This window comes from Camellia sinensis, chromosome 11 (genome assembly GCF_055761805.1).
Source record: "Camellia sinensis isolate YWXY chromosome 11, ASM5576180v1, whole genome shotgun sequence".
NCBI lineage: Eukaryota > Viridiplantae > Streptophyta > Magnoliopsida > Ericales > Theaceae > Camellia > Camellia sinensis.
The window spans coordinates 27539994-27682507 of NC_138971.1; the positions used below are offsets into that span (position 1 = coordinate 27539994).

The following is a 142514-nucleotide window of genomic DNA, read 5'->3' on the forward strand; positions in this document are numbered from 1 at the left end:
CAGAGGTTCTACTACATGGTTTTTCCCAGAAATATTGAAACAAAAGTAGAATGTGCTTTGGAAAAACATACAAATAAAACATGCTATGTGTTGCAAAAAAGAAGAGGATTCGAGCCACTCACCAGTTCAAGTTGAAGAGTTGGAAGATGAGAGCAACGATAGCAAAAACACGGGCTCACGCAGTGAAGAAATAGGGAAGCAGAAGCTCAAGCAAGAGAGAGAGAGAGAATGAATAGTGCAAATGAAGGGTTTCAGAACAAAAGGTTTGATTTTGTAAAAAGGGAAGGAAAAAGGCAGGACTGTTCAAAATTCACGAGGTACGAAGACGGCGCGACAACTACCTTGGGCCAATCAGAGCATACCACGTGTCAATGGAATGAGAAGCGATTCAGTTGCTGTGATTGAAGAGACGTTTTGACCGGACAGGTAGAGACCGATGTAAATTTAGCTCGGCTGGAAAGGCTAAAGAATTTTAGCTCAGCTGGAAAGGCTAAAGTTTTTTAGCTTGGCTGATGAAACAGGTAAATCCCTATCATGCTGCGTAGATGGAATTAAGGGGCAATTGAGAGGATAATTTATACATAAATTGGGCCGAGCTGGGTAAATGGGCCGTTCTTTGGGACACTATAAGAAGGGTTGGATGAAAAGGGCTTGTAGTTAGCCTGGTCCCAGTGAGCCCTATTGATATCCCGGTCCCAGAGAGCCCTCTTGTTATCCCGGTCTGAAAGAACCTTGAAGTTAGTCCGGTCTAAGGAAGCTTTGCAGTCAACACTGGTCACCATACTCAAAGTTAGCCTGGTCATAGCATAGTGTGGTTAGCTCGGTCAGGACCTTGCTATTTGTTAGCTCGGTCTAAGCGTACCACGGTTTGTACAAGAGGAACTGAGGTAAGGGCAGTAAAAGAAAGAACCAAACTAGATATAGTTCGGTCTACTCCGCTGCTCGGCATAGCCAGGCTTACCCCGGTCATATTAACATCCAACCATGGTAAAGCCATCTCACTTAGCTTAAGCAGTGAGGGGGGTGTTGAAGGATAAGCATTATCTTTCAGGAGTATGACTCCTAGGAGGACACTACATGGAGGAGTAATAGTCCTACTAGGATTATGCCATGCGGAACCTATAAAAGCTCACAACATCACATACGGAGAGGTAACACAGCTTTGATTCTCGAATACACAGAGCTTTTGTCTATTTGTCTATTTTGCTGACTTAGGCATCGGAGAGGTATCCGGCACACACCCGCCAGCTAGCTCACGTTTGTGTTTTCAGGGAGCAAAGCGACGTCGTACGGAGGAGCGCAGACTTGATCAACAGGATTATACGAGAAGGTTTATTTCTTTCCCGTACAGTATTATTTTGTATTTTCCGAAGGGTGTGCTGCAGCTGTAATAGAACAATTGATTAATCAATTCAGTGGGTGCAACGTGTTGAAGATTGATTGCTACTGTTAGGTGGTCTTGTGCTTAGGTGAGATTTTTGTCTCACGTGGTGTATCTTTCAAAGGATTGTTTGGGTCACAGATTTGATATAGTTTGATGGTCTTCTACAACTCTGTTTTAAAGATTTTTGTTCGTCCTTCTCTTGATTATTTGTGATTATTTGGCATTCACCTAAGAGTGGTTTGTGAGACCATTCGTGCCTTGTTTGTAATCGTTTGGAAACTCTTTGGTTGACATTGAAATCGAATTTCAATCCCGTGGACGTACCTCACATTAAGGGAACTACGTAAAATTTTTGTGTCGTCATTGATTTAATTTTTCCGCATTAGTTTTTATTCCCATTAATTGATTAACTTGTGGAAAATCATCGATTTTCCCTAACAACAGGTGGAAGGTAGTGTTGTGATGAGATTGAGAGAGATAGAGATGGTTGATGGCATGACTGGCATGTTGTAGGCTATAATATTCAAATAAGAGGAGAGTGTGAGAGAAACGAGACGAAGATGGAATCGAGGAGACGAATTTTGAGGCCAAGAAACGAGACCATTTGAGTTCTCTCTCAAGAATGGAGATGTGCATGAGGTGAATTTATGAAGGACTGCTGCTGTTTATTAAATATTATATATATATACCTTTTAAAATTCGGTTCGGTTCGGTTCGGTTCGGTTCGAACCGTGGTTTTTTCATAAAAGCTATTAACTGAACCGTTTTTACGATTCTCAATATTTCTTGAACTGAAACCGAACCGGTTCTTATTAGAATCGAACCAAATCGTACGGTTCGGTCTGGTTCGATCCGAATTACATTTGGTTGAGAGATTTGGGGAGAAATTTGGAAAGGGAAAGGGAAAGGGAAGAAGTGTGTGAAACTATATGAAATGTAAGTATATTTTATTCACATTTTACCTACTTTTTTCATTTCCCTTCTCAAATCCCTAACCAAACACATCATAAAGGGTGTGCACAGAGATAATTAGGTGTGTGAAAATAGAATTTCCCACATGTTTAAGGGAAATGACTAAAATATCCTTATATATATAGGGATATATACGGTACTTTCTAAACCAAACCCTTACTCTCCTTTCTCCTCTATCTTTTTGTTCCCGCCTTCAACACCACCACCGCCTCCTCCCCTCCGCGTCGTCACCACCGTCTTTCGTCGTCTCCTCTCCTTGCCGTCACCACTGTCCTTCGTCGCCTCCTTCCCTTCTTGCCGTCCTCCACTCCGCACATCCTCTCCCCAGATCTGTTTTGGTTCGGATCTACGATGACCTTGTCAGCGGTAAAGCCGCCATCGTCGTCGTGGTACTGCGGTGGATCGGAGGCGGCGTAGCCGTCATCGTCTTTACAAACCAAACCCTTACTTTCATCTCTCTCTTTCTATTATATGTATCTATATGTATATCTATATTACGCACATATATTATACGTATATATCATGTTTGAGTTTGTCATTGTTCTTGATTACTTTTGATATTTGATTATGTTTTTGTTTGATTCAATTGGAAAGATTTGTTGCTCGTTGTGTTGTGTTTTGAATTTAAAATCGTTGTTGTTTTTACAGGTTGATTTTGATTGTATGTATGTCTGACCCGGAAGTGGGGACGCTGCTGTGTGGCGATTTGGGCCAATTTCGGGGCCTATTTTGATAATCCAAACCGTCCACATTTTAGAATACGTCAAGTGGAATGTGCCTGCAAAAAATCAAGTTAATCGGATATCGTTTACCTATTCATCCACACACATTTGTATTCATTAAAATCAAGCTAAAATATATTTGTATTTATTTTTGTAGATACAAATATGAGTGGATGAATGAGTAAATGATATCTGGTTAACTTGATTTTTTGCAGGCATGTTGTACTTGACGTATTCTAAAATGTGAACGGTTCAGATCATCAAAATGGGTTCTGAAATGGGCTCAAATTGCCGCCCAGCAAACATTGCTGCCCAGGCAGCGCAGCAGCGTCCCCATATTCGTCTAACCCTGTAAGTGGATATTATGATTCTTTTGTAGCTTCATTTATGTATATATATATCTGTAGATATTTTTGTATATATTACTGTATATATATATGTCTCTCTCCAGATTTGTTCAAAATTGCCTTCTTTTTTTTTGGGGGGGGGGGGGTTTTTGTCGTTGATTGTATCTACAAATCTCTCTTCAAATCTATTCAAAATTACTTTTTTTTTTGTTGCTATTGTTGATGATGATGATGATGAAACATATTGCAACTGATTAAAAAAAGAAAAGAAGATAAATTAAAAATGTATCTATGAGGTTTGCTTAAAGTATAGATTATTCTCTGTGATTTAGAAAATTACAAACACTCATTTGTTAAAATTTTTTATTTTACATAATTAACTAAAAAACTAAAATTTATAATTATTCTCTTATACAATAATAAAGTTACCTAAATTATTAATTGAAACATATTTTTAACATGATTAAAAATTGTTAATTGATTTGATGATTTATTAATAAAATGGGCGATTTGTTATGAAATCAGAATTCTCGGAATATGGAATGTAATTTTCAAAACTACAGGGAGTGATTTGTATTTTAATCAAATCTCAAGAGGTGTATTTGTAATTTATCCAAAAAAAATTGAGACTTTCCAATATCAAAGATTTAAATTTTAATAGATAAAAAAATTAAAGGGACTTTTCAATGCTCTTTTCACTGATAGCGTTTAAACATATAAAAATAAATAAATAGATAAGAAAAATAAACATATAAGGAAAAAATAGGCTTGTGAAATTCGATAGGGGAAATAAGTTTGAATTTCAACATATAAGAAAAATTAAAATAATAATTTCAATAGATAAAAAAATAAAACAAGAATTTCAACAGATAGAATAAATAAATTTAAATAGAGAAGAAAATTTAAACAGATAGATATAAATTTAAACATATAGCCTTCGTTTGGAATGTGGGTTAGCTTTTTGACTTTTTGGTTATTTTAGGCCTTGTTTGGCAACTTTCTGTTTTAGCCAAAAAAATCAAAAAGCCACTATAAATTATCACATCATTCTCTTTACTTTTCTACACATCTTTTCGTAAAAAACTTAATAGTTACTGAAATAACTTGTTCCCAAACGAGATCTTAGCCTAGGGATGAAAAACCTCGTTTAGGATAGGCTTTTTGGCTTTTGTGAAAGAAAAAATGAAATAATTATGGTTTGAATGTGACTTTTTGTCTTATTGAGCTAAAAAGCCTATTTTATTTTTTTGTGACTAAAATAGCTCCAACCTAACCCAAACCGTCAGGGGCTTTTCCCAAAATAGGCCAACTTACTAACTTATTTCCCAAACTAAGCCTAGTTTGGCCGAAATTCCCAGAATAAACTGAAGCGTGTTTACAAAATACGCTTCCAGCATGTTACAAAATGAATAAAATCATAAAAGTGTGGTTACAAAACACGCTTTTAATTAAGAAAACGCTGTTCCTATTAGCGTTTTCAGCTTAAGAGAAAGCGCGATTTAAAAACACGCTTTCAACAGAAAGCATGATTCGTAACCACGTTTTTAAAGAAAATCTTCTTTTAAAAAAAAGCGTGGTTCGTAACGACACTTTTAAAAGCCCCTGAAATTAGTAAAAAACTGTTTATTATTATTATTATTTTGATTGATTTCTCTTCAATTCAGATTCTATAATTCACTCAATCATCTTTTAGATCTCTATATATAAATTATTCATATAAAATATCGTATTGATAAACAACCTTAGCTACCAAATTTTATTATTTTAATATTTAAAAATAAATTATGTAATTTTGAAATTATGTTTCTCATCCATTATTTCTTTTTTTTTAAATGATAAAATTATATATGCGATTATCATATCAATTTGATATTTACATAAATAATTTATACATAAATTTTTTTAAAAATAAACTGCATGAATTGTCTAAAGAGTAGTGATTAAGAGTTCTAAAACTAGAGTTCTGATTTAAGCTGCAATGATGTGGCCTAAAAAATAAAAAGAAAACCACAAACAAGCAAGCATAAATATCATATCAAAGATTATTAGACTAAGATTTTACCATTGAATCAATGATCACTACTTATGACTTTAAAAATATAAAAGTAAAAAAAAAAATGAAAAAATATAAATTAAATATTTGCTTAATTTACCTGATTATTTTGTTTTTTTTTTAATTTTTATTTAAATTTATTATTCAAATATAATTTTAAAAAGATCGATGATGGACAAAAATAAAAATAACAAATAAAAAATTAAAAATTAAAAAAGAAGAAGAAAATAATGGCCTTGAGACACGCACACTCCCCAGAGAACATTTTGCGCAATTTCGGAGAGATTTTGTCAGGGCTTTTTCCAAACTAAGCTCCTATACTAATTTATTTCCCAAACTAAGTCTACTATTGCGGAATTTTCGAAACTAAAAATATTTGTTGTTCCCTTAAATATTTGTTGCCAAGAAATATTTAAATAAAACTTCAAACAGCATATACAAAGTATCTAATTTGTTAATTATTACTACGAACATGAAAACAAAATAAATGTATGACTATAACACTTATAACACTTCAGAACGACGTAGCTAGTTCAAACATAAGTATCCCACAAAAATAATTTGTGGAAACATTCAACATAACACAGTACATAAAATAAAGCGACGAGTACAATACTTAACAGTTACATAGACAAATATTAGACAAACCTTTCACAAACTCATTGTTGAAAGAGTTATCTTATCACACATAATACATAATTATGGATAACCTAATATAATTTAGTAGACAGATAGACGCCTAATCCTCGTTTAAATCGGCAATCTCAGAGTCTGAACAATTTGAGAGCTCAGGGTCAGAGAGAAGTGCAGGATCCTCCTTGACAACCTTGATAGCCTCACCATTTGGTACTGTTCTGTTCTTCTTGGCATCCGACTTAAGTATAGATAGTTTCATATCGCAGGCTGACCTATGGCATATTTGAGAAATCTCACGTCGAAATCTTTCACATAGTCGATCAACATTATCTGGATCTTCCTTTTGGATCTCAACTGAATGTGCTTTCGGCACCTTCAGTCGATTTTCCCGACATAATCTTTCCATTTGCACGCGCTCTATAAATGGTGCGGGCCACTTCAGAAGTGTAGCGTCTGCTAAACCATATCCTGTTTGATTAATAGATAGATCCTCCACGACACCATATGGATCTCAATAGTACTTGGGCATGACAAAATGTTGCTTCCCAAACCTATCATGATAAAGCACAAGAGACATCTAACAAAGAAAATGGTGTTTCAACTTCAGCGTCGCCACTTCCCCTTTCTGTTCCTCTTCCTCGACTTGAACTTTCACCTCTTTTGAAGTTCCTACCCCCTGCAAGTCCCCTTCCCGTTCCTCTTCCTCGTCGTGAACTCTTACCTCTGCGATTCCTCCCTCCTGTCGTGAATGTGTACTCCATATGATTTTTTCTCAATAAATGAATGATAGTTTCCTAGGGAGAACTGAGTGGAAAGGTTGTGTGTTTACCATCACTCCTTCAGTCATTTATATAGTTGTTTGTCAACACTATTTTGAATGTTTTTGCATAATTGGGTGCTGTATATCTATTGGGCTTGCATTTCATATTTTAGGATAAAAATTCTCTTCAAAATAGACAAAAGGATTAAAACGTATATTAATTTTAATAAAATACATTAAATTCAATGCAAATCGCATTTCTTGACTCCTATGGGTGCTTTTTAGCAACAGTCATATTTAAATATGGATTGGGTTTTTTTTTAAATTCAAATATAAACTTGAGAAAATTTGAGTGGATATCATTTCGATAATCTAAACTATTTTTTAGCTCTAAAACTTTTTGTATATATAATTCATGAAAAAAATCAAGTCAATTTGATGATTGTAATTTTTCATTTTATTGCATTTATCTTTAAAAAATGGATGTTCTATTTTTGAAAACATAATTGTAGTCCATTTTTTTAGTAACAAATACAATAAAAGAAAAATAATATGATTATCGGATCGACCTAATTTTATCCATGAATGATATACAGTGAGGGTCCTCCAAAATAAAAGGCTTGAATTATCGAAATAAGACATGTGATGGGTCTCACCACCTCCTCAAGTTCTCTCAAGTTCAGTGAAATTGAGAAAAGCTCACCCCTTATATATAAGGCAATCATGTTCACATTCTATTTTTAGTGAAAGGTTATTTAGTGGTCTTCAAGTAATGTTTCATACCATTAAACATGCATAACAAACTACGGTATGGAATGATATAGTGAACATTTTTTTTTTTTGCCAAATTTTTTTGGGTTAAATGTATGTTATATGAATTCACAAAACCCTAGCCCTAATTTGTGAATTCAAATTCAATTCAAAACCCTAGAATTGGGTTAGGGCTAGGGTAATATTAAATGAATTTATATTTCTATCATGATTTTTCTCAGTTGGTAAAGAGTGGCCTTAGAAGTTTTTCAATCTTTAACCAACAATATGGGGTTTTGGTTAATACATTTTTAATTTTGTTTGAATTTAAAATGGAAAAATACTATAAGTAAATTAAAAGAGGAATTAAAATAAAATTTGAAATCAATTATAAAGACTATCAGTGTAATATATTCATTATATTATTGCTCTTTATAATTTGTTTTAAATATTATTTTGATTTTTCTAATTTTGCACTTAATTTTTTCTGTTTCAATTGTTAACAACATTTGATGGAGGGACCATCTTGTAACAAAATTTAAAATGTAAAGATCAAAATGTTCAAATTAAAATTACGGTAACTGAAATGACACTTCACTTAAATTACAGAGACCAATGATTTAATTTACAATTTAGTTAAAAAAAATTTCTCTCTTTTGTAAGAGATAATTGGACAAGTATTCTAACATGAATAATAAGGGTGGGCATGGTCTGGATTGGACCGGATTAGAGTAAAACCAGGACCAATCCGTTATCTACGGATCCTGAAAAATTAGAACCAATCCAATCCGTTTAAATCGTGGAACCAATCCGAACCAATCCATTTAAATATGGATTGGATCGGTTTAGGACCACAGATTTATATAATTAAATAACAAAAAAATATATATAACACTTTATTTTCATAAAAACATAAATATAGCACCATATTAGTTTCACAATAGCAATATGTCTTTTCATAATAGCGACAAACTGTTCTAAAATTTAAACAACCATAAAGAAACTAGTTCTACCATAAGTATTTAGACCATTACAAATTAATACTAAAAATTAGCAAACAAAAGTAATAAAAGAAGATGCTATGCAAGTTTAGGTTTGGATTTAAGTTTTTATGCAGGAGGGTGTATAACAAAAATATAGATTATTCGTATACGGTCCGGATCGGTTCCAATTCGGAACCGTGGGATTCAATCCGGAACCAATCCGTGTACTATGGATTTTTAATTTTTCAATCCGGAACCGAACCACGGATTCAAAAAATCAATTCAAACCTACTGGATTTGACTGGATTGGATCGGATTACGGATTTCACGGATTCCTTGCTCAGCCCTAATGAATAATGTAGAGTAGTACTCTAAAAACACTAAATAATGAAAAATTTAAAATAAAAAACAAATGATTTAGATTATTATAATGAAACTCGTAATGTACTCCATGTGTTTGAACAATAATCTTCAATATAGATTGAGGACTAAATTTGTTATTTTTTATTGTTTTTGTGAAGATTTGTTTGACAATCATAAAAAATAAAAAATAAAATTTAATTTGCCAACTGGTAGCCTTGGATCTTCCATGGAATGAAGATAGGGAAAGTGGTAATGTCTAGTGGATAAAATTAACTGAAATTGGTAGTTTTTGTATTTTGTCTCATATATTATTTTGATTCATACATTTTTAATTGATTTGATTTAAAATTTTATATTAATTTGATTCAATTAATAACGTCAATTAGTGTTTTTGAAGTAAAACCGTTAATCATATGATTGAGATTGACTCACTTACTTATAGTATTTTTCAACAACTTCCTTACTGTTTTTCTTTTTTTACTTGGCTCAACTTGAATTGTTTCGGCCATTTCTTGAATTCCACTTGTGGAGAAGTGGTTTGGAAATACTCTTCAAATCCTAGGAGACGCTAGTGATCCTCAGCTAGTCACCTGAAAAGACACAGACACTCCAGTCGGAGGTGCCGGAATTAGCACTCCGACGGATAAGTTAGTTCAGACACTCAGAATAGCTTGTCTACTAAGTTTTGTGAAGTGATTCTTACATACCTTTCTAAATCTGTGGTTCTTGTATTTATACTTGCTTTTTGGGCCTCGGGGCTTGAGCCTACTTTTAACCCATTCCCCTTTTATTCATTCGGAGCCACTGACCTCCGTCTATTTGGCTTTCCTAACGTATTCGGCGTCCTAGCCACGCAACATAAAGCCAAACAGTATCTAATTTCTGGGGTACGCATCTTCCGACTGTTCTACTTATTCGGCTCCCATAATTGCCCCCCAAGCACTTCACCGATGACAGTTGGCTGGAGTGCTTGGTTTTGAATTTCGAAAATTCGGAGCCAAAATTCGGCGGTTGGCCTCATCCTCATGCAGGTATCTAAGCGCACCCCTTTCGGTTGTCGTGTCGACCTCTCGCCCCCTCGTACGTGTCTATTTATTGCGATTTAAAATTTTGATGTCCTTTCAAGTATGTATTTTATGACGCTCATCGTTGGATTGCCTTTTGAATCGTCCCTGAAACTCTCTTCTCCGATATCCTTTTCGTCCTTTGTAAGTTCTCTCCTCCCTTGCTTCGAAGACTCTTTCTGGTTTATTCCTTCCTTGGCATATTCTCATAAACTGTAGGGTATGGCGAAACATTTAAAAGACCTCCTTACGTTAGATCGAATTGTTGGCTTTAAACGCCATTTCTCCATTCCTGATGATGTCCATCTGTCGCTTGTAGCAGACAGCACTCTTGATATGGAGAGGGAGGACAAAACCACGATTGTCTTTCTTTTTTTGTCAATTGCAGAGGGTGGAGTCCGTTTCCCCCTTCACCCGTTTCTTAGGGCTGTACTTCGCTATTGGGGTTTAATCCCTTCCCAACCTAATGTGAATTTCTTTAGAATCATAATGGGGGTTATAGCACTCAACCGTCGCCTAAGAATTAACCTTGGCATTCCAGCCATCTGGCATTGTTATGCCTTGGCTAAGTCTTCTGGTCGGCACGAGCGTTTCTTCCTTAGGGCTAAGGATATCGACCATCAGCTGATTACTATGCTTTCTAGTTCTGGAAAATGAGTTGATGATGTTATGGTCGTTGTCCAGGATAATTGGGAATTTGGCGAATGGGAGGATCACGTCGACCCTATTCCTAGACGGAGGGGCGAGCCAGGTGGCTGATTGCCTTCTCACTTTTATTATTTGTTCGTTTTTGTTGTAAAGCCTCTTCTTTGAAATGTTACGGCTCGGCTTGTGCAGGGAGCAATTTGAAGAAAGTTTTGTCTTCAATTGACGGCGCCGTTCTTTCGAATATCGAAGTCACGCTCAAATATTTCGACCGTCGAAGTCTTCAGAAACAAGGCAGGGCGGCCCACATTCTGCTTCGTTACGAGCCGACATATACGAACTTCTCGGTGGTGGAAAATATCTCGGTTCCGGAGGGTGAAAATTCTCTTATCGCTCTTATTTTGTCCGACTTCAAAAACTTGAGGCAGGTTGGTTTTGGAGGGTCTGATTTGGAGCGGGATGTAGCTAATGTTACCGAATCAGATCAGTCCAAAACCGAGTCTGACGCGGTATTGAATTCGGCCGATCCCCCATCTATTTCGGGCCGAGGAGATCTTTCACTTGACGGCATTTTTCACGGCTTAGAGGATATTCCCGCCGCAGACCCCGAAGACATGGCCGGGTTAAGCCTGACAAAACTTTCCAGGAAGGCGAATGCGGAAAGGTTGGCTGCGCGGCGAAGAGCGGAGGCCCTTCCGTCTGAAGCACTACTCGCCACCGAATCTCAATTCTCCCTGCCTGTTAGCGAATCAAAGTTCTTGCGCGTTAAGGTGGAGACAGCAAAAAATCGAGATGCCGAATCTACGTTGATCGTGCAGGCCGGCCAAGAAGTTGAGGCAGAGAAACGCCCTGCCAGGTTTGAGGTTGGCTCAGAAGAACACGATGGCAAACGTCCTCGATTAGAGGGATCGGACATGATCGTTCCTTTTTTCATTCAGCCGATGATAAAAAAACATGCCGGTTTCTTCTAACGCTTCGACGCTTAAAGATCCAAAAGTCGCATTCAGCTTGGCTACGTCCGTGTCTTTGCCGTCTGACAAGAAGGCTTTCCGAGTGAAAACGGATCTGAATGCGACAACACTAGCCGCCCAATCGGCACTTTTGGTACATATTCGAACTTAGCTTTATTTAATCCAAATACTATTGAAGTTATGGTTTTGAATTCTTGTTTTGCAGACCGTCGGATGGATAGCCGATATGGGCTGTCGCCATGGCGACGCCGTCAAACAGATTGGTCATTTACGCGAGGAAGTTGAAGGCCAGAGGAGAAAGGCCGAGGTCGAAGCTTTGAGGGCGAACAAAGAAGCCTCAAGGGCCGACGCCGAGATGGAGAGGGCTCGTTGCGCGGATCAATTGAGATCGGATGCCGAGAAAAAGGCGGAAGCGAGCGAAGATGCGCTCAAATTGGCCCAGAAGACGATCTCCAAACTAGAGGTTGAGTTGGCTGAAATGAAGGCGGCGAAGGAAGCAGCCGACTCGGAGTCTTCCAAAGTATTCGAGGTCGGGAAAAATGTTAGATTCGCCGAGTACGTGGACCAAGTCCCCAAGTTTGAAAATCGGGGATTCAAACATGGCTGGCACAAAGCCCTTGCTGCTGCTAACGCTTCATTGATTATGCCAATACCATATGAGCAAGTGGATGTTGAGCCATTGGAGTCTGATTCTGATGGCTGATCCAGCCGACTGACATAGTTTTTAGGATGCCGAATGTATTTTTACAGTTTTTAATTTAGTATTTTTCATCTGTTGCTACAGTCATAGTTTTTTGCTAGGCATTTTTATGTGGGCTTGTAACTTTTTGTTTGGTAACTTGAGTATATAAAATTTTATGAGTTGTGCTCAACCGGCTAAGGAAAATGTTGATGAATGATATTGCTTTCGATTTTGGTTAGATCGGCTGCTTAGCTTAGGTAAATTTGCCATTGCCTTAGCCAGGGCGCGAGCTTGGGAAGCTGAGTGGGCGTAACTCAGGCTGGCTGAGGCACAGACGGATCGGCGCTTGCGCTTGAAAACATGGCCGACCAGATTAGTAAATCTGTCCTTGCCTTAGCCAGGGCGTGAGCTTAGGAAGCCGAATGGGCGTAACTCGTGGGCTGGCTGAGGCACACATGGATCGGCGCTAGCTCTTAAAAACATGGCCAACCAGATTAGTAAATCTGCCCTTGCCTTAGCCAGGGCGCGAGCTTGGGAAGTCGTATGGGCAACATAGATGGATCGGCACTTGCGCTTGAAAACATGGCCAACTAGATTAGTAAAATCTGCCCTTGCCTTAGCCAGAGCGCGAGCTTGGGAAGTCGAATGGGCGTAACTTGTGGGCTAGCTGAGGCACACATAGATCGACGCTTGCGCTTGAAAACATAGCCGACCAGATTAGTAAGGCAAATCTGTCCTTGCCTTAGCCAGGGCGCGAGCTGGCCCAGCTCGTAGGCTGGACAATTGTCATCCGACTATTGACGTTTGGGATTATTGACGTTGCCTCGGGAGAACGGCAAACATTTGAAGGATAAATGGGGCGGGTGCACGCCAGAGGCCCTACTTATTTCCGTTCAGGCAACTTGGGAGGGACGAAGATTGATTGAATCAAATACCGCAATTAGTCGTAGTAGCGAGCCTACACGCATGGGAAGAAAAACGTCCAAGGATCGGGAAACACAGCAGCCCCTTAGTCATCGAAGCAAATCGCCCCGAAAAGACAGGGAACAACGGGGAAATTCTCCGCGCCTGTGACCGAAAATTGAGCTTGATGCGACACCACGACCGTTGAGTTTTGCGGTTTTTGTGAGGAATAGACCAATGACGGAGGCAGATTTTATCATTAAAGACCCAGATGTGGCAGTTGAGTTCGCTCGACAGATATTTCCGCCAGAAGTCCAACAATTGATGGTTGGACGTCGAGATTTCGAAGTATTTCGAGACAGCATACATGGGGCCGTAAAAGGACTATATACTGCTTACGAAGTCGGCATGCGTCTGCGAGAAGCGCGTCGTGAGAGTGAGAAAAAGGACGAAAGGAATCGCAGTCTGGAGATTCGCGCGGAAAAGGCTGAGCGTGAGCTTCGGGAGCTGAAGAATGTTCAAACGAGCGCGTCGGTGGCGGCCAGTCAATCTAAATTAGTTGTTGCGGAGGGAGTGACCAAACGGACCTCGGGTTATGAAAAAGGGTTTCAGGACGGCCTGAAGGTCAGGATAGAGAAGACCAAACAGGACCTTGCCAAGGAGGTCTACCGATGTGAAAATCGTGGATTCAAGCACGGCTGGATCAAGGCCCTTCAAACCGAGGAAGCTCTCGAAGCCGTGGGCATTGATTCGGCCTCGCCCCTGTATCACCGCCACTACTTTCCTTATTCCGATTTCGACATTGAGAAGAGCGACGATGAGGGTGCCGAATGAATAGACTTCACTCAGAATATCCACAGAATTTCTTTTATTTTCAACATTTGTGTTTGGTCTTGAAATGTCATGTGTTTAATTAATCGTATTATTTCAACTTACAGGCAAGTTTTGTGTTGTGTGGCGTAAATGTTTAAACATGCATTGACCGGCTTAAATTAAGAACGATTCAGTGAATATTTATTCGGCCAATGAAGTGGTTCGAATGCATCTCTCAAAAAGGCCAATCCGGATTCGGAGCCTTAATCGGCCCTAAGGTGTCGTGCACCAAAAGGGGCTCCGAATGCGGAGGCTTTATTTCGGCCAATCGTGGTATCCACGAAGGGCGCTCCGAATTCGGAGTCTTAATTGGCACTAAGGTGTCGTGCACCAAAAGGGACTCCGAATTCGGAGACTTAATTGGCCCTAAGGTGACATGCACCAAAGAGGGCTCTGAATTTGGAGGCTTTATTTTGGCCAATCGTGATATCCACGAAGGACGCTCCGAATTCAGAGTCTTAATCGGCACTAAGGTGTCGTGCACCAAAAGGGGCTCCGAATCCCGAGGCTTTATTTCGGCCAATCGTGGTATCCACGAAGGGCGCTCTGAATTCAGAGTCTTAATCGGCACTAAGGTGTCGTGCACCAAAAAGGGCTCCAAATTCAGAGGCTTTATTTTGGCCAATCGTGATATCCACGAAGGGTGCTCTGAATTCGACGCCTTAATCGGCCTTAAGGTGTTGTGCACCAAAGGGGACTTCAAATCCAGAGACTTAGTGTGGCCAATTATGATATCTACGAAGGGTGCTCCGAATCCGGAGGCTTAATTGGCCCTGAGGTGACATGCACCAAAGGGGGATCCTAAGCTGGAGACTTAATCGGCCCTAAGGTGACATGCACCAAAGGGGGCTCCGAATTCAGAGGCTTTATTTTGGCCAATCGTGATATCCACGAAGGGCGCTCCGAATTCGGAGTCTTAATCGGCCCTAAGGTGTTGAGCACCAAAGGGGGCTCCGAATTCGGAGGCTTTATTTTGGCCAATCGTGATATCCACGAAGGGCGCTCCGAATTCGGAGTCTTAATCGGCACTAAGGTGTCGTGCACCAAAAAGGGCTCCGAATCCGGAGACTTAGTGTCAATCGTGATATCTACGAAGGGCGCTCCGAATTCGGAGGCTTAATCGGCCCTTAAAGGCTTGGGGGCGAGCTTGAGAAAATGAGAAACTTTGTATTACAATGGTGGAATATGTACAAGTATCAAGCCCACAAGTCGAGTCAATGATAGAATTTATGTAAATGTGTTGAATTCCAAGGCCGTGGCAGGCTTCTTCCTGACATGTCTGAGAGCCGATATGCCCCTGTTCCTGCGATGGATTCTATTTGATAGGGGTCGTCCTAGTTTGGACCCAATTTTCCATCGGCCGGTCTCCGGTCGGCTGGAAGTACCTTCTTCAGGACAAGCTCCCCTGGCGTGTATCGGTGCAACTGAACTTGCTGATTATACGATTTGGCGAGTTGCTGCTGATACCGTGCCATGGGGTCTCTTCGCTCTTCGATCAGAATCAGATCCAGGGCAAGCATCATGTCGTTTTGGCCCATATCAAAAACTTGCGATTTCAGAGTTGGGAGGCCGATTTTCAGGGGTAAGATTGCCTGGGTTCCAAAGCATAGAGCAAACGGCGTTTCTCTAGTGGATCTTCTCGGCGTAGTACGATGAGCCCACAATACACTTGGCAATTCTTCGACCCATTTGCCTTTAGCCTTTTCCAGTCTCTTTTTGATGCCGTCTAAGATGGATTTGTTAGAGGCTTCAGCTTGACCATTGCTTTGGGGGTAGGCTGGTGTCGAGAAGTAAGGCCGAATGCCATATTTGCTGCATAACTCTCGATATACGCCACAATCGAACTAGGTGCCATTGTCTGAGATGAGAGCTCTCGGAATACCGAATCGTGTTATGATGTTTCTCCATACAAAGCATTTAATGTCGACATCTCGTATATGTTTTAAAGCCTCCGCTTTGACCCATTTTGTGAAGTAGTCTGTCGCGACGATTAAGAATCGCTTGTTCCCTGGGGCCCTGGGCAACGGTCCTACGATCAAGTCCCCACTGAGCAAATGGCCAGGGGCTGGTGATAGAGTTCAACTCTTTAGCAGGTAGATGGGTTAATGGGGAGAACTTTTGGCATTGTTCGCATTTTTTTTACATAACTCTCTGCGTCAGCTCTCACTGTCGGTCAATAGTATTCCTGCGTTATAGCTCAATGGGCTAGGGAGCGTCCGCCAGAATGGGCACCATAACTGCCCTCATGTATCTCTGTCAGAAGCTCTTTCACTTTGTTAGGGTGCACGCATTCCAAATATGGACCAGAGAGGGACTTTTTGTAAAGCCCTCCTTGCGGATCCAGATAGTATCGCAGGGCTTTATTTCACAGCTTGTGTGCTTTTTTTTTGTCCTCTAGGAGTTGTTCAGAAGAGAGGAATGCAGCAATGGGGTCCATCCAGCTTGGTGCGGATTCTATAACGTTGACGTGGATTTCCTCCGAAGGGCCAATATTCGGCTCCGGGACGAAACCTACTTCGATGGTCCGTTTGATCTCAGAATTGATGGCGGAGGCTAGACACGCTAAGGCATCCGCGTGTGTGTTCTGGCCGCGTGTTATTTGGTTCAGTTTGTGATGATCAAATTTCGCCAGCAAAGAATTGGCCGTTTTCATGTAGGCCGCCATACGGTCGTTTCTTGCCGCGTACTCCCCCTTTAGCTGATTGATTACCAATTTTGAATCACAAAACACAAGCAGACGCCGAGCGCCGAGAAGGTGCGCATTCCGCAGACCGGCTAAAAGGGCTTCATATTCGGCTTCGTTATTTGATGCTTCGAAGCCAAGCTTGACGGCCTGCTCAATTACTGTGCCGTCTGGAGACATGATTACAACTCCGGCGCCATTACCCCTTTGGTTAGATGATCCATCACAGTATAATTGCCAAATATCCCCAATATAAATTCTCCAGTTCGGCTTTGGTAGAACTTCATCCTTTGGTCGAACTTCATCAGGTTTGAGGCTGGCAAGCTTGCCGGTGAATTTGGCAACAAAGTCGGCTAACACCTGCCCCTTGATTGCAGTTTTAGGTAAAAATTGAATGTCGTATTGGCCGAGTTCAAGAGCCCATTTTGAAACACGTCCTGATGCTTCTGCACTCCGTAGAACTGATCGGAGGGGATAATCTATTAGTACCCCAATGCTATGTCCCTGAAAGTAATGCATCAGTTTTCTTGCCGCCATGACTAGGGCTAAGATGAGTTTTTCCAGCGGAAGGTAACGTGTTTCGGCGTCAACCATTGCCTTGCTTACATAATACACTGGCCGTTGCTCCCCCTCCTCCTCTTTTAACAGTACGACGTTGACGGCCCTATCGGAAGCTGCCAGATATATGATGAGCAGGTTACCAGCAGCGGGTGTTGTCAAGAGAGGTACTGAGCGGAGGTTGGTCTTGAGTCCGTTGAAGGCTGATTCGCATTCGACGGACCATTCAAAAGCCTTACCCTGCCGTAGTGTCTGAAAGAATTGTCGGCAGCGATTTGTAGACCGGCTGATGAACCTGTTGAGTGCAGCGGCCATCCCCATCAACTTTTGGACTTCTTTTACTGAACGGGGGGAGCCGAGTTCCAAGATTTCTGTGACTTGCCTTGGGTTGGCTTCGATTCCTCGGTGATTGACGATGTAACCCAGGAATTTGCCAGAGCCAATTCCGAATGCACACTTGGAAGCGTTCAGTTTCATCCTGTATTTGCGTAAGATGCTGAATGTCTTTTCTAGATCAACTATATGACTCTGTTCTTCTTTGGATTTGATCACCATATCGTCGATGTATACTTCCATAGTGTGGCCGAGTTGCTCTTTGAACATGGCGGTGACTAATCTTTGGTAGGTTGCCCCTGCATTCTTCAGCCCAAAGGGCATAACTTTGTAGCAATAGGTTCCTCTTGGAGTGAGGAAGACAGTTTTGTCCTGGTCATCTGGATGCATGGCGATTTGATGGTAGCCTCTGTAAGCATCGAGGAAGCTCATGCGTTGATGATGTGCCGTCGCATCGACGAGCTGATCGATTCTAGGTAGAGGAAAACAGTCTTTGGGGCAAGCTTTGTTCAGATCCGTGAAGTCGATGCACACTCGCCAAGTCCCATTTTTCTTCTTCACCACCACTGTATTGGAGAGCCACGTAGGGTGAGTGACTTCTCTAATTGCCCCGGCGTCAAGCAGTCTGTCTACCTCCTCAACAACGGCGGCAGTGTGCTCCGTGGTTGACCGTCGGCCTTTCTAAATGATCGGCTTACATTTCGGATCGACATTCAGATGGTGCTGTGAAACTGACGGGTCTATTCCCGGCATTTCGTACAGAGTCCACGCAAAGACGTCAAGGTTGTTGAGCAAGAAAGAGATCAGCTGCTACCTGTCGGCCTGATTCAGAGAGGCGCCGATCATGAAGAACTTTTTTGGGCTGCCATCAATGTCAACTCGGTCTAAATCTTTCGTGGCCTTCTCATTCGGATACCACCCAACATCGTCCAGGATCTCCCGATTCGGTACCTCAATGGAGTTTACTTGTAGTTCCTTTGGCGTTCTGGCGGCAAGGAGATAACATGCTTGTGCCGATTTCTGGGATCCGCAGATTTGCTCAATGCCGTGTTCTGTTGGGAAACGTAGCAGTTGATGATAGGTGTTTGGGACAGCCTGCAAGGTATGCAACCACGATGACCCCATGATGAGATTGTACGGCGATGGAAGCCTGACGACCAAGAATTCCATGTCCACCGTTCTGGAACCTGCTCGAACGGGTAAGCTGATCTTTCCCAATGGGTACTCTGGAGTGGCATAGAAGTCGAATAGTGGATAAGGAGACGGGGTCAGGTTTGACTCGCTGAATCTGAGTTTGGTGAAGGTTTTATAATACATAACCTCCGAGGTACTGCCCTGGTCGATAAGAACGTGTTCGACGGTGAACCGGTTTACGCGTAGCTCAACAACCAACAGATCGATGTGAGGGAGTGTTACACTAATCAAATCAGAATCGTCAAAGGTGATACTTGGCGTTTCTCGGGGCCGCTTTATTGGCGTGAGTTACTGTTGGGGGCCTGGATGTGATTGGATCGCATGCACGGCTGGGGCTGCTGGCAGGCTGTATATCATGTAGACGGTGTCAAGCGGAAATGCATCATTCGGACGGGCAGGTGTTTCGACCACACTCCTCGGATGCATTGGTAGAGACGTTCGTCCTTTACCAACTCCTCAAGATGATCTGTTGAAGCATGGTGGCCGTCAGTTTCTTGCTGTCGGGTCCAAGATCGTTGATCATCTGCTCTCGGGGGTCGCTCAGAAGCCTGGCGCACCGTTTGTTTGGATTTTTCTATTTCCGAGGCTAGATTGCGACGAAGGCGTTCGTTCTCAGCGATGATGTTGTCCAACCTCTGTTTGGTTTGCCTAGCTTGTGCCATGGTCGCTTGTATTGTCTTTTGCGTTGGGTTTGGAGATGAGCAGAGGTCCGAGGCAAGTCTTGCTGCGATGGATTTTGGTCCAAGCGAGTTCGTTGGAATGAGGTCACCTCTCTGTGCGGTCTCGTCAGTGGCTATCGGAGGATCTTTAGTCACGCCTGCCATGGATGTATTTGAGTATTCCCACAGACGGAGCTAATTGTGGAGAAGTGGTTTGGAAATACTCTTCAAATCCTGGGAGACACTAGTGATCCTCAGCTAGTCACCTGAAAAGACACAAACACTCCGGTCGGGGGTGCCGAAATTAGCACTCCGACGGATAAGTTAGTTCAGACACTCAGAATAGCTTGTCTACTAAGTTTTGTGAAGTGATTCTTACATAACTTTCTAAATCTGTGGTTTTTGTATTTATACTTGCTTTTTGGGCCTCGGAGCCTGAGCCTACTTTTATCCCATTCCCCTTTTATTCATTTGGAGCCACTGACCTCCGTCTACTTGGCTTTCCTAACGTATTCGGCGTCCTAGTCACGCAACATGAAGCCGAACAGTATCTAATTTCTGGGGTACGCATCTTCCAACTGTTCTACTTATTCGGCTCCCACACCACTCTTGTTTGGGAATATTTAAAACTTGACTTTAAGAATTACTAGGACACGAGTTTGTAGAATGATCAAATATTTTGCATTCTTCACACAGATGAGATTTTAAAGGGACTTTCACTTTGATTTCAAAAGGATCACCATTTCCTAAGTTAATAACAAAGGAAGTTAGGATCTCTTTGGTAGCTTCTACCAAAATCTAGCAAATGTTAAGCTGCTATGATTTTGAGTAAATTCATCAAGGTACAATGTGTTGGGCATAAATGCACCAGTTATTTCAATATTAAATATTTTCCTACAAATAATTAGTTTTGTATAATGGATTGTGGTTACTAATAGTAATAAGATAAATCAAAATTAATAAGCCAAATGATGGGCCTAATCTATCTTTGCATTATATGTAAAAGCCAATGCATGGGTTGATTCATTTATATCTATGAGAACTCTTCATATGTCCTAATTTGTGAAATCATATTCAATTCAAAACCCTAGAATTGGGTTAGTGATAGGGTTCAATTTGAAACCCTAGAATTGGGGTTGGGCTAGGGCTAGGGTTCAATTTGTGAATTCAAAAACCAGAATTTCAATTCACAGAACCCTATAGGTATTAAAATGGAATCAATTCTAGGGTATCAATTTAAAATGGTATTAAAATGGTATCAATTCACAAAACCCTATTTCAATTCACAGAACCCACATTGGTATCAATTTGAATTCATAAAACAATTTGAATTCACAAAACTATTCTTGAATTCATAAAACCCCCAATTTGAATTCACAAACTATTCTTTGTATCCACATTCACATTTTCACAAACGAAATCAACATAAAAAAATTCAAACTGAGAGATAGATAGATAGATAGAGAGAGAGAGAGAGAGAGAGAGAGAGAGAGAACAACAAGCGACCTACAAAGAGAGAGCGGGAGTAGAGATCAACAGAGAGAGGGAGAACTGGTTCAGCCTGTGGGGGGAAAAAAGATGTGTATAAAAAGCGTAGTTGCAAATGAGGAGGGGGGGTGGGCCACTTTATATGGCTTTTAAAAGCGTGGTTACGAACCATGCTTTCTTTTAAAAGCAGATTTTCTTTAAAAGCGTGGTTACGAATCACGCTTTCTGTTGAAAGCGTGTTTTTGAATCGCGCTTTCACTTAAGCTGAAAACACTAATAGGAACAACGTTTTCTTAATTAAAAGCATGTTTTGTAACCACGATTTTATGATTTTATTCATTTTGTGCGCTTGGGCCAGAAACATGCTAAAAGCTTATTTTGTAAATACGCTTCAGCTTATTCTTGGAATTTCGGCCAAATTAGGCTTAGTTTGGGAAATAAGTTAGTAGGTTGGCCTACTTTGGGAAAAGCATGCCAAACATAGTTATAGTAAAAAAAATTAACTGATAAAAAAAAGTCAATAGATAAATTAAGGGATAAAATTAAAAATAAAATGTCCTCCAAACAAACAAATGTACTCCTTACCAAACTATTTTACAAAGTAGACCTCTCACACAAAAAAAATATTTACTAAACCTAATGTCTCATATCCTCTTTAAATTGAATTTATCATCAATTTATTCAAAAAATTATTAGATACCTTTTCTTTTCTATTATTAGAAGGAAATCTACTCAAAAAATTTAGACACATAGTATGATTTTGGAAAAATTATTGATTGGTTTAAGGATGTCATGTGGTTATATTCTTAGCCAATTATAAATTCTCACATTCTTTATATTTTTTAATTATTTAATATAAAATTTTGAACCAAAAATGTTAGAAACTCTAAAAACTTTGTTAAAAATTTTACTAAAAATTTCACATAAGTATAAGACTCACATGGAATTCACATTGTGTAGGTCCCACACCCATATAAGTTATTTAATAGAACTTTTGATAGAATTTTTGACGGGTAATGCTAGGTATACTAAATTTTTTATTAAATAAATGACCAAATATCTAAAATTCGTAATTTTGTAAACCTATATAAGATATTTGATCATATATTTAATAAAAAATTTAAAATTTATAACATTTTTCATTTTTGACACCTCTAGCCTTACACATTATGAACCCACCTCTCAAACAAACACAACTATGGCAACACGTGGTTGTTCATACGTCTCTCTCTCAAGAAGACACAGTGTAGAATTGAAATCAGATTAATATATTTGAGTTTAATTTTAAAAAATTAAAAATTCTTTGCAAATAAAAATATGGGCGGTGATTGAGGGCCCGAAATGGAGAGCCCCGAATGGCTCGAAATTCCATTTCGGGTAAAAAGAAAGAAAAAAAAAAAGAAAAAAGAAAGAAAAAAAAAAAATAGTTTCTAAAATTGGAAATTAGGGGTATTAGGGGCAACTTTTTTAGGGCTCTCAATCATTTTCCTAAAAATATATATATTTTTAAGATCAAACTGTTGAGTTTTCTTTTATTTATTTATTTAAACCTTGACTTTGGCGCCCGTTGAGACCAATGATTTCTTTTTTATTTTTTATTTTTTTAAAAAAAAAAACTTGACTTTGGCGACCGTTGGGACCAATGATGGATCTAGGGTAGGGGACGGCCCAATCCTAAAAATTTTAAAAATATTATATATTATAAGAAATTTTTTAAAATAATTTAAAATTATAAGGATTTGTATCTCAAATTTTTTTAAAATAATTTTAAGTTATAGGAGATGGCATCTCAATTTTTTTTGATAATTTTTAAATTATAATATTAGGTGTCGTTTGGAAAGAGTTCATTTGGGCTCTTTTGCCTCTTTGAGCCACAAAAGACACGGGTGATTATTCAGTACTTCCAAAGTATGGACACGTGGTGCTCCATAATGTTTTGATTGGTGGAGAGACACAAAGGCCCACGATTTATGTTGGAGATGGGGGACAACATGAGGCTAACTGATTGGTGATTGGTTTGGAGTATGGACACGTGGTGCTCCGGGAGTATTGAATAATTTCCCCAAAAGACACAATAAACTATTTGAGCCACAACAGACAAAACATCACATCTAACTCATAATTATTACACTCTTCTCTCACAAAAAAAGTCAAAAAAATTAAAAAATAATTTTTTAAAAATAATTTAAAATTATAAGGATTTGTATCTCAAATTTTTTTTTAAATAATTTTAAGTTATAGGAGATGGCATCTCAATTTTTTTTTGATAATTTTTAAATTATATTGAGTGGCTCCAATTTTCCTCCTTCTGTCCACGGTTTGAGACCGTTGTTTGAGACCGTTGACCCCTCTCTCTCCCTTCTTTTTCTTCGTCCCTTCGCTGGTCTGTCTCTTTCTCTCTCTCCCTCTCTCTCTCTCTCTCAATAAACAAGGACGGAGGAATGAAGGAGGGATAATGGAAGAACTGCCCAAGTTCTCTCAAACCCACTTCTGCACGCACTGCTCTCCTACTAAAGAGAACTCAAAAAGGTTTTCTTTACTCTCTCAACTTTATTTTTTATTTTTATTTTTGAATTTATAGTTTTTTTTCTTGATTCCTTTCTTAAAATTGTTTACTTGTCAATGCTACTATATCTACTGGTATCCATAAGTTTTTGTATTACCGTTTTGGATTTCCATTTTCTAGATTTTAGCTATACTGCAATGATATATCTGTTCTATTATATAAACCACACAACTCATTTGGTATGAATGCCTATGTGACGCCATATTCTGATTTCAAATTTTGTTTTTTCAACTTCTTGTCATCATATATACAAATGTTTATAAACATAGAATTCAGTTAACAAATCAATCAAATTGACAAAAAAAAAAAAAAATGATGGTGTAGCTGAAACAGATTCTGTCAGGACTAACTGAGTTGTAGGCTTCATTTTTCAGCTTATTTAAGCTTTCAGCTTAATTTAAACTATTTTGATGTGTTTGGTTTAGCTTAAGCTTTTAGCTTTTTGTAAGTCAGAAATCAGCTTATTTTTTGAGTGGGACAGGAGAAGCTTAATTTATAAGTCAGAAATCAGTTTATGTTCATAGTTATAAGGTATAAGCTGTTAAGGTATAAGCTATAAGCACTTTCCCACAGCTCTACCAAATAGGGCCAATGTAAATTACTGGTCCATACAATGCTTTTTTTTAAATACCAGCCCAAATTTGTCAGTAGGGTCGGAAATTGCCAGAAAATGAAACAGAATTGCAAATGTTTTTGTTTTGTTTTTTGTCCAGGATGGTATGTACTTTCCAGTACTTGCTGGTATGGAACGGTATTCAAAACCTTGCTTAAAACTTGGATTACGGTTGGTTGTTCCTGAGTCCAGTTGCATAATTGAAGTGCAAGGCATTTGTTTGATTACAGTCACTATTCATAAAATTGGGTCACAATTTTGGATCAAATAATTGGAAATTCTGTTGAAATTTGGTCAATTTTGCTGCGTTTTTAAAAACAAGTCAAGTGCTCTCATGCCCAATGACCATCACAATTATTTATCTCTGATTCAAAATAAAAAATCTTGACACAGCTTAGGCATCCGTAGGATTATCCGACATAATTCATTTCTATTCACTTCTAAAATATCTAAACCATTGAATGAATTTTTTTAACGAGTGATGTATGCACGTAACTTTATCAACATTTTTGGCCTAGTGAACCCAAGTTCGGCCAAGAACTATTTGGCTAAGTTCCTGACCGTTCAAAAGACTTGACAGTAACTGCATACTAGAAATTGGAACTAGTGGTACTGTGGATTAGAGGATGAAACCTAATGCTATCGAACAATGTGCATCAGGACATTGTAGTAAGGTAAATTTTTGTCCAGTTCTTCATTATTGGTAGTAAAGAAGATGAATATTTGTCCAGTTTTTCATGAGTTGGAATATGAGATAGCACTGACAATACATGTCTAACTCCCTGCCCTCTACTTATTTTCCTATTCTGCACCATTGCTATCTCCACCTATTTGGTAATCAACTTTCAACTTCCCAAAAAGAAGATAGGAAGACATGAATATTTAACAAATTCCTCTCTTTGACTAGAAACTCCAGCTCCTTAAGCATGTGCACGCATAAAAAAAATATGCCTTTGCTGTTCTTACTGGAATTATGAAGTCAACGTTTCTCCATTCTTGTATTTGTTTCCTTTCTGTATCACCCATTCATTTCATTTGATCTAACTCTGTCATTCTTGTTAAATGCTTAGGAGAATGGAAGAATCCTCAGCAATTATTCTTGTTGCTTTTCTTGTAATATGTTGTGCAAGTGAAGTGAGATCAGATGCGTCAAATCATCGGTACAATGCTGGAGATCCAGTTCCTTGTTATTCTAACAAGGTTGGACCATTTCACAATCCTAGGTAAATGTCTCAATCTTTACATCAATGGATCTTAAACCACTTTTTTTCTTCTTCTTCTAAGTAATAATTTGTTAATATGCAATCAATCTTTGTGTTTAGTTCAACTTGGTTTTTTTCTACATTTGTGGGATATCTATATGGGATTTTCAGGGTTAATGTTGCTTCAGATATTTATTTGCTTCCTTGTGGAAGTTGCATTTGTAATCTTCTGGTTATTAAAGTTGTTTATTCAACTTTTAATTTTTATCATGTTTCAATATGTATGCTTTCAAATTGGTTCATTTTCTCATCCTATGTTTTGTGGTTCTTTTGAAAGTTTATGCTTCATTTTATTTCAATTGCACTAATCCACTGATTTTTACTTTCAATTGGGTAGCAACTTTGCTTATTGTTTCTATTGGGCAAGTGTATTTGATAGCACATGATCCTAGGCTGTTACAGTACAACCTTTCTTGTTTATATCTAGCATAGATTATATACCTTACTTTAGCTTTCTAATTCTGCTTTCATTGTTTCTTTTTCTTTGATTACAGTGAAACATATGCTTATTATGATTTTCCCTTCTGTTTACCAGGTTTTCATCTTCTTCTTTTTTCATATAGTTTTAATTGTTGCTCTTGATAGGTTTTCCTTTAACCATTTCTGTTTTTGTTATTGTTGGCCCAATTCATTGACAGAACATGTGAAAGAGAAGAAAGAATCCTTAGGTGAGGTGTTGATAGGAGATCGGCTTGCTTCTGCTCCATATAAAATTGACTTTCTAGTAGAGAAAGATGCTGAACTTGCATGTAAAAAGAAGCTGAAAAAGGAAGAAGTTTCTCAGTTCCGAACTGCACTTGCACAAGACTATTACATTGAAATGTACTTTGATGACTTGCCAGCTTGGGCTTTCATTGGAAAAGTTGACCGGCCTTATTTAGCTGAAACAAATGACTACAAGTACCTCCTTTTCACACACATGGTATTTGAATTTCTTTATAATAAGGAACATGTGATTGAGATCACTGCTCGAATAGACCAAAGTTTCGTGATTGACCTGACAGAAGATAAGGAAGTCAATGTGGAGTTCACTTACACTGTGAAATGGAGGGAAACAAACATTGCATTTGAGAAGAGGATGGAGAAGTACTCTTCGTCTTCTTCGCTGCCACGTCACTTGAGAATACACTGGTTTGCAGTGATGAACTCATGTTTGGCAGTTCTTATCCTACTTGGTTGTTTGGTGATGTTTTATGTGCGAGTCCTCAAGAAGGATATCAATAAGTAAGCCAAATATTTAAACGTATGCCAAATATCCATTTTATTTATACATATTTTTCTTTTACTTCAAATGTTATTTGTTTTATATAATTTCTTGAAAGGTATGCGAATGATGAGGAATTGCTTGATAATCAAGAGGAAAAAGGGTGGAAAAACATCCATGGTGATGTTTTCCGGTATCCAAAGCACAAGTCGTTGTTTGCTGCAGCTGTTGGTTCTGGCACCCAGTTGTTCATTCTGTTGGTATCTTACTACAACTGTTGGTCTATTTGGCCTATCGCAATTCATCTGATATTTTGTTTGCAATTTCTATTATTCCATGCAGTATGTTGTCCATTATAATGCTAGGATTTGTTGGAGTATTTTATCCATATAGCCGAGGAGCGTTGCTCACTGCACTGGTGGTCGTATATGCAATTACATCGGGGATTGCAGGATATACAGCTGTTTCTTTATATTGCCAATTTGAAGGGACCAATTGGGTGAGTGCTAAAGGGTTCCATCTGCCATTTTTATTTTTTTTGCTTTGAATTTGGTGTGAATGAAAAATAAACCATGTGGACTAATTACACAATTCAATTTTTTTGGTTTGACAGGTGAGGAATTTGTTATTGACAGGTTGCCTTTTTTGTGGGCCTCTATGCCTTACATTCTGCTTCCTTAATACTGTTGCCATCACATACAGAGCAACTGCAGCGCTGCCACTAGGAACAATTTTGGTATTGTTGTCTATATGGGTGCTTGTAGCATTACCATTGCTTTTGTTGGGTGGGATTGCTGCAAAAAATAGCAAGTCTGAGTTCCAAGCTCCTTGCCGCACCACCAAGTATCCTAGAGAGATTCCTCCACAGTGTTGGTATAGGGGTATTCTTCCCCAGATGGCAGTGGCGGGCATATTGCCTTTTGGTGTTATCTATGTTGAGCTGTACTATTTGTTTGCTACCATATGGGGTCACAGGATTTACACCATCTATGGCATCCTATTTAACGTCTTCATAATTCTGGTCATTGTAACTGCTTTTGTGAATGTGGTTATGACATACTTTCGGCTTGCTGCTGAAAATCATGAATGGTGGTGGAGGTATAGTGTCTTCTTGCCTTTGTTTTTTAGTCTTATTTGTTTATTTTAGGTCACTCCTCGATATTATTTTTAGTACATCAAAAACTTTTTTTCTCTTCTAGAGACCTGTTGCTCTGTAGCTGCATGAATGAATTTATACAAATTTGTTAGGTGCTAGACAATACTTGTTTTATAAGTAGAAGCCAATTAATTCCACACACTTTACACATCCACTTGTGGCCATATGAATTACTCGATATCCATCAAGTCAATTTTTTCTGAGTATTAGGAATCATATTATTTAGCATGGAACACATTGAGACAAACTTTGTTGCAACAGACTCAAAATTTATTTAGAGGGCTACTACCTTTTTCCTTTGGCCCCCGCCTTTTTTATATTTTTTTATTACAATTTTACCCTAACATCAATTTCCATTTTTGACCCCATCTCTATTCCTCCAACCCTAACCCCAGACCCGATCCAACCCAACCCAACCCCATCTCCACATCCACCTCCACTCCGGCCAGCAACCTCCCCACCATCACCAGATCCGACCACCTTTGCCATCCTCCTCTTCTCTTCTTCTTCCTCCTCTTCAAACTCTAGCCACCTTCACGAGAGATCAGAGAGAGAGAGACAGAGATCGAGCGAGAGAGAGAGGCGACCCAGACCGACGATCCGAAACCAGATCGACGGCGATGGGGGGTTGAGGGAGAGGTGGTGGTGGTGGTGGTGGTGGTGGTGGGTCTGGTCTGGGGATGAGTTGGCGACGATGACAGGGAAGATGGCGATGCCGTCGATAAGGAGGGCTGGAAAGTTCATGGTGGGAGTGGCCATTGGAATGCGAGAATCAGATAAAGAGAGATTGGAGCATTTGGCGATAGCGGCGATAGGCTATGCAGGTGGTGGAGGATAGACAACGATAGCGGGTTGGTTGCCGGACATGGGGATGGCGGAGAAGGATGTGGCCAGAGGTGGTAGTGGTTGGGTTAGGAGAGAGGGTATAGTTGGTATTAAGGTGAGGGTTCAAAGAGAAAATGGAGAGGAACTCACTAACCTCTTCAAAACCTCTTTGTTTTCTTCGATTTGAGCCAATCAGATTTTGAATCTGAGGTGTCTTTTGTCATTTCCCTCATTCAAGGACCATTTCCCTCGAGTTCCTCTCGAGGTTAGTTCGCTTTTCCTGAGTTTTCAACTTTATTTGAATTCTTCTCTCTCTTAGGGTTTGGTTTGTTCAAAACTTCATCATTTTGCTCATTTTTGCTCATTTCTGCATCTATTTCAGATGGCTGACGATGTCCCGCATGATGGGGGTTTCCCGGCACTCCCTCCAGCGGAGTTTGCCGCAGACTTTGCGGCTGAGCCGGGGGTTGAGCCTGAGCCTTTACCACTGAGCGTAGGTCCCTTCGACCCCGCGAGGTATCACCCGAAGACCCATATTATACTTGTGGCGGGAGGCATCCACACTTTCACTGATTTCGACGAGGACGCGCTAGACGATCTCTTGCTGAGGGAGCCGATGTCTCATTTGTCGGCCATTGCTGTGGAGGTACCAACTCTGCTTTTCCGTTCAGTTGAGTCAGGTGTTCTGTCTTTTCCCCATTGTCAACATACTTGTCAGAAAGGGCACAACTGAAGCTAACAATAAAGGGCTGAAAGCTCTCTCATCCTCCACGCAACGAGGTATCAAGCCAAGTGCGAAGCACGAACCGGAAATGAAGCAGGATATTCCACTCCCTCATTTGGACAGATCTGATCACGTCCAAACTCCCCAGCAGAGTCGCCAAAAACTGTAGACGCACCCTTGGGCTTCATGCTACTACAGTTCGGACTCAAATGTCACGGTTCTGAATCTAATTCCGCAAAGTGCAATGCAAGACCGATAAATCACCAAAAAGTCCAAATCCGACAAATCATTTTGGAAAATTGATTTTTAAGAAAGAAGTGCCAAACATAATACAGTTAGGTGCTAATAGCAGCCCTCTTTATTTAATGCATAAGCATGTCATCTCCAAGTTATCATTCAATATATTGATTATCGGAAATTGCCATTGCTTTGGGTACCTTCAGTTGGTTTGTATTTTTTGTGTTTATAACTATAAAAATGAGAGAAAATAGGAGATTTTTTGGAGAAAGAAAAGGAAAGCATAAGATTCCCTCTTTATCTTCCTAGACGACCTTCATAAAACTAATAATCTAAGTTGCCACATAAAGTGAATGCCGTTTGGGGTTCGCTAATACGGAAAAACCTAAACTAAGTAGTATATGGAAAATTTTTGCTAGAGGCTGATTGCTTCTGAGAGTAAGTTGAAGAATAGTTTTTTCCCTCCCCTTGGATATGTACATACACTAGCTTAAAGGGATATCCTAGAAGTTGGAACCTACTCATACTGAAGTTGACCCCACTAGAAAATCATAGATGTGATCTTGCTCTATCATCTTCATGTGTTTTTGGATGTAGTGTTGAACAACTTCCTTGAGATTACAATCCAATTATTCCCATGTGTATTGAAGTAGTTAAATGGGTTGCAAGTGTCATATACTATGTTGCTCACTCTCATCTTTTGCTTTAGCTCTTAAGACGCCACATTCTCATTATTGAAATCTGTGGTTGCATCATAAATTTCCTAGCTGTATGCAGAAAAAGATATCCATTACTTTTCTATGGGTTGTGTAGACTATAAAGTGCAGCCATAACTCTAGGAGTTCACTTATTGTAGAAGATTTTCGAATGTGCTATCTTCCTACTTCTCATTCGACTAATCACAAACATCAGGCTCTTTGATTTCACCATTCATATAGCACACTCCCTTGCTTCATGAATAAAAGAACGGATTGCGACCAGATGAGACAATGAGCACTATTTAGCTTAGCTGTTGTGTTTTGAAAGATGGAGTTACCACTTGGATGGTAATCTGACCATCAAAACATATCATAACTGAAGTAGCCACTCGAAGCAAACACATAGAGGGTACGGGATCTGACCACCAAAACATATCATAACTGAAGTAGCCACTCGAAGCAAACACATAGTGGGTACGGAATCATAAATCATCCTTGAGGGAATCCCAAACATAACATAGTCATAAGAGCCAACAAAAGTTCTAGCTTGATCTTCCATTAAGGAAAATTGCATTAAGCACTCAAAGAACACAACATTTCCATCATTATAGCATCTTAATAAGGAGTTTGGTGACAATAATAATAATAATAATAATAATAATAATAATAATAATAATAATAATAATATAAAAAATAAAATAAAATAAATCCTAGAAGGACCAAGTAAACAAAGTCAGATAAGGATGGGACTTTGCGAATAGATCAAGCAAGGATAAAATTTTGCAAAGTGAAAGAGTGAAATCCTCCAAACCCCAAAAATCCCGAAAATCAGTGTATCCTCTATGCAAGCTTGGATTGGTTAGAAAAAGACATTGTTCTGCTTTTCCGTTGCGCCAAAAGCTAACTCTTGGCTCATTTGAATAGTTAGTTCCTTTTTTGGCCTTGGCATGGATGGCTTCTGAACTTCAGTTTGCTCTTTGAAATCATGCATTTTCTTAGTAAATGATCATTTGAAGCAAACTATTTCTCGTCTCTCGGAAAATATGAAAAAAATAGAGTGATGTTTACCGTCTGCATGTTAAGTTGATGCAGAGCATTTTTGAACTTTAGTTTGGAAGTGTAGTTAATATTCCTCATAGAGTTATAATTCATCACTCAGCCTAATCTGGGGCATGTTAGTTAAATCACAAGCCATAATGTTTGTTCTCACTGCCTTGATCCATATTCTTTTTTGAGTTCTTATCCTTCTGGCATCCTGAACTATAATTAATTATATCTCACTTCCTTTTTAGTACTGTTATTCTTCTTCATTCTATATAGTGAAGCCATCTTAGATGACTCGCCATCATTTTTCCCTAAATTGGCACTGCCTTTACTGATTAAGTATTTGTTTGTTTATTACATTTATATCCCTCTTGTGATGCCGTCTATCACTCTTTTAACATCTGTCATTTTGGCTGCTGTCTTTCGCACCTTAAATTCTTAAACTTGTGCATTCTGGGTTATTTTCATAGTTGATATCATACGCCTTGTGTAGCTTATAATAACTGGTAATGGAAACTACCTATAATGCGATTAAATATGTAGCTGTTTCCAGGTCATGAAACTATTTCTTAACGAGTTTCTTACTGTATCAAACCATGCTGATTTGTTAAAAAGTTCACTTTTTTGCTAGTGTTAAGATCTATTACTTGATCTCCACTTTTTTTTGCTAGTGTCAAAATTAGGCAAATGATATATAGGCCTCCCTGAGTTTTCAGTCTGTCAATTTGCGCAGACTGATCTGAATGCTTGATTTGATACAGGTCTTTTCTTTGCGGCGGATCAACAGGCTTGTTTGTCTATGGCTATTGCTTGTACTACTACCATTCACGGTCAGATATGTCTGGTTTGCTGCAAACATCATTCTTCTTCGGTTACATGGCTTGCATTTGCTATGGCATTTTTCTTATGCTTGGTACAATTGGTTTCCGTGCTTCGTTGCTCTTTGTTCATCACATATATGGCTCTATCAAGTGTGAATAGCTGACCATGTCTTCGAGCAGTGTTCTTCCTCATTTTCTTCCATAAATTCAGTTACAGAAAAGGTTTAGAATTGATTATGAGATTGTGATGTGCATTGGCTTAATTGTTTTGTTGGTATTTGTAATGGGGAGAATTTTTATGTGAATTTTTTTTTTTTAAAATGTTGCATTTTTCTCACAAATTGTTCAAAGAAAATATATGTATGTTTTGTTGTGTCAAACTGATTTGGCCATTTGGGTTTGATTTCTTGATGGAGTCTTGAAGAATTTTGTCTAGCTTGAAAACTTTGGATTTTCTGATTTTTGCATCCATCCCCTTCTTGTGATATTTGCCTGCAAATTTGATTTACATTAAGGTGATCACATTTGAATAGTATTTGATGTGTACTAACTATATCACTTACTAACTACACAAAATTCACTAAAAACAAATAAAAATTTAGATATATATTTTTTGGACTTTCGTTTGTTTTTAATGATTTTTTTTCCCCATATTTTGTTTTTTGTTTTTTTTTAAAAATTTTTTAGATGAATTTAATCTATATATCTACAAAGTAAAATAATTTGACTAAAATATGAAAAAAAATTCAGTAAAGGCAAACGAAAATTCGTTTAAAAATAATTTTTGAGAATTTAAACCAAACAAATTTACTCAACGAGACAAAGAGGAAAATTATTATTTTTTTTTAAATTTCAAAAAAGTCCATAAAAGACAAAAATCAGGCTTTTCAAAATTTTTGTAATTTTTAAATTTGTATACCCAAGACAGAACGGAAAACTAAAAAAATTTGATATAATTTTGGAAAAAAAAACAAACACTAAAGACCAAAAAATTGAGAAAAAAGTAACTTATTTTTTGTGTTCGGAAACCCCCCACTCATACATATTTTATTATTTTTAATTTAAAATCTTACTAATAAGTATCCTTAAATACAAGATAAAAACAAAAGAAAAAATTGATAGATTCTTGAAAATTCTTAAAACTTTCGGGACATTGATTTGTGATTATAATTCAATTTTAAACAATGAATAACAATTACAATTAAACAAACAATAACAAATCGGTATAACAATTTAACGTGAAAAAAAAAATCACAATTGAAACACCTCTAATTGTGATAAAAAATCACAAGTCAAAGTCACAAAACAATTCACTCTATTTGATTAGAAAGAAACATATGATAGAAAGTGAAGTGAAAGAGAAAAAAGATAAATGAAATTTTATTTTCTTGCATGTGTTTGACTAGGATGAAAATTATGTAAGAAAATGATGGAAAATTTTCAATATGTAGTTTGGAAAGCATGAAAGTTATAGAAAAATTATTATATTTTCCTAAATTGCCCTGATACTTCTTTTACAAAACAACAATCACAAAAATATGTCAATATAACAACTTAATTTTTTTTAAAAAAGTATTGCCAAGCATCAATTGACATACATGTCATCCAATATTATTTATTTATTTATTCATTTATTTTTGCCTTAACCAAAAATACTGACAAATGAAATGAATTTTATTCATTTAAAATCAATGCCATAGCTAGTTATTATTTATGAGACCCAAAGAACATGTAGCAAGAAATCTCTTGAAAATTATGACTAACTTACTTCAAAATACAAAATGACAAGTTCTTTTTTTTTTTTTTTTTTTTTTTGAATGACTGTTCATCTTTGTGCTATCAAAAAACATTGACCATTAGAATTTACTTATAAATCTTCCTAATATTAATACTAATTATTTTGGAAAACATATAAAAAACTAAAGACCAACACCCAAGAGTTTATAGCAGTAGTTAATTAGGTTTAAAAAACATGACTAAATTTTAAAAATGTAGCTCAAGCTCATACTTAGAATACTAGAAACTAAAATCTCACACCTACCTAGGACAAATACCAAACAGAGACAATGACCAGAACCAAACAAATTACTAAGAAAGAAGAATATCAACAAAGACATGAACCTATAATTTAGAAACTTTATCCGACTTCAACTCCTAGCCATTACTAAATACCATCCGAACTGCCTTGTGATAGTTGTCGAATTAAAAACAAGTAGCACATATCTTAAGGATATATCAGAAATGCTCTGGCTTTTATAGGATCTCCATTCAAGTATTCAAAAGGAGTCATTCGGCTATTGATATCAAGCTCTTTAACATCCATTACGGCCTTGTAAAGTTCCAAATAATCTATGCAAGGCTTACTCTTCTCATATGCATTAGCCAATCTTGCCATGTTAGTTGCAATGGCAACCATTGTTTCAGCAACAAGCTCCGCACCTTTTGGCTTCTTTGACTGCTCTGTCACTAGCTTTGAAGATCTTTGGTTGCGCTTGCCAAGTGTAGGTTTTTGGCTACTAGCATTGCCTCGTTGAGTTGCAAATTTATTTCCTTCTATGTCACCTACGTCGTTTTCCACCATGTTGTCAATGGGATCGAAGAGATGTGAATATTCATCCTCACTATCATTTGTTTTCTTTGAAAAGTTAGCATGTACATCCTTGGTAGAACATGCCCATTCACCGGTAGCCCTTTTGCATCTGGATTTGCCTACATAAGTCATATACCACCATAATTTTTATGTATATAACCAATAGTCAATTCCTAAGAACATATATATGTTTATATAAAAATAAAAAAAAAATACTTACAGCAACATATGTAGTCGATACTTGATCATTGCATTTAACCATTTTTGTCATTGGATTCCAAGAAAATCCACTTTTACTCAACATTTCCTGTACCAATCTATATTTTTTCTTGATAGTTTTTAAGCGATTAACACAATGCTCACGATTGAGAGAAAGGTTAAAGCTTGAATTTAAAGATGAACAAGCTGTAATATAAGCTTGATCTTTAAAGCCCTTATCCACTTTGTACCCTTTATTAGCTTGATGCACTAGTTCTAAAATAAGACACTTATCCATCTCTTTAGACCAAACTATGTTCTTTCCTCTTTTCTTCCCATCTCCTATGGGCTGTTGAGACTCATATGCCTCCATTTCCTATAATAACAACTCACAAGTACGCTTAACCAATAACATAAGATCAAATCATTAAAAAACTAAGAATACTACAATTGAAAAAGACTATCATTTATATTGTTAATATTTAGAGTTCAACAACGAAATACTACCATTGTTCAATAATAATAGAAAACAACGAAATACTACCATTTACATTTATCTACAAATAAGCTTGCTTGTTTTCATTTTTCCGAAAACACTTTTCAGAAAATTCTACATCTTATTTCCGTATTTTTTTGTTTTTACTGAATTTTTTTAATATTTTAAGTAATTTTTTTAGTTTTTAGACACACCTAACATAAATACACCTAAAAAGTAAAAAAATTGTAAAAAAAATCTTTTAAAAATTCACTAAATACCAAAAATACAAAAAAAAATACAGGAATTCAGTACATTTTTTTGTATTTTTATGTATTTATTAATTTTTTAAAATATTTTTTCACAAATTTTTTAATTTTTAGATACATCTAACTAAGGTGCATCTAAAAAAGTAAAAAAAAATGTTTAAAATTTAAAAAATATTCACTAAAAACAAAAGAAAACTCAAATCAGTTTTTGAGAATTCTATTGATGTCTTCGACCAAATCAGCCCACATTTCATTCATTATTTGCGTTCAAATTCTCTTTCCTTCTCTTCCATCTTCAGCCCTAGTTAATTGTATGTCAACGATATCATGAATAGGAGCAGTTTCATTGTTAATCTCTCCATCGACAATATTTAGAAGTGGATCATATGGCGTCGCTCCTCGAATATGATTGTGCATGACACAAGTAGCAATTACTAACTTCCTTTGAGTTGTATAGCTAAACATTGGCTTTTCCACCAAAATTCTAAATCATTTTTTTAATACCCCAAAAGCTCGCTCAATTGCATTTCGTAGTGATGAATGCCTATGGTTAAACAACTCTTTTGCTGTGGTGGGCACTTGACCTCTAATTTCATTTAGATGGTATCTTGTATTTCAAAATGGGGTAATGTAATGCTTTAGTAAAGGAAATCCCGCATCAAAAAGATAGTATTAACCTACAAAAGAATAACATTTGGCTTAATAATACATAATAAGTTCAAAAACATTTATCATTATTTATATGTTAAATATTTACCTGGAAGACATGTGATTCCATGTTCCCTATTAATAGCACAACCTAAGATTCTAGAATCAGATGCTAACCCTTCCCATCCAGCTAAGACATAGGCAAACCTCAAATCAAATGTGCAAGTTGCTAATACATTTTGTGACAACCATTGTTTTCTTCCACGAAATCGAGCTACAGGTTCAACAGAAACTTTCACACGAAGGTGTGTACCATCGATTACTCCCACACAATCCTACTTGGAGCAACATCAAATGATAGTATAGAGAAAACATGTACAGGTATTAAACTATGTTATATATAATAAGATTTTGCCTTAAAATATGGCCACAATCTAGGATTGTCATGTATCTCTTTAGGTGTCTCCATTTGAACTGAAGGTTGCTTTAAATAATTATCTTCCATACTTATTATTGCATCCATGACCATATGAAAATATCGGGACACGGTTTCACCAGATCGCTTGTAGTAGCGTTTTGCAGGACGACTCTTGACATTGTGTGATACTATGTGTAAGAATATTGCAACTTGCTCCTCAACACTACAATGCACAATATCTTTTAGCCTTCTAGTACCCCTAAGGATGTACACAAATTTTTGAAAACACTCTATGTTCATTCGTAGTAAGTCGTGACAATCTGCATCACTTTGTGTTACCTCACCCACAAATTCACATTACGTCAGATAACAATTTCGTTGGTCTCTTATCGTACTCTAAGTAGTATGCACCATAGAAATATGCTAAGACGCCAACAAATTGTGCATCTAACAATGTAAGTTCTTCATCATATTCGACAATGGTATCCATCTACAAATATGAAATCGATGTGATAAGCACATAAGGACATCTCACTAACAAAATGCAGCCCCCCCCCCCAAAAAAAAAAAAAAAGAGAGGAGTAAATAACTAGTTAGAATAGGAATTGGCAAAAACAAGTGGAAAATAGAAAACAACCCAAAAAAATAATAAAAAATAAAAAAAATTATCAGGATGCATGATTAACTAGACATATTTGGGAAGAACAACACAATTGAACAACCACCAGATTAATCATATGTTTATGGTATAAAATGAGAAGATACATGTGCCCCTTTCATTAGTACACACAGGGGCAAATATTCAGCACATAAATCATATAACCTAGATTGATCTTATAAGAACATATGATGTCATACTGGTTCATGAATTTTTTCAAACATTTGGTACTTATATATATTGCCAAAGCAAAAAGCTAAAAATAATTTTATAGAACAAATAAATAGCACAAATCCAAGCTCAAACCAACAAAAGAATTCTATCATTACTAAACCCATGAAAAATTATTCATTGAAATCCATCATCAATTTATAGCAACGAACCCTACGCAGAGATAGTAGAAAAAGCCTAACATAAATATCCTAAACTTCACCTACTTATCAATTCAAATAAAGAATGAATACAAATCCAAAAATTATGATAGCTATTTCACCACCTAAAAAAATTAAATAAATAAATAATAACAGAAACATATTTCCAAAATTATTCAAGATAAGACATTGATCTTTGTTAAGAAGACTAAGAATACAACAATATAGAGTAAAGAAAGAAAATAACTCACAGTGAATCACAAAGCTGAAATTGTTGATCTATTGTAAAGAAAAATCAACAATGCTCTGAGTTCTTGCAACTGGAGACGATGAAATATTGGGAGAGAGAAATAAGAGAGATACAATATCTTCAATATACTTAGTTGATTTTGTAGAGGGAAACATGAAAATATATATCAGATCAATCTGCATAAGAGGGAGTTATGGAGGGAAAATGGCAAAGAGGGAAACCAAAATAAACGTGCTAAGTTTTGTGGGAAAATTTAAATTTTCCTGTGAAATCAATAGAGTATCTAATATGCTAGTTTGAGTTATACAGGAAACTTGAGTTTCTATTACATTTTAGGACTCTCTTTCTAAACAAAAACTTAATTTTTTTAATTTTTAATTTTTTCTTTTTCTTTCACTTTCTTGTATTCTCTCTCTAACCAAACTGAGCCTAAGAAGATGAAAAAGAATTACATACGAGAATCCTCAATTACCTCGTGAATCTACGCTCAAATTGAACCAAACCCGACATGCCTCTTCCACTACTGTTTTCACCTCGAACTTGCCTTGCCCAACATTGAATCCACAATGCTCATGTTGAATCCATGACACTGAGCCACTCTCCATCAAAGCTTCAAACCCAAGTTTCTCAGAATTCACCGATGAACACTTTTGTCTTTTTGTGAATGAAAGAATAAAACAACCTTAATGTTTGTTAATATGTAGTTCGTTGATCAATTGATTACCTTCTATACATCAAAGAAACTCATATATAAACACTCTAAAGTATAGAATACTTTGGTTTTTACTCCTCTTTGAGAATCTGGACGGGTTCAACCCTAAAAATAACAAACAACGCACTTTATACTAAATAAAGTCACGAAGACTGCTCGAGTAGTGTGACTAAAGACGGTACTTACATATAGGACAATCACTCGAGTGCAACATCTACCGCTCGAGTAGTAAAACATGTTTCCTAGAAGTTCATAACGTAGGTAGAGATACTGGATGAATCACTTTACCGCTCAGCACACGAAAAACCACTTGAGCGGTTAATCAACTTTGACTTCTTTCAGCTTGATCCCTGCACTTAGTTAGTGAAGTGGCAAACAAGGACTGCTTAAAACAAGAAATGAAATGTCAGTGCAAACTCCTTTACTTAGGCATAACTCGGGTTGGGTTCGCATCTAAACTCTCATAACTCACAGATACAATAGAGCGAACAAAAATACAATTGAATAGAATTTTGTCCAACGGGATTGTCAATTACAAAAACCTTCCAATCTCTCTTTGGAAATTCTGTGACAAAACGCAGCTAACAAAGAAAATCCTAATCAGCCCAACCCATTACAACCAACAAAGACAACTTTCTCAAGGTCATGATTTGCAAAACAATTATTAGTGCCACAAGAGTATATGATAGCATGAAACTTACGACAATATGAAAAATTGAAAAAAAACACCATGCTATCAGATAACAACATCACTTCAAAAATCTCCCCCTGAAACATACTCTCCCCTTTTGTCATGAATTGTCAAAGGAAGCTCAATGAGCAAAAGTAAGGACAAAAGCCACACAAGCAAGGATATGATGATATAATAACCAATAGCATGCGATAAATAAACAACGCATAGCAACATGTAAACCAACAAGTATCTAACTCCCTCTCAAAACAATCAATGTAAGTCCATACTCAACAAGCTCCCCCTCAACAAATAACCTCCTCATCGAAGGACAACAAGCTCCAAAAAAAAAAAAAAAAAAAAAAAAAAAAAAAAAGCAAACGAAAAACAAAAATTCAATATGGTAGAGCAAGTAAGGAATTTCATATTTGTACCTCAAAACACATAAGAATATCTAAAAAATATAATTACTTGAAAACACATTGTGCATAATCTCTAAAAGATTCATTATGAAAGAATGTGATGAAAGAATGTGATGTAACATGTGAAAAACATAGATCTCATGAGAAAAAAGTGTGTGTGTGTGTGTGTGTGTGTGTGTGTGTGTGTCTTGGAGTTCAGCAAAAACTAGATTCAAATCCTAGTAGTGATTTGATGGCTGGACCTTCGGCAAGAGAATTTGTGAATAACTGAGAAAAGTCAAACCTCTAGTAATCAAGAGGTATTTGTTAGGTAAACACAAATGCTTCCCTTCAAACAATGTATACATTTTTCTTGCACACTCATCGGTGGCTTTCACGCTCAAGAGTATGAAAACTAAACCAGAGAAGGATGGAAAAGATAGTGAAGCTTGGTTGGTGACTCTGAGGTAGCATTTTCCTCATGCCATGTGAGACAAACACAGATGGGTAAGCAGTGGAGGTGCAAAAAGATGGTAGGGGGTTAAGAGACTCAACATCACCTAAGATATGCTAGCACTGGTCAATTTCTCAAGAAAAATACAAGAAACGCCGCTAGAAGTCCATAGAGAACTTTGATCACTTATCTAGAAAAGTTTGGTATTTGCTAATCCAAGAGTGTATATAGAATGAGACATACTAATCCAAGGACATACAATCCAAAATGAGTAATCACCACAGATAGCACACACTCATTAACAAGTAATGGATATTCTCATCAATTCCAATAGGCACCAAGAACTTCTCAAAAATTTCAAGCTTGCAAAACCATATAAGGAAAATCTTTTTGAATTTTTGATAAACAAAGTAAGAAAAAAATGAACAAACACTCACAAAAGACCCAAAAATAAGAAAAACAAACAAAAACTCAAAAAAAAAAAAACCGAATAAACAAATTAACCCAAGTTAAGCTTTCTCACCCAAACCGCTTTAGTATGAACAATGTGTGAGAATTGTAGTTCTTGGGTGGTGTCTTGACGTTGTGGTTCCCTTCCAATTCAATGGAAACCCTTCTCGACTTGGTTTTCAACCTCCTATTCCTTAGTTTAGGCAAACACAACCTCACTTTATATTTGGTCTCAAGCAATTCAAAACAATGAGGTCTAATGTGACCCTTAAGCCCATAGTGATGACAAATAGGAATGAAATTATCCTTGGCTACACAGTTATGAGACAAAGAAGAAGATGAAATGATATTACCTCTAGCCATTAAATCTTAAGTGCTCTTATCCTTGGAAGTTGAGGCTTTGGATGGTGAGACATGTCCTTTGATGACACCAACTCCTTCTTTATCATTGGCCATGTATTGAGTACTAGGAACCGCATCCACACTTTGTGCACTTGAAGCTTTGACACTTTTGAGTTCCAACTCCAAGGAGATAATTTTTGCTTTAAGCTCTTTCCCGGACTTTGAACAAGTCTCCAACACTCTTTCAAGATCACCATTCTTCTCGTTCAACTCATCATGAGTATGAAGCAATTGATTTCTCTCCATTTTACATGTGGAAAGTTTAGTGATCAAAGACTCCATGTCATTTGAGAGAACACTAACTTCCGCTTGAGCTTCCATGAGCTTTTGCTTTACTTTCTCTTTCCCCTCTTTACTTAGCACCTCATATTACCTCTAATACTCTTGCGTTGTATCCAAAGTGTTGCAACTCAAGTTCACTCCATTGCTCTTGAGGCTTCAAACTTCTCAAGTTTGTTACCAAGTCAAATTCATATGGCATCTTGAACCCTTCTTCTATGATCCTCCATAGGCTTGCATTGAATGCCAATAAATACATCCTCATTTGAGCACTCCAGCATAAGTATTCATTACCATCAAAGAAAGGAGGGGTGAAAACATTCTAACTAAGAGTATACTCAACTTGCCCCTCGGCGTAATCCATTCGTCCCTTGACTACAAAACCGCCATGAAAGCAAGAAATTGTTCGTGCCCTTCTTTTCCTTGAGCCTCGTTGTCACTTTCATTCTTATTAGACTTTGATTCATCATCCCAAGTGATAGCGAAGGTGTTCTTCTTCCTTAATTAATTAGGGCATTCTTGAGCAAAATGGCTAAATCTTTGGCATTCATAGTATTGGACTCTTTGAGAATTTCCTTGTATATTTCCTTTCTTCTTGTCGATTATAGAGTTAATTTTGAGCTTATAATTGCCTTTGGATTTATGAGTTGACTCCAAAAGATTAGGCTATTTTTTTTTCCCTCTCTTCAGAAAAGACTTTTTGAAGCGTTTTATAAAAGCGTTTGTCATCTTGGAATCAAACTCACAATCCTAATCGGAATCCTTCCAACTCTATGATTACTAATAAAAGTAACATCTTCTTTTTGTTTCCTTTTGAAACTCATATAAGCCTCATAGGTTTGGAGATTTCCAACCAAATGATCCAACTTGAGGTTATCAATATCTTAAGCCTCCTCAATAGCCGTAACTTTTGGTTGAAATTGATCAGGCAAGAACCTCAAAATTTTTCCCACAGTGTTTGATTCTGGTATTCTTTCACCTAAATTGAAGTTGGAATTCACAATGTCACTCAATTTCACATAAAATTCATCAAAGGTCTCATTACTTTTTATGGAAAGGTTTTCAAAACTAGAAGTGAGCCTTTGAAGTTTTGAGCATTTAACTGAAGAAGTGTCCTCATGAATAGTTTCTAAGATATCTCATGCCTCTTTTGCGACTTCATAATTACAAATACAACTAAACTCTTCGGGTGTGACGACGCAAAACAAGGAATTGATAGCTTTACTATTCCAACTACTATTTTGGTAATCGGTTGTGTCCCATTTGTCAATTGGTTTGGGGAATGTTACTCCATCAATGGTAATTGTAGGTTCGGTCCACTCGGACATGATGAATCGTTAAACTTTTTCATCAATTGCTTTTAAAAATGCTCTCATCCGAGCTTTTCAAAAAGAATAATTGGATCCGTCAAGTAGGGATGGTTGCACCGTAAAATTTTCCTAACGAGTTGAATCCATTATCACAAATCAAACAAATCTCGCTCCTTATAGCTTTGAAAAACAAAGATTGAGAGACCTGCTCGGATACCAATTGAAAGATTCTAAAAACCCCCGAGATATTGAGTTGTGATTATGATTCAATTTTAAACAACCAATAACAATCCTAATCAAACAATCAACAACAAATCGGCACAACAATTTAATGTGGAACCAAACCCAATGTGTCTTTTGCACCACTATCTTCACCTTGAAATTGTTTTACCCAACGTTGAATCCACAACGCCGATGTCAAATCCATGATGATTAGCCACTTTGGAATCCACCAAAGTTTAAGGCCCAAGTTCTCCAAAATCCACCAATGAACACCTCTCTCTTTCTATGAATGAAAGAACAAAACAACCTTTGATGTTTGTCGATATGTAGGTCATTGATCAATCGATTACCTTCTATACATCAAGGAAACTCATATATAAACGCCTTCCAATATAGAATACTTTGTTTTTTTACTCATCTTTGAGAATCTGGATGGGTTCGTGATGAGAATGCAAAATGTCATATTTTTCTCCCTTAATGTTTAGTCTTTTATACTTATTTGGTGTCTAAATGTACTCATTATTCTTATATTTTGATTTAGGAAGCAAATGGAGGCGTTAAATGCAAAACAAAGCTAATTGGGCGATTTTGGACAGTTTCGACATCGCTTCGTAATCTGGGAATAACTCTCTCATCCGAGATCCGATTGAGATGATCCAAGATGATATGGAACACCAAGAAAATCCTCTACAACTTTCATGTTTCGAGTTTTGAGAGATACTGGCTGCATCAAGGTCGAAATCGGGCTTGAAGTTGCTGCACCTGCACTGTTGACGTTCCAGAACGTTTCTAGTACGCGAATCCGACGCGGTTTATTCGCTGAAAGTTTTCAGAGCTGGTGCACGAAAGTTCCAGCTGTAAACACCACTTTCCTAGTTATATTAGGACTTTATTTTATTTTTAATATCTTCTTTGATTAGTCTGACTTGGATATTGTCATTTTAGGATAATATTTAGAATATTTTTAGGAGATTTTGTAGGCTTCTAATGCTGAGGGCAAAACGTGTATAAAAGGGGGAGGGAATCATTAGAGGAGCGCACACTCTCTCTCTCGCCTCTTCTTGAACTTCTCCATTGAGTTTCCATTATGGCCTTGCGTGGCTAGACTTTGGTAATTGGTTGAAGGAAACGGAAGCCTCGGAATCAATAAAACTATGAGATCTAATTTGTTTTTTTTATTGTTCAGTTTATGCTTTGAGTATGGGGTGTTCTTCTGTGCATATTCTCATGATTGTCTCATTTAATTACTAGGTTGCCTACTAGTTTATTATTCATTGCAATCTATTGTTAGGTTAGATATCAAATCCGCAATTGTTTGATCCCTCTAATTTGTGAAGCAACTAAGTTTTAATGATTTGCTGTGTCAGAAATTATTTTATCTTATGAAGAACACTCGACAAAATTAAATGCAACCGCTTGTGCTTGTGTTGTTTAGCTTCATCGATCTCTCTAATTCTTAAGGCTGTTACTAGATTAAATCTTTAGTGCTTGGCTTGGGTTGTTTAGTAGTTAAGGTTAATTAAATCGCTTATTTTCTAATTAACTGCAACTAAGGAGAGATAGGAAAATAGTTCCAACGGTGAATATTCAAAGTATGAATTGATATAATTTTGCATCAATGATCAGTTGTAAAATTCCGATGGTGAATGTTGACTTAGACTTAAGTCTTATTCTTTTGATTGATTTCAATACTTTAATCTGAATTGTTCCTTAGTTGTTCTTCTTAAATTTTTTTTTTTTTTTTTTTTTTACTCAAACCTCCATCCTTATTCACGTTGCATAAAAACTAAGATAAACACTCTCCATGGGAATGATCCTTACTTGCACAACTACATATATTTTGAGGAGTATAGGTTTTAAATTTGGTTGCCTACGACAGTATATCAGTTCAACCCTAAAAATAGTAAACAGACTTTATACTAAATAGAGCCACGAAGACCGCCCACTTTGCCACTTGAGCGATGTGACTAAAGGCGGTGCTCACATATAGGCCAACCCCTTGAGCGCAGCAACTATAGCTCGAATGCTAAAATATGTTTCCCAGAAGTTTACAGGCATAGATATTGGATGAACCACTTTACTGCATGAGGGCACGAAAGACCGTTCGAGCGATTAATCAACTTTGACTTCTTTCAACTCGATCCCCGTACTTACTTAGCGAAGTGGCAAACAAGGAATGCTTAAAACAAGAAACGGGATGTCAGCATAAACTCCTTTACTCGGGTACAACTCGGGATGGATTTGCATCTAAACTCTTCTAACACACAGATACAATAAAGCAAATAAAAATACATCTGAATGGAGTTTTGTCCAACGGGGTTGTTAATTACAAAAAACTAGGCTCCGTTTGGTTTAGTTTTGGAATTATAATTTGAGTGTGGAGTTGTGATTTAAATGTGAAATTGTGAGTTGAGTTTTCGAAAAGAGAAAATTTGTTTGGTTATGAGTTTTGAAAATAGTTTTTGAATTTTGAAAAGAGTTTTGAGTTTTGAGTTTTGAGTTTTTGAATTTTGAGTTGTATTTTGAAATTTTTTGGATTTATTTTTTTTAAATATAAAAAAATGTTTAAAAATTTATTTTTTATTTTAAATATTTTATTTTATTTTTTAAATATTTTAATTTTTTTAATTTTAATATTTTAAACTCAAAACACAACTCCACACTCAAATCGTAACTAAACACATAATTCAAAAACTCAATTCAAAAATTACTTTCAAAACTCATAATCAAACACATAACTCGAAACTCTACACTACTTCCAAAATTCCACATTCAAATTGTAATCAAAACACATAACTCAAAACTTAATTCAAAAAATATTTTTAAAACTCATAACCAAACACATAGCTCAAAACTCCACACTACTTTCAAAACTCCACACTCAAATCATAACTAAACATATAACAAAAAAATTAAAATAATTAAAAACATATTTATAAAATTAAAAAATATTTAAAATAAAAATTATATATTTAAAATAAAAAAATATATTTTTTATATTTAAAAAATATATGATTTTTTTTAAAAAAAATACAGCACACAAATATATGAAATATAGAGAACATTAAAATAAATAAATAAATATTTAAAATATAAAATATTTACCCCTAAAAAATAAAATTAAGAAATTTGTTAAATATTAAAAATAAATAAATCAACAAAATTTCAAAATACAACTCAAAACTCAAAATATAACTAAAAACTCTTTTCAAAATTCATAACCAAACAAATTTTCTCTATTCAAAACTCAAAACTTAAAGCATGACTCCACACTCAAATCATGATTCTAAAAATAATTAAAAAAAATTAAAAAAAATATTTTTATTTATTTATTTTTAAAATAGAATTTTGAAAAGAGTTTGGTTTTAGATTTTGAAAAAAGTTTTGAGTTGTGTGTTTGGTTATGCGTTTTAAAAATAATTTTTGAATTGAGTTTTGAGTAGTTTTGAGTTGTGTGTTTGGTTATGAGTTTTCAAAATTTCTCTTTTCAAAACTCAACTCAAAACTCAAAACTTAAAACATGACTCACACTCAAATCATGATTCTAAAAATAATTATAAAAAATTAAAAAAATGTTTTTTTATTTATTTATTTTTAAAATAGAGTTTTGAAAAGAGTTTGGTTTTAGATTTTGAAAAAAGTTTTGAGTTGTGTGTTTGGTTATGAGTTTTAAAAATAATTTTGAATTGAGTTTTGAGTTGTGTGTTTGGTTGTGAGTTTTGAAATTTTTTGATTGGAATCATAATTCCAAAAGAGAATCAAACGTAACCCTAACAACTCTAAAACACTTATTACTAAATTTTAAATACTTTTAAATTTTTTTTACACTTTATTAAAATAATTTTTTTTAATCACATTTTGAATATTAACAAGGCTTCAAACGAGCTAAGTCAGTGTGAATAGTAGGCTGTTTAAGTTTGACTTAAAATTTAACGAGTTTCAAAATATATTTAAACTTGATTTATTTACATAATGAGTCAATCCTGAACGAAAATTTAACGAGCCGAACACGAGTCAAACTCAAATAGTTTGATTTTTTTATGATACATATATACTTGTCAATGCAAGTTGAAACTGGTGAGCCCACAAAAGGGTCCGGCCCACGACTCAGGACCCAGCCCACGAACTAGATATTAAAGCCCAGTAACCTTGAGAAACCAATGATGGACCAGGACCAATAGCATTCAAACACCTGTCGGGCAGGGAATCAACCATGTAGGCAGACAAAGATATTGCAAAGTTATTGCACCAACACATCAGCCATTAATGAGGCTCTTGTAGCATTAAATGTGACAACCCCTTCATGCCGGAGGATATAGACTTGCCATGAATGATGCGAGCTAGAATATAGACTTTCGGCCAACAAGACAGTCTGGAATGGACAAGAAAATGATGAGAAAAGCATATAAGGAAGCTTTCGAGATACGTTAAAGGTTAAGTTCTTCATCCTTTTTTTCTCTCTTTCTCCACAATCAATCTACTCTATCCTAACTCGATCGTCGGAGTGTCCGTCGGGGGATTACCTCCCCCCTTGGACCTTTTTGCAAGAACACTCTGTGGACTTCAAGGCCAGCAGACCCGTTAGAAGTGTGGATCAACCCAACCCATCCTCCGTTAGAACTGTTGCATTAACAATTGGCGCCATGTGTGGGAAACTCCAACTCTAGTCGATAGTTGTGTTCATTGTCATCGAAGGGAACCTCGTCTTCACCCATCTCCTACGTCAGGGTGGATAGTAACGACAAGGTCTATGTCTTTCCAACACAATGCTGGTAACCTTGAAGTTAAGTCCTTTAACCCAAATAACCCACCTCCGTATTTCGCAGAACTTACCAACAGCATCAACCGTCTGACCGAACAAAACCAAGCCCTGATCAACACTTTACTCCAGCGCGATTTACCTATCCCTCATCCACCACCACAAATAGTTCCCCTACACTTGGAACAAGCCCACAATCACCACCAACTCCCACCACAGGTGTCCCACAAAATATTTCCACCATTCACCCCACGCCATCAACTGTCGAATCTCGATGGTCTGCACCCCCCTCTTTCCGGCTAGCAACTTCGGCAAGAGATGCCACCGCCTTTCCATAACCACCTCCCACCACACCATGCTGCCACTTACGAAGGCGAAGCTAGCAGGATTCAACCACCAATTCCTGCTTGCGAGGATAATGCCCCTGTCTGGGACGAGGAGCTGAGGGCCATAAAGCTGCAGCTGCAAGGGGTCATGCAGAACATACAGCACAAAGCTTCCTCTACCGTCAACTCTCTTTTTACCGCTTCCATCAGAGATAAAGCTCTCCCTCCCAAGTTCAAAATGCCATCGATCGACACCTTCGATGGTACCATTGATCCGATCGACCACGTGGAAGCATATCAGACACTCATGATTCTCTATGCCTTTCCCGATGAAATCATGTGTCATGCCTTCCCTGTCACATCGAATGGGTCGACGCGCCTATGGTTCAGCCAGCTTCCCCCAGACTCTATCACCTCCTTTTGCCAGCTCAGCGAATCCTTATTGAGCCATTTTATTAGTGCTCAGCGACAGCGACATCTAGGGACCCAACTGCTAAACATCCAGCAAACGGAAGGGGAGTTACTGCGTAACTTTGTCATCTATTTCAATGTCGAGGCCTTACAAGTGGAGGAAAATGATGACAAGGTCATTCTCACAGCCTTTATGGCCAGTCTGCGCCTATTAGATTTCCTTTTCTCCATTTCCAAAAACCCCCCGTCTGCTATGGCAGCCCTTCTCACCAAAGCCCAAAAATATATGAATGCCGAGGACTTTCTAGCAGCCGGCCAAGACTCTGTATCAAAAAATCCACCCTCCAAGGATAAAAGAAAGGAACCCAAGCATAGGTCCTTACAATATACACATCGACCCCCTCAGTATATAGACCGACCGGCTCGAGTAGACCGATTGGCACCTACCTAGCCACCTGGTCGGTTTGAACAATACACCCCTCTCAATTCATCCATGGAGCAAGTCTTGCACTAAATTCAATGAGACTACAACCTGAAATTGCCTTAACTATCCAAATCTCCCTCCAACCGGCGGAATCAATCTAAGTATTGTCGTTTCCATCAAGACCACGACCATAACACTGAGGAATGTGTCCACCTATAGATATCCCATTTTTGACCGCCCTTAAGACTTGGGTGCCACTGATTGATCACTTGAGGATGAAAGTTATGCTGTCCAATTGCTCAATTTCTTTAGCAAGAAGAGCTTCAAAATCCCAACCTTACACCCCATTTTGGACCAAAACTATTTTGACCAAAACTATTTTAGACCTTAAAACCCTCTCTTTCAAAATATTTTAAAAAACGTTTCTACGTTGTTCCGAGGCTTGCATTTCATTAAATATTGCACTTTTCGATAAACCGAGTAAGAACAAAGTGGAAATAAATGAAAAGGAGGTGAAATATTTGGAAAAAATCTTATTTAGAGGTTTGGAGTTGAAGAAAATAAGAGGGGAGGAAAGAAAACAAGTTGATGAGGAAGTTAGGTATCAATCCATTAGGACAAAATTGAGCAGCCTTCTCTAAAATAGGCATATCTCTTTGCACACATAGAATTTATATGTGAGGCTACCACCATTAGAAATTATACTTCAGGGGCTTCAATTTAGACTCAAGAATGATCTAAAATCGAGCCCGAGTGAAGGAGATATACCCATTTGAAATCGGGCCTAAAAATAGATTTTTGTGGCCGACCACTTTAGTGGTCTGCCAGCCCTTGCTAGTGGCCTTCTGGCCAGTAATGAAACTTTTTCCCCTTTTTGTGTCTTGTCGTCCACTATTAGTGACCTGCCGGCCACAAGTGTCAAAAAACAATTTTTTTTCAGATATTTGTACCAGTTGTTTCCACACTGCTCCAGTTGTTTCTATCTTGATATTTCCGAGATACTAACATGTTTTTCTATATATAGATGACCTCCCTCTCATATTTCAAGGTTATAAAAAATTTGGGAGCAAAAATATCCTCTCTCTCTTTTGCAACTTGCATAGCCTTTGCCTAAACACTCTAAACCAAACCTAGAGAGCTTCTTGCTGAGGTGATTTGAGCTTGAATTTGAGCACTTAAGGCAATTGAGCATGTGAAATTGGTGATTTGTGACTCAAGGGTTCATTCCTCTTCAAGAGATATACCTTCTCTTGCTTTTGCACCATCTCTACACCACTTGTTTTCCATCTTTTCTACTATTTTTTGGACTGTATAAACTCTGTATTTTTGGGCTGAAACTTGGGTTTAAGGCCAATAAAGGTTAAGGGGTGGTTCACCCTTCTTCACACCTAGCTCTTAAGGCCTTTACCCTTGGGTTTCCCACCTTTACACTATCTTTTTTTGAGCTTTTAAACTCTGATTTTCAGAGTTATTTTAGTGGCTAAAATCATGGTTTGAAGCACAAAATTGGAGGGGTTAGCCTTCCCTCCTTGTGTTTTGCTTACTAGCTTATCATGATTTATGTTTTAGCTTATTATTCTAGCTATTTTTGTCTTAATTCCAGGATGTTTTAGGACTTATTTAGCACTGTTTTAGGACTATTTTTAGTTCATTGTTGCATTTGAGCTTTGTATTGCATTCTTGTAGTGTAATGGTCCTCATAGGTTTGGTGGCTTAGGCCTTAGCCACCAACCTATCTGAGTTGATAGCATTTATTTCTTGCTTTTCATACTTGTGATCACCCTTAATCACCTCTGCAACCTCCCTCATTTCTTGGCTTTTCATTTGCTTTGAAAGTTGTTTCAAGCCACTTGTTTGTTTAAGCTTAAGATTGAGGTCTTATATTTAATGGTTTAATCCTTTTGGGGGTTCATTACCAACGGCATGACACTTCTCTTATGCCTAAAACAACTCTTGGTTTGAGCCCTCTTTCTATTAGAGGACTTAAATTCACTTTTGGACTTAATTGATTAAAGAATTAAGAGGTAAATAAAATGGAGTAATAAAATTGGTGACTAAAAAAAGAGCAAGATAGCAATTTGGTTTTGGGTTCAATCGGACGTTAATTGAACCCTTGAGTCTTGAGTCGTTTCATACTCATAAGTGATGAAAACGGTTCAAGATTCATTGTCAACTACTTCCCTTGATCTTTCATGATAGGGAGGTGGTTTTGAGAGTCTTGTTTTGTTACATTCATTGAACTTGCACACTTGATTCATAAGCCATCATGCAATGAAATTGCATCCATTGGTGGTTTGTGAATTAAACTTACTACTCCTTTGAGCTGGTCAAATGATAAGGAGGGGTCAAACAAACCCTTGAGAATACCCTGTCCCTGCTCTATTTGCTCTCTGTTGTAACAAGACAATCTAGTCATCAGTGGCCGGCAGGCCACCTTCAGCGGACGGCAGGCCCTCTGCCGACTACCAGTGCAAAATCAAGCGGTGTCTTTTTGAAGCAGAACAGAGTTGGTCTGGAGATAGAAATCAATGTAAATGTTCTGTTGTGCAATAGAGGCATTCAGCAGCAGAAACAGTGGCTTTTTCGGGTGGAAACCATGTTCATGCATGAGTCCTCCATCGATCCTTGGGATCCGTGTTGTAACTATATTAGTGTTATGCTTAAAATAGTGGCTTTGTAATTAATTAGTTAGAATAGCTAATTCGTATCATGTTGTAATTATTTTAATTAGCTAGATTAGTTAATTAATTAGTTCATTTGATTTGTAATAATTAGTTAAGTAATTTAGCTAATTTTATTCATTCGTTGTTGTAATAGCTAGGTAATTAGTTAGCTAGTTAGTTCATTCGGACCCTATTGTGTGAGGGCGCAATGTTGTAATAATGTGTATGTCTTCCAACCCCACGTCTTTCTCCCTTTTATTTAACTGCTTATGATGGTTAGTTTAAGGCATCATGTTTCTTTTAGCATACTTCATGTTTGCATCCACTTATATTGTATGCACCGAAGCTCGGTTCATCATTCTAACTTGCATTGTTAGTATTAAATACTTTTTTGAAATACGTGCTTAAACCGCATGCTATCAAATTGATTCATATTCCATATTAGTAGCCGAGCCTAGTAATTGCATATCACATATGTTGCATTAGTCATATTGCATAAGTTAGGATCATGTAGTTTTCTAACTCTTTCATCTTTTTGGCTTGGAGTACTAGGTGAGCCTTTACTCGCTTTAGCATATTGCATGTTGATGTTGCCATGTTTAGCATGCTTACCATGAGGCTAAGTGCTTAATTGATAAATTGTTTGAATGCCTGTGGATGAAAGCTAGTTGCTTGAATTTGAATAATTTGAGTAAATGTTCATATGCGATCACTTTTTCAAGTGGTGCATATTTCGAAATAATTTTCAAAAACAAAACATGAGATCAAGTGTTCCAATTCTTGCAAGTTAGTCTACATTTGTATGTGTGTGCATCGTAATGCTAGCCTAATAAATCAGAACAAGAGTATATAATGTAGATAAGATTCATATCATGATTAACAGAGGCCAATCTTTGATTGGGCGAGTGGGGGTGCTTAATTCATGATCTTCCCCTCTCGTACCTAAGTTCCCGAGCCGAGACAATCTTGGTGATGACAGACATAAGGCCTTTGGCACGAGTCATGGGTTTCCTAAATTTTCTAAAAATATTTAGGTGGTGACTTTGTTCTGGCAAAGCAGTCCATTTTTGGCAATTTGATTCAAAATCGATTTTTCAAAAGATTTGCCAGATTTGGACTCTTTGGTGTTTATCTATTTCACATTGCACTTGTGAGATTAGATTCAGAACCACGGGAGTCCGATACTGTAGAGCTATTCGTCTTCCAAAAGGGGGTGTGAAAAAATCGAGCTACACAACCTTAATGATCAGGTCAAGGATTTGATCCGCCAGGGGCGTCTCTGCCGATTCACGGTAGAACGTCCCCAGCAAAGGCCGAGGACTAACCCCTCGAGGCACAACTACCAACACACTCCTCCCCGACAACCTGCACAACCTAGGCGGAACGATGATCGGGTCCCACCACAACCCCGAGTACAAGGTGACCCCATTCCCCCGGTCGGCGAGCTTAGAGTCATCGCTGGTAGGCTTCCATGTAATGGACCATCTCGGTCGGCACAGCGAGCCGAGCTGAGAAAAATCAGACAAGGCTCTGATAAGGAAATAACGACACTAGACCGCCCCTACAAACAGCCCAAGCAATGGTCTGAACCAATCACCTTTACGGAGGCTGACTGCATAGGTATTCGCTACCTCCATGACGACCCTCTAGTCATTTCCGTAGTCTTATCAAATTACAAAGTCAGACGAGTACTTGTCGACAATGGCAGCTCTTTAGACATCATCTTCCTCAACGCCTACCACCGACTCAAGGTTGGAGAAGAAAAGTTGTCGCCTCTCCAAACCCCACTAGTCGACTTCACTGAAGATCGGGTGACCTTTATAGGCTCCATCGTTCTCTTCATCACCATCAAAGAATATCCATGGCAGTTCACCAAACTACTCATTTTCCTTGTCGTCGACTGCCCTTCTGCTTATAACATCATACTCAGTCACACAGCTCTCAACACCTTTCTAGCTGTCACCTCCACCTACCATTTGGCCATGAAATTTCTGACCGATCAGGGGGTCGGCACAATGAGGGGCTAATAGATGGTAGCCAGAGAGTGCTATGTCGCCTCACTAAAGGAAGTCAAGATGAATGAGGCTATAATCATCGAAGGCCTTGATGTTAGAGATGAGGAAAAGCTAGTTAGAAGCGAACCAGTGGAGGAACTGGTCAAAATACCCATTGATCCCACCGATTCAACAAAAAGGGCTAAGATTGGTAGCCAACCATCCTCTCAGGCCAAGGCTGACCTCACGGCTCTCTTAGTCGAGCATAAAGATGTCTTTGCTTGGATTCATTCGGAGATGCCAGGTATTGACCCTTCTTTTATTACCCATCACCTCAGTATTAAGCCCCAGTTCCGATCATTCTGCCAAAAGCAGCGCATTTTTCATCCAGAACGCAACAACCTCATTGTCACTGAGGTGGACAAGCTGTTGAAGGCCCAGTTCATTAGAAATGTAGACTACTCCAAAAACATAGTCTTGGTCCGCAAAAGCAATGGCAAGTGGAGACTCTGCGTCGACTACTCCGACCTCAACCAAGCCTGTCCTAAGGATAGCTACCCACTTCCCCGAATTGATTTACTGGTTGACGTAATGGCTGGCCACCAGATGCTCAGCTTCATGGATGCTTTCTCCCGCTATAATCAGATCTTAATGCATGCAGCTGACCAGGAACATACCTCTTTCATTACTGACAGAGGAACTTATCATTACCGGGTGATGCCATTCGGTCTGAAGAATGCATGAACCACTTACCAATATCTGGTTAATGCCATTTTCAAGAATTAGATCGGTCGCAACATGGAGGTCTACGTCGATGACATGCTCGTCAAAAGCAGACTCTTCTCCAATCACCTAACAGACCTACGAGAGACTTTTCAAACTGTATGCAAGTATTAGATGAAGTTGAACCCAGAAAAGTGCGTCTTTGGCGTCAGATCTGGTAAGTTTTTAGGGTTCATGGTCAGCCACAGAGGTATTGAGGCCAATCCGGAGAAGATCAAAGCCCTAATCGAAATGCAATCTCCCCGAACGGTAAAAGAGGTCCAGCAGCTCACTGGCAGAGTTGCTGTCCTTAACCGATTTATTTCTCGAGCAACTGACAAATGTCTTCCATTCTTCAAAGTTCTCCTGCAGGCTTTTGAATGGAACACCAAGTTCGAGGAGGCATTCCAACAACTGAAGCAGTGCATGGCTAACTTTCCTTTCCTCTCTCAAGCATTGCCGGGCATGAGACCCTCTCCCTTTACTTAGCCGTCTCCAACACCGCGGTTAGTGCTGCCTTCATCAGAGAAGATGGCTTCATCCAGCACCCGGTTTACTACATCAGTCACGCACTTCGGAGGGCAGAACAGAACCACCCCTTGTTAGAAAAAATGGCCCTCGCTCTAGTCATCGCCTCTAGATGCCTCTGACCTTATTTCCAAGCCCACTCCATAGTGGTCCTCACTGACCAGTCTTTGAAAAAGGCCATGTAACAACCAGAATCGTCAGGTAGACTCATGCAATGGTCCGTTGAACTAAGCCAATATGAAATCTCTTACCGACCACGAATAACTATCAAAGGCCAGGTTATCACCGATTTTATCTTGGAGTTCACTAATCTCACTCTGAACGCACCTCCTCCACCATCACATGTCACTACTGATACAAAAGACCCCTACTCCTAGACCCTTAGTGTTGACGGTTCATCCTACAAAAAGGGTAATGGCGCAAATTTAATCCTCACCACACTGGAGAGCGAATACTTCAAATGTGCCCTTCGATTCCTTTTTATAGCAAGTAATAACTAGGCCGAATACGAGGCCCTAATAGCCGATCTCTGCCTGGCTAGAGACATTGGGGTCGACCATCTCCAAGTGTTCAGCGACTTCCAGTTGGTGGTTGGACAGATCACGAGCGAGTTTGATACAAAGGAGGAAGCAATGCGATCATACAGGGACATCGCTCTTCCTCTCACTCGCCTCTTTAATAGCTTTCGCATCAAGCATGTCCCCAGGGCAGAAAACTCCCAAGCAGATGAAATGGCACAATTAGCCTCAACAAATCAATCAGACCTCAGTGATGGCGTCTGAATTGAATACCTGACCCATTCAACAATTTCACCGGATCAGCAAGCAATTCATTTGCTCTAAGACGAGCCTATCCCATGGGCCCAGGACATTATCACATTCTTAGAATAGGGAATATTACCTACAGATAGACAGGAGGCTACCACAGTCAGGGCTTGATCCTCAAATTATGCCCTTGTCGATGACATCTTGTATAAGAGGGGATTTTCACGGCCATACCTCAAATGCCTCAATAATGATCAAGGCACCTACATCATGAGAGAAATACATGAAGGCGCTTGCGGCAACCACTCTAGGGGACGATCTTTAGCTCATAAAATCCTTCGTACGAGCTACTTTTGGCCCACACTGAACCAAGACGCCATCGACTTTGTGCTTAAATGTGACAAATGCTAGTGTTTCGCCAATATCCCCCACGTCTCCCCACAGAGCTGATCACCTTCAGCAGTCCTTACTCCTTTGCCAAATGGGGCATCGATCTCGTAGGCCCCTTGCCGACTAGCTGAGGCCAAGTGAAGTTTGCTGTGGTCGCCATTAATTACTTCACTAAGTGGGTAGAAGCAAAGCCCCTTGCCAAGATTACCGAATAGAATACCACTAGGTTTATTTGGCAGTCTATTGTGTGCTGCTTCGGGTCTCCTCAAGCCATTGTCTCCGACAATGGTAAACAGTTTGACAACGCTAAATTTAGAGCATTTTGTGATAAGCTCAACATTATGACCTGTTTTTTTTTTTCCTTTGGCCATCCTCAAGCTAACAGCCAGGTCGAAGTTACCAATCGCTCTCTGTTGAAATCGTTAAGACCAAGTTGGAGGCCGCCAAAGGACTTTGGACAGAGGAGTGTCGAATGTCCTCTAGGCCTATTGTAGACACCCCATTTTTTACCGCCCTTAAGACTTGGGCGCTACTGATGGTTTACTTGGTGATAAAGGATATGCAGTGAAAAGGGTCAATTTTTTCGGCAAGAGGAGCTTTAAATCCCAAACCTCACACCCCATTTTTGGACTAAAATGATTTTGACCAAAAGATTTTAGACCTTAAAACCCTCTCTTTCAAAATAGTTTTTGAAAAGTTCCTACAATGTTCCGAGTCTCGCATTTCGTTAAATGTTGCGCTTTTCAGTAAACCGAGCAAGGACAAAGTGGAGATAAATGAAAAAGAGATGAACTCTTTGAAAAAATCTTTAAAACATCTTGTTTAGAGGTTTTGAATTGAAAAAAATGGGAGAGGAGAGAAGAAACCAAGTTGGAGAAAAAGTTGGGCATGAATTCGGATAGGATCGAAATTGAGCAGTCCTCACTAAAAGAGGCATCACTTTTTTCACACTTGGAATTTTGAAGTGAGGCTGCCACCATTGGAAATAAGACTTCCAGGGCATTATTTTAGGCTCAAGAATGACCTGCAAAGGTGTCCATACGAAGGAGATATTTCCATTTGAAGTTGGGCTCCAAAAGCAGATTTTTCTAGCCAACCAGATGTGGAAGTTTTTGGCCATGAATGGGATTTTTTGGCCATATGCCAGCCATGAATGGCCAATGCCGGCCCCCTGCCGTCCAAGAGTGTTTCTTTCCAGCCAACAATGATCAAATGCCAGCCATCAATGAAGTAGTGCTGGCCATTGAGAAGAAAAAGCAGTTTTCTGCAAATGTTTTACCTCCAGCTATTTCCACAATGTGCCAGCTATCTCTAAATCAGATATTTTCAACCAAGCTCTTGTTTTTGCTATATATGAAGGCTATATCTATCATCTTTCAAGGTTGGCAAGTTTGGGAGCTTCTCTCTCTAAAATCTCTCTCTCTCTCTACAAAATTTTTAGAGCAAAACTTCTGCCTCTCTCTCTAGAATCCTCTCTCTCTTCCTATTTTGTGCTTGAAAGTGAGCTTTCTTCATATATTTGCACTAGGACCCTTAGCCAAACACCTCTACCTTAGATTTGAAGTTCTTGGAGGCCTTATTTGAGCTCCTTGGAGTGTTTTTGGCTCAGAAGTTTGGTTGTTTGCTTGTTGTTTTCTTGCTGTGCTTCAAGGGTAAGAGTTTCACCCTTTTAAGCTTTGTTTTAGTTTATTGCTTGGCCACTTTTGTATGATACTTGAAAGCTGGTTTCAGCTTCAAAAAATTTCTATTTTTAAGGTCTTACAGTGTTGGTTTAGGCCTTGTGTGGTTAGGTTGTGGTTCCCTCCCTTTGCTCTTTGGCTTGTAAAGCCTTTTGAGCCACCTTTCTAAGTTTTTTGAAACACTCTTTGTTTGGCCTTTCTACCACTGAAACTCAGAGATTTTTCAGTGGTAGAAAGTTGGTTTTGAAGCCCAAAATAGGGGGGGTGGTCCCCCCCCTCTTCACATCTTGTTTGCATGTGTTAATGGCCTAGTAGTTGAGCATGTTTTTCTACCATCTCTTGGCTTGTTCTCAGCATGTTTTTGGCCTTATTTTAACATGTTATAACTCTGTTTTGGGTTGGTTGGATTACCTCTTGCTTGCCTTTTACACTTGTAGTGTAATCTTGCTCACTAGCCTTGTATACTTGATGAGTTAGCTTACTATTCTAGCATGTGTTGGCTCCATTCCAGCAGGTTTTTGGCCTTGTTTTGACATGCTTAAACTCTATTTCAAGTGGTCTTGGTCACATATGCTTTGCTTTGTATAGCCATAGTACAAAGGCCCTTGACTAGCTTTGAGTCTCAAGGCCCCTAGCATGCTTTGCTTAAGGTATTCGCATGCCATAGCATCATTTTATATGTGATTTCAGAGCATATATCATTGTCACACTCTCACATATTCCACTCTTTCATTGCTTTTGAGAGGTGTGCTTTGTGCCTTGTTTGTGAGCCAACATGTGTTCATGTTTTTCTTGCCATCTATGCTTCCATCTCAGCACATTTTGGCCACTATTTTGGCATGTTTGAGGTCTGTCCATGATTGGTTTGCCCATTTGAGCATTGTATTGCATGGTCTTAGTGTTGTGCTCTTCACTAGTTTTAATGCTTAAAGTGTCTAACATGTTGTGTATGAGTTGTTAGCATGATTAGAGTATTGTGTTTCATACCATTTCAGCACTGAAATTCTGCCACCTCCCTCCCTTCTTCATCTTTTCATTTGTTTTGAGGATTGGTTAGTCTTGAGGTTATGTTTAATGCTTAGGATTGAGGCTTATGCTTAAATGGCTTTAACCCTCTTTTGAGGGTTTCTCCTAGTCAAAGGCATGGTCTCTCCTATGCCTTAAACCATTCTTTTGGTTGACCTCTTTCTCGTTAGAGGACTTTCACATTTGGACAAATCAATTAAGGGATGGTTTGGTAACTTAAAATGTGTAAACAAGAATTGAGCTAAGTAAAACATGCTAAGATAAGTAGTGTTGTTTGCATTGCATTGTGTTCAATCGAGCGTCATATTGAACACAAGGTGAATTGGTCCATTTCATACTCAAAGTGATGAAAATGGGCCAATTCCCTTTGTCTCCATTGCCTTTGATCATCCATGATAAGGTAGTGGTCTTAGTCCCTTGTTTGTTGTGCATTCATTGAAGTTGTGCAAGTTGAATTTATGCAAGTTGAATCCTTGGCCATCATGCATTGTATGCTTGATTGATGGTTTTAGATCCAATGGCGCATCTCTTTTGATGTTTTGAGATGATAAGGAGTGGCACAACACACATATGTCCTTGGGAGTCCCTCTCTTTTCCTCTATTTTATGCTCTGTTGCAGCTTGGTGTCATAGCACACCAGTGGCCGGCAGTGCTTCACAGATGGCCGGCACTGTTTCATCATTGGCCGATAGTGTACACCCTTGGCCGGCAGGTGGCCGGCAGTATCTCCTCATGGCCGGCAGGCCACTGGTGCATTCCCCAGCAGTGATTTAGTAAGGTTCAGCAGAGAGTTCTTGGAGACACCCTGCAAACAGAGCCTCTCAAGAGCAAACCAGAAGGTGTTTCGAGACGGCAACCAAGGCATGCATGTTCAACTTCTTTAAACAGAGCTAAGGCAGTGTAGTTTGTAGATTGATACTTTACTTGTTAGTTAGCATTTGAATTTGTAATTTAATAATTTGTTAATTAGTTAAAGTGCTGTAATAATTTAGTAGCTTAGTTTAGCTATTTCTTTATTGGTTTGTAATAATTAGTCTAATTAGTTTAATTAGATTAGTTAGTTAGTTTAGCTTAGAATAGCTTAGCTTATTTATTCGGACCCTCCTTCGAGAGGGCACAATGTTGTAATAAGTGTGTGCATGTGTGTGCATGTCTTCCAACCCCACTTTTTTCTCCTTTTTATTTAACTGCTTTCGATGGTTAGTTTAGGGCATGTTTTGATTAGCATACCTTATGCTTTGCATGTTTGCATCATTCATTCGTATTGCATGCACCGGGCTTGACACATCATTCAAACTGCATCGTATTTCAATACACTTTCTTGAATACATATCTCAAAGCATGTTATCAAATGCTGCATTCATATGCCATCTTAGATAGCCGAGCCTATTTAGTTGCATTATTACATGTGTTGCATTAGGCATTTAACATAGTTAGGATCATGTATATTTCTAACTAGTTTTCTGTTTTGGCTCGGAGTACACTGTAAGTGTTTACGCTTTAGCATCCTTGCATGAGTGTGAGTGTTGCCATGATAGCATGCTTGCCATAAGGCTATCTGCTTAAGTGTTTAACTGCATGAATGCCTGTGGGTGAAGGCTTGATTGCCTGAATTGGAACAACTCGATGATTGTGAGGTTTAAGCCCACTTTGCGAAGTGGCAAAATCATGTTTTAAAGCCCACTTGAAGGTGGAAAATCCGTGCTTTAGCGCACTTGCGAGTGGCACTTTCAAACCATTTTTGAAAACAAACATGAGTCGATTTGTTCCAAGTCTTGCAACTTAGTCTATACTTGTATGTTGTGCGCATCACATAGTAAAGTTAGTCTAATAATCGGAATAAGAACACATGTGTTTATTAAACAATATATCATGCTTAGTAAAGGCCGATCCTTTGATCAGGCGAGCGGGGGTGCTCTTTTCAGGACCTTCCCCTCTCGTACCCAAGTTCTCGAGCCGAGACAACTTTGGTGATAACGGACACGTGGCCTTTGGCACAAGTCAGGGTTTCCTAAATTTTCCAAAAATAAAATATTTAAGTGGCGACTTTGTAATTTGGCAAAGCAATCCATGTTTGGCGCTTTTTGATTCAAAATCGATTTTCCAAAACCGATTGCCAGATTTGGACTCTTTGGTGTTATCAGTCTCATATTGCACTTCATGAGATTAGATTCAGAACCATGACAGGAGTCCGAACCGTAGTAAAACCAATTCATGCCTCTCCGAAAGGGAGGCGCGCGAAGAAAGTCGAGTCTACACTTATCGGACGACAGCCAGAACTCCGACTGGAGAGACCCCTTTTCACCTAACTTACGATTCCAAGGCAGTCATCCCCGTAGAAGTGGGCCTACCGACGCCCAGGGTTATCAATCTCAATCCGCAACTGAACGAAGAATTCCGGAGGGTCGACCTGGACCTCATCGAAGAACTGCGAGAAACAGCCACCGTCCGACTGGTCTCATACCAACAAAAAGTGAGACAGCACTATAATCGCAAAGTTCGACCTAGAGAATTCACAGTAGGAGACCTCGTCCTTCGAGAAGCAACCCTCGCCACTAAAAGCCTGACCGAAGGGAAGCTCGTAGCTAAGTGGGAAGGACCTTACATCATTAAAGCTAGACTCCGCCCAGGCATTTACCGTCTCCAAGACATGAAAGGCAAAGACCTCCCTTACCCTTGGAATGCCGAGCACTTGAAACCTTATTTCCAGTAAAACGACATCTTTTGTTTTTTGATAAATTCATGTGTTGTATGTTTCATTTTGCTGTTCGGAACACTTGTTCATTTTTGTGCTGGCCATACAATGCATCAACTTATGCAGGATTGTACCTTAATGCCAACTATTTGAATTCCCTATTTTTTGTATTGTGCCTTAATGAACAAATATTCATTAAGCCTCAGCTAGACTGAGTATGAAGCACTCAGCCAGACTGAGTTGAACAAATATTCAACCACTCTCAACCAGCCTGAGCCCTCAAAAGCCTCAGCTAGATTGAGTATGAAGCACTTAGCCAGATTGAGTATAAAGCACTCAGCTAGATTGAGTTGAACAAATATTCAACCACTCTCAACCAGCCTGAGCCCTCCAAAGCCTCAGCTAAACTGAGTATGAAGCACTCAGCCAGACTAAGTTGAATAAATATTCAACCACTCTTAGCCAGCTTGAGCCCTTCAAAGCCTCAGCCAGACTGAACCTGAAGAGCTCAATCAAACTGAGCCCTCCAAGCCTCAACCAGACTAAGTTGTTCTTTGAAACACAACACCATGTGCAAAGCCAGTTCATTATACCACAGTCCAAAAAGCAAAACACACAGTAATTTTATAACTTAACTTTATTACAAACCATAATAACAGGCAGTTTTTTCAGACTATGAGCAGCTAGTTATATGATTCATTTAGTTCACTTTAAGTCTCCTTAGCTACATTATTTTATAAACCATGTCATTACCCAACAGTTAAATCTTTCCATGCACAAGTTTATTATATACCAAGTACAAAAAAATAAAAATAAATAAATAACCATTGAGGCAGAAAAAAAAACCAAACTTCACAAACCATCCTCAAAATTTAAATTCTTTACAAATGTAAACCATTCTTTACAAGGAGCTATGTCAATTCGACAACAAAACAAAGAAAGGGAAAAACAATAACAAAAACAGAACAATCTAAGTCTAATTTTCACACTGCTCCACCTTCTCCCCCACCTTCTTCGTTGGATACCAACTCTTCCTCCTCAACCCCCTCATCTAGTGGGGTTTGAGCTATGTCCCCCTCTCCTGGCCTCACAACATTGAAGTCTATGTCAGAGAAGAGCTCCTCCGTCCTGTACTTAAAGCTCGTCCAGCCACTGTCCCAGTACTAGCTCATCTCATGTTTGTAGTAGTTTGACTGCTGAAAACTTTGGATTATTTCTTCTTCGGTCCGCCTAGAAGTAGCCACTTCCGATGGCCCAGCACCACCTTTCCCTTCTCTGGGCAAGACCCTCACCACAGCCCGTCAATGATCATTTAGAACTCAGGGGATAACTTAAACTATTCCACTACCGCGGTGCACAGGTCCGAATAGGTAGCCCTCTTAGACGCCATCATCCTGGCTAATTCTGCAGTCTTGGCCTTTTCTTTTCCCAAGGCCCTCTCTAACTCAGCGACACGCGCATCTGCCTCTTCTTTGTTTTTTAAGGCCTGATCGTGGAGCTCTTCATTATTTATGAGGGCCTCTTCCAATCTCTCTTTGGCGGTGTCATAGGCTTCTTGGACCTCACCCATCTTCTTTTGCTTGCTTGCCAGCTCAAACTCTAGTGATACCACCTTGTGGCGCACCACTTCAAGTTCAGACTTGGCGATTGACAGCTCGGAGGTGACTTCAGCTTGGCCTACCCTGGCTCGCTCAGTCAAGTAACTCTGCACCACTGCCAATACCTCCATCTTTTTCGCCCTCTAAGCATAGGCCAGGCCCTTTGGGCAGGCGCTCTGTGCTGCCTTTCTCCAGCCAGCCGTCTCCACCCTTAAGTTCTGCAATTGCGCCCGCACCCTTTCCAGCTGGGCCTTCAGCGGCTCCACTTTCACCTTCGCCCCCACTGCCTTGCCCAGCAGGGCTGCTGCCAAGGTCGCTGCTTCCATCTGCGTTGAGTAGAACCCTCTCATAAGGTCGACCTCCGTAAATTGTGCCACACTCTGCACAGCCGTGTCCTCAATAACCCTCAAGAGACAGTCTACGGCCACCCTGGCTTTGTCTCCATCACCTGCCAAGCAGTCGACCACCTTGCGAATGTGATGTGTAACGGTCCTCAACGTGACGCTCGTCTTTGCTCCGCTCCTCCGCTCTCTCCCTATCTCCTGACTTGGCGGCACTTCTTGTAAGGGCACGTCCTTAGAGGGCAGTTCTACTGACCGGTTGGCTTTTGCCAACTCTTGTTGCTCGTCTACTTCGTTCACTACTTGGCCAAACCTTCCTCTGCCCCCACACCAACCCTGGCCTCTCCCTCTTCTACTTTTAGGGGCAACTCCACCACCCCCCTTTTGCCTTCTTCAACATCGGTCCTCCCTCACTTCCCTCTGAAGCCACCTTCATCTTTTTTTTTTTTCTTAACACTGACTCCATCTCCCTCTTGTTTCTCTCCTTCAGTGGATCCACTGGCGCTTGCAAGGGCACGAAGTCGGTCAAGTCCTTCTCTCCCAAGGGTTTGGGGCGTGGTCAAACCGACCTCTTCGCAACCAGCTTAGACATTGGGCCTAACTCTATCTCCTTATATTTATCCTTCATTGCAAAAGCTCGCTTGTCCTCTACCTCTTGATCTTTCATCCTTGCCTCTATCTCTTCTGGCGACGGATCTCCTTCGGTTGGTTACGGCCCCAGATTCAGGGCGAACAAGGCTGAGGGCTAGACGATGTCGTCCTATTTTAGCCCCTTCTTCTCCCTCGACTCCTTTACCTATTTGACCCTCCTCTCCACCTCAGCATCTAACTTTGGCTCCAACGACTTGGTGGGGACTTTCTAAATTGTGCGCACTCTTCTTCCACCACTCGCTGACAAGGGTAGTCCCGCCACCAATCCCCTTCCTGCTATGGCTTGTAAGGTCACCCATGTCTCATGTTGCCCTGATGCCTTGTAGCATGAGAAAAATTCGTCTACTGTCATTCTCTCCTCCGGTTGCCCATGGCCAAGCGATTGTGCACGCAAATAGAATCTTCCACACACTCGCCATTAGTTATCTTGGGGCTACTTCTATGTGATTTAGCACATCGACCACTAGCTGTGGGAGGGGTAGCCTCAAACCCCCCTGCAGCGCTTCTTTGTATAGAGAGAACTCCATTGGCCGTACATCAGAAGCCCTCTTATTCGCCGTGGGCACTCTCAGCTCTACCTCTGCTAGAATTTGGTATCTGCTCCGCAGCTCCTCTAGATCATCTACCGTTAGCGTGGATTTGTCAGCCTTGGTATGCTAGTGGTCAGGCGCCACTTGGCTAATCGGTTGGACCGCCGCCATCATTGTCCCGGAAAGGGTCATACTGGCCGCTCCACAACCCTCTCTTCACGCCTCTCTACTCTATATTGCTCTGGCAATGCCACTCCATCATCATCTCCTAACGCATCCGATGTCATCGCCGGCGCTTTGTCTTGTGCCATCTCCTTCATGTTTTTGTATATCACCTTGGTTGCGGGGGCGGGAAAATCGGTGATGTGCAAAAGGGGAGAGTCCACCGAAATGTAGTAGCTAAAGTCTAGAATGTGTTGATTCTTCACAATAAGGTAAGTAAATCGCACTAGTCCAAATGCCCAGGGTTTGCCTGTGTTCCAAGGATCGAGGTTAAAATTCACCAATTTGAAATTTGACAAACAAGTATAAACCTCTGCCTTTTCCACATCCCTACCACCAACCCCTTCACCTCCTCTCATCGATTCGTATTTCCTATCTGTGGCCTAACATCGCACCTCGTGTACGGCTACGATCCCTCCCTCTCCCCACTAACTCTCTTTCTTCTCTCCCATCTATTCAATTTCACATTATCATGTGCTTACTCGCTCCTCGTGTATGGCTCACTCGCTCCTCGCTCCTCGTTCCTCATCACGTGCTTACTCGCTCCTCGTGTACGGCTACGATCCCTCCCTCCTATCTGGGCTTGGGAGACTCCCTCCACCTTTCCTATTTCTTTCGTTGGACTACAGCTACACTTGGGAATGGGGGACTACTTATACTAGTGCAAGAGGGTCCGGTCCACGACTCAGGACCCAGCCCACAGACTAGATATTAAAGCCCAGTAACCTTTAAAAACTAATGATGGACCAGGACCAATAGCATTCAAACACCTGTCAGGCAGGGAATCAGCCATATAGGCATACAAAGATTCTACAAAGTTATTGCACCCACACATCAGCCATTAATGAGGCTCTTGTAGCATTAAACACGATTACTTCTTCACGCCGGAGGATACATACTCACCATGAACAATGCGAGCTAGAATATAGACTTTCGGCTAGCAAGACAGTCTGGAGTTGACAAGGAAATGATGAGTAAAGAATATAAGGAAGCTTTCGAGATACGTTAAAGGTTAGGTTCTTCATCACTCTTTTCTCTCTCTCTCTCTCCACAATCAATCTACTCTATCCTAACTCGACCGTCGGAGTGTCTGTCGAGGGATTACCTCACCTCTTGGACCTTCTTGTAGGTACACTCCGTGGACTTCAAGGCCAGCAGACCCATTAGAAGTGTGGATCAGCCCGACCCATCCTCCGTTGGAACTATTGCATTAATACAAGTAGTATGTTATTCAAATTTCACTTGAAAATTTAATGAGTTTTAATAAATATCACTTCACCCATATTTCTTCTATAAATTTGTATATATTGACTCTGTAACTATAAAAATCATACAAATATATCCTTTGTTGAGGTGGTTTAGAGAGGTAAAAGTGATACATTTTATAAATAAAGAGATTAAAACGTATAGATTAATAAATAAAAGAGTAAAATGATATTTATTAATAATTGAGAGTTCTTGGTGTCAGGCTCAGCCTAAATGTTAGGCCACCAAAGCCAATGCTTTAAACCACAAATGTTATTAAGGTTCCAAAATTTAAAAAATTATAGTTAAGACCTATATAATTTTATCATTCTTTAATTGAAAAAAAGGCTCCACCCATTAAGAATAAAAGGCCTAAAATTATTATTTCAAATGAGTAATGTTATATAAATATATTTTTTTATTAGTTTCTTTTATTAACGTGAAATAAATCTCTAATATGAGTAATGATATACAAACTAACAAATTTTACAAACGTTTCTTACTCTTTATTGTGACATTTTCTTATAAATTGATGAGAAATTTGATAATGAAACAATAAAACTTTTCAAGAATTTTTAGAATTAATTGAAATATTAAACTATGTAAAAAAAAGTTTAGTCATTTCCAAATGCATGTATTGTTAATAAAATGACATAAAAGTGATTAAGTGGATAAACCATACTATTAATTTAAAAAAATAAATTAACAAAACTTGATATCAAAATTGAATTGGTAATTACATATGTCAAAATCCTAAAAAAATAATTTTTAAATAATATTTTTATAATAATATTAAAAAAATTATAATAGATCTCATTTTAATTTGTTGCTTTAGGTCTTAATTTGTCTTGAGTCAGTCCTGCTTAGTATAAAAAATTATTTAAAAAAAAAAAAAACTTATCACACGGTTTGAGTTTTCTAGATTAAATTTTTTGAAAATTGACTTTTTTGATTTTTGTATTTTTTTGTTTTTAGTGAATATTTTTTAAATTTTAAACATTTTTTTTACTTTTTTAGATGCACCTTACTTAGATATATCTAAAAAGTAAAAAATTTGTGAAAAAATATTTTAAAAAATTAATAAATACATAAAAATACAAAAAATGTACTGAATTCTTGTATTTTTTTTATATTTTTGGTATTTAGTGAATTTTTAAAAGATTTTTTTTACATTTTTTTTTACTTTTTAGGTGTATTTATGTTAGGTGTGTCTAAAAAGTAAAAAAATTGCTCAAAATATTAAAAAAATTCAGTAAAAACAAAAAAACACGAAAAATAAGAAAGTAGAATTTTCTGAAAAGTGTTTTGGAAAACTGGAAACCAAGCAAGGTGATAACGTCAGCCTATTTTGAGAAGCAGATTAAAAATTAACTTTTTAATTGTTTAATTTTTTTACAAAAATATATAAAAATCAAAAAACAATAAAATAAAAAAAATTTAAAAATCAACTTTTTAACTTTAAAGAGGCTGTCGTAGGTGCTGTTTGATAAAAGTGAAAACTGAAAATTAAGTATTGAAAATTAAATGTTAATTTTTTTAAATTGAAAAACTGTTTGATAAAAATTTAAGTACTAAATTAAAAATAAATTATTTGATACGTATAAAATTAAATTTGAAAGTTATTATTTTTGAATTATATATTTTAATATTTACATTGTGATGGTTGTAGTGGTGGCAATGGCAGTGGCATAATGCTGGTGGTCGTAGTGGTAATGGTAGTGGCATGGTGGTGGTGGTGATAGTAACGATGGTAGTGATAGTTGTAGAGGGTCAGAAATTAAACTCCAAATTAAGTATGGGCTTAACTGCTGAGGTCGCCCTTTTTGGGCGACTAAGAATGTCTAAAGGAGCATGGACTAAAGCCCAAGGAAAGTAGGCCAACAGTGGGCCGAAGCAGTTTTGACTTGCCAAAGATCCGAACAGACTCCACGAAGGAAAGTGTCTAGGTGAAGTTGCAAAAGCAACACTTGCAGCGGTCAAGTTGCTAAGGCACTTTAACTTAACGCCGCCATTCCTAATATTGTCGGTTCCACCGCCATCTGAAGTTGCTGAGGGAAAGAGAAAACCGAAGCAACTAAGTTACAAAGGCAACACTTGTAACGGTCAAGTTGCTGAGGCACTTTAACTCAGCGCCGTCATTCCTAATATTGTCGATTCCACTGCCATCTGAAATTGTTAAGAGAAAGAGAAAACCGAAGCAACTAAGTTGCAGAGGCAACACTTGTAGCGACCAAGTTGTGGAGGCATTTTATCGGCGCCACCATCTCTAATATTGTCGGGACTGCTATCTGAACTTGCCACGGAAAATGACTGTCGCAGCAACTACAACCACCATAAACTAACTTGCGGAAGGACCACCCCGCCAAGGTGGTAGCAACCTTTGGGAGAAGCTTCCCCTCCACAAGTAGAGGCTAATGCTTGGCACTGATAGTAAACCCCAAGGCATTACTAGCCTAAGGCTGATAGTAGGCTCCAAAAGTCTTTTTTAGTTCGGCACTGATAGTAGGCCCTGAAGCTTACTAGCTTGGTGCTAATAGTAGGCCCTAAGGCTTACTGGTTGAAGTTGATAGCAAGCCCAGAGATACTTGTATACTGCGGTAACCCCGCGAAGATGGATGTAGGGCAGCCCGACTGCAAGGGACTCCCTTTCCATTTACCTAAGTCATAGACTTGCCTTGGTTGCACAGGCAAGACCAAGGGTGCCCCTTTGAGCTTAGTACTAAGGTATAGCATGGCTGATAGCAGGCTTGGTTGTGGGCTTCGCCTTGGGTAGTTGGGGAGTTTGTGGTTAGGTGGCTAAGGGTGGAGGCTTCGCTGAGGTGAACACGAAAACATGGCTGATATACTGGCTAAATAGAATTGAGAAGGCAAGTGCAGCAGTAAGGTTTACCACTGCAAGTGAACTTGCTGAGATTCAAGCTGAGAAAGAAAGTGTAGCGGCAAGCACTTCCGCCGCAACTACACTTACTGAGGCTCAAAAGGTAGTTGCAGCGCCAAACACTTCCGCTGCAACTACACTTGCTAAGGCTCAAAAAGGTAATTGTAGAGGTAGACATATAGTACATGCAGAGGGACACATGACACCTTTAGCTTGGTAGGTCAAGGCAGAATATTCTATGTGATCCTTAGGGACACTTGTCTTCTCTCTATTTGGCCACTTGGTGTTCTCTTGGTACCAAGAAAAAGCCTATAAATAGGACCCAATTTCCCAAGGTCCAAAGGAGAATTATTGGGGATTTAGGAGAGATGCTACCCATTTGTGCACTGCCATACATTTCTTTTTGATCTTACTTGCTTCACCCTCACCTAACTACTCATTCTCCAGTCATCCTACTATTGTTGGACCATTAGCATAGTTTTGCTTCTCTAATCACTACTCACATCGAACCCTTTCCTACAGTAGTACAGTGGTGGTGATGTAACAATAGTGATGGTGGTGGTGGCGGCGTTGGTGGGGGTAGTAATAGTGGCGGTGGCATAATGATGGTGGTGGTTGTAAGAATGGTGGTAGTGGTGGCCATGACATGGTGGTAATGGTGGTGGTAATAGTAACAGTAACAATAACACTGACATGATGGTCGTGGTTATAGTGATGGTGGTAGTTGTAGTAGGACTAGTGACGGTGACATGATGGTAGTTGTTATGGTGGTGGTGAGTTTATAATAATATTTATTGATATTATGTTTAATATTTATAAATTTAGTCATAATTAAGTAAGTTTTATATGACTTAAATTTTTTTAAAATTTTAATTTATATTTTAAAAAATAATTAAATTTTAAATAATATTAATAATAATTATTAAATCAATTTATTTAATTATCAATTAATCAATTTAATTTTAAAAGGTAAATCATGTTATCAAATGGGAATAGCTTTCTTCCAGTCCAATCACAGATTGGAGGGTACTGTTGGATCTGTGAGGACTTACTACAGGTTCCGTTTTGATAATTCAAACCGTTCAATGTATATAACTCGTCGAGTATTATATATCTATAAAAAATTACGTTGATCAGATATCGATAGCTATGTGATCAAATTCGTTTTGTATGAAAAAAATGAACGGTGAAAATAAACGGCTTACAAAAATCTGATTTGATCACATAACTATCGATATCCGATCAACGTAATATTTTATAGACATATAATACTTAACAAGTTTTACATATTTAACGATTCAAATTATCAAAATAGAATCCATAATAAATTCCACAAATCCAATAATGCCCTCAGTCCGGATCGAACTGGAGGAAGCTATTCCCTTATCAAGTATCCCGTAGCCACAACTTTGGAGGGAGAGAGCGTGACGAAAACTTTTTTTGTGCTATGCTCCTTCCCATATAATTATTCCCCCCAGGTGTGTGTTGGTTACAACAAATCCATTTCACTTCCACTTCCATTTCCATTTCCATTTCCATTTCCATTTCCATTAATATCTCTCTCTCTCTCTCTCTCTCTCTCTCACACACAGACACACACAGACACACACAGAGAAACCAGAGAACAACAACAATGGAGAAGCGAATGTGGTTCCTCATCATCGGCGTACTCGTAACGTGTCTCTGTATCCAAGTGAGATCAGACGCCTCCGATCATCGCTATCAATCCTCCGACCCCGTCCCTCTCTACTCTAACAAGGTCGGTCCCTTTCACAATCCCAGGTACATTCTCTCTCTCTCTCTCTCTATACACACACACACATATATATCTGTATCACTCTCTCCTTTTTTGATCGCTGATTGATTGATCTCTTAGATCTGTTTATGCAAATGGATTGTAATTCAAACACATGTATATGAATGCTTGAAATGTGCAATGCGAGCTATTTAGTTACCCTTTTATATCTGACTTTGCTGACATTTTACGTGACATTTCCTAATTTTTATTTTTATTTTTTGTTGTTGTTGTGTTTATTGTTTGGTTACAGTGAAACATACCGATATTTCGACCTTCCCTTCTGTTTTCCAGGTGTTGTTCTTCTCTTGTAATTTTGTAATTTTTTTTTTTTTTTTTTTTACAATCTATCCAAAACAAAATAATGTACTTGTGAAATTTTCTGTGTTTTTACGATTTACATTGAAATTTTTTTACAGGCTATCAAAAAATAAAATAAAATTATGTACTTGTGAAATTTTCTTTATACATAAATGCGATGGGCACTTGAATATATAAATGCATTTCTTACCTGAAGCAATTGTAGAAGACGTGAAGCTTCCGAAAAGGCTTCAAAATAAAAATGTCAGTTAATGATATGGTTCTGAAATTTTTTGAGTAATTTACACTCCCTTTAGTTTAGGCAAAGTGTCCATAGTTTCAATTTGAATAACTTGACACTTACACTTTCAATTTTGGTGCAATGTGGTTTCTTCGTTATTTACGGTTAGAATTTGGAATGGAATATGATCACTTGCAAAACTAGAGGGACCAAAGTGTAGTAGTTTGTTTTAAATTCAACTTTGCTCTCTCTAGTTTTGCATGTGATTTTTTTCTGTTCAAAATGTTAACAATGAATAATCGGGAGACCACATTTAAATTGAAACTACGGAGACTAAAGTGACACTTCGCCTAAATTATAGGGACTAATGATGTAATTTACCCAAAAATTTTACGTGTCAACAAGTAGCTTTGGGTAAAAAGCATTTTGGTCTTGTTTTTTAGAATCTTTTTTTCTAAATTTTCTTTTGAGAAAATAAAACACTATAAAGATATTATCGAATTAAAAAAAAAAAAATATTCCTTCCCCAAAACATAAAATCATATGAAAATGATTCCTTCCCAAAATTATTTCTAGTGTAATTGTGTTTTTATTTTTATTTTTTCAATTTCTTTTACCAAACTAGTTTTTATTATTTTTGAATTTTTTCAGAAAGTATATTCTGAAATTGAGACAAAATAGAAACTTTTGGAAGAATTTATATAGGAGTGTTTTCCATCAAATACATATTAAAATTTTCCTCTAAAATTTCAAAAACAATATGATGTTGAAGTGGAGCTATAGTTTCTTTATTTGTTTATTAAGTATGTGCTTGATTGCAATGGCAGATCATATGAAAGAGAAGAAGGAAGCCTTGGGTGAGGTGTTGAATGGGGATCGTCTTGTCAGTGCACCTTATACACTTGACTTCTTAGTTGATAAAGATTCTGAAGTTGTTTGCAGAAAGAGGCTGACAAAGGAAGAAGTTGCTCAGTTCCGAACTGCAGTCTTGAAAGACTATTACTTCCAGATGTACTATGATGACTTGCCCATTTGGGGTTTCATGGGAAAGGTTGACAGGGAAGGCAGATCTGACCCAAATGATTACAAATACTTCCTTTTCAAGCATATCCATTTTGATATACTGTACAATAAGGACCGTGTGATTGAGGTCAGTGCTCGAATGGATCCTCATTCTGTTGTTGACCTGACAGAGGACAAGGAAGTTGATGTCGAGTTCACTTATACAGTGAAATGGAAGGAAACAAACATTCCGTTCGAGAATAGGATGGAAAAATTCTCTCAGACTTCTTCTTTACCGCATCACTTAGAGATTCATTGGTTTTCAATTGTAAACTCATGCGTCACAGTTCTCCTCTTAACTGGTTTTCTTGCAACGATTCTCATGCGGGTCCTCAAGAATGATTTTATCAGGTGAGTAATAATTATGCTTCTGTGATTCAATAATTATGATTGGTGTTTCAATAAATTTGCATTGTATACTTCTTTATTGTATATTCTATCCATTGAATTCGTTGAAAGGTATGCACATGATGAGGAGTCAGCTGATGACCAAGAGGAGACAGGATGGAAGTATATTCATGGTGATGTATTTCGATTCCCGAAACATAAATCTTTATTTGCTGCAGCCCTAGGTTCTGGCACCCAGCTGTTTACTCTGTAAGTACTTCTGCAAGCTCATTGTGGTCCAGCATAGTAATGTTTAATTTATCAAATCTTTTAATCAACTTGTTTTGACTTATTTAAATATTTCTTTACGTTCGTCTGCAGTACAGTATTTATTTTTCTGCTTGCATTGGTGGGTGTATTTTATCCATACAACCGAGGAGCTCTATTTACTGCACTGGTGGTCATATATGCACTCACTTCAGGAATTGCAGGTTATGTAGCAACCTCTTTCTATTGTCAGCTTGAAGGGACCAACTGGGTAAGTGCTGGTGGATCTCATATGCTGCATTTTGGCTTAAAATTTAATGCTTTGCAAAGTGAAACCTGGTGGATTAATCAGAATTGTAATTTGCATTGACAGGTGAGAAATTTGTTGCTGACGGGATCCCTTTTCTGTGGGCCTCTGTTTCTCACATTCTGCTTCCTTAACACTGTTGCTATTGTATACAGTTCTACTGCAGCACTGCCTTTTGGGACGATTGTGGTAATAGTTCTGATATGGATGTTAGTGACATCGCCCTTGCTTGTGTTGGGTGGGATTGCTGGGAAAAATAGCAAAACTGATTTCCAAGCTCCATGCCGCACCACAAAGTATCCTAGAGAAATTCCACAGTTGCCGTGGTACAGGAGTACTGTTCCTCAGATGGCCATGGCAGGGTTTTTGCCTTTCAGTGCTATCTACATTGAACTTTACTACATATTTGCTAGTGTGTGGGGTCACAGAATTTACACAATATACAGCATCCTGTTTATTGTCTTCATTATCCTTTTGATCGTAACTGCTTTCATTACTGTGGCATTGATATACTTTCAGCTTGCTGCTGAAGATCATGAATGGTGGTGGAGGTACACAAGTGTTGTAATATATATTTCAGCTTATTCGTCTTCATTTTCTGCATATGATACTGCTTTGCCTGCTATGTTATTATGCTTTTTTGTCTTCCCAAGTCCTTGCCTCTTATGGATGACTCATTTTTTAACTACTAATTGAATAGTTTTTGATTGTACAAATTGGTCAATGGTTACCTATAAAGCATGGGTACTTCGAAAAATATGCCATATTCGTACTGGTATTTGTGAGAATATATTGCAAAATATATTGTGAATCTTACAAATTAACTTAGAGTCCTATTAGAGGCATGATTGTATTAGAGTCCTATTAGAGTCATGATCGTGTTGTATTTGTATTTCCTTTTTGGTTTAGGAGTTAGGGCTATATATATTCTAAGGTTTGATTATAATCGATACACATTGAATATATGAGATACAGAAAGCTATTTAGAAATTTTACATGGTATCAGAGCCATGTTCGAAACCCTAAGTCTGGCTGGCGTCCACATCTGTTGTTTGAAGTTGTCGCCTATTGTTCGAAGTCATCTCTGTTCTTTGATCTTCTTCATAGTCGCGACTTAGGGTTCGTGGGTCTCTCTGGTTAGTGGGTCACGATCATCTTCAGTCATCATCAGCAACTCGCAATCAGCTTCAGCCCCCTGCTTCGTTGCAACTCAGTTCTAGTACTTGTGGTTCGCGAACTCAGTCCCTCTGGTTCGCGAACTCAGTCCCTCTGGTTCGCAAACGTCATCGCCGTGCTTCTGATTCAGGTCGCGATCGTCTTCCGCGGTCGTCTACAGCCATCACGACTCTGTCTTGTCTTTTGAAGCTTCTTTGGTTCGCAATCAGTCCTGGCTGTGATACATATAACTGATTTGTTGGTATTTACACTTTGAACCCAAAATTTCATTGACTATTACACTTGGATTGGCTCTCTCCCCTGTGTGTTCGAAGTACTGAGATAGTGGTATATTTCTCATTATTATAATTTGACCCCAAAATTCTGTAACTTTGGTTCACTTTGATGTCGGATACCCATAAGCTTCAATCTTTTACAAATCCCAAGAAAGGATCACTGGCTCCAGATGAGTGTGCCTTCGGCCATCAGAGGGGTCATTGGAAGTAATCATTGTCCCAAGAAGGGATGTTTGTCTGCTTTGTCTGTGTTTGCCTCGTCTTCTCAGCAATTGCCGATTAAGTTTTGCGCTCCTCCTTTGAGTACCATTCGGCCTCTCACTGATTCTACTGCATCTACTCCGGCTCTTGATCCTGACTTTGCTTCCTTGACTGCTCAGATTAGTCAGTTTCAACATACATTGTGTACCTCCCAGCCATCTCTGTCTGCCTTCATTGTTTCCTCTCTTCATTCAGGTTTGCTTGGGTCTTCTATTGGTATTTCTTCGTTTGTCTGACTTTTTGACTTTGGTGTCTCTCATCATATGACTCTCCATCTCTCTTTACTTCAAAATTGCACTCCTCCTCCCTTTCTTATTACTGTCAATGCTGCTAATGGGTCTGGTATATCTGTTGGGTCTGTCTTACCGTCTACTATGTCTGCTGTCTCTATTCCATCTGTTCTTTATGTTCCTCAGTTATTTGTTAATTTATTATCTATCAGCCAGCTTGACGTCTCTGGTTTTGATGTTATCTTTTCCTCTTCTATCTGTTCTGTGCAGGATCGGATGTCTAAGCAGCAGATTGGGACTAGTCGTAGAGTTGGGGACCTCTATGTGGTAGAGAGCTTGCATCTGCCTTTGACAACCTCTCCGACTGCCTTTTCCTCTTTTCAGTTAGATTCTCTGTCCAGTCTTTTCTACTTGTGGCATTCTAGATTAGGGTATTTGTTTGCTGACCGCTTACGGTCTTTGGCTCAATCAAGTATCTTAGGCTTAGTTGCACGAAGCGGGGGCGGAGCGGGGGCGGGAGCGGGAGCGGGGAAGCGTGAGTCAATAGAAGTTTCTTAGGTTGGGAGCGCCTCGGGGAGCAGTAATATATAAATATATATATATGTTTTAATACACATTAAAAGTTTTTTTTATAAATATTTTTTTTAATACATATTAATTACTTTATTTATTTATTATATTTTTTAAATAATGTGTTAAAATATATTAAAATAAATAAAAAAAATAAAATTGGAGAGGGGTGAGATAGACACAAATTATATTATTTATTAGATTTATTATATGTATTATATATATATTTTTTTATTAGACACAAATATGTTAATATAATTTATTAGATATATATTTTATATAATAAATTAGATATATATAGTTTATATATAACCAATTATATTGTTATAGGTTGAAAACGGGAGGGACAGAGACGCACGACGAGAGAGAGAGAGAGAGAGAGAGAGAGAGGAAGGCAGATCGAAGGCGAGGACATGGCGACGCAGATCGAAGGCAGATCGGAGGAGCTAACGAGTCTCTACGGCAGATCGGAAGGCAGATTGAAGGCGAGAGACTGAGATCGAATGCAGATCGAGCAGATCGAAGGCAGACGCACCAGGTTTCTCTCTCTCTCTCCCTCTCTCTCTCCCCTTTACGATCCCATCTTCATTTGAATCGCGTTTCTCTCTCCACAGAAACGCGATTCTTACGTGTTTCTTTCTAGGAAGCGCGGAATCGTGATTCTGAGTAAGAATCGCGGCCTGTTTGCACGAATCCTGTAACTAAGATCTTAGGTAAAGTTTTTCCTAGTGAATTTACTGAATGTCAAAGGTGTAAATTCACCAAGATGACAGCCTTACATTTTCATAAAAGCACTTCTATCTCTAATACACCATTTTTTTTAGTTCATACTGATGTTTGGGGCCCTTCTCCTGTTCTCACCAAAGGGGGTTCTGCATACTATGTGTCATTTGTTGATGACTGCACCCGTTACACTTGGGTTTATCTTATGACTCATAAGTCCGATTTCTATCAGATATACCGTATCTTTCAGTCTATGATTACTACACAGTTTGGGTCCATTAAAGTGTTACGGTCTGACTTGGGTGGAGAATGTTTTAAAACTGAGTTTTGTGAGTATTTGGCCAATTTGGGTACCATTCACCAAACTTTCTGTATAGATACACCTGCCCAAAATAGTCGCGCCGAGCGTAAACATCGTCATCTCCTTGAGACAGCTAGGTCTCTTTGTCTCTCTGCCTCAGTTCTAGCTCCATTCTGGGGGGAGGCAGTTCTTATTGCTACTTTTCTTCTCAACTGCATGCGTACTCCCATTCTTTTTGGTCGGTCTCCTTATGAGGCTTTGTTCTCCCAACTTCTTAACTACTCCCTCCTTCGTGTGTTTGGGTCTGCCTGTTTTGTCCTTCACACAAAGATAGGATCAAATTTAGTGCCCAGTCTGTCCTCTGTGTCTTTTTGGATTATAGTCCTACTTAGAAAGGCTATCGGTGTTACAACCCTGTTTCCCATCGTTTTTATGTCTCCTGTCATGTTTTTTTCTCGAACATCTGCCTTACTTTCAGCTTCCTCCTGTCACTGCTCTAGTTTCCAAAGAAGATTTGGTTCACATTGACCCATTTCCTTTTGAGGTACCGTCTAATGAGTACATCTCCACTGTTCCTCCTGAGCTTGTTTCATCTTCTCCTCCTGCTTCACCTCTAGCTGCTTTTCCTCCTTCCGTTTCTTCTCCTCCTCCGTTGTTAGTTTATTCTCGTCGCAAGGCTCCTCCTCCACCGGTTGTCTCTACCCCTACTGTTGATCTTCCTGCTTCTGCTGACTCTGATCCTGCTGCACACTGATATCCTACTCGAGCGCGTCATCCTCCAAACAGGTTAGGTTGGTCTAATACATGTTTTTCTGCTTCCTATCGTACTTTTTTGTCTGCTATTCATTCTTTTTCAGAACCTTAGTCTTACAAAGAGGCATGTTAGGATCCTCATTGGGTTCACGCTATAGAGGATGAGTTGTCTGCTCTACAGAAAATTAGTATTTGGGAGTTGGTTCCTTTACCTGCTGGTAAGAACTTGGTTGGTTGCAAATGGGTCTACAAAGTCAAGACTCATTTTGATGGGTCTCTTGAGCACTACAAAGCTCGTCTGGTTGCCAAAGGTTTCTCTCAGGAGTAAGGCATTGATTATGAGGAGACAGTTGCTCCTGTTGCCAAGATGATTACTGTCCGTATTTTAATCTCTGTCGTTGCTATTCGTTCTTGGCCTCTTTATTAGATGGATGTTAAGAATGCCTTTCTTAATGGCCATCTCATTGACGATGTTTACATGCGTCCTTCTCCTGGTCTTCCCCATTCCTCTGGCCAAGTTTGTTGTCTTCAGCGTGCTCTGTATGGTCTGAAACAGTCTCCTCTTGTTTGGTATGATCACTTTCAGACTGCTGTTGCTGAGCTTGAGTTTCATTCTTCTGCTTCCGACTCTGCTTTATTTCTGATACATACATCGGCTGCTTTTGTTGCTCTCTTACTCTATGTGGATGACATGATCATCACTGGCTCTGACTCTTTTGCTATCTCTGAGGTCCAGCAGCATCTCTTCTGCACCTTTGAAATGAAAGATCTGGGTCTATTACGGGATTTTTTTGGTATTGAGGTTGTTTCTTTTCCAAAGGGCTATTTTCTGTCTCAGGCTAAGTATGCTAATGAAGTCATTCATCGTGCTGGTCTTACCGATACTAAGGTTTCTGATACACCTATTGAGCTTAATGTGAAGCTTAATTCTACTGATGATGTCCCTTTGGATGATCCTACTTTATATCACAAGCTTGTGGGTTGTTTAGTTTATCTGACTGTCACTCGTCCTAATCTTGTTTATGCTGTTCATGTGGTTAGTTTGTTTTTGCTCCTCGCTCTACCCATTGGATTGCTTTGGTTCGCATTCTTCGCTATCTCAGGGTTACCATATTTCAAGGCTTACTATTGTCCTCTACTTCCTCTTTGGACTTGGTGGCCTATGCTGACTCTGATTGAGCTGGTGATGTTACTGATCGCAAGTCAACGTCTAGTTTTTGTATGTTTCTTGGTGATTCCTTGATCTCTTGGAAAAGTAAGAAACAATCAGTCGTTGCTCGTTCTACTGCCGAAGCTGAGTATCGTGCTATGGCTCATGCCACTGTTGAGATTGTTTGGCTTTGTTGTCTTTTGTCTGATTTGGGTGTCTCTTAGTCTTCTCCGACCTCTCTCTATTGTGACAACCGCAGTGCTGTTCAGATTGCCCACAATACTGTCTTCCATGAGTGGACAAAACACATTGAGATTGATTGTCACTTTGTTCGCCAACATTTGCAGTCTGCCTCTATCTCGCTTCCTTTCATCCCTTCGTTTTGCAACTTGCGGACTTTTTCACCAAGACTCACACTACTGTTCGGTTTCAGTTTCTTCTTAGCAAACTCTCCGTGTTTTCTGCTAAAACACCTTGAGTTTGAGCGGGGGTGTGAGAATATATTGCGAAATATATTGTGAATCTTACAAATTAACTTAAAGTCCTATTAGAGGTATGATTGTATTAGAGTCCTATTAGAGTCATAATCGTATTGTATTTGTATTTCCTTTTTGGTTTAGGAGTTAGGGCTATATATATTCTAAGGTCTGATTGTAATCGATACACATTGAATATACGAGATACAAAAAGCTATTAGAAATCTTACAGTATTTACCGGTGTATGATACTTCGTATGATAGTTCTGCATATGTATCGGATACACGATTTACGGACTCAAATTTTTTCTTCTTAATTTTTGGCGTATCCAGATGTACCCTAGTATATATCCAAGCCGTACCATACCTTAGTTGAAACGATATTTTTTTCTACTATAAAGATAAATTTTTTTTCACTAGATTTTTTTTTAATTTTTAATTTTATGCTTAGCATTATTTAGAATTAAACTATAATTTGTAAGTTATTTAATATATTGACCTTTAATTTTGATTGATACCTTTACTTTTGGCATTAAATGTTAATTATAAGTTGGATCTTAACAAATGAAACTATTTAATCAATTTTTACATTATTCTAAATTAAAAATAAATATTTTTATAGAAATGAACCAAGCTGTACCCGTACTTTACCTTTTTTTGGATTTTTACATATCAACGTACCCATATCGTACCAGTACCAGTACCAGTACTTGTACCCTTACTCGTGCTTCATAAATAGCTACCTACCCCTATATTTTTTGGAACATGAATTTTTTTTCCCATACAACTAACTAGATGTACAGTCGAAAAATTCAAATTTTGTATTTTTCCTGTCACATAGCCTTATAAGTTATATCCATGCCATTAAGAGATCCACTTTTTTCATAAGATTATAATATTCTTTAGTTTAGCCTAATAATTTTGCTGACATTTTAAAAATTGAAGCTTGGCTTTTTCATGATTGTATTACAGCCTTACAATTTGCAGAGTGTGTTCCATAACCACTTCTGGTCACATGATGGACACATCGCTACTTAAGGTTGTGTTTGGTTGTGGGATTTGGGGAGATATTTGGAAAAGGGAAGAGAAAAAGTGTGTGAAATTAGGTGAAATATATACCTACATTTCACCTAATTTCACCTACCTTTTCGCTTTTCTCTTTTCTCTTTCCAAATCCCTTCCGAAATCTCCCAACTAAATACAGCTTAAGTGACATGGGACATGATCTTACAGGATCTTGATACATAAGTAATGGAATACTAGAGTTTAAAATCTTAGCTTATATGTCTACCCTGCAACCTTAGCATAACATTAGGGACGTATCATATCCAGATAGTTGGTAGGTATGATGTGTCCCCATCCGTTGTGTCAAAATGGCTTAGGAGGTAGGTATGATACAACCATTAAGGTATCATGTGCCTTGGACAAAGGCCCCTCTCTCTAAGATTGGTATGAGTGTGCCTTGTCCCTGAGGGGTAGCTTGGTGTGTGGTTGGACAAACCCTTGAACTATAGCCCTAATTCACGAGTCTTTTGGTGGTCCTGAGTGAGGTACCTAGGCCATGCTCTGAGCATAGGCCTCATATCGTGAGAAATGAGGCACACTCGCAGGGGCTATTGCAAGCCAAGTGCTCCGTGCAAGCTTGAGGTTTTTGACATGCGGGAAGTGCAAGGTCTTTGGAGATGGCATGGAGGGAGTGACTTGGTTTGTCTAGGTGCTGGTGCTTGATTGGGCCATATGTCATCTTGGGACGTGTACATTTTGTGCCAAAAGTCTTGTATGGAGGTAACTGTTAGGATCATGGACACCTAGAATATAAATTACACACACAGAGAACACAAATATTTACGTGGTTCGGCCCAATGCCTACGTCCACGGTACATAAATGAGAATTTCACTAAAACAGAGCAATAATACAAAACGGAGGAGGAGTATCTCACTCTCTCTACTCAACTCAGAGCTCTCAAACACTTCTCACAACTCTTTTTTTTTTTTGATACATTCATCCTCTCCCTCCCGTCTCTATTGATACACAGAGAGAGAGAGAGAGAGAGAGAGAGAGAGAGGGAAAACAAACCCACCACAATTTTCTACCTTCTTCATGGTGAATGGTGAGAATCAACAAAGGCAACAACGTGAAGAGAAAGGAGAGTTTTGCAGATGTCCAGTTCAGATTTTCACTGGAGGTGGAGGTCCTTATATGCCATCTTTGCATGACTCTCTACATGCATGCATGGGGTTGGAGCAACAATTCTCCCCCACCATACCCACATGCATGATTGACTTCTCACTTGAAGTCCATTCCTGCAATGCCCCTGCAAATTTCGAGTTTGTCTCTCGAGACCATCTTTGTAAGCATGTCAGCTAGATTCTTATCTGTGTGGATCTTGACCAGTTCCAATAACTGCTTTTCCATCACTTCGCGTATCCAATGATACCAAACATCAATGTGCTTTGTGCGAGAATGGTACATTGAATTCTTGCTTAGGTCTATGGCACTCTGGCTATCACAATGTATCGTGAACTTTTCTTGCTTTAATTCCAACTCTTGGAGAAACCGTTTTAACCACAACATCTCTTTCCCAGCTTCCACTGCGGCATTATACTCTGCTTCGGTTGTGGATAAAGCAACACACTTCTACAGCTTGGACTGCCAAGACACAACTTTCCTTGCGAAAGCAAACATAAATCATGATGTAGATTTCCTACCCTCAAGATCTCCCGCCATATTTGAATCCGTATAGCCTTCTAAGACTGGTTTAGCATCTTTAAAGCACAAACACATTTTTGCCGTACCCTTGAGGTACCTCAGAATCCACTTGACTGCTTCCCAATGCTTTTTTCCTGGATTGGAAAGGAATCTGCTTACTACTCCAACAGCATGAGCAATATCTGGTAGTGTGGACACCATAGCATACATCAAACTCCCTATGGCGGATGAGTAGGGAATAGCCTCCATCTCTTCTCTTTCTTTTGTAGAGGAGGGACAAGAAATCTTGCTCAGCTTGAAATGATTAGCCAGTGGAGTACTGACTAGCTCGGCATCTTTCATGTTGAACTTCTCAAACACCCGTTTAACATACTTCTCCTGTGACAGCTACAACTTCTTGGCTTTCTTGTCACGCACAATTTTCATGCTCAAGATTTGCTGTGCAGGGCGTAGGTCCTTCATGTCAAAGGACTGTGATAACTCCTTCTTCAGTGATTTGATTGTTGTGGCATCCTGTCCAACAATCAGCATGTCATCAACGTAGAGCAGGAGTATGATGAAGTTTCCACCGGGAAATTTCCTGACATAAACACACTAGTCTGTAGCAGTTCTCTTGTACTCATGACCCACCATGAATGAGTCAAACTTCTTGTACCACTGTCTCGGCGCTTGTTTGAGGCCGTAGAGACTCTTCTTCAATCTGCATACTAAGTTTTTTTTCCCTTTGACTTCAAAACCTGCTGGCTGCTCCATGTAAATTCCTTTCTTCAGATCACCATGGAGAAATGTCGTCTTCACATCCATCTGTTCAAGTTCCAAATTCAAACTGGCTACTAGTCCCAAAACTACTCGAATGGATGTCATTTTCACAACTGGTGAGAAGATTTTATCAAAATCAACACCTTTCTTCTGCACAAAACCTTTGACAACTAATTGGGCCTTATACTTGACTAGCTTCCTGCTACCATCTTTCTTCAACTTGAACACCTATTTGTTCTGCAATGCTTTTCGACCCTGGGGAAGTTTATCAAATCATAAGTCTGATTTTTCTGCAAGGACTACATCTTTTCTTGCATAGCTTGCTACTAGCTACTCTTCTCCTTATGATTCTAAGCTTCTTGAAAACTTTCTAGCTCCCCTTCATCAGTAAGCAAAATATACTTAGAAAGTAGGGTATTTTGACGACAGCTTAGACTCTCTTATTGATCTTCATAATTGTGGACCAACGGTCTCTGGCAGAGAGGGTTGTGACTCCCCCTGCTCAACACCCTCTTCTTCTGGATCTTCTTTTGGAAATCCATCCTGCAACTCTACATTATCGGCTGCATGTTGCGGTAGCTCTTCTTCATCAGTGGCATGCTGTGATGGTGCAGGATTGGGAATAATTTCTGAAACATCAACTTTGGGTTTGCCTGGTTGCCTAAAGTCCTCTAAGGTCTGGCCTTCTTGAAACACCACATCTCAGCTTTGAATGACCTTCTTGTTTTTCGGATCTCATAATTTGTATCCAAATTTTTCATCTCCATAGCCAATAAAGATGCATGGAGTGGCCTTATCATCCAGCTTCTGTCTGTGCTCCTTCGATACATGTGTAAATGCTTTGCACCCAAACACTCTCAAGTGAGAGTAGGAAATCTCCCTTCTAGACCATGCTTCTTCTGGAATCTGAAAATTCAGTGGAATAGATGGCGATCTGTTAATCAGATAGCAGGCAACACGAACAGTTTCTTCCCAAAATGGCTTTGGTAGCTTTGCCATTTTGAGTATACATCTGACCTTCTCCACAATGGTCTGGTTCATTCTTTCGGCTACACCATTGTGTTGTGGGGTTCCAGGAATAGTCTTCTCATGCCGAATGCCGCGACTAGCACAATAGGCTTCAAACTCCTTTGACATGTACTCGCCTCCATTGTCTATTCAGAGACACTTCAGCTTCTTTTTGTTCTCCCTTTCCACCATAGCATGAAATGTATGAAAATGCTGGAACACCTTAGCTTTGGTCTTTAGGACATAAACCTATACCTTTCGTGATGCATCATCAATAAACGTCAGCAAGTATTTTCTGCCACCCAAAGATTCCACTTCTATGGGACCGCATACATCAGAGTATACTCTGCTCAACAACTCTGATTGGCTTCTGCATGATGAATGGAAAGCAACTCTATGATGCTTCCCAAACAAGCAGTAAGGATTCAATTTTGCATCTTTGTCAAAGGGAATAAGAGACTTCTTTGCCAGAATCTGCAACCTTTATTCACTTATGTGACCCAGCCTTTTGTGCCACAAATTTGATGACGCCTTATCTTCTGCTGCGTTGAGGCTATCTGAATTCACCTCCACATGAGTCTTCTACAGTGTGCCAATTGCCTGTCCTCTGGCTACCACCAGAGATCCCCTTTTCAACTTCTATATGCCTTTGCCGAAGTAGTTCTCATAGCCTTGTCGATCTAAGGCTATCCTTGAGATAAGATTCAGGTGTAAATCGGAAACATGCCTGATATCTTTCAACACCATTGTGCGCCTAACTTTGGTTTGGATGCAAACAATCACCGAATTTCCACAATCTTCGAAAAACTGGAGTTATCCATCTTCACTGTACCAAAATCTCCAGCTTGGTACGTACTGAAAAACTCCTTCCGGGATGTAGCGTGGTAGGAAGCTGCTGTATCTACCACCCACTCGGTGTCATTGTCTGACATATGGAGGAATTTTTCTTTTTCAATAGAGAATAATGTAATATCCTCTAAGATAGTAACTGCAATGTTCCCATCTTCAGTCTTTGGCTGTCTAGTGCCTTGTTTCTGTTCTCCCTTCAAGGCATAGCAATATTTCTTTATGTGACCCTCCTGGCTACAATGGTAACACTTGAACCTTGGCCGGTTCGTACCTTCTCTGAATTTCCTTCTGTCTTGAGATCTTTCTCTGCTGCGTATTTTATTTTTGCTTCTTCCCTTGCCTCTGCCTCTACGTTTATTTTCTGTGACAAGGGTATAGGATTGATCTCCACCCATGTCTTTCTTTCTTGCCTCTTCACTAAATAAAGCATCAGTAACCATGTTCGTGGTCAGTCTTCCTTCTGGTGTAGAGTTGCTGAGGGACGCCACCTTCTCCCAACAGGCAAAGAACTGAGTAGTAATACAGCCTGCATCTCATTATCTAACTTCATTTTGACAGTTGCCAGTTAGTTCACCAAATTTTGAAACTCACTAGTGTGTTCAACAACAGAGATACTGCCTTTTAGTTTCAAATTTACAAGTCTTCTCATTAGGAGGGCTTTGTTTCGAGCGGTCTTTGACTGGTATATGCCTTCTAACTTCGTCCAAAGAGCATAGACATCAGTCTCCTGGGCGACATGGTGGAAGACACTGTGATCAATCTATTATCTGATCTGGCTAATGGTTTTTCGATTCTTCTGCTTCCAGTCTTCGTCAGTTTCAGTTGCTGGTTTAACTCCATGAAGCTCAATGGGGTCAAACAAATCTCGGCAGTACAAGACATCTTCCATTCTGGGCTTCCAAATGGCATAGTTGGAAGCATTCAGCTTGATCATAGATCCCGAAGTTGATGTTGATTCCTCCATCTATACTTGTCTCTACAGAAAATGATATTTTTCTGAAAAACAGGCTTCGCTGTTGAGTCTGGATTGGTCATATTAGCCGGAAAAGCACTTTAGATTGCCAAAATAAAGACTGCAAATTTTTGAAATCTAATTTTCAAAATCAGACCCGTACGGATGTGTCCGGAATATTCCAAATAGTTGGAAAGCACTATTGGATCATAAAAAACGAACTTAGAATGACTTAGATCAAGCCAAGACAAGTTGAACGGTTCAGATTGGCAGAATCTGGTGCGGCTAAGAAGCACTGGATAATTCTTCCGGTTTGGTTGGCGTCAGGCTGACGTCAGCGGCGGCGGTGTGGCTTGGTCGGCGAGCGGCTTGGTCGGCGAGCCGGTTAACACGGCTTGGTTAGCGGCGTGGCTGCGGTTAGCGGCGCGGTCAACGGCTCTGGCTTGGCTTGGATGACATCAGCGGATGACATCAGATCGTCTTCTCTGCTGTGTTCACGCGTGAGGCGCGTGCAGCCAGTCGCCGGCGAGTGAGAACGGCGTCAAGTGCGCGTGCGGCCTCCTCTGACCTCCATTTTTGACGTGTTTTTTTTAAGTGTGCTATTCTCGTTGAGGGTTTTCACCTGGTGTGATCAAAAGTGGATTTCGACCACTTTGAATTCTGGGCAAATTTTGAAAAACACTTTGTTTTGCCGAAAAACACCGAACTCGCTCTGATACCACTTTGTTAGGATCATGGACACCCAGAATATAAATTACACACACATAGAACACAAATATTTACGTGGTTCAGCCCAATGCCTGTGTCCACGGTGCATAAATGAGAATTTCACTAAAACAGAGCAATAATACAAAACAGAGGAGGGGGAGTATCGCACTCTCTCTACTCAACTTAGAGCTCTCAAACACTTCTCACAACTCTCTTTTTTGGATACATTCATCCTCTCCCTCCCGTCTCTATTTATACAGAGAGTGAGAGAGAGAGAGGGAAAACAAACCCACCACAATTTTCTACCTTCTTAATGGTGAATGGTGAGAATCAACAAAGGCAACAACGTGAAGAGAAGGGAGAGTTTTGCAGATGCCCAGCTCAGACTTTCACTTGAGGTGGAGGCCCTTATACGCCATCTTTGCATGACTCTTTACATGCATGCATGGGGTTGGAGCAACAGTAACCTGGTACCGTTGGATCCATGAACCTAGAGAAAGCTCCTAATTCTAAACCATTGGATGAAAAGTTTTTTTATGAATCCATTTGTAATGCGAACCATGTCCTGGTACATGTGCAGTGGATCAAAATCATTCATGCCATTTCATCTTAGGCCTAGTTGGCAAAGTATTTGCCTAGATCTTTCAAATGAAGGCTCAGTTTTTCACTAGGGCATTTGAATATCTCAGACTTTTGCAACATCATTTAGGATATTGTTTGGTAAATTGCCGCTGGTTAAATTCTGTTGTTTTGATATCTGTGTGATGCCAAAAAAAAAAAAAGGGCATGAGACTGTTGTCTTTTGGACTAATTTGTGTGCTTGATTTGCCACAGGTCTTTTCTTTGCGGTGGATCAACTGGCTTATTCATCTATGGCTACAGCTTGTATTACTACCATGCAAGATCAGACATGTCTGGCTTCATGCAAACTTCATTTTTCTTTGGGTACATGGCATGCATTTGTTATGGTTTTTTTCTCATGCTTGGGGCTGTTGGTTTCCGGGCTGCTTTGCTCTTTGTTCGCCACATATACCGGTCTATCAAGTGCGAGTAGTGTGTTGGTCTTTAAGGTGTACTCTCTCTCTCTCTATTCGTCTTCTATTTTTTGTCATAGAGAAGGGTTCCTGTTTTTGGCTAGAAGGTAGTCTGCAAAGTACCTCTCACTTCGAGAAGGTTCTACGGATGGGAGTTCTCATTTTTGATAGGATCCACTCAGTTCTTTCTTTTATTGTTACACATACCTTCAGTTCCTGGAAAATGAATTTTGATTCCTTATGTAATATAAGCTTTAAGTTGCCCACAATGAAATCCCTTTATTGATTTGCTGAATAAATAATAAATTCTCTTACATGTGGTTCATCCTAAGAATGATTTATTTTGATGTTTTTATCCGACAGATACTTGTACATGCAAAATACATGAATGTTGAAAGAAAATAGAGTGTGCTTATACTGAGTTTCGAACCAATTAGTTGACATTTCTATCATATTGCGTGTAAGATTGTCAACTGGTCTTTTCAGTGCTTACTATTTCTTTTTGCAAATAAATCATGCTAATGGGTCTGAGCAACCAAAGGTTCAGATCGCTTTAGGACAGGAAAGACTCCAATTCCAAAGTTTAACCTTACAAGGTTTACAACTTTTTTCCAAGTTGAGATATAGGGCAAGCTTTGGTGAATCATGGCTCTTCATGATTTGGAAATCAGAAATCTTATATTTTCAGGAACACTTTTTAAGCATCAAGTCCTGTTAAAGCACATGTTTGGTTGGTGTAGGTACTACTGCTAGTTAAAACTCTCGCTAATTAGGTGTAAGGAGGCTTTTCGTTTAATGGAATCCCGTCCTTCCTTGTAGAGATACAATAATGATTCCCTTATCTGAAACTGCTTTCCTCACCACCGAGTACTCTGAACTGGTCCCTGAAAATCCTTATACTGGGCTTGTTCCCTATTTTTGTTTGTACCACTTTTTGAATCAATCCTCCACTTCCCTAGCTTTTTTTCTGCCTTCTCTTGTGCTTTTTTTTGAACCCCCTGATCGAACCTTTGGTGTGCAACCACCTTTAGCTTCACATATAGGGCGAAGTAGGGATTTGAACCTAGGTTTTTATTGCTAAAGAACAGGTAAAGAGGCTGGTTGGATCTAAGGTGCTGTATAGTGCATCCGATTTCATGACAACACAAACCAATTTTGATAGTCTTGTTTGGTACAGCTTATTGGAGTTGCTTATCTATATAGTTTTCTTCTATTTTTTTATTTTTATTTTTATTTTTTGGAGAATCTATGCTACAGTGTATATTACTACTTTCTTCTTTCTGATCATTAACTTTCAATTTAAGAAAAATTGCACTGAATAGTCTCAATTTTTCTAGGGGAAATTGCAAATACATGGAGTAGTGGGAAAAAAAATTTCACTACAAATGAATTTGCACCATGGACATAGGAGAGTTGTACCATCATGAAAATGTAATTTTTTTTTTTCACTGCTCCAATGAAATATAAGTTTTTTCTATTTTTCTATTTAATTGTCAACTTTCAATTTGAGAAGGATATTTTCAATTTATACCGACTGTCTGTGTGGATGCAGGCATGCACAAAGCTCACAGATTAGCTAGGCATGTTATTACTATATTTTTTTGGAATTTGACTTATTTTCATTTTTAGTGAATTTTAAATTTTTTTTAGGGTCTTCAAATATGGACCTAAAAAAATTAAAAAAATAAATAAATAAAAAAAAGCACTAAATATAAAAATGAATACAAAAAACTGTGGTTTATAAGCTGGTTGCCAAAAGAAGTTTGATTGTTTGGAATTTGCTTATTTAATGACTTTTTGATTTTTTTTTTTTTTTTTTTTTTTTTGTAAAAAGATGTACAAAAAAAAATAAAAAAATAATGTGACAGTTTGTAGTAAATAAATAAATAAGTTACTTATTTAGCAACTTTCCAAACTCACAGGGTACATAAGATGTGCAGTTTTGTCAAAAAAATAAAAAATAACAAATAAAAAAAAGATGCCATGAAACCTAACATTCCACATGTCAAGCTTGACTTATTTGAAAGCATATTAGGGATTGAAAAATGAGTGAAATCCTTTTTTTTTTTTCTTGTTTTTTTGGAGATACTCACAACCTTCAAAGTGATCCACACAACTCATGATGTGTTGGGCCACTCATGTATGTGTGGGGCTCACATTATGAGTGGTGTGAATCATTTTGGAGATTGTGGGGATCTCTAAAAAAGGGGAACTCTATCACTGTTGATTAGGGATTATACTATAATGCTAATTGATTTGTGCCATTGTTGTTGTTTTATATCTCTGCATCAATCTCATTTATCAAATCATGAGGCTCCATGGAAGAGCCTCCTAAGAAAACTCTTTCGCGCTGAGGAAGCTCACTGATCTTCTTTGACTCTTCCTCTGTCAGTGACCAATCAAAGATCTGAAGGTTCTCACTCATCCTCTCCTTGTTGAAGCTCTTTGCTACCAAACTCACACCTTGCTCATACACCTCTCAGAGAAACCTACGTATATACTTTTCTTATTAGTAGGGCTGTTAAACTAATCAAATCACTCAAACTCGACTTATGTTTAACTTGTTCAAGGTCAGTTTGTTATACAAATAAGCTAAGCTTAAATATATTTTAAAACTTGTTAAGTTATCAAAGTAAACTCGAACAATTTACTAGGCTTGATAAACTTTTATACATCATAAAAAATCAAGATCTTAAAACTCAACGTGGGTTCATCTCGTTAAAAACCTATTTAAGTAATGGTAAAAATCTAACACAGTGGGTAAAAAGATAATTTTACAATTTAGACAACACAAATCATGCAACCAAACAGTGATTTTCTTAGTCAAATTACATATTAGACACTTACACCTCTTAAGTAAACACCTTGTCTTCATCTTTTTTCACCCCTAATTTAAAAATAGTGAGTGAGTAAATTGCTGTTTGGTTGTATAATTCAAATTGCTCAAATTTAAAAAATTATTTTTGTGTCCATCAAATTAGGCTTTTTCTATATTGTTTGAAGATGAGGGGGAAAGTTAGGGGCAAACATGGGCAGTAGTTTTGCCTTTGGCCTTGGCATTTCTTCAAGTAGAGAACACTCCATGATTTGGTTGTCTCCCCATGTGGTGCCTCTTGCACCCAAAGGGGAGTATGCAGTGATGTGTATGCCCCTTGATTTGCAGTAATCCCTCAGTTCTTTTTGCTGCCAAAGTGGGTTCATCTCCACCTTTTCAATCAAAGTGAAAATTAAATTGGGAATTTCATTTTAGTACCAAAACTATTTTAGACATGCTTGGTACAACTTATTTTAAGTTAAAAATTAATAATTAAAGGTCATGTTTGATTCACAAGATTAATAGTGAAGTATTAATAATTCTATTAAATTAGTGTGGTATTCACTATCCAATTGGATTAATATCCATTGGATTAATAATCCCACCCCTACCCCATTACTAATAATCCTACAAATTTGTTGGATTAATTATCCATTGGATTAATAATCCTAAACCAAAGTGTTAAAACAAACATAGGATAATTGGGCCCACGGATTAATAATCCCAATCTCATCCTCTAATCCACCCAATCAAACATACCCAAAAAGTAGACATTAAAAACATTTCTCTTTTAACTGTCAGATAATCAATTGTAAATTGAAATTGTACCAAATAGCTTAATATAAATGAGTAAGCCAATGTGCACAAAAACCAAACACAAAATTAGACATAATCTTTTCACATAGGATGGAGCCTACATGTATGGGACCCATTCCTTGTGAGAGGATTATATCTCATTCTGTATTTAGTTTCTGTGTTCTTAATATTATTAAACATAAATTCTCAATATTATAAAAAAAAATTATAAATAACTCAAATAAACCGCATTAAATAGTTCCCTCGTGACACAAATCAATGAGAGAGCGAGAGGAAAGAGAGACCTGGTTGACAGCAGGAGGAATTTGGGCAAAGGAAAGGAGATGATGGAGCCTCTTAGAGGATAAGTTGCTGACACCAATGGCTTTGGTGAGACCAAGCCGTTGACACTCTTCCATGCCTTCCCACACTGACTTGACATCCATACCAAATATGCACTCCTTTGGAATTGGGGTTTTATGTATCCCTTGTTTCAACCTCAGTGGCCAGTGTATCAGGTACAGGTACAGATCAAGATACTCCAACCCCAGATTCCTACTCATAATCACAATCACAAAACACTTTAAGAGAAATTGCACGTGGAACAGTAAAAAAATAATTTTATTTTTATGATGGTACTAGTCTCCTATGTATGATAAAAGTTTATTTGTGTGCTTGGTATTAGTTTATTTTTGTATGTCAGAGTTGCACTTCGTACGTAGCTTAATTATTCTATAATTGTCATGCCTATTTGCAGTTTGCCCAACATTTCACCTGCAATGGGTCATTCTCTAATGAATAATGCTTGGGACCCCTTTTGGGGGTCACCCCTCACCCTCCTTTGCCACGTGGCGGGTGGTGATTAGAAGAGTAGGAAAAAAAAGAAAAAGAAAAAGAAAAGGTAACCAATGAGAGAGAGAGGGGGTCAAAGGGGGTGGGGAGAAAAGGGGGGATGAATCATTGTTGTTCTTTAATATACACTTCTCAAAAAGGTATACCATATGCATATTATAACTAGGGCATGGCTTCTGTCCAGTCCTTAATCGGACTTCACCGTGCTGTTGGGCCCGTGGGGGCCCACCACAGGTTCCGTTTTGATAATTTGAACCGTCAATGTGTAGAACTCGTTGAGTACTATATATTTATAAAAAATCACGTTAATCGAATGTCGATAGCTATGTGATCAAATCAGTTTTGTATAAAAAAATGGACGGTGAATAAATTAACGGTTGACAAAAATCTGTTTGATCACATAGCTATCGATATCCGATTAACGTGATTTTTTACAGGCATATAGTACTCGACGAGTTCTACACATTGAACGGTTCAGATTATCAAAACGGGACCCGTAGTGGGCCTCCACAGGCCCAACAGTACGGTCCAGTCCAATTAACGACTGGACAGAAGCCATTCCCTATAACTAAATCATTTTCAGTTATGATTAAAAATATCATAATAGAGTATAATCCAATAGCACTTGAAGTATAATTAAAGATTTCTTTGTCAAAATCAAAATAACATCTACAAGAAATCATAACCAAGTCATGATTAAGATCATCATGAGTCGTAACCAAACATCAAATAAGATATAACTAATTCATTTATAACTAAAATAATAATTACAACAGGTCAAACTAACTAATAATTCAATGTGTTATAACTAAAATTACAAAAGTCATAACTGGGATATTTGGTATACACATTTTTTGAGGTGTGTATTATCAAATTTATATATCTTAAATTTGGATTTATAGAGAAAAAAATGGATTTATTATTGAAAAAAATTAATTTCTATTTCATTATTTTTTTCTTCTATAAACTTAAAATCTAAACGCAATTTTAATGCTCAAATTTGTATTTTAGGATACTGAGTCACATTTTTTTTTTTTTGTGGATAATTGGGTGTCGGGCTAGATTATGCACACTGAGTCACATGGTCAGAGATGCTACGAAAAACACGCTTATATCTTCTATTTATATTTTTTTAGAAAAATATTTTATGTAGAAAATTGAAGGGGCTAAATAATAAATGGGTCGGATCCAAGCCTTGGGCTAGCCCAATTCATTAGATTCAAGACTTGAAAAGCAGGATAAGAGTGGGCCATCAGATTAGCCCAATTACATCATCAACAATCCACCCAAGTTCTTAATCACTTGGGCCCAGCCTGTAGTGGAAACGTCAGTCCAGCCATGATGTTGGGTTGGGTCGAGCTGTAGGACCTGACCCTTGGATTGAACCCAAAAAGGGCCGAGCCCACACAAAGATATCATATTGGGCTGGCCCATCTCTACAAACAATCCCATAGAGGGCCGAGTTGAGGTATGACGGGACCAAACTAAAGGGACCTATTAGAGAAACGTGGAAGCTGTGAATGCATGCACATGGAGGATGCCACCTCAGCTGGTCCCCTTCCCCTAGAATCACGGAAACAGTTGATAGAAGGAATATGATCTGTTATAAGCATGGTTACAATGAGTATATGTACCCTTGGTTAGCTACCAAATGGTCCCCCACATTGATCAATGCTAAAAGGAAACTTGGCAGCACCAGAGCTTCATGAAACCATCTTGGGAAACAAGCAAAGAGTCCTATATAAACTACATTGACTTTACATTGAAGGTAACTGATCTAAGCTAAACCACACACACAACAACATAGCTCTCTACACCTAGAGAGGGCCTCTCATCTTCTGCGATTACTTACTTCCACATCGGAGGGGCTATTCGGCCAACTCCGGCCGGGCAGCTCTAACGGTGCTTATTGCTGCAGGGTCTCGATTCTCAGATAGTCCAATCAAGCGTGGGGCTCCGATCCACAATCATCTAGTGCGGTAATTAGTACGCATAATTGGTGCGATGAACGTGGACGGCTTTGTCTCTGAGTTCTACGCTTGATTTCGGCAATGGGGATTGAGGACATTCCGCCTTCGGCACTGACTCCACAAACGGAGAAGACGAAGGATAAAGGCATGGCACTCCCAACAGTCCTGAAAGAACAAACCAGAAACAACAACCGGACTTCGGAATTTGTTGAGCATCGATTGCCCTTCGCTAGAGGTTCTTCTCATCATTTTCTTGTAGAGAAGGATTACAGGGATTGAATCATTGACTCCATGGGAATGGAGATACAAGAACTGAAAGCATAACTCAAAAAGGTGATAGGTGACCTGACAGAGAAGATGACGCAGAACCCTCTCGCCTGCGACAGAGAAACCCATCTTGAGAACCACTAGTGATGAAGGTTCCTAGAAATGAGTTTGGGTAGCAAAGCCAGTCAATCCCGGTACAGAGTGAGGCGGCGAGTAGCCACACCCGTGGCTCACGCCGTAGAAGGGCCAAGAGGCAGAAGATAGCTAGCCAGCAGACAGAGTACCCTCTTTAAGATCTTCGTACTTGGCTGATTGACAACAAGCAAAATGAGCAACAACGAGATCACCTTGACCGTACCATCCACTAGAGAGAGCACCGAGCGTTGGATAGGCTCGTCTTCTCCCCATTCTCCCTGAAAATCGAGGCCATGAGACCTTCCAAGAAATTCACTCCACCAAAGTTCACGTTATACGACGGGAAGTCAGACCCATTGACGCACATCAACCATTATTGGCAGATGATGTCCCTATGGAGCCGAGACGAGGCACTGATGTGCAAAGTCTTCCCGTCTAGCTTGGGAGAATTCAGACTTTGATGGTTCAATCGTCTCCCCGCTGGAACGATTTACGACTGGAAGCAGCTCTCCAAAGAGTTCTTGGCCAGGTTCGTTTCCAACACTAAAATCTCGAAAGAGCCGGATACACTGTTTGGTCTCCGAAAGGAACAGGAACAAACGCTGTGCAATTATGCTAGGAGGTATTGGGAGGAGTACAATGACCTGGAGGAAAACGTTTGTAGCGAACAGATGGCCATGATGTCTTTTAAACACAGTCTGCGCCTAGAAAGTTAACTGAGACAGTCACTTACCAAGCGCTCGACCACAACACTAAAAGATTTGCGTGCCAGGATTGAGTAGTACGCTCGCCTTGAAGACGATCAGATCCCTATCGAGGTAGCATCAACTGAACAAACAGCTCAGCACAAAAAAAGAGTGGACCGAGAGGAACACCGAGGACTTACAGTGAATGAAGTAGACAAGTCCAAATCCCATAAAGCAGTTGTGACCGCATTCAAGAAACCAATCTATCGTATTTTAGAAAAGATCAAGAGAGAGCCATTCTTTATTTGGCCGCCAAAAATGTTGGGAGATCCAGCTCGGCGCAATCAGAAGCTCAGATGCACCTATCACCGAAACATGGGGCATATGACTCAGAAGTGCAGAGCATTGAAGCAACACCTGGAAGACTTGGTAGCTGCCGGACACCTTCCTGACTACATTGATCAGGATAAAGTGGTGGTCGAACAAGGGAACCCTCTACCAGAACTAGACATTGAGCATCCTCCTCGGTTGGTAATAAATGTAATCCGTGGAACAACTAGACACGAGCGTGAAGAGGCACTTCAAGAAAAAATTGCCAAAGCTGTACAGATTCGGTAGGTCATGTCAGTAGGGCCCGTGCCAAAAAAGGTACGCATAGTACCCAAGCCCCCCTTGTGCACTGTCTCATTTACTAGAAAGGATTTAGAAGGCATTCAGCACCCACATACTGATGCACTGATTATAACTGTGGGAATTGGAAAATGATTTGACATAAAACGAGTCGTGGTAGATCAAGGCAGTGCAGCAAAAATATTATATTACGACTTGTTCAGGAAGCTCGGTCTCTCTGAGCAGCACCTCAACCCTGCGGCAGCTCCATTGGTCGGCTTCAATTCACAGTCTAAATGCCCACTTGGCAAGATAGTGTTGCCAGTTGTGGCTGGGACAAAGACCCTGCATATAGAATTTCTAGTTATTAATCCACCTTCCCCATACAATGCCATACTCGGTCGTCCTTGGATTCACCAAATGGAAGTGGTCCCTTCAACCTACCACCAACTCATCTGTTTCCCAATGGAACACGGAGTAGAACAGATCTCTAGGGACCAAGTTGCGTCAAAACATTGCTTCATGGCAGCTATGAAGGCTAAACAATTTTGCAATCGGGTAAAGACAGTTGAAGTAGCCGAACAACCAGTCTTGGAGGATGTAGGAGGAGCCCCAGCGGAAAAGATAGTAGAAGATTTAGAGAAAGTCTTAGTAAATGAGGATGATCCAGAAAAATACTTCCTTATCGGTTTCTCGCTAGGCGCTGATGAGAAACTTCAGCTGCTGGATTTGCTGAGGAAAAATATAGAGGTATTCGCATGGTTAGCATATGATACTCTAGGGTTGAATCCAGATTTTGCTTGCCATAAACTCAACATCAACCCTTCCGCTCAGCTTATCGTGCAGAAAAATCGAAGATCCTCAGTTGAGCACACTGAAGTAGTAATTGCCGAGGTCGAAAAACTCCTATCATCGGGGGTGATTAGAGAAGTTCAGTACCCACAATGGTTGTCCAATACAGTTCTAGTAAAAAAGAAGAACAGAAAATGGATAGTCTGCATTGACTTCACTTGCCTAAACAGAGCTTGTTCTAAGGACAGTTTTCCTCTGCCTCGCATTGATCAACTGGTAGATTCAACAGCAAGACATGAGTGTATGAGCTTTCCGGACGCTTATAGCGACTATCACCAGATACCGCTATTCGACCCAGATCAAGAGAAGACATCATTCATTATTCCAAGAGGCATCTATTGCTACAAAGTAATGTCGTTCGGCCTCAAGAATGTTGAGGCAACCTACCAGCGAATGATCACTCGAATGTTCAAGGACTAGCTCGGAAGAACCATGGAAGCTTACATAGATGATATGATAGTGAAAAGCAAGCTCGCTACAAACAACCTTATAGACCTAAGAGAAGTTTTTAGTATCCTAAAAAGCCATCAGCTTCGCCTTAATGCCTCGAAATGCGCTTTTGAGGTAGAAATAGGGAAGTTTTTGGGGTACATGGTGACTCACTGAGGAATCAAGGCAAATCCGGATCAAATCAAAGCAATACAAGAGCTTGAAGTACCAACAAAGGCTAAAGAGCTACAGAAACTGGCTGGAATGGCAGCCGCCCTAAATCGGTTCATCAGTAAGTCCTCAGATCAGATGAAACCCTTTTTCCAGCTACTAAGAAGAAAGACTGCATTTGAATGGGGTCCTGAATGTACCAAAGCATTGCAAGGTCTCAAAAAATACCTCAGTACACCACCTCTCATGTCCACTCCAGAGCATGCACAAAGAACTGTACCTATATCTAGCAGTCTTGAATCACGCCGTAAGTGCGGTATTGATTCGAGAGGTTGATAAGGAACAAAGGCCAGCATACTACGTTAGCAAGACTCTACTAGATATCGAGACACGGTACTTACCCTTGGAAAAGCTAGCTTACGCGCTGCTCATCGCCTTAAGAAAGCTGCAACATTACTTTCAGGGTCACACTATCAATGTCCTCACTGAATTCCCCCTAAGATCTGTCTTCAGCTGAGATGATTTCTCCGGCCAAACAGCGAAATGGGCAGTTGAACTTGGTGAGTTTGACATTTGATATCAACCCAGAACAGTAATCAAGGCCCAAGTCTTGGTGGATTTCGTCACCGAATTCGCTTCCACCTAGAGCACCGAGCTCGAGGACTCTAGCTCAGTACAGATGCCACGCACCACCGAACCAGGAAAGCAATGCGCTTCAGAAGCATAGAAACTCTTTATTGGTAACATCTGGCAGCTCTATGTCGACGGATCATCCAATAACCGAGGCTCCGGAGCAGGGGTAGTACGTATGTCACCAGAAGGATTTATCTGGGAGCAAGCTCTTAGGCTTGGTTGGAATGCTTCTAACAATGAGGTGGAATACGAAGCACTGTTAGCTGGTTTATGCGGTGTCGAACACTTCAGTGCAGAGCAACTTTTGGTTTTCAGCGATTTTCAGTTGGTTGTAAACCAGCTTATTGTGGTCTACGAAACACGAGACAATAGAATGGCCATGTATGCAGACAAGGCTAAGGATCTACTCAAAAAATTTTGATCAATACGAGTGGAACGAATCAGTCGGGATAGAAACAACCATGTTGATGCTCTGGCCTGCCTCGACTCGTCAGTAAATGCCAAAGACACTAGAAAAGTTTGGGTTGAGTTCGTGCCAGAACCAAGCATTGCATCTCTAGTCCTCTGCAGTAACCTAGAGCCAAGCTGGATGGATCCAATACTTGTTTTTTTTGAAATCTGGTACTCTCCTCAAAGACAAGAAGGAAGCTAACAAAATCCGACATAGATCAGCTCGGTCTTGGGTCTCACCATCTGGGAAGCTATACAGACGTTCTTATCTCGGTTCTTATCTTTTGTGTGTGCATCCAAATCTAGTTGAAAATGTTCTTTACGAAATTCATGATGGGATCTGTGGATGCCATGTTGGTGGAAGGTCATTGGCGCACCGAGCCCTCACTTATAGGTACTGGTGGTCACGGATGCAACAAGATGCACAGCAGTACGTTTAGAAGTGTGGTAAATGTCAGAGGTTTGCTCCACGAATTCATCAGCCAGCCAAAACTCTCACTCCATTCACCAGCCTGTGGCCCTTTACCCAATGGGGTCTAGTTATTGTTGGACCTTTGGCACGAGGCACTGGAACAGACGATTCTTCATTGCTGTAACCGACTATTTCACTAAGTGGGTCGAAGTTGAAGCACTGGCAAGTATCAAAGAAGCAAACACAAAGCGGTTTGTCATGAGGAACGTCGTGGTCCGTTTCGGCATCTCGCGGGTACTGATTGTAGACAATGGAACATAGTTTGACAGAAAGATCTTCAGAAAATTTTGTGCTGACCTCAGGATCGAATATCAAAACTCATCTCCGGGTTACCTACAAAGTAATGGGTAGGCAGAAGCGTCAAACAAAACCATCATCAACGGAGTAAAGAAGCGGCTCAAACATGTAGAAGGAAAGTGGGTTGAAGAGTTACCCCACGTGCTATGGGCTTACCGAACTACGGCACGACGCTCAACGGGAGAAACAAGTTACTTCCTAACTTATGGAATGGAGGCTATTATCCCACTTGAAGTTGGTCTCCTAACCCTCCGATCTGAGCTGTTTGAAAGCACAAGTAATGATGAAGCTATTGTATAAGCACTGGATATGGCAGAAGGCCGAAGAGAAGCAGCATTGATCAGACTTGTAACATATCAGCAGCAGCTCATCAAGAGTTTCAACCAAAGAGTTTTTCCAAGGCAATTCACACTTGGAGAACTAGTTCTGAGGAAAGTTATGGATCACAAAAGGGTGCCTGGCGAAGGAAAACTAGGACCTAACTGGGAAGGTCCATACAAGGTCACAGTCATTGCTGGAAATAGAGCTTACTACCTAGAGGATCTCAAAGGCAGAGCCATACCTCGGCCTTGGAATATAGCAAATCTCAAGAAATATTATCAATAGAATTATCTCCTAACTTCTTTGTCAGAGTGTAAAGACACTTATCTTTTGATCAATGCAAATGCCTTCCCACTTCTCTCAATTTTTTTTTTTTTAATATCTAACCAGCTTCATTGCAAGAGATTTTCGGAATCAGCTTTGGTCTTTACCAAACGGACTTAGCTTTGGTGTTTACCAAACGGATTTAGCTTTGGTATTTACTAAACGGAATTAGTTTTGATGTTTATCAAACAAAATTAGCTTTGATGTTTATCAAATGGATTTAGCTTTGGTGTTTACCAAACAGAATTAGTTTTGATGTTTATCAAATGGATTTAGCTTTGGTGTTTACCAAACGGAATTAGCTTTGATATTTATTAAATGAACCTAGCTTTGGTCTAACCAAACGAACTTAGTTTCAGAAACGACTGAATGGGATTTAATTTTAGCTAGCACTCAAACATGCCAAGTGGAATTGCTTGGTGGAATTATGTTTGGCAACTAAATTGGACCTTAGCCAAGTGGAATTGCTTGGTGGAAACCACACTAACATATTTTAAATGAATATCTCTGAGTCTACAAAATTTTTTAAGTCTTGTCATATGAACACTTTAGTATTGCTGCATGCAAACAGAGTTAGAACAAACTCGGCCAAATTCGATCAGGAGCAAACTTCCAACACTAGTCTTACTCAACTCTAGGTGAGGGCAAACAATTGCTTTTTCAAACCAACCTAGACTTGAGTAAGACACCTCTTTATACCTTTATCTCCTTTCAATACACTCATATTACCAAAGTTGCAACAGACTTAAGCTGTTCTGCTTAAAGAGCACAGTCTTTAGTACCAATCTTACTTAGCTCCAGGTGAGGGCAAACAATTATTTTTCAGAACCAACCTAGACCTAAGTAAGACCCTCTCATTTCATTACAAAGCCAAGCACAGTTGTACAACAAATTTGTTAACAAGACTGAGTATCTATTCGGCCTGAAGGTCCCAACAGTGCTCGGCCGGGGGCAAACAGTACAGATAACATTCAGACATAGAAGCAAGAAAGCATCAGATTACAAAATCGAAAGGAAAATTCCATTATCCAACAAAGGCACAGCTGGCCTCACAAATAGCAACCAAAAAAAAGAAAATTGTCTTGGCAAATATAAGGAGACAACTCGTCAGGAAGACCGAGCCCCAGTACAGCAGAAGAAAAATGAAAACAAAAGAGAGAGAGAGAAAAAACAAAAACTTCAAATCATTCCAAAGACGACTTCAAACTTTCATCAACAGGAGGAACTTCATGAGCAGCATCCATAATCTTGTCCAGGCCATCTTGGGGAGGAAAAGTAGAGACAGCTCCAACTTCTTGAGAAATAGAAGCCTCCTTAACCACATCTCCTACAGCTTTAGTTTCCAGGGTTCCGCCCCCTTCAACGTTCATTGTCTCATTGGCAACGTTGCTCTCCTGAGTCTTGGTTATAGAATCAGTTACTGGGGAAGTCTTAGCTGAAAGAATTGCAGGGGTAGTAGAAGTCTTCAGACCCAAGGACGTTGAGGGAACATGAACATCTTGAAACAAGGGAAACTCTTCAGGAACTTAAGCAGCGGCCAGAGCACTCGACCAACCCTTTAGAAAGAGCTTGTCCCACAACACCAGCACCTCTTCTTTGTAAGCAGCCCCAGCTTCATCCCAACCTTGCTGCCAATACTTAGCCTTCAATGTAGAATGTTCAGTGACTATAACCGCAATAACAGCCTCCAACTCTGTCACATTCCCTTCAAGTTGGGCCTGTACCCCAATGACAGCTTCCTTAGACTTTTCTACCGAGGTAACAACCTTGCTCAGACGGAACACCTCCCTCTCGACAGTCCTGCGTCCTTCTTTCTCAACTTCTAAGCTCACTGTCAGTCTCTCAGCATTCATAGCGGCCTCCAGTACGGCCTTCTCCAGTTCCTTTGCTCTGGTGATTAATAGGTGCATCCTCTGAATACACCACAACAAATAGCAAGGTATTAAAAGAAAGAAAACAGTAGCATAAAACCAAGCAAATCCAAAAAAAAAAAAAAAATCACTTACAGCAGTCATCATTTGAAGGGTCCTCTTCAGAACTGGAATATCGCGGGGCCCGTTGTGATCAGCCATGTCCACTGGCATTAGCAAGGTCTTGGTTAGGTCAAAAGAAAAGTCTCCAGAAGCAACGACTGAATCTAAACTAGAAATGGGTTTGCCCTGATGCAATATTGGCGGCTTCTACTTCTCAAACGACTTATCTTCAACAGGATCTTCAGAAGCCTCTCCAACTACTGCCTTTCTGGTCTCCCTCCTCATTTTCTTTGCCCTTGCAGCAACCGAAGCAGAGGGTTCGGCAGCAGCAACATAAGGACCAGAGGCTCCTATCTCTAACTTTACATCCATAAGGCTCTTCGGTTCGGTCTTCACAGAAGGAGTCCCCAAAGCGTCAGAGGAGCCAAAAGCCTCCGCTTTCAAATCCACCAGTACTCTCCTTTTTGACATAGACCCACCCCCTGCGAAACTGGGGGTAGGGGAAGGTGTCCTCTCAGACGAAAAACCTTGGCTTCGACGATGATTTGTAACCAGAGAGGTAAGGGACGTATCAGTCTCAGTGTCAGAATCCAGAAGAGACGCAGTGAGCCTCGTTTTCTTCGGGATGGTAGAACGATAAGTCACTTGGTAATCCAACGGCTCGAGCGCAGACCTCTTCTTGTATCTCAAAACGGCCTTAATGGCCTCGGTATTCTCTCGATTCGGCCTACGTTGAAAATGGGAAGCCTCTGCAGAAAAGAAGAACAACATTAGAACAACATTCAAAACAAGGAAAAAAACACAGAAATACTAAAAAGAAGGACTCGAACCTGGGTAACCATCCTTTTGGGGCATCCGTTCAGATTGGAACTCAGTCTTAGTAGGAAATTCGCAATTACCACCGACTTGCAGGAGATCATCATTATGTTTGTCCGAATCAAGTAAGCTAGCTACAAGATGACAGTCAACCGAATAAACACGGAGATAGTAAGTACTGTGGTCCTTATTGTGTGAAAGGGTATAACAACCCAAAATGTCCCAGATGTCTAGATTTAAACCCAATTGCCTGTTAAGAGTGGAGACGCCGCAGACGACTCAGAACAGATTAACAGATACCTGCATAGGGGTGAGTTGAACTTGGTGCAAGAAGCGGCGCACCAGAGAATCAACGGGAAATCGGACCCCTCCTTCAACAATGGCTGCGACTAGGAAAACAACAGTACTCCTAGTGCCCATGCGCTTAGCGTCGACCTTCGCCAGCAAAAGGGTCACATTGTTAGGCATACCGTAGTCTTGACGAAACATGGTCATAGCCCCAGGGGTATCAACTAATGATCGAAACTTCCCCATTAAAAAAACCTAGTGGGATGAAGACAAAACTTAGACTAGGCAGAAAATAGAACCAGATGCCGAAAACAATAGCGCAAGGGCCAAAGAGGGCGATCAAGATAGAAAAAGACAAGAAAAGAAGAATCTCAGGGGAACTTACAGAGATTGGAACAACAGTAACAAGCAGGTGGCACTGAAACGAGAATGACAGCGGAACGTCTAGACAGAGCACTGACGAGACCAACTCAGAGAAACGGAAAGGGTTTTAGACTCTCTAAAAGTTTGAAAATAGATGAAGGGGTTTGGATTGATAACTCCAGAGCATTTATTGTACAAGCCAGTGTGAAGGTACATAAATCACGACCATCAGTATGGAATCGGCGCACTATCTCCGTGCACTAGTACCACACTGCCACGTGTCACCATGAAAGGATACATACAGAGGGCATGCGTCAGGATTGAACCGTCACCAAGGCCGTACTAGGGTAGATCCGAAGCGACGCAACGCGACGCTTGGAGTACAGAGCAATAGCTCCCTCCAAAGGGAACTTTAGTGCTAGCTAGGGGGCAAATGAAAGGGCTAAATAATAAATGGGTCGGATCCAAGCCTTGGGTCGGCCTAATCCATAAGATTCAAGACTTGAGAAGCAAGATAAGAGTGGGCCAGTCAGATTAGCCCAATTACATCATCAACAATCCACCCAAATTCTCAAGCACTTGGGCCCAGCGTATAGTGGAAAGGTCAGTCCAGCCATGATGCTGGGCTGGGCCAAGCCACAGGACCTGACCCTTGGACCGAACCTAAAAAGGGCCGAGCCCACACAAAGATATCATACTAGGCCAGTCCATCTATACAAACAATCCTATAGAGGGCCGAGCTGAGGTATGGCGGGACTGAACTAAAGGGACCTGTTAGAGAAACGTGGAAGCTGTGAATGCATGCACATGGAGGATGCCACCTCAACTGGTCCCCTCCCCCTAGAATCACGGAAATAGTTGATAGAAGGAATATAATATGTTATAAGCATGGTTACAATGAGTATATACACCCTTGGTCAGCTACCAGATGGTCCCCCACTTTGGGCAATGCTAAAAGGAAACTTGGCAGCACCAGAGCTCCATGAAACCATCTTGGGAAACAAGCAAAGAGTCCTATATAAACTACATTGACTTTACATTGAAGGTAACTGATCTAAGCTGAACCATACACACAATAACATAGCTCTCTATACCTAGAGAGGGCCTCTCATTTTCTGCGATTACTTACTCCCACACCGGATGGGTTATCCGGCCAACCCCAGCCGGACAGCTCTAACGGTGCTTATTGCTGCAGTATCTTGATTCTCAGATAGTCCAATCAAGCGCGGGGCTCCGATCCACAATCATCTAGTGCGGTAATTGGTAAGCACAAAAATAATTTTTTATATTTAATTATGATTTTGAAACTAATGTGTTGGTCCTGCAATGCTAGTGATAAGATTTAGGAGTTGTTTCAGATGATCAAAATAAGTATACTTATCTAAATAAATGCACTTATTCAGTCTACCCTAGATAGTATCTTAATTTTTTTTTTCACCCAAATAAATTTATTTTTCTCACCCAAATAAATTTATTTTTCGTGGATTACGTAAATTGAATTTTACATGCATGTTATTGGGATAAGGGTATATATTACTGAATGCTCATTTTCAGGGACGAAACCAAGATTTCATCACCAGAAGGGTCAAAAGACAAATAATTTTTTTTTACTATATACATATGCACACATGTATGTATAATATGATATATAAATTATGTATATACACAAAAAAATTCAAATAAGATGAAGTTTTTTTAGTGCAAAATAAAAAGAGAGTGCAAGATAGAAGAAAAATGAGATATGTATTTTTTTATACTAGGGGCCATTTTATATATAAAATGAGATATATTTTTAAAATGCTATGACAAATCATATTTTTTACAGAAATAAAGGGCCATGGGCCCCCATAGTCTTCTCCTAATTCCATCCCTGCTCATTTTGATGGTTGGTATAATGAGATCGTGGTTGAGAAAAGTGCACCAGAGCTTGGAAGTGATGAAGAGCTCGTCCCGAGACTTGATGAGACCTAACCGAAGAGCTTCGGAAATTGCTTCCTTGAGAGGCTGCTCCGTGTCGTACACAAAGACGGTGTCGAAGTGGCCGTCACCGGCTTCGATGGCGTCGAGAATGGCGAATTTTGTGGCTTCTGCATTTGCCGGAATTTGAGATATGGTGCCCATTCCGATCACTGGAATGGTTAGGCCCCTAGGGCTTATTGGCACCTTAGGAATGAGTCCCATAGTTGCCAACCCCTTTGCTCTTTCGCCCTTATTTATAGCGAAAAATACTATTAAATAAATGGATTTCTTACTTAGAGTAAAGTTAGAGGCTCTAAAATTTTTATCAAATATCTTACATGAGTGTGGAACCCACACCACGTCTCATATAGGTCTCACAACTATGTGAGATATTTAATAAAAATTTTGATAGAATTTTTGAAATTTCTAATACTTTTGTTCGTACTTATTTTACCTGATGTGCATTTATTATCATTTGACATAATAAATACATGTATCTCACGTATATTTATTAATGTAAAATTATGATTTTAAATAATAGTATTAAGATATGTATGATACATATTTAAAATCATTTATGGACTCCACTACTTATTATTATTATTATTATTATTATTATTATTTGGTTAAAAAAAAAAGACTAATGCTGTATTAACATAATTAAAAAAAAAAAATTCTCTATAGTATAATGTGGCCTCTTATAATTTATTCATTTCAAACAAAAACATCCATATTATGGCTTAAAATTACATAAATGTCACTGTCACATTGTTTTGTTTGAATTTTTTATGTATGAAAATTTTGTTTCTAAATAATTTTCTAGCTTTGTTTATGTATAGCGTTACTATGGGTTGGGACTTGAAAGAAATTGAAGGGGCTCGCGAGGCTTACTATACAATTCATTTTGATAATTAGAACTGTTTATTTTATAAAATTATCAGTGTATATCATCCGTAAAAAATTAGATCGATTAAGAAATCATAACATTTTCATTTTACGGTAAATTACAAACACACCACTTGAGGTTTACTTAAATTACAAATTACCCCATGTGGTTCTAAAAATTACATTATGCCTCCTAAGATTTCCAATTTCATAACAAATAGGTCATTTTATTAATAAATTATCAAGTTAATTAACAGTTTTTAATAATGTTAAAATTTTATTTCAATTAATAATTCAAATAATTTTATTATTGTATATGTGAACAGTTAGAAAGTTCACTTTTTCAATTAATTCTGTTAAATAAAAAATTCTAGCAGAGAACTATGTGTAATTTTCCAAACTACATGGGACAATTTGTATTTTAAGCAAATCTTAGGGGTGTATTTGTAATTTACGCTTCATTTTATTATGTTTGTCTCTAAAAAAGTAGATGGTATATTTTCAAATAATTTATTTTTTCATACACAAATACGATAAAATGAAAATATTACGATCATCGAGTCGATTTAATTTTTTTCATAGATAATATATACTGAGAGCCTAACAAATAGTGGTGGAGTCATATAGGGCCCAGGGAGGCCACGTGCTCCCTGTTTTTGGGAACTTTTTTTTTTTTTTGGTGTGTGTGCGCGCTTTTTAAACATAAAGATAATATTTTAAATGAAAAAAATTCTAAAAATATTATTTAAAGTGAAATGTCAATGACATTTTTAAAATTATAAGAACAATAATGGTTATTTTGATTAAAAATAAATTATTATCTATAAAAATTTCAATATAATGGTGATATTTATCATTATTGACATGCAAACATAATTAATTTTAATGAAGATATGAAATTTATTGGATTGTTGGTTATATTTAACTTGTGGAGTTTATCCTCCATGTGTTTCTTTCCATTCATAACTAAAATGACCATTATATAAATTATAATCAAGCAACATATCTTCAATTATAAAAAAACAAATTAAATTTTTTTTATAATAAGTCATAACTAATATCAGAATGAGTTATAACTAACTATTACTTGATATATATCATTACCAAATTAACAACTACAAGAAGTTATAACTAAATTATATCTAACACTATAATTTATTATAACTAAAGACCACGAAAATCATAATTGCGACATATGATAGACACTTTTTTTTGCGGTATGCTTTATAGAATTTCTCTATTAAAATATATCATTTCTATCTCAAATTATCTTCTTTCTTTTTTTTTTTAAATTTTTTCAATCCACCTATAAAATAGTTACTCCCTAATATTTGTATAAAAATTTAATCTCAAATCCTTTAATTTGAAATTCATATTTATCCAAATGAACTCTTCGGGTCTATTTGGTAACGTTTACGTTTTCAGTTTATATTTACAAAAATTTTATAAACTGGTTTTTGTTTATTTTTTGTTTATTTTTAGAAAAAGATAAACTACAAACGCGTTTGGTAATTGACAAAATGTTTAAAAAAAATTTAAATATAAAAAAGAGTATGAAATGGAAATTGGTGGCAAGTGGCGGCGGAAGACGGTGGTGGAAAGTGGTGACGGTGGGTGGTGGGTAACGGGTGGTAGTGGGTGGGTGGGTGGGTGACGGTAGCGGGTGGTGGGTGGTAGCGAGTAGGTGGTGGTGGCGGGTGGTGGGTGGTGGCGGGTGGGTGGTAGGTGGTGGGTGGTAGCGAGTGGGTGGTGATGGTTGTAGTGGTGGGTGGTGGTGGCAGGTGGATAGTGGATGGCTGGTGGTGGTGGCGGGTGGTGGTGGTGGGTGGGTGGGTGACGGTGGTAGGTGGTGGGTGGTAGTGAGTGAGTGGTGGTGGTGGTGGTGGGGGGGTGGTGGGTGGTGGTGGCAGGCGGGTGGCGGATGGCGAGTGGTGGTAGGTGGTGGCGGGTGGTGATGGTGGGTGGGTGGGTGGGTGACCGTAGCGGGTGGTGGGTGGTAGCAAGTGGGTGGTGGTGGTGGCGAGTGGGCGGATGGCGGGTGGTGGCGGGTGGTGGTGGTAGTGGATGGGTGGGTGATGGTGGCGGGTGGTAGTGGTGGGTGGTGGTGGCAGGTGGGTGGCGGGTGGGTGGTGGTGGTGAGTGGTGGGTGGTGGTGGTGGGTGGCTGGTGGTAGCGAGTGGGTGGTGAGTGGTGATGGTGGGTAGGTGGCGCGCGGTGGATGGTAGTAGCGGGCGGCGGGTGGATGGCGGGTGGTGGTGGCGGCGAGTGGGTGTTGGTGGGTGGTGGGTGTTGATGGGTGGTGGCGGGTAGTGGGTGGTGGTGGTAGGTGGATGGTGAGTGGCGGTGGCGGAAGATGGTGGCGGGTGGTGGCTAGTGTTGTGTGGAAAAAAAAAAAAAAAACTGAAAACTCAAAACGGAAACACATTTTTTGAGTTTACATTTTTTAGTCAAATTTGTAAACTGAGACAACTGATTTATAAATAAAAAATTTACCAAACAAATTTTTATTTGAGTTTTTTTAAATTTTTGTAAATATAAACAGAAAACTGAAAACGTAAACGTTACCAAATGGCATCTTAATATTTAAGTTTAGTAATATCTCATTATTGTTTATTATGAAGAAAAAAAAAATTAATACTATTATTAATTTGTGCCCCTCTTCACTAAATTCCTAGCTAACTGCTAACAAAATGAATTATTCGAATAAAGAAAACAAGACCTTCAAATTCTCTCATTCTTGAACTTTAGTGAACTCAATCCCATTACCTATTTATGCCACAAGAAAGTAATTTTTTTTTTCTTGATGAAAAAAGTTGCATAATGACAATATTATAACTATATTAGTACACTAATTAATATATATAACACTACTTAAATAAAAAAAAAAAAAAAGGACCTTATTTTGGACAAAAAGAGTCTAGACCAATACAACAACATCGGGTACGTTTTGTAAATACGGACTTGAATAATTGATGCAATTCACCAATTTCAGTGTAAATCAGGATGTGTTGTCATGTTTGTAATCGTTTTGCAATGGAGTTAATTGAAATACAATGTCGTAATTTTAAAATGCGTAATTGATATTATTTTAATGTTATTGTATTTTAAATTTAAATTTAAGTTATTAAATTATGTAATTTGCCAAATTCAATAGAATCCAAATACACTTGGAAAAGAGCCATGCCTATTAACACCTTGTGCCACTTTTGTTTGTGAGGATATGATTAGGGGATAAGAGGATAAGGGGGATAATTAATACATTGGGATTTGATTTGATTTGATTTTAGGTATACCGTTAAATATTGACTGAGATTTGATATTATTAGAGCATCTCCAGCAAGGCTAGTTAAAATAGCTATTCAAAATTTCACTTTACTATTTTAGCTAGTCATTTTTTTAATATACACTCCAACAAGGCTATCTACTTTAGCTATCTTCTATTAAAATATTCTTATACTTTAACTACCTTCTTTCCAATCTAAAAAAAAAAAAACTAACTTCTTTCAAATTATTATTTTTTTCATTCTTCTAAATATAATTATATTTTTGTGAAAGTTACATTTTTCTACTATCGTATTTTTCAAATGGTCATATTTTTTCAACGGTCATATTTTTGTAACGGTCATATTTTTACAACGGTCATATTTTTCCAACGGTCATATTTTTTCAAATTTTTACAACGGTCATATTTTTACAACGGTCATATTTTTCCAACGGTCATATTTTGCAACGGTCATATTTTTATACTTTTCTATTATAAATAAGACATTCCCTATCATTTGATCTTATCCTCAACTCAATTTTCTACTTCATCCAAACTTCCATATCTCTCTCTATGGCTTCCAATTCTCTTTATGATATGCTTGTAAATGACTCTGACTTCTCCGAATCTGATGATGATTTGGAGATGCTCAAAGCTATTACTATGGATAAAGAACTACTAGATAGTGAAATAGGATCAAGCTCACGTCGTGGTTCTGTTCGAGGTCGTAAAGTCATTCATCGTGATCATATTCAAGGTCATGAAAGGCTTTTTCTCGACTATTTTGCTGAATCGCCTGTATATCCTCCTGAGCTATTTCGAAGGAGGTTTCGGATGAAGCGTTCACTTTTTCTTCGAATTCAAGCTGCAGTAGAAGCGCACGATCCATACTTTCTTCAAAAAAGAAATTGTGCTGGAAAGCTTGGTTTGTCTTCTCTTCAGAAGATAACTGTTGCACTTAGGATGCTTGCTTATGGAGTAGCCGCTGATTTTATGGATGAATATGTGAGAATTGGAGAAAGCACTGCAATAGAAAGCTTAAAATATTTTGTTAAAGCAGTTGTTGATATTTTTTCTAATGAGTATTTGAGGTCACCAAACAGCAATGACATCGCTAAACTACTAGCGGTTGGTGAAAGTCGTGGATTTCCTGGAATGCTGGGGAGCATTGATTGTATGCATTGGAAATGGAAAAATTGTCCGACTGCGTTGAAAGGTATGTATACTGGTCACATTCATGAACCAACAATTATTTTGGAAGCTGTTGCATCATATGATCTTTGGATTTGGCATGCATTTTTTGGATTACCTGGGTCTCATAATGATATCAACGTGCTAGAAAGGTCTTTTGTATTTACCGAACTTGCTCAAGGGCGTGCTCCTGCAGTCAATTACACCATCAATGGTAATGAATATACAATGGGATACTATCTCGCCGATGGTATATATCCACAATGGTCAACATTTGTGAAAACAATTCCTTCTCCTCAAGGAAATAAGAAAAAACTTTTTGCTGCAGCTCAAGAGGCGACAAGAAAAGATGTAGAACGTGCATTTGGAGTGCTTCAAGCACGATTTGCAATTGTGCGTCGACCAGCACGTTTTTGGAATACTAAAATGCTTAAATATATTATGAAGGCGTGCATAATTCTACATAATATGATCATTGAAGATGAGCGGGATGACAATGGAGTAAAAGATTTCAATTATGATCAAATCGATGACAGTCCCCATGTAACAATGTTACAGGAGAGAACTACTGAACTTATGGAATTCATTCAATGCCATCATAACATTAGAGATAGGCAAACACATTCTCATCTCCAATCGGACCTTGTCGAACACTTGTGGCAATTACACAGCGAGTTGTAAAAGTTTTGAATTTGAAGTTTCATTTTATGTAGTATGCTATTAGTTTTGAATGTAATCAGTATATGCTTTTAATTTATGTGTAATTTTATAATTCTATATGTCTTTTAATTATATGGTTATCATTTTAATTCTATGGTTTTCACTTTAATTATATGGTTTTCACTTTAATTATATTTCCACTCTTATCTTCTTCCCATTTCCATATGTTATTCTACTCTAAATGGAAAGTCATTAGAAGTAAACCTTAAAATTCACTTAAAACTTGTCAAAATAGTTTCAGGCTTCAGCTTTCAAGTTCAGTCTGGCTTCTAGAAAGTAAATGATGCACACACAATTTCCAAACCAGATTAATACCAAGGTAATTGGTATAACATGTGTGTGATGTATTTAATTATTAACACATGAATACATTGACAAAAAGATATTGGTTTTCATACAGATTCTACATTCATAATGCATACATCAAGACTCAAGTCCACCAAAATATGGGTAAATACATCAAATTTACCTTACACAATTAAAAAACACTATCAATAGTGCAGGCAACAAATTAAAAGATAATGACAAACTGTTAATATTCAATCATACTGTAGAAAGAACAACTATAACCTTTCCAAGAATCGGATGGAATGAACTTCTCTTCCTTGGCTTAGCTTTGCCAAGTGACTTGCTGTAGGTTGCATTAGAGTTGAACTCCTTATTTTGGATGATTTGGCCACAGACTTTATTTTTGCTTTTGGAATATCCTCAGCCATACCGTTACGAGATTTTGGTCCTGCAATAGTATAAATTAGGAACCATTTGATTGAAGCCAGAGAAGAGTGGGGGAAATTACTTAAAAGAAAAGAAAAGGATTGGCTTATCATCTATTTAATGAGATCAGATATATTATATTGGTATAGCCCTAATGACAACTTAAAAAGTGACACTTCATCCACCTTTAAGCTTGCCCTGAAATTTAGTCTAGAAAGTCAAAACTGTTATGGTACTTGAATCTTAACAGACTACACTAGTTATACTTGTACACTAGTTCTCCAAATGATGTGTGTCAAGACTAAAGATAAACCCATCATTGAATTACTGTCTCTACCGTGGGAACAAACTACAAACATGTATTTCCATAGCATAATATATTCAGGAATTGTCAAAAAAATCTCAACATAACCAAAATCCAATCAAATTGTACTAATGTGGTCACAATAAAAATATTTCTTCTAACCAAAAAATCAGTCACTGAATAATGAGGCATCCTACCCATTAACTTGCAGTTTGATTTCCAGCAGATATTGATGTCAACTGAAATTGGAATAGGTTCTAGTATGAGATCAGTTCATCTAAATATGAACTATAACACTATCAGTTCATCAGTTCATCTAACAAATAAAATACTAGCAACCACAAAGATAGTCAAATGGTTCCAATTATGTGCTTTCTTGAAATCCTAGAATGAGCCCACAAATGAAAAACAAATAGACTAACTTCAAAGGTTACTTTTTGTGGAAACAAAATCTACATATTTCAGAAAACAAATAATAACACAGAATCATGTCCTCTTCTGCTTATCTACTATGTTCCATCTCATCCACAAGGAATCAATCAATAACTTCATTACTTGATATCAGCATTTAGTCATCCTAAATATTTTCTTACTTCTACTTACAAATTATTTTGTTCTAAATTTCTTCCTTATCATTAAGAATAAATTTCCACGGTGCCACCCATTTATCAAGCATGAAGCCTTTTTTAATTTTTTTTTTTTTTATCATGTATGAAGCTTGAATCATACAAGGAGGCAAGAGATTTATGAAATCATTTCTAGTTTCCAAAGACGTGCCCAGGAAACCAAATTCAACAACATTAAATTGTGTTCTATGTTATCCAAATCCGAAGAAACATCAAATACTAAACCCAATTACGTTCACTCACTTCATTTTAGTAGCCTAAGTTTCTTATAAGCATTTTATCAAACAGTTGGCAGGCCATTGTGCAACAACATTAAATTGTGTTCTATGTTATCCAAATCCGAAGAAACATCAAATACTAAACCAAATTCAACAATTTCAAATATATGCAAGATGTAATCTTTGATTTTTCATAAATACATTTTACTATTAGCCAGAAATAAAGAAACAAAATAGTCTGTATAAATTTTCTTCTCTGTTTCATCAATATTTTCTGAACCCATTAAAGATTGATCAATATTTTCTGTAATCTATCAAAATTATAATAATAACAGAATGGCATTAATTTTGGGTCAGAGTTCAAATCAAGCAAAAAACAAAATGAACAAAATAAACAGAAATGAAAAATTTTACCGCCAAAAACAAAGTTCAGCAGCCAAAAACAAATAAAAAATTAAAAGGTGCATGAACAGTACCTCGCTTGTCCTGGCGAGGTACTGTAGCTCACAATCATCTTGGCGATGCTTGGGCGAGTCTGCTGGAGCCATCGTTTACCCTTCCAAGCTAGCTATAGTAACAAATATGGAGGAATAGAGAGGCTTCTGGAGATGCTCTTATACCATTTTTAATAAGAATGTAATGAAGAATTAGATAGAGGTGTTTGGTACAACTTATTTTAAATTAAAAGTTGATAATTAAAAAGCAGAAACTAAAAGCATCTATTCTTCAGTTTCTAAATAATCAGTTTTTCTCAGTTTATTTACGCTAAATGTGTCTAAAAAATTGTAAGCAGAAGCTGCACAAATAGTCTGGCACAGATTCTCAAATTAAAATAAGTTATAACCACCTCTTATAACCCACACCAAACACCGCCATAAGATTTGAAGGATTATTTTTGATGGAATAAAATACAAAAGATATAGTTTTGTTAATATGTGCCTTAAAAAAACTTGTTAATGATGCATTAAATACATTTAATTACCTCCACTATGACCGAAAAGATGAAAGAATACAAATGTTATATTCTTGGAGATCAAATTACCATTTTCTTTAATTATTTTTATTTTAGTATTTTTATATCCTTTTCATAATGGAATATTTTAAACATTTTTTTAATCATAAAAGTGAAATTCCTTTATTTTTTTAAATGACATTTTTGTGGCATTTTTAAATTTTTTTAAATGTCCTTTATTGTTATATTTGTTATAATTTTTAGATTCATTTTCTTTACATTGTATATTTTAATTATAATTGAAAATAAAGGGCATTTGGAAATTTAAAAAAAAAACACGAAATGTCATTTAAAAATAAAATTCCTTTGTTGATTAATATTATGAATTTTTTAATTTGTTATAATTATTAGATTTATTTTCCTTAAACCATGTAATTTAATTATGATTGAAATTTAAAAATAAAATAAAAAGTTAAGAAATTCCATTTAAGAAAATAAAGGCCATTTATTTTTATGAATTTTTGTGTTGATTAATATTCCTTTGTTGATTAAAAGTTAAAGGCCATTTATTTTTATGAATTTAAAATTCCTTTGTTGATTAATATTATGAATTTTTTAATTTGTTATAATTATTAGATTTATTTTCCTTAAACCATGTAATTTAATTATGATTGAAATTTAAAAATAAAATAAAAAGTTAAGAAATTCCATTTAAGAAAATAAAGGCCATTTATTTTTATGATTAAAAAAATGTTTAAAAAAATTTCATTATGAAAAGTACATAAAAACAGAGACAATTAAAGAAAGAGTAATTTGGTCTCCAACAATACAGCATTTATAATATATTTTTTTTAATAGAGGAGTTAGTTAAATGTATTTAATGCATCCTTAACAAGTGTTTCAAAACCCATAAATAAATCTGATTGATAAGTCAAAGAGGAAGAGATTAATTTCAATTATTATTAGGGTTTTTTACCAGCGAGTCCCAATAATTGAATCTATTACCTATTAGGTTCTAAGTTTCTATCTCATGCACCAGCAAGTCCTGTTATATTTTTTTTATCCCGACTTTGCCCCTATTGTTATACTTTCGCGCGTTTGGTTTTTTTTTTTTCTTTTTCTCCTAGTTTTCCGTTTTATTTTTGAACTTCAAATTGCGAACCTTTGACAATATTTTTTTTGGCCATTTTTCATCTCCAACACGTCACCACCGCAACCACCTCCTCAAATCTAGTGGCGATGAGAGAAAAAGAGAAAAAAAATAAAAATGAAGAGAACGAAGGAGAGAGACGAAAAGCCATTACCAGAGAATAATTCTCATCATTTTACGCTATCACAAATCAAGCCAAAGAATCAAAAGTCTAATTCAGTGATAAATTTATCATGCAACAAATCTTAGCCAGAGTTGCAGTGATAAATTTATCACTGTTGAATTTGTTAAAAAATTTACAAATAACAGACTTGATTTGAGAGAGAGAGGGGCATCATAACAAATTTATCACTGAATTAAGTAACAAATTTATCAGATCAATTACTCTTCTGTAGAAGATCAACAACACCTTTCAATGCACTGATTGGATACTTTGCATCCCAAACCGACGATGAAGGAAGATGGTGATAACGACGATGTCGAAGATGATAGATCGGTGATGGAGGAAGATGGTGGCAACGACGATGTCGAAGTTGGTTGATCGATGATGGAGGATTGCAATGTTGAAGCTATTAGATATATGATGGGGGGGAGCAGCGGTGATGGCAACGAAGGAGAAGGATGATGGTGGTTGAGGCGAGTGTGGTTGAGCCAAGCAACATATATGCTGATGGAGAAGGAAGAGATGGTATGCCAATGAGAAATATGAGAGTGAGAGAAAGAGAAGAGAGAGAAATAGAGATAGGGATGTGTTTGGGTTTAGGATAAAATCACTCAACTAAATGTAAGAGGTAACAATGAAATATGGGTTAAATTATTTTGAATCAAAACTTCTTAAAAATTAAGTCTAGTCCAAAGGACCAGCCCGTAAATCCCATTATTATTATCAATTATGATTAGGGCACTCGAGCAACAAATTCAATGTTGAATTATTCTTGTCTAGAAGTCTAGGCGTTAATTTATTCTGTTAATAAGGACAAGTCATCATACAATGACCAAAATATCCCTCCACTACCGGATTCGATGATCTAAGTTTATGATCTCGACGAAACCGAACCAGATCTCAACGAAACGAACCATATCTCTCACTTTCTGTTTCTCTTTCTGTGTTTGTGTTTGTGTACAACATGGAGTGAGGAACACTGTACAACCCTCAAACAGTTGAGGATAACCGGGATCAGTGATTGTTTTGGAGGGAAAAGTCATGTGAAGCTTGCATTGTTTACATCTGCATAGTTGCATGAGTTCCATCAACAAGATCTCATATTCAAGTACTTGGACCCAACGGGGATGCGGATTTCGGTGAAGCACCAATGATGCTGAGTGTGTATTTGTTCACTTTACTTTGATCTCTTGGATTTTATTGATAGATCTTCAATGTTTTAATTTCCTAATATTTTTGTGATGCTCTTAGTCATTGCTTTTTGTAATTTGGGTTTGGTCTCTCTCTCTCTCTCTCTTTTTTTTTTTTAGTTGTTGTTGATGATATATATATATTGTGGTTGTTGATTTTTGACTACACAACCAAACGGAAAAACTCAGTAGGAGAGTACCGAAAGAATAGATTAAGCCCGAACAACTTATTACAGAAAGATAAGAATCCGACGGTGGTTCGTCCACCTGGGGGCACTCCGACGATCAAGTCAGTAATTATCTCTCAAAGATAGCCAATAGTGCTTAACTCACTAAACAGAGCATAAAAAGCATACCTTAGACCCACGAGGGTGCCTTACTTTTATAACTTGTTCCCTGTAGAAGTCGAGCTTCAATGGACTTTGGCTGAATGCTCATTTTGGACTCATAACTAGATAGAGATAACCTCCTTAAGAGTTCTATCTTTATCCAGACTGAGGTCCTCCCCTGTTCTAGGATTCTTGTTCCCTATCTGAATATCTTGAATTCCGATATCTCCGCAGATAACCTTGGCCTAGCCGAGATCACCTCGGCGTCATGACCAGGCCACGTGGCACCTCGGCTGATACTTCAGCATCACCTTAGCCACGTGCTGTCACTCTCAAAATATGTCCCCACAACTGCCTTTAGGTTCTATTACCTCGGCAACCTAAGGTGATGGAACCTACACTGTTTGTCCACATAGCACGCTGACTAAGGCTTACTCTATCCTTCACAATCGAGATTATCACTCGTCGGCTTCATATGACCAAGACTCTGCAGTCTACTTTATCAATGACCAAGAACCAAGAACCAAGTTCTTCAAGTTTCTTAACCGAGATCGTTACTCTAACCGAGGTTTTTGCTTCAATAAATCATGAACTCCAAGAGTTTAATATGCTCATGAGCTGTCACGCACGGTTTTTCTAACCATTTCCGCCACGTGTCCTTCTCTCATTAGTTTGTACCTGACACGCACTATCAAGACGCGTCGCTTCTGCGCATGCCGCCTAACAGACACGTCGTCCAAGGCACATCATTATGATATGCCGCCTTTTTCACAATTTCAACAAAACTTCTCCCTCTCTCTCCGTCCCTTCACTTTTGTGAAAAAACAATCTCCCTCATTGCACAAATTTTCTCTCTCTAAACCTCCACTCTCGAACCGCCATTACTATTTCTTCAAAGCTCTGTAACCGTTCCATTCGTCTTCTCCGGCGAACTTTTTACCATTGGGCTCTGGACAACATCATTGTTGGACTCCGGCGAATCTCTGTCCAGCCTCGTTTCTTTGGCTTTATTTGGTAAGTTCTCACTTTCTGTCTTTCCAAATCTTAGTCTTTTATTGTTCTGTATACGTTTCCTTCATGAACTCGCCATATGATCTTTTTAGTGTATTAGTGTTTGTTGAATCTCGCACTCATGGTTGTATCAGGAGTCAATTCATTTTATGTTCTGAAGTTTGCCACTGTGTTTTTTGATTATCAATCACATTTGTGATTTGCGCACACTGCCCCACACACTCACTCAGGGTTTTGTGGATTTGGGATTCTACACTTGTGATTCTTGAATTTTGCCTTTGAATCTTTCTTGGCCCTGAACTTCATTCTGTTTCTATTTGCTTTGTCAGTCTTTTAGATTCTTGCTTTTGTTTGTTGTTTCAATCTTGATTTTTGAATTATATTTCTTGTCTAGTCTTCGTGTTTTGTTTCTAGATTCTGCCTTTGAATTTTTTTTGTTCACTTGCATAGACCATAGGCTTGGGAATTGTTTAGAAACCAAGTACTTAGGAAAAACTGAACCAAAAACCCCCTTTAGATCTGAAAAAACCATAGCTTCGATACTAGTTTAGGCTATAGCCAAGGAATTTGAACCCATACCAAATATTCCTTTCTGAAATTTTGAACCAATCTTCACTAAGCCAACATTATGGAAATGTTTAAGTGGAGAGTAGACACCCCTACCAAGCTGGAATACTTTAGGCAAGAGTTTTCCATTCCAACCGACATCTATCTATGGTTGGCTAGAAAGGACGACTCTATTATGCCTGGCCAAGATTACATGCCATTCCCAGTCGTCTCTATTATTGAAGGAGTAAGGTTTCCCCTATATATCCTCTTTAGGGAAGTCCTCCACTATTATAAACTCAATCCTATGCAACTGGCTGTCAATTCCTTAAGGATCATCAATGGTATTGCCAAACTAGCATGTCGGCAAAATGCCAGAATCACACTCTCTGATATCCAATACTGCTACACCACGTGTAGCTTAAAAACACCCAAAGGTTACACCTACTACCTCAAGCCGAGATCTACATAATACAAGCTGATAGCTGATATCCCAGATTCTAATAAAGGCGCTGCAGACGACTACCTAATTTTCTCGAGCAATTGGGAGTTTGCGTCAGATGATGAACTCCACCTCTTCTCCCTGTGCCGTGAAGTTTTTAGGAATGACAAGGGTAAGGACCTAGTCCCCTTCCAAAGTCTCTCTGTCTGTAACTTTACTTAACTATCTTTTAGTTCCTAATGTTTTCTTTTGTGTTTTTGCAGCCCTTCCTCAGCCCGAAAAGGACTTCCGTCAATACTACGTGCCAAACAAGGATCTGGTGCGCCTTCTTCGTTTGCCCATTGAAGTGCACAAGGCCCCAGTCCTCCTTAACTTCATTCCGACGTATCGGAGTCCACTGCCCGACGTCCCCCAAAAAAGTAAAACTCCACTTACTTCATCTACTCCTCCAACAGCCTCATCTCTAAGGCTAGATCAGGTCTCCATCTCTGACCCAGTTGACCAGCCAACTACTTCTGCTCCACAGTTGATTCCTCCATCCCAGCACCAACTCCGACGTCGAGCTCCTCTCTCCTCTCTTGCAGGCAGAACTCGTAGCCGCCGATGCCGAGAATCTGAAGCATCGGTCTTTGATCTAGCCAATCCATCCATAGCCCTTCCACCAATCTGTCTTCGAACCAAGGTCATTGTTGCCGCCACCGCCGAAGAAATGGGTCGTGCAAAGATCATTCTAGACGACCTTCTTACCGACATCCCAGGCGTGGTGTCAGTCCATTCCTCCTCTCTTTCCCAATCGCAGCCAAAACCCAAGGCAAAAAGGGTTAAAAGGGCCAAGGCCAAGCCCAACGCCACTGAGGTGGAGTCGGAAGACACAATGCCAATTTCAAAATTAGCTAAAGCAGAGAAATCAACTAAGAAGAAGCCTCCCGAGGCCGAGGCATCCGACCAACCCCAACCAAAAAAGCCGAGGTCTGGCGGTTCTTCTGAGCCCTCTGGGTTTCCCGCCAACGCTCCCTAGACTCCGTCCGTTACAGTTGGAGACCAACCTCTTTTGGCCGGGGACAGCGCGCTCGACAGTTTGGAAGTCGATGCCGCCATTTCCACCATCGTTCTACTCCCAGCCAACATCAATTGGATGGCCAAGCTTTCGGAATACGAAAATTACGCAATGATGATGCAGCATTGCGTCTTGGTAAGTCTCAATACTTGTAACTTTTTATCTAACTTTAACTCTGGTTTTCATGCTTAACTAATTTCCTTTGCACTCTTGCAAGCTATCCAGCAAGGTCACTTCCTTGTAGTCAAGACCGATGAATTCAAGAAAGAACTAACCCAAAAAACCAAGGAGGCAGCCAAACTCCTCACTTCACTAAACAAAGCCAAGACCCGCATCCGAGGTCTTCTTGATCAAGCCAAGGCTATTGAGTTGGCCTTGAAAAATGCTGAGGACCGCATCGAGGCTGTAGAAAAAATTGTTGAGGTTGCTCAGGTCAAGGCCAAAGAGGCCAAGGAGAAAGAGGCCCAGGCCCAAACCGAGCTCCAAACAGAACTATCTACAAAGGCAGCCGAAATCAAGGAGGCGAACAAGAAGGTTTACACCGAGGGGGCAGCCGATGTTTGTGATGAATACAAGAAACAAGTCAAACAAGTATGCAATAGGGGTTACACCCTTGGTTGGATGGCTGCTTTAAAAGAGCTTGCTATTCCCGACGACTTGCCCTTTAGGGACGAAAGCCGACTTGTTTTGTCGTTCCCTTCCGCTCCAAGCCAGTCTGAGGACGAGGCTGAGGGAGACAAAGAAGTTGAGGCCGATAAGGATAAGGCTGAGAAGACTAATGCTGCTGGGGCCAATTCCCCAACTCTGAATGAGCAAGTCTTGGACTTGACTCAGCACGACGAGGATGAGGTCCCCAAGAACGCCCCTGAAGCCGAGGTTGACAACTGCGAGAAGAGCCTTGACAAGACTCTTCTAGAGATCGACACTGAAATCAAGGTTGAAAAGGCTACCAAGAAGCTCTCCCAGTTGTCTGCTGAGGCCGAAACATAGCCAACTACCGATGCAGAGCAGTCTGTTTAGAATCTCTTTTTTGTTTTTGTACCTTGTACTTTTTCCTTTGTAGCATTTGCGACCTTTTGGACGATGTTTTAACTTCGGTTTGGCCGATGTTTTAACTTCGGTTTGGCCGATGTGCCTTTTTGTACTTGAACAAGTTGTATTTTCTGAATGCAAGTCTTATTTTTTCCTCTAAGTGTATGCCTTCTTTTCTTCTATGCATGTCTCTATACTTAGAATATTTTTTGCATGTCTTCAAAGAACAACTTAACTTTATAATCACCTCGGATATGATCCTTGACTGTTTATTTCGGCTTATAATTAAAATACTCCGTCGGCTAACACTTAAAAATATTTTGAAATATATTTACAAGTGCTTGTTTCTTTAAAACTCATTCAGTCAAGTATTGCTTTTTTACTTCTATTTGCGGTCTTCTATCAAGACTTCTTCCTTTTCAAGTTTTGACAACCTAGTAGGTCATTTCGGGCAGTATATATCTCGGATACTTCTTTACCTCGGCTAACTTTAACTTGTAAATTTTCCTGAAATTTTAAAAAGTATTTAAGCCAATTCTAGCTTGTAAATTTAAAAAATTTCAACAAGTCTTCCCAAGTTCTTAAACTTTTATCATTCCCCAGCTCTCTACCCTTTAATGTGAACTTAAGTGAGTATGTGTCGATGGTTTTTCGCCGAAGTCAAATTCAAATGAAGACTAGCCGAGGTTCTCAACCTTGGTTTCTCTGTTAATCTTAATTGAAATGCACTTAGTTCTATTATGAGTTTGACTTTGCCGACATAGCAAGTCCAGGTTAATTCAACTTAGTTTAACTGCATTATATGGAAGTATAATTCAATTCTTCCATATAATAAGTCTAAGTTATTCGTCATGTTTCATTCAAAAACATCGCCAACTTAGTTCAACTCTATTATATGCAAGTATAATTCAACTCTGCCATACAATAAGTCTAAGTTATTCGTCATATTTCATTTAAAAACATCACCAACTTAGTTTAACTCTATTATATGCAAGTATAATTTAACTCTGCCATATAATAAGTCTAAGTTATTCGTCATGTTTCACTCTAGAAACATCACCATGGGACTAATCAGTCCTTTCACACAAATTTCAAATTCATCAAACTAAAATTTTATTACTACCTCAGCTAATAAAATTATGACATCAATTTCGAAAAACAAAAATCTAATGATTTAAGTTGCAAGTGTTCCAGGGTCTTGAAAACTCTTTGCCATCAATGTCCTCAAGCCGATATACCCCCTTGCCAACGACCGAGATGATTCTATAAGGCCCCTCTCAATTTGGGCCTAGCTTGCCCTCCCTAGGATCCTTCTTGTTGCTGACCACTTTCCTCAGCACAAGGTCCCCTACTTTGAACTTTCTTGTGTTGACCTTCTTGTTATAAGCCCTAGCAAGTTATTGTTGGTATGCCTCCAGCCGAATTGCTACTCTCTCTCTTTTCTCCTCCAGTAGGTCTAGATCTCGAGCTAGAAATGCCTCATCAGTACCATTTTCCACTCCCTAGGTTTTGATCATCAGAATGCCGACTTCTAGTTGGATAACCGCTTCGGTGCCATAAGCCATAGCAAACGGAGATTCCTCAGTTGATCTTCTCGGCATAATCCGATATACCCAGAGTACATTGGGCAACTCTTCCACCCATTTTCCCTTTGTTGCTTCCAACTTCTTTTTGATCCTATCCAATAGGGGTGAGCAGCGGATATACCGATCTGCCAAAACCGATCGAACCGAACCGAACCGATCCGTCGTATTTTGGACGAATGCGTGATGACGAGCGGACGGTTGCGGATTGATTTTCTTCAATCCGCCAATATGGCGGACGGATGGCAGATATGAGATTCCTTTGGCCGCAACCGAACCGCCAAACCGCGAGCACCCCTAATAATTTATAGGACTTTATGTTTTCTGTTTGTTTAAATATTCTGTTTGTGTTTTCAATTAAAAAAGAGTTTAAATATTCTGTTGAAAAAACAGTTTTCAACTTAAATATCTTTTTTGAATTGAAAAAAATAAACGTATTATTTATCTATATTTTTTGGTTTTTGAATCTATCTCTAAAAATAATAAATAGAAAATATGATATGTACTGGTTGGTTTTTGTTTTCAAAAACAGATATAGATGTAACAATACAGAGACATACAATCTCTATTACTGCTCTGTTCATCGTTTTGGTAGTTTGAATTGTTTTTATATTTTAAGAACCACAGATTGTAATATTTTATGTGGATGAGGCATTCTGTGATTGTAGTATGTGGATGAGGCATGCAGTGATTGTGATATTCTAAAGTTTCAAACTTTCTTGCTTTGGATGAGGTATGCAGTGATTGTAATATTATTTTTAAGTCATTGACTGTAATACTTTCTTCTTCTTTTTTTGAGGAAGTGCACAAGTTGAATTATGTTGAAAATTTATAAACTTTTAAACCGCCAAACCGATTCGCATCCATCCGCCAAACCGCCAATCCACTCAATCCACATCCGCCGGATTGGCGGACGGATGCGGATTGATTTTCTCCAATCCGTCAATCTGGCGGACAGATAACGGATTGGAGGTTCCGTGGCCGCAACCGATCCGCGCCCATCCCTACTATCCAAGATAGTCTTATTGGATGCTTCTGCCTGACCATTGCTCTGAAGGAAACTTAGAGTAGAGTAGTAGTTCTTGATTTTGTACTTTGCACGAAAGCTTTTGATTAGCTTACTGTCAAACTGTGTATCATTATCTGCTATTATTGCCCTTGGGATCCCAAACCTGGTGATGATGTTCTTCCATATAAAGTTCTTTACATCAATATCTCGAATCTTCGCAAGGGGTTCAGCTTCTACCCACTTTATGAAATAATCAGTTGCTACCAACAAAAACTTTCTTTGCCCAGTTGCTTGTGGTAGTTGTCCAACAAGATATATGCCCCATTGGGTAAATGGCCAAGGGCTGGATACTGGGTTCAAATCTGCTGCTGGTTGATGTATCAAAGGTGCAAACCTTTGACACTTCTCACACATTCTAACGTAGGCTTCAGCATCCTTCCGCATGTAGGGCCACTAGTATCCCTGAGTAATGACCCTGTGAGTGAGTGATCTGCCCCCAGCATGGCTGCCACATACCCCTTCATGTATTCCATACAAGAAGTCTTCAACCTGGGAAGGGTGCACACACCTCAAAAGGGGGTCGGTAAAAGACCTTCTGTAGAGATGTCCTTTTGCTGTTAGACTAAACCTTGCCGACTTCAGTCTGGTCTTGTGGGCCTTTTTGTGACGATCTGGTAACTTGTTGTCCCTAAGAAACATCATTATTGCATCCATCTAACTTGGACCCATCTCCACACATATTGCTTCATACTCTGTGATTAGTGGTTCCACAGTTGGGCCTGACAAATAATCGACTATTATTGTCCTTGCCTCCCCTAATTTCATTGTAGTAACCAGGTTAGCCAAGGCATCGGCATGACTGTTATCATCTCGGCTAACCTGCTGTAGTCGGCAATCCTGAAACAAGGCGAACAGTTTAACAACCTTTTTGACATAGGCTATCATCCTTTCATCTCGGGTTGCATACTCACCTATTGCCTGGTTCACAATAAGTTGGGAGTCACAGAAGACTACTACCTCGTCGGCTTCCATTACTGCTGATAACTTCAACCCTGCGATTAGTGCCTCATATTCTGTTTCATTGTTTGAGGCTTTAAATCCCAAACAGAAAGACTATTCCAGCATTCGCCCATCTAGTGATACCAACACTACTCCTGCTCCTGCTCCTTGACAGTTTGAACTCCTATTAATAAACAGGCAGAAGGAGTAGCCGATGTAGATATCGTAAGGCTTGGGTTTTTCTTCTTTCTTTTGCTCCTCTATGTGGTTTTTTAATTCTCACCTGGGTCTCCTCCTATTCCCCCAGACACCCTAAGCTGCGGCTCACTGGAGCCTGACGTGGGATGGCACCAGGTGTGAACTCGACACAAAGTCGTCCAGAACCTAGCCTTTGATTGCAGTTTTAGGTCTAAACTCTAAGTCATATTAGCCCAACACTATTGCCTATCTGGCCACCCTGCATGTCAGATCTCCTTGTTGCAGCAGGGATTTCAAGGGGTGCTCAATCAACACCACAATCTTGTGGGCTTGGAAGTAATGATTTAGTTTTTGGAAGCCATCACTAAGGCCAGTGTCAATTTCTCTAGGGACAAATACTTGGTCTCTGCACCTCTAAGGTTTTACTCACATAGTATATTGCCCTTTGTTCTCCCTTCTCTTCTCTGATTACCACTGCACTCGCTGCATGCTCCGAAATCGCCAACTATAAGAACAGTTCCTCTCTAGGTACTGGATTTGAGAGAACTGGAGTTGTAATTAGGTATTTTTTCAAGTCGGCCAAGGTGACTTCGAACTCATCTGTCCACAAAAAATCTGTGGCCTTCTTCAATAAACTGAAAAATGGTTTACACTTATCTGAACTTCTACTTATAAACCTATTCAGGGCTATGACCCTTTTTGTCAACATCTATACTTGTTTTGCCGATGTCGGGCTCTTCAAGTCAATGATGGCCTTGATTTGATCTGGGCTTGCCTCAATGCCCCTTCTAGTAACCAAGTATCCGAGAAACTTACCAGACCCAACTCCAAATGCACATTTTGAAACATTAAGTCGGAGCAAATATGTTCTAAGGATATCAAAAACTGCCTTCAAGTCAGCCAGGTGATTCTCAGGTTCTTTGGTCTTCACGACCATGTCATCAATGTATACTTCCACTGTTTGGCCAATCAGATGTCTGAACATCTTGGTCACCAACCTCTGGTAGGTTGCTCCTTCATTTTTCAACCCGAAAGGCATCACTCTATAGCAATACAGCTCTTTTGGAGTGATAAATGTAGTCTTCTCTTCATTAGGGGGGTACATTGTTATCTGATGGTACCCCTTGTAAGCGTCCATGAAGCTCATCCTTCTATGCCCTGAAGTGGCATCCACTAATTGATCGATCTTGGGGAGTGAGAAACTGTTTTTGGGACAAGCCTTATTCAAGCTAGTGAAGTCCACGCTGACCCTCTACTTCATATTCTTTTTTTTCACAACAACTGTGTTTGACAACCAAGTTGGGTGGTTTACCTCCCGAATGGCTCTGGCCTCCAATAATTTGTCCACTTCCTTTTGTACTGCATCCACATGAACCAGCGTCGACCTCCTTGCTCGCTGAATGACAGGTTTAGCCGACCTGTCTAGTTTAGTCTGTGGCATGTGACCTCGGGGTCAATGCTAGGCATCTCGTAGAGCATCCAAGCAAACACCTCAATGTTTGCTCGCTAGAATGCTTTTAACTCCATTTCCTTCTTCTTAGCCAAGCTTGAGCTGAGAAGGAAGAAGTGCTCTTCATCCCCTTGCTGGACCAGAATTTTCTTCAAGGCTTCCTCACTTTTGTCTACTGGCTCTTTGCTGACATCCTCCAGGACTTTCATGTCCTCGTCCTCAATCTCTACTGTTTTTGCTTCTCGCACGTTCCAGGCGGATTTCATTACTTCTATGGAACAATTCTTTACCTGCACCTGATCCCCTCTGACTTCCTCAATTCCATGCTCTATTGGAAACCGCAACAACTGGTGCAGTGTTGAGGGAACATCCCTCATTGTGTGCAATCATGGCCCTCCCAAGATAACATTGTAAGGGAAAGGGGTGTCAATTATTGTGAATTATGTGCTTACCTTCTTGGTGCTTGCCTGCACCTCCAAATTTATTGCTCCCAGGGGCCATGTCGGCGTTCCATTGAACCCGACCATTGGGCTGATGGACTGCTCCAAATCATCTCGGTGAAGGCTAAGCTCCTTGTAACATCTGACGTACATGATGTCACAAAAGCTGCCTTGGTCAATCAGAATGTGCCTTACCTGGCATTCTCTAAGCTTGAGGGTTACTACCAGAGCATCGTTGTGTAGATGCTGCACCATGTCCAGGTCGACTTCCGTAAAGAACACTATTGGTCCCCGGTACTCGTCTGTCCTAGGCCTCTTTTCTTGGAGCTGATACACATGTTGTAAGTGCTTCACCCTCTAAGTCTCTCCACGTACCTCGTTCTCATTGACCCTTGAATGAATCACATTGATAACTCGAGGTCGGTTTGCTTGAGGTTGTGGTGATGGTAGAGGTGGTGCTGCCGGTGCCTAGGGTAGCCTTTTCTGCTCTTCCCTCGTTCTGGCTTCATCTACTAGGTTCCTTAGGTGACCTTGTCTAATCAGGTCTTCTAGATACGTCTTCAAGGCTCTACACCCCTGAGTTAGATGGCCATGCCCATGGTGGTAGACACAGTGCTTCCCAAGGCTTTTTCCCATAAATTCGCTAGGAATCTTCTCTGGTGCTCTATAGTACGGCTAGTTCCTAATCCTTTCCAGGACTTTATAAACCAGGATCCGGAATACTGTGGTGACTGCCTGCGCAGCCCTTAGTCCTATTTCTTGTCTATTAAAATTTGTATTACCTCGGCCTTGCTTCGGCGAGCCGTTTCTCTCCTCTTGCTTTGACGCCTTCGTTTCTGGCGTATCCTCTTCTCCTCTAGCATATTTCTCGATTCTTACCATGAGCTCCTCTATGCTTTTTGACAGAGTCTTTGTCAGCGACTTCTGAAGCATGCAATCATCCTCCAGGCTGTTCTTAAAAGATACGACCGCTAACTCTTAGTTGCATCCTGGTATTCGATTGAACACCTCGTAATACCTTTTGGCATAAGCCTTGAGGCTTTCACCATCGTCAATTTTCAGAGCCATTAGGGAGTCTACCCTCAACGACTGCAATTTGTTTGTAATAAACCTGGCCACAAACATCTCGGCCAGGCCTTCCCAACTCTTCACAGTTTCTTTCGGCAACTTGTAAAACCAATCTGATGTAATTTCCCCAAAGGATGAGGGAACACCTTGCAGAGTAACAGTTCGTTCTCGGTATACAGTGCCATTGAATTCAAATATAAGCCGACGTGAAAGTTCGGATCGGACTTACCGTCATATATCTGGAACCTCAGCATGTGGAACCTTTTTGGGGTCTCAAACTTATCCAACTCCACTGAGAATGGTGTTCTCGGCTTGACCGAGGAGATGTGACCTCGGTATTCTGTTGCTTCTTCTGGAGGTAGTCCCTCAAATCCTACTTAGTCCGACCAGGAGCTCGGCTGTCAACGGATTTTAGTCTTTTTGGTGCGCTGCTCCTGGCGTCGTTATGAGTCCTCTTGGACTTCTGTTCATTTATCGTGTCAAAACAAAGTTCCTTCCCCTGAACATGCCGATATTCTTTGACATAAGTCCCTTGGGTATGAGGTGTTCTCTGAGACTCTCCTCTTCTTGACTCTGCTTACTCGGCATTTCGTGAAGGCCAATGTGAGTGTACTTTTACCTTGTCATGTTGAGAGACTACTGGGATTGTTTTCTGCCCCCCTTTCTAGGCGTCATTCTTGGCCGCTGGAATCGGCGTGTCCCTCAGTGGAAATGGTGGTTGTATGACGTTGTTCTGCATTATGAAGTTGACAGCCGATTGTAGGTCTACCAACTTGTTTTCCATTCCCTTCATCTCGCCGTCCCTCCTCAGGTATCTATCTTTCCATACATGGCGGTCGTTTTCGTTGTAATACTTGTCTCGACCTACTTTCTTAGGTGGGTTTCCCTCTTGGCCAACGTCTTTCTCCCCGGGATTCTGATCCCGAGGTCCTTCATTACAGTTCTCCTCCTCCATATTAGGATCGGCGTGTTTGCCACTCCCACTAGGGATGTCGTCCCCAACCTTTCTTTCTATCCGTCGTTGGCCATCTATTCTCTTTACTTTCCCACAAACGGCGTCAAATTGTGGCTGTTGATTTCCGACCACACAACCAAATGGGAAAACTTAGCAGGAGAGCACCGGCAGAATAAATTAAGCCCGAATAACTAGTTACATAAAGATAAGAATCCGGCGGTGGTTCGTCCACCCGAGGGCACTCCGACGATCAAGTTAGTAATTATCTCTCAAAAATAGCCAATAGTGCTTAACTCACTAGACAGAGCATAAAAAGTATACCTTAGACCCACAAGGGTGCCTTACTTTTATAGCCAGCACTAACCTGTTCCTTGTAGAAGCCTAGCTTCTATGGACTTTGGTTCAATGCTCATCTTAGACTCCTAGCTAGATAGAGATAAACTCTCTAAGAGTTCTATCTTTATCCAAACTGAGGTCCTTCCCTATTCTAGGACTCTTGTTCCCTATTCGAATATCCCGAATTTCGATATCTTCGCAAATAACCTCGGCTTGGCCGAAATCACTTCGGTGTCATGACCAGGCCATGTGGCACCTCGGCTGATACTTCGGCATCACCTTAGCCACGTGTTGTCACTCTCAAAATATGCCCCTATATATATATATATATGTATGTAGTTTTTTTGAGAAGGTTGTTGTTGGTGACTATAGCGATTTCAGTATTCCCTTTCTGTATTTGTTGTATTCCGGACTTTGGTTCCGTAGAGCTGGTAGTTATATCTACCTTGTTGTCGTCCTTTGATTCCATTTGTTTGAGTTATAGGTTGTATTGGGCTTGGTTGTTATAGGTTGGTAGAGCTTTGGCTCCCATTGTTGTTGCCCAGTTTTTGCATGGTCCGCTCGAGCGGGTTATTCTACGCTCGAGCGTGGTTTACACCCATCCAGTATTTCGTGTCCCTGCAAAAACTTCTGCAGGTGTATTTTCTACGCTCGAGCGGGTTTACTGCGCTCGAGCGGGTTGCGCTCGAGCGGGCTTGTTGGAGCTCGAGCGGTTAGTTCTTTTTCTGAAAAGTTCTGGGAGATGAAAATCTACGCTCGAGTGGACTGGTTTTCACGCTCGAGCGGATGTACTTTATTTTTGTGTCTTGGCGCTCGAGCGGACCTAGTTTTTGTTCTTGACGCTCGAACGTTGTGTTTTCCGCTCAAGCGGGAATGTCGTATATTAGTTGGCTGTGGGGCATTTTTAAATCACTTTCTCTCATTCTCTCTCTCTCTCTTACTTTTCCGAAAAGGCCATTAGAGAGCACCTCACTCTAAAACTCAAACTTCTCTCTAAGTATTGATCTAGTAGGAGTTGTTTCCTCACCTTTGGCCTTTGTAAAAGTTGGGTTGATCGTCGAGGGCTACATTTTGATCCGAGAAACTTGTGATTTGGAGCAACTTCGTTTTCGTCATCTTTTTCTTTGGTTGTCATCTTTTAAGGTAGGGATTCCTACTCACTCTTATGGTATTTGACATAGATTTTTGGTTGTTTTGATAAAGTGTTGAAGTTGGGTAATTTTGGGACTTAGGGTTTCAAAATGTTAAAAGAAGATTTTGTTATTTTGATTCTAAAATGTGTATTGTGGGTTTTAAAATAATGATATCGTTGTTGGTTGTTGATATATAGACCATTGGGTCAATATTGGGAAATGGGTTAGAAAACCCTAATTGGTAGTATAAATTAATTGGTATGATTAATTTGGAAAAATTGTGGTTATATGTAATTGAGTTGGAAATAATGAAATTGGTTCATTATATAGTAGAATAGTGGAGTTAAATTTATTAATTGCTCACTTTTGAAAATATTGATATTTTATCTGTTGAAGCTTTTATTATCTGTTTAGAAATAATTGCTTGGGCTACCGGTGGAGGGTAGTTTTGATTGTTGTAGACAATGCATGATGATTAGGTAAACTAAAACTAATCAATTGGATATGTCATAGAGTTTGACGGTTGATAGAATACATTAACGTTATGTATTGATTGATTGTGTATATGACCTATGTGTATATACGTTGTGTGTGTGGGAGGAGATAGGGGCTGTACTCCACGGTTTAGGGGAAGATAGGGGATGGACCTCTAAACCAGATGTTGTTTGGGAAGAAATAGGGGATGGACTCCACTGATACAGCTCATATGCTTGTCAGTTAACGTGTTGACATAGCTTATATACTTATCTATGGAAGTGTTGATACAGCTCATATGCTTATCTTTGGAAGTGTTGATATAGCTAATATGAATATCTGTTGAAATGTGCGTACAGCTTGTATGCTTATCTGTTGAGATGTTGATACAACTAGTATGTTTATCTATTGTAAAATGGAAAACGTTTAATATGAGTCACTGTCTCATATAAGTGGTTGGCCAGATTCTGAGCCGTTGATGTAAATTGTGAAATTGATAAGAAATGGAAACTGAAATGAAACATGAACATAGTGGTCATGAAATGAAAATGGGTTATGAATTGATTTATGGAAATTGAACATTTATCAATTGCTAATATCTTAGTTATTGCTCATACTGTGTTTAGCATATTTCTACTGGGCATTGGCTCACCCTATATGGGACATTATTTTCAGGTACAGGTAGTATGCCACCTCCAAGGACATAGCTTGGATGATGATGAGAGTTGAAGACTCTTTTTTTTGTTTATTTTGTTTGTATTACATGTATACCAAGCCAAGGGCTTATTTTGTATTGAGTTAGTACTCTTCTTTTGTGTTACCAGGTGTTGACTTGGAAAGCTGTAAGCCCATAGAGCATTTTCTTTTGTTGTTAACATGTAATACTATTATAAGAACTACTCTAATGAATAGAAATGATTGGTTTCTTTTATATCAATGCATGTCTAAAGTGATGGGTTTTATATATTTTTTGAGGGCGTTACAGTGACGATGAAATATACTCATATAGATGTATATATATAATCTACAAGTTTGTGATATGGAAAGATCTCCCAATCTCTCTCTCTCTCACTCTCTCAACAGATCAAATGTCTAGATCACGAAATATTTGATTTTTTCAACAAGTTTTTTAAAAATATATATATATATATTTGGACATGGAAATTTCCAACAGATCATGGATATGGAAATTTCAACAGATCATGGATCATTTGATCTTTTTAACAAATCTTTTCAACATAGTACTCTTTTTTTTTAAATTTTTTTTTTTTATAGTAATGATTATGAGTACTAATTTTGGTGTTCTAATAGAGCACTAATGACATGGCAAGGAGAAAAAAAAAAAAAAAAAAACCAAGACCAAAACATCACATCACAGTAGGTGTGCCAGCTCATTAGAGCTGGCTTTAGAGCTCAATAATTAGAGTTTCAAAGCATTTTTCTTTTTTTCTTTTTTTATTGCCAGATCCAGATCTTGATTCGATTTCCTTCTCAACATATTACTCTTTTTTCTTTTTTTTTTTTTTGCTAGTTGTTGTTAATGATGAAGATGATGAAATCGATTGCAACAAATTAAAAAAAAAAATTGACAAATTGGTCAGATCTGTTCAAGAGGGTTAGTGTATTTCAATCACAAAGATTTAAATTATAACTGATAAAAAAATACATGTTGACTTTTCATAAATAAAACTTTTCATTGATAAAAAATATAAATAGATAGGAAAAAATAGGCTTGAAAAATTCAATAGATAAGAGAAAATAAGTTTGAATTTCAATAGATAAAAAAATTAGAACAAAAATTTTAACCGATAGGAAAAGATAGGACAAGAATTTCAATAGATAGAATTTTACACAGATAGAAATTTCAACAAATAAAAAAAATAGGACAATAATTTGAATAGATAGACAAAAAAATTGAATAGATAAAACAAAAATTTGAACATATAGATATAAATTTGAATAAATACTAAAAAAAAAATCAACAAATAAAAAAAAGTCAATAGATAAATTAAGGAGTAAAATTGATAACAACATGTCCTCGAGAACTAACAAAAGGACTTCCACTACAACAAAAATAATTCTTTGGTGACAAACTCATTTTGCCTCCAAGCATCAAATTTTCGTCACCAAAGTGATCTGCAACGAAATAATTTTGTCACCACGTTCGTCGCTTATACGTTGTCGCTGAAAGTAGCTAGTGATATAAAATCGTTTCATGACCTATTTTTCATTTTTGACGACGAAATTTTTCATCTCTAAATGTTGCATTTTTTGTCCTCTATAACATCAATTTCGTCACTAGAATTAGATAATATTTTATTTTAATTGTTTTGGCTACGAAATATTTCGTCACCAAATATGAAGATAGAGATTTTAGTGACGAAATTTATCCTCACCAATGATATAGATGAAGGTGACAAAAAAATTCGTCACTAAAATGAGCATTAAACAAAATTCTTCAATGACAAAAAAATTTGTCGCCAAATATTTCAATTTAGCGACAAAATATTTAGCAAATGTGACGAAATTATTTGTTTGGAACTATATCATTAGTGACAAAATTATTTGTCATGTTGTTTGAAAACTAATAGCGACGGTTTTTTTTATATTTCGTTGCTAATAATAATTAAAATTTTTTAAAATGAGGGTAATATTTTCAATTTTTCTTTTCACTAAAAATTCCCTACGCATTTTAATAACATGTTCAATAAAATATCTATTACAGATCAATACAAAAATCTATTCATTTTCATAAACACCACAGTCGAAATGTCTCATGATATCCACAAAAATACAATATCAACTGCGGATTACCAAACATGTCTCCTAATATCTACAAAAATATTATATCAAGTGCGAATTATCAAACATGTCCCCTAATACTCACAAAAATATAAAATTTACAACGCAACCAAAAATACATGTAAGGTAATATTAACAAAAACACAAAGTGAGCAAGTTTTTGCTCTCCAGATTACCAAACACGTCCATATCTAATCTTCAATCTGCAACAAATCAAAACAAAAAAAAAAAGAAAAAAAGAAAACGAAAAAGAAATACAAATTGACTTTTCATAGATAAAACTTTTCACTAATAAAAAATATAAATAGATAGGAAAAAATAGGCTTGCAAAATTCAATAGATAAGAGAAAATAAGTTTGAATTTCAACAGATAAAAAAATTAGAACAAAAAATTTTAACAGATAGGAAAAGATAGGACAAGAATTTCAATAGATAGAATTTTACACAGATAGAAATTTCAACAAATAAAAAAAATAGGACAATAATTTGAATAGATAGACAAAAAAATTGAATAGATAAAACAAAAATTTGAACATATAGATATAAATTTGAATAAATACTAAAAAAAAATCAACAGATAGAAAAAAGCCAATAGATAAATTAAGGAGTAAAATTGATAACAACATGTCCTCGAGAACTAACAAAAGGACTTCCACTACAACAAAAAAAAGTCTTTGGTGACAAACTCATTTTGCCTTCAAGCATCAAATTTTCGTCACCAAAGTGATCTGCAATGAAATAATTTTGTCACCACGTTCGTCGCCTATACGTTGTCGCTGAAAGTAGCTTGTGATGAAAAATCGTTTCGTGACCTAGTTTTCATTTTTGACGACGAAATTTTTCATCTCTAAATGTTGCATTTTTTGTCCTCTATAACATCAATTTCGTTACTAGAGTTAGATAATATTTTATTTTAATTGTTTTGGCCACAAAATATTTCATCACCAAATATGAAGATAGAGGTTTTAGTGACAAAATTTATCCTCACCAATGATATAGATGAAGGTGACAAAAAAATTCGTCACTAAAATGAACACAAAACAAAATTCTTCAATGACAAAAATTTGTCGCCAATTATTTCAATTTAGCGACAAAATATTTAGCAAATGTGACGAAATTATTTGTTTGAAACTATATCATTAGTAACAAAATTATTTGTCATGTTGTTTGAAAACTAATAGCGACGGTTTTTTTTTATATTTCGTTGCTAATAATAATTAATTTTTTTTAAATGAGGGTAATATTTTCAATTTTTCTTTTCAATAAAAATTCCCTACGCATTTTAATAACATGTTTAATAAAATATCTATTACAAATCAATACAAAAATCTGCTCATTTTCATAAACATCACAGTCGAAATGTCTCATAATATCCACAAAAATACAATATCAACTGCGGATTACCAAACATGTCTCCTAATATCCACAAAAATATTATATCAAGTGCAAATTATCAAACATGTCCCCTAATACCCACAAAAATATAAAATTTACAACGCAACCAAAAATACATGTAAGGTAATATTAACAAAAACACAAAATGAGCAAGTTTTTGCTCTCCAGATTACCAAACACGTCCATATCTAATCTCCAATCTGCAACAAAACAAAACAAAAAAAAAAGAAAAAGAAAATGAAAATGAAAAAGAAAAAGAAAAAGAAAAAGAAAAAGGAAGACAATTATTATCTTATCAATCAAATATGTAATTTAATATTTTTCAGGTCCAAGTATTGGAAAAGTACATTTTTCGATTTAGTTTTCAAACTGAGATTCCCTTGCTAGTTCCGTAAATTTTAAAAACTTATATTGGTCCCTGCTGAGATGTTTGGATTGTTCCTCGGGTATTCTCGTGACTGTTTCACGATTTTGGTCCCCGATAGCCTATTTTCAAGCCTAAGTGCTAGAAACGTGCATTTTTTAAACCGAGGAGTCCTATGCTAGTTTTGTAAGTTTCCACAATTTATATTGGTCCCTCCCGAGGAGTTTAAGGTGTTTCCCGTGCCTTCTCATGGCTATTACATGATTTTGGCTCCCCGATGGCCTATTTTCAAGCCTAAGTGTTAGAAAAGTGTATTTTTTAACTTAGTTTTCAAATAGGGAGTTCCGTGCTAGTTCTGTAAGTTTTCACAAGTTGCAATTGTCCCTTCCGAGGTGTTAGGGGTGTTTCCCATGCCTTCTCGTGGTTGTTTAACGATTTTGGCCCCCCTATTTTCAAGCCTAAGTGTTGGAAAAATACTTTTTTTAACTTAGTTTTCAAAACAGGAGTCCTGTGCTAGTTCTGTAAGTTTCCAAAACCTACATTGGTCCGTCCCGAGGTGTTCCCCAGGCCTTCTAGAGGTTATTTCACGATTTTGGCCCTCGTTGACCTGTTTTCAAGCCTAAGTATTGGAAAAGTGCATTTTTAAACTTAGTTTTCAAACCGAGAGTCCCTTGCTAGTTCCATAAGTTTTCACAACTTACATTGATCCCTTTTGAGGTGTTTGGGGTGTTTCCCAAGCCTTCTCGTGGCTATTTCATAATTTTGAGCCCCAATGGCTTATTTCTAAGCCTAAGTGTTTGAAAAGTGCATTTTTCAAGCCAAAGTCCCGTGCTAGTTTCATAAGTTTTTACAACTTACATTGGTCACTCCCGAGATGTTCGGGATGTTCCCCAGGCCTTCTTGTGGCTGTTACATGATTTTGGCTCCCGATGGCCTATTTTCAAGCCTAAGTGTTGGCAAAGTGCATTTTTGACTTGGTTTTCAAATCGGGAGTCTCGTACTAGTTTCGTAAGCTTCCACAACTTACATTGGTCTTTCCTGAAGTGTTAGGCGTTTTCCCAAGCCTTCTCATGGATTTTTCACGATTTTAGCCCCCGATAGCCTATTTTCAAGCCTAAGTATTGAAGAGTGCATTTTTTGACTTAGTTTGAAAAGTGTATTTTTCTACATAGTTTTCAAAACGGAAATCTCATCCTATATCCATGCATATATTATTATGACTTACGAAGATGTATAAGATATTTAATTGGTTATGTTTTCTTTTTTTTCCCTTGATATTGCATTTCCATTTAACATATATGGGTTTTCAATAATGCTACAATAAATAAAACAATATACATGGGTTTTCAGTAGGTTCACCCGCAACCTCTACCAACAACCCATACAACAAATATAACATATTCGGATTTTCAGTAGGTTCACTCTCAACCTCTTAAAGACCATTATGGGTTTTCAGTAGGCTCATCCTTAACCTCATCTACGTGCGTGATTGTGTACATGCCTGTATGTGTATATATATATATATATCAATGTTTAGAAGATACCTGCTCGTCAATTTCTATCTAAGGCCTTTGAGAAGAGTCACCTTAATCTTAATCTCGAATCACATAATTTGTTTGCCAGAATTAATGTGCTGTTGTCGGAGGATATCCATATGACTCCTGCAGATGTTGCAAAAAATTTAATGCCCAAGACTGTTTCAATGGATGTTTGAACTTGATTGACAATTTGATTGTAGCTCTTAAGATAGAAAAAGAGGAAGCCAGAATGAAAACAAAGGAATAAGCAAAAAACCAAAAAAAAAAGAATCATTAGGCAAAGAAGTGAAAGAGAAGATAAGGAAAAACTAGCTACAGCAGAAAGAAAACAAATGAACTAGTAACTAAAGAAGCAAATGGTAATTATCCATATGTTCCAAAAACTAAACATGTGATACCTGCAGTCATGATCATTATCCATAATTTCAGAGAACACCACATAGTCATATGATCATTATCCATATGTTCCAAAAACTAAACATGTGATACCTGCAGCCGTGATAATCTCTCTGTTGCCGCCTTGCTAATTTGTAGCAATGCAGTCCAGGTCCATCATAATTTCAAAGAACACCACATATCATATGCCTTTAAGTTTGAATCCCCTAGCACATAGACATCCATGCTTAATTCTTCTTATCCTCCTAGCAATTATTATATCATCAAAGGAAGTTCCATCTAATCACTTAAACTTTGACAATTAATTATGACTCATAATACTTAATTGCCCATTGTATCTTCTTAGCATTTCCTATGACATTATCATACAGAAATTGAACAGAAAATTGTCTAAAAGTATCCACCTATTTCTCCATCCAGATGCAACATAAAATTTAACAAATAGGAATAATATATATGTTATTTGACATCTAACACGGTTTTTAGTATAAATTGCAAAAAATGACGGGAACTAATTATCATGTTTGTCCTGAACAAAAGTAAGGAAATTTATCTATGATGAGAAACTAATTACCATGTTGGTATCAAATTCACTGCTATGAACAACCAATACTCAGTAGTCCCAAGAATAAGAGCATTTTTCGACCCTAGAAATCGAACCACCAATGCAACAACCAAAGAAAAAACCGTAAAAGATGAATACAAAATCCCAAGTGAAATCGTCCCTAAATCTTCCTTCTGAAACCAAAATTCAATTCAAATTAATCAAAATATCAGCCTAAAAATAATAAATTATTCAACTGATTAATTTCACTTCTATCCCTTAAACTATCACCATTTTCTTTATTTCATCTTTAAAATTTCAATTGCATTTAGTCCTTCAAATTTCTGATATCTATGGAGAATATCAGAAATGGTTGCAATTTATAGAGTTGGCTATTTAGCTGTGCGCGTATTCTTGTCCTTCTTCCTGATAGTTAAGACATTTATAGTTTTCTCTTAACAGTGCTTCTATAAATAATGAATTTTAGCAATGAACTGGCACTGGTTCACAATAGATGGTTGAACAGGGCTTTGCAGCATTACCAGTAATGGCTCGATGTTGGGAAGACTCTATGCCTGAAGAAGATGACCACAATGAATCAAGTGAGGTGTGGGTGTCTGGTCGAGCTACCATTGCTAGAGCTTTGTCTAATCTTCTACAGCAGGGTTGGCTTAGACCTGCACAGCAAATGGTTAGTCTATAAATGTAGTTAATTGTAGTCTTTGTGAACATGGCTATACAAGAATTTAATAATATTTTCCTTGGTCTTAGTGTATATCTGTACCTGTGAAATTATACATGTTTTTAGGCTCTTTCAAGAATAAATCACTGCAGTTAATGAAAATTCAATAAAATCACTTGCTTTCTCACCATAGCAAGTTACATGCTCAATACTATCTTTTTAAGTATGCTTGTCAGACGAGAAATAAAGAGTGTGAGCCGTCTGAATTTTTTAGCATTGTAAAATAAACCGTAACTTTCAGCTCCTGCAATTACTTTTTCTCATGACTATATTGGAAATTAATTGTTTCTCCAAACTTGCTCAAGTAATCTAAACTGTGCCAGCAGTTAAGTTCTCTGAAATTTTATGGTTCTTAGATTTTCAATTTTCATTTCACCTTTCAGGTTTTGGAACATGTTCATTTTTTGGTGCGGTGTTTTTTACTCCAGCAACCAAACAAAGCATACTAAAAGCAAGTTTCCTCTTCAGCATGGAAAATAATATGATTTGTTTCTGGAAAATCAATTTTTGTGTGCTCCAAGAATGAACAAGATTTATTGGAAACCATTTTTTTGTAAAATAATCTTTATAATATTGTAGTCTATACACCAAAACTAACAAGTTGCCAAATTCAGTCGCAAGAAAATAAAAGAGAACAAATTATAAAATTGTGACTTTCATGTAGAGTATATTTTTCTCTTTCAAATTTTATTGATTTAGAAACATACAAGCAACGAGGAAACACCTGGCAATTCAGTTGCAGGTAGAGATTGACTTCCACCACTGCCAAATGCAACACATATTCTCACCTCCAGAGCTGATAAAAATGAGTACAAAATTGCTTTGTGTAATTCTTGAAAGTATAGACAATGCACTTCCCTTCTATCATGTGAGCACTCTGTACATCATAATGGTCCGACAAAAACAACTTCTTCGCTCCGTGAAACTGCCTCCAGCCTTAATTCGAGTTTGAATTTGCAAAATCATGTCAAATTGAGTTAAATCTGATGGGTTTGAACCTTATCTGAACCAATTTGAAGCCCTAGCAACCTGAATTGAACTAAAATTCCCTTCAATTAAGTTCGAGACTACGGAGAATTCTTGTGTGAAAGGCGCGAACATGTTTCCTGAATTAGTTTTAAAGCTAAGTCGAATTGTTAACAACATTTTCACAGAGAGAGAGAGAGCATACGGGTAGTAGGACTTAGAGAAGATGACGATGGAATGGGACGCTATGCTACCACTGCCCCTACTCATCGCCGCTACTCACAGTCGCTCTACGCCACCTCGTTGCTCTACGCCGTTGAGTGAGTGAGAGAGAGGCGATTGAGACTGAGTGAGCGTGCGAGAGAGAAAGAGAGAGACGCCACTGAGAGAGAGATGAGCGACTGAGAGAGATATTGCTGCTGCTGGACGCCGCTGCACACCGCCGCCTCTGCTGCCCTACACCATTGAGAGAGAGAGAGAGAGAGAGAGAGAGATGAGCACGACTGAGAGACAGAGAGAAAGATGAGCGACTGTGAGCAAGAGAAGAAGAAGAAGAAGAAAAAGGGGAAAATTTTGGGGGGAATTTTGGGAATAATTTGTTAGTTTTTTTTTTTTAATTTTAATTTTTTCAGACGTAGCAAACAGACGGGTTTGAAAAGTCAAAATAGGTTTTGTATTAAAAATTTGTTTTAATTTTTAAAAATTATTTTTTGAGTTTTTAATTAGTTTTTCTTTTAGTGAAATTTTTTAATATTTTAATCAATTAAAAAATTATTAAAATATTAAAAACGTTCACTAAAAATTAAAAAAAATAAGGGTTGAAACTTGAAAATTAGTTTTCGAAAATTGAAATCAAATGAAATCAATTCAAACTCACTTATTTAATAAAGGGGTTTAAATGGGTTCGGTGGAGATGGAGATGGAGGTGGAGTGTTAGTGGTGGTGGTAGTGGAGCGGCGACGACGGTAATAGTAGTGGTGGGGCAGTGGTAGTGGTGGTGGTGGTGGAAGCAGTGGAGAGGTGATGGTGGTAGTGGTGGTGATGCAGTGGCGGGGGCGGTGGTGGTGGTGGAAGAATAGAGGCAGTGGTGGTGAAGTAGTAGCGGTAGTGGTGTAAAGGTGATGGTGGTGGTAGTGAAGTGGTGGCGGTGGCAGTGGTGGTGGAAGAGAGTTAGTGGCGGTAGTGGTAGAGTGGTGATGGCGGTTGTGGAAGATAGGTGGTGGTAGTAGTGATAGTAGTAGTGGAGTGACAACGATAGTAGAGTAATGGCGGCACTGGTTGTGGAGTAGTAGCGGTTGTGGCGATGGAAGTGGAAAAGAGGTGGTGGTGTAGTAGTGGCAACAGTAGCGGCGGTGGTAATGGATCTGTGGCGGCAGAGATGGTGGTGGTGTTGGAGTGGTGGCATTGATGGTAGAAAAATCCATTTAAATAGGTACTCATGTTTAACCCAAAGAGGGCTTTGCAAAATAAGAGTTGATTTGGGCAAATAAAGAAGGCTTCTCACTTATAGTATGAAACGATGATGTTTTGCATAATAAAACTATAGGAGACGAAATTATTTCTTCATGGAAAATTTTGTACAATGGTGATGAAAATTTTCTTTAAAATGGCGCCCAAATATTTCGGAAAATTTCCCAAGCGTGGAAAATTTTTTTGCGACAAAAAATAAAATATAGAGACGAATAAAATTTTCGTCACCTATTGTTTTATTGATTAAAAGCATTTGGTGATAAAATTTGATTTTTCTCTCTAAAAATACTACAATCGCAGACGAAATTTTACTTTTATTTCTAAAACATATATATTTGGAGATGAAATTTTTTTTCATTATGCGTTTTTGTCACCAAAGACCTTTTTTTATTGTAATGTTCTCACCAAACTATTTCACAAAGGATAGACCTCTCACCAGTAAAAAAAATCAACTGGACCTAATATTTTATGTTGTTTCTAGATTGGATTTATCATTAATTTACTCTTATGATCATGATTCATGAGGCAAATGCAATAGTATTATGAATATTCAATGTAACCTAGCCATACCAAGGTGGCTAAAAATTGAACCTCATCTTTCTCAATTAGCAATATCAAAATAAATTGCTTTTTGATTTTTTTTGAAAAAAAAGTGTAAAAAATATTAAATTTATGAGAAAATTATTGAAAAGTCCAATCTTAAAGAGGGTATAAAGCATTGGTCTAGTGGTTATTTTTTATTGATAAGAAGTCCACATTTTGTAAAATAATTTGGTGAGAAATCTTTTTATTTGTTTTGAAAGACATTTTTGTTTCTAATTTTTTCTATTAATTTATATATTTGACTTTTTTTATCTGTTTAATTTTTTTTTGATATCTGTTTAAATTTATATCTATCGGTTCAAAAATTTTCACAATCTGTTCAATTGTTCCCCTTGTCTGTTGAAATATCCGTCTAAATTTTATTATCTATCAATTTTTTCCCTTATCTATTTAAATCTGTCTATCTCTATCTCTCTATTTGTAAAAAATTGATTCTCTTTGTTCTTATTTGTTGAAATGCTATTTATGAAAAATATTTGTCAAAACATTTTTGTTTATCTGTTGCAATCATCATCATCATCAACAACAACAACAATAATAACAAAGAAATTAAAAAAAAAAAAAAGATAATGAGAACAAGCCAAATAATTTTTTTTTATTATTTGTCTCTATCTCTCCTTCTATTTCTATGATCTGTTCAAAATCTTATTTGTTTGTTTCTTCTATCTGTTCAGCATCATCAACAACAACAATAACAATCATCAACTACAAAAAAATAGACCTGATGTGATCTCCATTGCAATCTGAAGATGATGAGGACTGTGGTGGTGGTGGTGGTTTAACCTATTTGAGTCAATAACAGATTTTAAATAGATAAAAATTTATCAATTTTAATAGATCTAAGCAACTAAGATCAAAAACTTTGATTTTGAACATCCATCTTAAAATATCCATTTAAAAATATTAGATTTGAATAAACCAAGATCAAAATATTAGATTTGAGTCTCAGATTTTGAATATCCATTTTAAAGTATCAGATATGAGTAAATCACGATAAAAAAAACTTCGATTTTGAATAGATTTAAATAGATATTCATGTTAATAGCTCCGGTGACTATAGCATGTATCGCACCAAATCTGAGGCGACGGAGTCCAGTTCTGAGGCATGAGGAGTTCGATGACGTGGAGGGCGACGAAGTCTAGGTTTGAGTCATCATCATTGTCATATATATATATATATAGAGAGAGAGAGAGAGAGAGAAGGAGAGAGAGAGATCTAAGAAGAGAGAAATCTGAGATGAGAGATGTGAGAGAAATCCAAGATATAAAACACAGGTAAAAGGGTAGTATGGTCATTTTGGAAGATCTTGTCCTTATGGATAAAGTGTTTTAGAATGTGAACCTTTGAGTAAAGAAAACTACTGAATTTATGGATCCAGTTCTCTAAATTTATTTGGTTAAACTAAATAAGTAACTTGAATTTTTTTTTTTATAAATATATAAAGACGATTTTACTGTCAATACTTTAAGAAATTTCATAGTTTACCTTTGTTATGTTAACCAAAGCTTCAAAACACTATAAATATAATATGACAATTTCTCATAAAAACCAAAAGTTTGAAAACCTAAATGCCCCCCCCCCCGCCGGGCGCCAAAAAATAATAATAATAATAAAAAATAAATTTTTTTAACAAAATGTATCAACTTTTTTAATATATATACTAAAAATACAATTATTATTGGATTAGTTGGAAATATCACCTAATTACC

The 142514-nt window shown here is 38.3% G+C and overlaps 3 protein-coding genes, 1 long non-coding RNA gene and 1 pseudogene across 15 annotated transcripts; 3 read left to right on the forward strand and 2 right to left on the reverse strand.

Annotated features, from left to right (window-relative positions):
- The first annotated feature begins 23334 nt into the window (after window positions 1-23334).
- Window positions 23335-43973, forward strand: LOC114297929 (transmembrane 9 superfamily member 2). Of its 11 annotated transcripts, none has more exons than XR_014343665.1 (9): window positions 23339-23552; window positions 25273-25425; window positions 25959-25999; window positions 26103-26688; window positions 26787-26924; window positions 27011-27167; window positions 27282-28914; window positions 29032-29712; window positions 32114-32553. XR_014343665.1 is itself a non-coding variant. In XM_028242401.2 (8 exons), exons 1-8 carry the CDS (start codon window positions 23479-23481, stop codon window positions 32331-32333), a joined length of 1854 nt encoding a protein of 617 aa, XP_028098202.2. In that variant the 5' UTR covers window positions 23335-23478; the 3' UTR covers window positions 32334-32553. The 11 variants fall into 11 exon arrangements, 5 of the variants coding, with proteins under 5 accessions (XP_028098202.2, XP_082749806.1, XP_028098205.2 ...); XR_014343664.1 differs by having other exon boundaries at window positions 29032-29707; XR_014343663.1 differs by having other exon boundaries at window positions 29032-29295.
- Window positions 43974-70194: 26221 nt separating this feature from the next.
- Window positions 70195-87384, forward strand: LOC114311082 (transmembrane 9 superfamily member 3). Its single transcript, XM_028257161.2, has 8 exons — window positions 70195-70314; window positions 70451-70618; window positions 70885-70925; window positions 72000-72585; window positions 72694-72831; window positions 72943-73099; window positions 73202-73686; window positions 86871-87384. The coding sequence occupies exons 2-8, from the start codon at window positions 70470-70472 to the stop codon at window positions 87088-87090; spliced, it is 1776 nt and encodes a 591-aa protein (XP_028112962.1). The 5' UTR covers window positions 70195-70314; window positions 70451-70469; the 3' UTR covers window positions 87091-87384.
- A 1869-nt stretch (window positions 87385-89253) lies between these two features.
- LOC114311091 (D-galacturonate reductase-like) lies at window positions 89254-104769 on the reverse strand (annotated as a pseudogene).
- Window positions 104770-109222: 4453 nt separating this feature from the next.
- LOC145803087 (uncharacterized) lies at window positions 109223-110714 on the forward strand. The gene has a single exon (XM_082896454.1). The coding sequence runs from the start codon at window positions 109268-109270 to the stop codon at window positions 110564-110566; it is 1299 nt and encodes a 432-aa protein (XP_082752580.1). The 5' UTR covers window positions 109223-109267; the 3' UTR covers window positions 110567-110714.
- Window positions 110715-134114: 23400 nt separating this feature from the next.
- On the reverse strand, window positions 134115-139252 carry LOC145801887 (uncharacterized). 2 transcript variants are annotated; one of them, XR_014343667.1, is made up of 4 exons: window positions 138490-139252; window positions 136573-137700; window positions 136090-136206; window positions 134115-134381 (listed from the first exon to the last, which is right to left on the reverse strand). It is a non-coding gene; the product is annotated as an uncharacterized LOC145801887 (long non-coding RNA). The 2 variants fall into 2 exon arrangements; XR_014343666.1 differs by having other exon boundaries at window positions 136090-137700.
- Window positions 139253-142514: the final 3262 nt, after the last annotated feature.

Bases quoted from the DNA above. Each gene is read 5' to 3' on its own strand.
- LOC114297929 (XM_028242401.2), top strand. From the start codon at position 23,479: ATGGAAGAACTGCCCAAGTTCTCTCAAACCCACTTCTGCACGCACTGC. The intron at 23,553-25,272 runs GTTTTCTTTACT...TTAAATGCTTAG, and splicing joins ACTAAAGAGAACTCAAAAAG to GAGAATGGAAGAATCCTCAG. The intron at 26,000-26,102 runs GTTTTCATCTTC...ATTCATTGACAG, and splicing joins TTTTCCCTTCTGTTTACCAG to AACATGTGAAAGAGAAGAAA.
- LOC114311082 (XM_028257161.2), top strand. From the start codon at position 70,470: ATGGAGAAGCGAATGTGGTTCCTCATCATCGGCGTACTCGTAACGTGT. The intron at 73,100-73,201 runs GTAAGTGCTGGT...TTGCATTGACAG, and splicing joins AGCTTGAAGGGACCAACTGG to GTGAGAAATTTGTTGCTGAC. The intron at 73,687-86,870 runs GTACACAAGTGT...GATTTGCCACAG, and splicing joins GATCATGAATGGTGGTGGAG to GTCTTTTCTTTGCGGTGGAT.
- LOC145803087 (XM_082896454.1), top strand. From the start codon at position 109,268: ATGGCTTCCAATTCTCTTTATGATATGCTTGTAAATGACTCTGACTTC.